This window comes from Amborella trichopoda, chromosome 3, assembly GCF_054954075.1.
Source record: "Amborella trichopoda isolate Santa Cruz 75 chromosome 3, AtrichopodaSantaCruz75HAP2 v2.0, whole genome shotgun sequence".
NCBI lineage: Eukaryota > Viridiplantae > Streptophyta > Magnoliopsida > Amborellales > Amborellaceae > Amborella > Amborella trichopoda.
Genome location: NC_142338.1, coordinates 46,242,500 through 46,386,678, shown reverse-complemented (window position 1 = coordinate 46,386,678; position 144,179 = coordinate 46,242,500). Strand labels below are relative to the sequence as shown.

The following is a 144,179-nucleotide window of genomic DNA, read 5'->3' as shown; positions in this document are numbered from 1 at the left end:
AAATTAGGGCATGAGTCATAAATTGTAGGCTGAGGGCCAGGGGAGAGGGCAGGAGCAGCCGAGCTTGCGCTTGGTTTTATAGTTTTTCATCTTTTTTTCCTTAATTTGTTTTCCTTTAATTTTACCCAGCCTGCCGTAACCTTTTATGACAGGCTGGGCTAGTCCTTAAAGCCGAGCTAGGCTTTGTGATAATAGAGCCAAGCCTATCCCGGGCCATTGCCAACCCTTTGTGTCCTTTCATTGTGAATTTTTTATTTTTATGATTTTTTATCTAAGTTTATAGAGATATACAATATCCGATATGAAGATGGTTAATATGTTAAAAAAATAAAAGAAAAATATAAAATGAGACCATTTATCTTTAGTTCAAGGTGAGACATGAATCTTGACAATTGAATGTGAAATTATATGGCTACAATTATTCTATTAACTAAGTTCAAACTTCAAATGAAATTTTCTCAAACTTTGTGATACATCCAAGTTATCAAACTTCACATCAGATGATTATAAGTAATTGTGACCACCTTGCATCAAAAATAAATAGTCTCGTTGTATACAATCCCAAAAATAAATTTAAAAAGAGTAAAAATGTTAGGCTTGTAAAGAAAATCTTTGGACCATTTGCTTTTATTTTTGTCTGAGGGACCACCACTTCCATCTATCTTAAAGATGCATGTTTCATACCTAGGGGGACTAGAATTGTTTCCCGAGACGCATGAAACATTTTTTATATAATTGAAAGGGGAAACGATGTGTACAATCTTGAATGCTGTAGCCACTACGGAAAGGAAAATAGTTAAAATAGGGCTGAGGATTTATGGAAGAACGTAAAGCCTCACCTCGAAATGTCCGAAATCCTTTAAATCGATCATCTCATCAGTGCGTTAGTAAAAAAAAATTCAACCCTAAAAATAGGGTATGTTGTAATATATTATCTAAGACTATCCCTTTTCAATCGTACACATATGTATAAGATCTATATCATTTTTTTGAGGTTTAAATTTTATTAATAAAGTCATTTAAATGATTTCCAAAGCTTGAAGTGTTATTTGGACAAGATTTCAAATTGAGACTTTACTTTTTCTTTTTCTTTTCTTTTTTTTTCATGAGCCCAAGGACTTATAGAAACTACATTTTATAGGAAAAAGGTTGAAATTAGGCCAATGCTTTATGGGAGAAAGTAAATCCATCTATTGTTCATTCTTAAGAAGTACCATGCATATGAGCTGTTGGAACCTGTTTCCGGTTTTGAGATGAATTGGCCAAGCTGGTGACCAAAGCATATTTAAAAAAGAAAAAATAAATTACAATAACTTCAAATATTTAAAATATAGAAACAAGGTTTAGGATTTCATGTGATCCTTCTTTCTTTCTTTTTTGACAAAAGGAATTTCACTTGATCCATTAGACAATGGTTTTATAATAAAAAATAAATATTATTTATAGGCATTGTATACTATGAGACTATTTATTTTTTCGTACAAAGAAGTCACAATCACTTTTACCTATTGGATGTGAAATCTAATAGATGAAAATGTGTTGGGATATTAATGTTAAAAAAAAAATGCATTGAAATATTTGAGATATTTTGGTTTGAACTTTATGTCTAAACAATTACACATCTTCAACCACCCAATTTCAAACATAACAGTTAATGATGATTATGACCTATTTACATTAAAAATAAATATTTTCATTGTATGTTTTTTCTTATTTGTATAACCTAATTCTTTAATCAAAAAGTGACTCGGACCAATGGTAACTAGTCCCAAACCGTCTAAGGTTGTTCTGAATCGCACCAAGATCATCCTGAATCAAACCGATTATTTAAACCATACTATGAAGTCCAAACTATAAAAAAGGAGAGGATAATGAGATCAATCTCCATGGAGATCTGAGCCATCAGCAGTTCCTCAATGTCCAATGTGGGCCCCACATAGTCTCTTCTCCCCATTCACGGGATCTAAAAGCACGAGTGGACCCCGCAACAAGCAATGTGCAATTATCTGCATCATCTGCCACTCCGCCATTGAATATGGGCATCTCTCACTTTATCTCCACCATCACAGCAGATTAACGGTAAATATTCGATCTAAATGATGCGGTCCCAACTCCCACCCGCTGTGCATCATCTCCTCCGTCATTCGAGATACGGCCGGCACATAAATCAACGTACCTGATCTCATACGACGCAGCATATGCAGAAGTAAAATGCCAAAACTTTTGCTAAGAAGCTGAGCCCACACGCTGCGGCCGTTGCGTATAAGGGCAGTTAGACGCGTGCATGGATAGGTTCATGGGAACTTCACACCCAAACCACCTAAACAAATATAACGGATTCTCTCCGTCTCTCTCTCTCTCCCTCTCTCTGGAAATTCATGCAGAGTCGGTGTAGGAAAAAAGGAAACGGCTCACCAGACATAGGGCAAGAGTCGGTTAGTCTTGAGGGTTAAAAAAGTATTCAAAAATAAAAAAAATTTAAATGTCATAAAATAGAAAATGTGTATTTAAAATATGTTTAAATAAAGCACATCTAAATGAAATTAAAAATTAATTACTTTTTTAAAAAAAAAAAAGACTTTAAAAAATCGATTTGTGCTTTGGAATATTTTTAAAAATTTTCAAAAAAATGGAAAAATGTAAAAATAAGTATTAATGGCCAAAACAATTTTCAATATTTACCAAAATAATGAAAAACATTAAAAAAAATGCATTACAAATAAAAATTTTATATAATTTGTTTGAATTTTTTAAAAAATACTCACCGGAACCTGCCAAAATTGGAACTTGCCAATGACGAACTCCGATCTAACCGAACGGTTGGAATTTGAATCGCTAAATTTTTCCTACACGGTGTAAAGTACATCAGTAGTCACATATTAAGATTGGCAATGAGCCGGGCTTCGGTTAGGCATAATAGAATAAAAAAAAAGGAAAAAAAAAAAAATGGAAAATACAAGGTCGGGCAGGGTAAGCCAGCCCCTATCGTGACACCTTGGCCTTGGCCTGCCCTCGGGTTGCGGTGGTCCGGCCCTCAGATCATAATTTATAGCCTAGCTTACTTTTCTTAGCACTATCATTACGAGATGAGCATTTCCCAATAAAAAAAATAGATTTTATGCTTTTAAACAATTAGATTTGCCCATCCGAAAATTGGACCATTTGCTTAATCTCAAGATGTTATGGTTTTTCATGGATATGTTAACCCTTTATTGTTCTTTTGATGTTGGCCACTAGGTTGAGTAGGTTACATCCTAAAATTGTGGTCCTAACAGTATTTATATGGTTTTTTTTTTTTTATGGGGACAGGTTTATATAAAGCCTAAGATCTGAACAATCAAATTGGAGTCTACCTCAAAAATTTAACTAGAAGATGTTGTTTTGATACCCAAATATCATCAAATTGATCATCTGAACATCAAGATGCATAGACATGAAAAACAAATGGATTTCAAGTTTTAAAAATAATGCATCTTGTAAGCAGTTTTTGATCGTCAATTTTTAAGATTTTCTAGTTTTCATATATCTGTTTGATGTACACTATTTTTGAAGCTTTAAATTTTACAATTAAAGATGAAAATGTATTTGGCTATCACAAAAATTTTTAGTATGAAAATCATATTTCTTGATACTATTTGAAGGTGGGTTGTAATTTAATTGTTTAGAGCCTCGGCTCTATACAAACCGCACCCTTGTTTTATTGTTGCTTTATTTTATTTTTACTTAAGGTTGAGCAGCTCCAAACTTGGGGCCTAAAAGACTTTTAGATAAAGATTCTCTGTATTATTTTATAGTATATTCACTAAGTTGAATATTTTATATCTAAAAAATTAGGATATTTCTAGGTCGGATTTCATTATTTTTATTATTCAAGGATCAAACATTGGATATTCTCCAACTACAGCATATAAAGACCGAAGATAGTTGGAATTGGCCTGGGAAACTCATCAGTGGTAGAGAGACCTAAAATGCCCCTCGGTTTTTTTTTTTTTTTTTTTGAACATTAATACATGACTATTATTAATTATAAAGAGATGTAGCTACTAGGGGATCAAAATACATAAAAGTGCATTACAAGATTTTGGTAATCATCAATGAGGATTGGAAAGCACCTTCTTTGGCTAGAGAATATGCTTCAGTGTTTACTTCACGGTAAAATTCCCTCTTCCTTTTATGTTCATTTATATCTCAATTTATCATTGGAAATAACTTGGACAAAAAAAAATATATGGAAAAAGAAGAAGCAATATTTAAATACAAAATCGCTATTCTCAAGTCCCATTTTTTCAAAAAAACAAATTTTTTAAATTTTGTGATACACTTCAAGCCATCAAATTTGACATTCAATAACTTGTATAAATTGTAACCACTTTTAACAAAAAAATAATAATAATAATAATAAATGGTCTCTAATGTACCGTCTTTAGTTTGATAAAGATTAAAAAATTAAAATTAAACTTTATTTGAAAAAGAATATTTATTTTTCCTTTTGGAAAGTAAACTCTATAAAAGCTCTCCAATCTCTCTTTCACAGGTGTCCTCTTCATACAAATAATCGGGACAAACAATTATATATTCTTTGAAATTTCAACTTTATCTAAGCAGGAAAGAGAAATAGATTTTAGATAAGAGGTCACATCTGCGTCCACGATAAGCGACTTGTGCTCTCTAACCTAACTTTTAAGCATTTTATATGAAAGCGGAGGGTACTGTCCATTTGTTCCATTGGGTAGGGTTATTTTCAGGGGGCTTGAGGTTTTGTATAAGGTGACCTTATACTATAATGGTAAGGTATAAAGTTGTATTTCGGGTATGGGAAACCCTTGAACATCATTTTCAATCTTAATTATAAAATCTAAAAATTTTAAAAATAATGTAGATTGAGCAGATCTATAAACATTTGAAAATCTTAAAAAACAAATGGGCCGGATAATTTGTTTCACAATGCACATTTTTCAGATCTTGATTTTTTTTTTTTATATCCATACATTTCTAGATCGAGATGTTCAATTGGAATGTTTTCCAACTTCAAAGCACTCTATTCTATTGGATTTTTAGATTTATCTTAGTTCTACACCGAATCACATGGAGGAGTACTCACTCATCTTAGATTTTTTAGATTTATCTTAGCAACTAATTGATATAAAAAAAACTCTTACATCGAATCACATGAAGGAGTTCTTCCATGTGAAAATAATTTCACAAAATTATTTTTACACGTACCAAATGTGCCCGAATAGAAATAAAATTCTTTAAGCAAAAAGCCAACTTCAAAGAAGATTACAATACATGTCCCATGCACCGAGTAAAAGAAAAAATTATGCCTTTGCTCCAAACAAAGCATAATAATCGATCTTTAGGAAAACCCTATACTTCTGCAAATAGAGGTACAAGATGCTCTTGCTGTCTTTGAGTTACTGACCACCCCCAACTTGAAAATTTAAACGCAATGGGTCATGACAGACACATTGAAGCATTGTGAAATATTCCCTTAATTGCATGCTCAAATTCTAATAAAACATTGCTTTTAGATTAAATGGGATTAATTCCTAGGAGATCATTTTACCTTTATTATAAGGAGGTCACAACCAACTATAGCCATCCAATTAACGTGGGTGTGTTACAAATTTCATGAAATTTTTCTTTAGATTCTCACAACCATCCGATTTGAAATCCGACAGACAATAGTGATTGTGACATTCTTATATAAAAAATAAATGGTTTCTATGTATACTTTTTCAAATTAATTTGACTTTAGTACTTACTCACCTTTGAGAGCAAACTTGATGGATAATTGCTGAAAAAATAGAACTTTGCACCTAACCACAGTCACAGTAAAAAAGATTGTAAGTTTATAATTAACCCTGATCGCCGGTCCAAAGGCTAAGAGATAAACAAAGAGAGCATGAAAGGTCCAAACAGAGTTGTCAAAATTGGAAGTACCACAAAAACTTTTAAGCCTAGCAGAAACTTACTACTTTAGAGAAGAGTATCTAGTCTAGGTAAGTAGGACGAATGGAGTTTATTAAAAAAAAAAAAAATGGTACATTTCTAATTAATATTTTTAAAAAATATTGGAACAAGATGATGTATTAGATAATAAAAAGTACTATACGAGTCAGCGGATTCACTAGCCCACAGACTCACAAACCTTCATTTTTTAGGTGAATGTCCACAGCTAAATATTCTTATTCAATAGATAAAAAAAAATTTTAAAATTTTATTTTAAAATTTTATTTTATGTTATTTATCCTTTTAAATTTTTGTTTTAGGAGCCCACACGCTGCGGCCGTTGGGTAATAGGGTCATGGGAACTTCACACATCAACCACCTTAACAAATACGACGGGCTCTCTCTCTCTCTCTTTTGATCTGGAAATTCATGCAGAGTCGGTGTAGGAAAAATCGGTAACGGTTCACCAAACATATGGCAAGAACCCGTTAGTCTTGGTATTTAAAATATGATTAAATAAAGCACATCCAAATGAAATTGAAATTTAATTTTTTTTAAAAAAAATCAATTTGTACCTAAATGTATTTTTAAAATGTCATAAAAAATGAGAGAATATGAATAAGTATTAATGGCCAAAACAATTTTCAATCTTTGCCTAATGAAAATATTAAAAATGCATTACAAATAAAATTTTATATAATTTGTTTGAATTTTTTTAAAATACTCGTCAGATTCACCAAAACTGGCCGAAACCAAAACCTGCCAACAATCAGCTCCGATCTAACCGAACGGTTAGAACTTGAATCACCCGATTCTTCCAACACTATGTAACGTACATCACTAGTCGTGTATTTAGGTTGGCAATGAGCCGGGCTTCGACTAGGCCTAATAGACTCGAATAAAATTTTTAAAAAAGAAAAGGAAAATACAAGGTCGGGCAGGGTCAACCAGCCCCTATCGTGACACCCTGGCCTTAGCCTGTCCTTGGGTTGTGGTGGTCCGGCCCTCAGATCATAGTTTGCATAATACCTTGGTTTTCAAGGGTTTAACTTACGAGATGAGTATTTCCCAATTAAAAAAAAAAAGATTTTATGGTTTTAAACAATTAGATTTGCCCATCCGAAAATTGGACCATTTGTTTAATCTCAAGATGTTATGGTTTTTCAGGGATATATTAACCCTTTAATTTTCTTTTGATGTTGGCTACTAGGTTGAGTAGGTTACATCTTAAAATTGTGGTCCTAACAATATTTCTATAGGTTTTTTATTTTTTCTATAGGTTTTTTATTTTTATTTTTATTTTTTATTTTAAAGGTTGAGTATCTCCAAACTTGGGCCCTAAAAGAGTTTTAGATAAATATTATATTTATTATTTTATAGTACATTCACTAAGGTGAATATTTTACATCTAAAAAATTACGATATTTCTAGGTAAGATTTCATTATTTTTATTATTCAAGGATCAAACATTGAATATTCTCCGACTAGAGCGTATAAAAGAAGGGGCGGTCGTGACGGAAGATAGTTGGAATTGGCTTGGGAAACTCTTCAATGGTAGAGAGACCTAAAATGCCTCAGTTGTTTTTTTTTTTTTTTTAACATTAACACATGACTATTATTAATTATAAGCGGATATAGTTACCAGGGGATCAAAATACATAAAAGTGTATTACAAGAAATTGGTAATCACTAATGAGGATTGAAAAACACTTCTCTTGGCTAGAAAATCTGCTTCAGTGTTTTACTTCACGGTAAAATTCCCTCTTCCTTTTATGTTCATTTATCTCTAAATAGCATAGACAAAAAAAAATAGAAAAAGGAAAAAAAAGAAGAAATATTTAAATACAAAATCGCTATTCTCAAGTTCCATTTTTTTTAAAAAAAAACAAAATTCTCGAGCTGTATGACGCACCCAAGTTATCCAATTTGACATGTCATAACTAGTATAAATTCTGACTACTTTGTATAAAAAATAATAATAAAATAAATGACCTCTAATGTACCGTCCTTAGGTTCATAAAGATAAAAAATATATTTAAACTTTATTTGGGAAAGAATATTTATTTTCATTTTGGAAAGTGGACTCTACAAAAGCTTCCCAACCTCTCTTTCACAGGTGTCCTGTTCATACAAATCTGGACAAAAAATATATATTCTTTGAAATTTCAACTTTACCTAAGTAGAGAAGAGCAATAGATCATAGATAAGAGGTCACATCTGCGTCCACGATAAGCGACTTGTGCTCTCTAACCTAACTTTTAAGCATTTTATATGAAAGCGGAGCATACTGTCCATTTTGTTACATTGGGTAGGAGTATTTTCAGGGGGCTTGAGGTTTGCATAAAGTGACCTTACACTATAATGGTAAGGCAGAAAGTTGTAGTTCGGATATGGGAAATCTAATGATGCCTTGAAAATCATTTCCAACCCTAATTATGGAATCTAAAAATTAAAAACATTGTGTAAATTGAGCAGATCTACAAACATTTGAAAATCTTAAAAAAAAAAATAGGTCAGATATCTTGTTTCATGATGCACATTTTTTTAACTTGAATTTTTTTTTTTATATTCATACATCTCAATATCGAAATGATCAATTGGAAGGTTTTCCAACTTCGAAGCACTCTATGCTATTGGATTTTTTAGATTTATCTTAGTTCTACATCACAAGGTTGAAACTTTTTATTTTTTAGAAATCCAGGTTTTTTTTTGTGATTTCATCTATTGGTACTAGCAATCATCTCAAAATAAAAATAAAGAAGTAATACCCAAGAAAGTATGTTCCAAGATTGAATGAGGAGTTGACAGCAAGATTCAAGTTTTGAAAAACTCAGAATTTAATCCTTTTTAAATATGGGTATGGTTTCTATAAGGTTGCAACTTTAAACAATCCAATTAAGGCGCGCCCACAAATTTTACCATAACATGTAATTTTGATGTAAAAAAATATTAAGATTATCTTAAACTCTATTTTAATCTCTAATTGTAAAATTTAAACTCCTAAAATGGTTAAAATCAAGTGGACCTATAAAAATATAAATTTTTTGAAAATGGACGGTCTAGATATTGTGTTGCAAGATGCACACACTATTTCTGAGACTAAAAATCTTTTTCTTTTTAATATTCATATATCTTGAAGTCGAGATGATCAATTAGAGGGTGGTTTTTTGACATTAAAACAACTTTGTCCGATGAATTTTTGATATGCATCTTTAATTATACATTTTAAGGTTGCAATCTTATATAAACTTTTTCATTTAAATATTATCCAGTAATTGTTCTCTAACACTCTGTCCATTTTCTACGTCTTACCCCTGTTAGATATTTTGAAAGCTAAAATTAGTGAGATTTTCTTCTAACCATCGGAGGCATTTTTTTTGGGGGGTAAAGTCGGATGCTTTTCTTTGCTCGGTTTGAAATGGATGTTGTTTAAATCTGGTAAAAATGGGAAACATTTAAGGTTTTTTGGCATAGGTATATTTGGTATGCGTAAAAATATTTTTGTAAAAGTATTTTTCATAAAAAATTTCTCCCATTTGATTAGGTATGGAAGTTTTTTCATACCAATTGGTCCAAGCTCATGTTTTCACATCAATATGCAACTAATTAATATGAAAAAAAACTCTCACACCAAATCACATGGGAGAGTTCTTTCATGTGAAAATAATTTCGTAAAACTATTTCCGCACTTACCAAATGTGCCTACATAGAAATAAAATTCTTTGAGCAAAAAGCTAAGTTCAAAGAAGATTACAATACATGTCCCATTCACCAAGCCTGTATTTTACTATAAAAGAAAAAATTATGCCTTTGCTCCAAACAAAGCATAATAGTCAAATCTTTAGGAAAACCCTATGCTTATGCCATGCGGGTACAATATGCTCTTGCTGTCTTTGAGTTACTAACAACCCCCAACTTGACATTTTAAATGCAATGGGGTCATGAGAGTTCCATTGAAGCATTGCGAAATATCCCCTTAATTGCATGCTCAAATTCCAATAAAACTTTGCCTCTAGATTAATTGGGATTAATTCCTAGAATATCATTTTATCGTTGTTATAAGGAGGTCAACTACCTCTAGCCATCCAATTAAAGTAGGTGTGTTACAAACGTCTAGAAATTTTTCTTTGTACTTTAAATCTAGTCAATAATATTCTCACAACTATCCAATTTGAAATTTGACAGACAAGAGTGATTGTGACTTTCTTATACTAAAAGTTAATGATCTCTATGTATACTTTTTCAAATTAAGACTGACTCACCTTTGAGAGCAAACTTGAGGAAGAAATTGCTAAAAATATAACTTTGCACCTAACCATAGTCAAAGTCAAAAGATTGTAAGTTTATACTTAACCTTGATCGCCTGTCCAAAGGCTAAGAGATAAACAAAGAGAGCATGACAGGTCCAAACAGAGTCGTCCAATACACAAAAATGAAAGCACCCCAAAAACTTTTGGACAAGCTTTCTATACTTCCCATGCAACATAGAAGTTCTATCCTCCCCCTTATCCAATCGTCCATTCTGAATGGAGGGCTAAAATTGCGCCAATCACAATGTCATGTCTCTACACTATTTTATTTTAAATTTTTTTTATGAACTATTTTGACACCAAATTCTGGACGTCCATTCTTCTATTAAACTGGCACTAGTGAAAAATATAAAAAATAAAATAAAATATTTTCAATAAAATAAAATGACCAAAATATCCTGAAAATTTCAAGGGGTATTTTGGTCATTATATTTTATAAAAAAATTATATTTTAACATTTTTTATAAGTGTGTCCCAATGAGAAGATGCCACGTGCCAAATTTCATATTCATACAATTTGTATAAAAAAAACTAAAATTAAAATATTTTGAGATGTCGGATCTAAGATCAAATGGTGAATGGCTCTCTTGATCAAAATTGAACGGCTGGATGGTAGGGGGAGGATAGAACTTCTATTCTATAGGGGAAGTATAGAAACCTTTCCTAAAACTTTTAAGCCTTGAAGAAATTTCCTACTTAGAGGAGAGTATCTAGTCTAGGTAAGTAGGACGAATAAAGTTTATTAAAAAAAAGAAAAAAATGGTACATTTGAAATTAATATTTTAAAAAAATATTGGAACAAGATGATGTATTAGATAATAAATACTATTCTAGGAATCAGCTGACTCACTAGCCCACTGACTCAAAAAGTTCATCTTTAAGATGAATGTCCACAACTATATATTCCTATTTAATGGGTAGGTAAAAAAAAATTAAAAATTTACGTTAAAATTTTATTTTATGTTGTTTATCCTTTTATATTTGTGATCATCATAGTGTAGATCATGGATCTCTACAAATTTGGATTCAAGATCGATATCAAAAATAGGTGTTAGAGGGAGCCTGCATGAGAATACTATTAGTCGGGGGACTCATAAAAATTGGGTCCATTAAATAAAGTGCCACTTGATATCAAAAGAAACTTTCTAAAAGTATTTTTGGAAACTTATTGTTCTCATTCTATAAGAACTCTAAATGTTTTTGAAGGAAATATATGCATAATAAAAGTTGAGAAAAATATACAATGAGACTATTTATCTTTAATACAAGGTGGTGATAATTAATCTTGACCACTGGATGTGAAATTAGATGGCTGCATTTATTATATTTATCAAGCTCAAACTTCAAAAGAAAATTTTTCAAACTTTATGGCACATGTAAGCTATCAAATTTTACATCGGATAGTTGTTAATAATTGTGACCTCTTTGTATCAAAGGTAATCGGTCTCATTATATACGATCCTTAAAAGTTACACAATTGATCATTATGATACTTGAAACAACATTAGTGACATCATACTAAGTTAGGAACATGGCCCAAAAGTAGTTTTTTCATAAAACCAACTTTATTTATTAGGTCTGCAACCTATTTGGATGACAAATGACACTTAATTATATTAGGAAATATTATTTTATTTGAAATTAATATACTATGCATATTATTGTTTTGTTAGATGTCTGGTATATACCTTGTATTAAATATGATGTTATCCAATTATTAAACTTTTGGGGGATTTTCAATTATCCATAGCTAATTTTTGGTTAGAACATTTGATGTTTATCCCAGTAGGAGGTACAGTGCCAAACACTAAATGATTCATTATAAGGATTATTTTTATTGAAAAAGTGAATTATTAATGATAATGAATACATTCAAACAAGCACTAATAAGAATAACATGTGCTATTCTCGTATTAACATAACAATGGCCATCATTTTGAATATAAAGTACTTGTTTGACATCAATGGTTGAGATTATATGTTCCCACAAGAGCAAATTGTACTTTTGCTCCTCGTACGGGTTGCTTTAAATATGCCCAAATGTTGGACATATGATCTACTCGACCTAACAGCCAACTTAAGAAGAAATAAAAAAACCAATCCGCACTCTAAAATTGCCTGAAAAATCCATGTCCTACTAATGAAGGGAGACTGTCAACTTTTTAGACAACAAAATATAGGCGTTTAAGAACTTTTTTTTTTTGGCGAAAATACTTGTATGGCGTTTTTTAAGTTGATCACAAAATTTTCAATAAAATCCTTTTGAGTATGTCTTTTACTTAAAGGGCTTCATGCGAGAATAAATCCTAGACACTCTTACATAAATCAAACATAGTTTTAAATGATAATAATGGTTTATTGTTACTACGAAAAGATCACGATCACCATTACCTATCATATATGAAACTGTATGAGAGGATGTACATTGTAGACCGTACTTGAAGATTGAAAATTTTTTCTTTAATTTTGTCTGAAGAAATGACACACCCCAATTAAATGGATAGTACTCTCCCACTGGAGTAGGAAATCTTTTTGGCATGAAAATCTTTTTGGCATTTCAAAATTGTAAGTATTTATAGATCTATTTGATCTACCCTATTTTTGAAATAGTACATTTTGTAAATGGAAAATGTTTTTATAAGGTTGTAACATTAAACTGTAAAATTAAGGTACACTTCAAAAATCTAATAAAAAAGCTGTTTGAAGAAGAAAAATCCTCTAATTGATCATCTTGACATCGAGATGTACGGATAGGAAAAAAAAAAAAGATTTCGAGACTAAACAATAGTGTATCTTACAACGCATTATCTGGACCATCTATTTTTAAGATTATTGTGTGTTTATAAATTAAATATAAAAATAGATTTTCTTGTCATCTTAATAATTTTTTAAGCCAAAATTAAAATATAATATAATTTGGAGGTGCACCTTGCTTTAATTGTTTAAGGATGCAACCTTATGCAAACAGGGTATAAATCGATTCGTGCCCCATCATAAGCATTTTTGGTGGCATAACTGAAAGTGCGCCGTACTCACCTGTTTAAAGCTGAAGCCTTATCCAAACTAATATTTATCCCCCGGGAGACATTGGAGAGGCAACTTCGAAATTTTCCTATAGCATGGGGGTTAATGTGTAAGCGCTTCCCTTTCTAGGGGAACAAGTCTTTTCACACTGAACTGTCCAACCATGTTATCTTATTTCCAGTAGGATCCTTCCTAGAAGCTTCCGGAGCTGTGACCCAAATCAGCCATTCCTTTCAACCTGGTTTTCATTCCACGTCGCCAAAATTTTATTTAAAAAATTAGCCCTCTCTTCTCACGCCATTCCAAAGCGCGTGCAAACCAAAATGGATAATATTCTCGCGAAAAAAGTGATTTAAATTGTTTTTAAATTTGTTTTTAAAAAAATTATAAATAACCCCCTATATTTTCGATGTAAGTTACCCCAACCAAACTTCTTTTTTACTTTTATCTTAAACGTTACTTTTTTAGTAACTACCCTCAAGTAAAAAAATGTATATTTTTTTTACAAAAATATCATTTTTTGTACATAAAAGTTTAATTATGACCGGACATTCAGTGGATTTATATGGGCCACCGATCTGCTCTTTGACAATGCCGGACTGCTATTTAACATTGCCAGACTGCCCTTTGACATTGCCGGGACCTCGTTAAACTATAAAAAGTGCCAGACCGCTCTTTAACATTGCCAGACTGCCCTTTGACATTGCAGAACCGCATTTTGGGCTTGTTGCCGAATCACATGGGCATGTTGGTGATTCGCTCTTTGACATTGTCAAACCCATTTAAACTCAAAAAAATGTTGTACTACTCTTTAACATTGTCATACAGCACTTTGACATTGTCGGACCACACTTTGGGCCTGTTGCCGGACCGCTCTTTGGCAGTGCCGGACCGCCTTAAGAATACGTCGGACCGCCTTTTCGTGGGAAATAAGAGAGAGATAAGTGGGTAAAAAGTAAGGGAGGGTAGTTTGGACCTTTTTTCCTTTTTTTTTGGTCGGGTGTTTGCTAATAAAGTATATTTTGGGGTAAAAGGTGAGAACAAAAAAGTTTGGTTGGAAGTAACTTGCATAGAAAGTCTAGTATTGGGAATTATTTGTAATTTTTTCATTGTTTTTTACTCTTTTTTATGGGAAAGAATATAAATTGACCATTTACAGTTGGTACAAGGTGGTCACAATTAATCTTGACTATTGGATATGAAATTGGCTGGATGCATTTATTTCATTACCAAGCTCAAACTCTCTGAAACTTTGAGACACATCTAGGCTATCAGATTGCACATCGAATGGTTATAACTAATTGTGACGTCCCTATACCAAAGATAAACGATCCTATTGTATACAATTCCCTTTTTGATATCTTATCTTATTTTGAAAAATTTACCCATTTAAGAGTGTGGTTTCTATGTGGTTGCAACCTTAAACAATCCAATTAAGATGCACCTCCAAATTTTATCATAAAATGTAATTTTGGTGTAAAAAACTCTTGATTATCTAAAATTTATTGTCATGTCTAATTATAAAAGAGCAATGATCTTACGAGACCCTCCCACACCCATGTGTATAGGACCTCAAAGGATCACCATTAAATTTGGCACAGGTCTCTAGAAAACTTATCACATGGGTATGGGACTTGACTTTTCTAGATATTTGTGTCAAATTTAATAGTGATCATTTGGGGTCCTATACATATGGGTGTGGGAGGGTCTCATAAAATCATTACTCATTATAAAATTAAGATTATCTACAAATTTATTTTCATATCTAATTATAAAATTTTAAACTCCATAAATTTTAAAAATCAAGTAGATTTATAAAAATATGATAATCTTGAAAATGGGTGGTCTAGATAATGTGTTGCAAGATGCACTATTTATGGGACTCAAAATATTTTTTTTTCCTATTCATACATCTCGATGTCAAGATGATCAATTAGAAGGCTTTTCAATATTAAAAACAATCTTTGCTGATGAATTTTTGATATGCATATTTAATTCTACATTTTAAGATTGCAAACTCTTTTAAAGAGTTGTGTAGTGTTTTAATTATGTTTTCTCCTCTATGCATTCAATTGAGCTCAAAATTGAGGAATTCGTACTTACCATCATCTCACATTAGTAAAAGACACCCGAATATTTAACTCGGTTATATTTTTAATATGTTTTACATATAAAATTAGGGCGATGGATATCCAAAATTTGAGCTTATTCAATTGTGTAGAGAAATTAATTAAATCAAAATACAATTAAAATTTAAAATTTACATTTATTTTTATAATAATTTAGTTTTAAAGTTTAAATTATATTTTTCCATATTCACAATAGTCGTGGTTGAGATTATCCACCTGTGGCATTTGAGCTTCAAAATCCATGTATAGTATGAAATTTTGAAGGAGACATCATTTAAGGAAAGCTCACTAGCATCTTTTCCAATTTTAACGCTGCAAAAAGTCTATGAAAGAAAACGCAATTTTAGTATAAAAAAATCATTAAAATGTAACTCCCTAATCTATTGAAAAAGTGGATAGGGTTCTGTCTTCCCCACTGAATTACCCAAAAATAATAATAAACCGTCAAATTGATCATCTCAACCTCATCAATGATGGACTCAAAAAAAAATAGATTCAAAGCCCTAAAAATAATGCATACATCATCTAAACCACTCATTTTCAAGTATTCATACATATACCAAATCTACACCTTTTTTTGGATCCTCAAATTTCATAATCATAATAAAAAAATCATGATCATAGTCAAAAATAGGTTTTTGAGCCTCTAGAATTACTTTGCTTTTCAATAGAAAACCTAAATGTAGTGCTAAGCTCCTTATATTTAATTTAAATTATGCAACATTTTATGGCACATCACCCAATTGCAGGAACCTAGGAATCATCCACAAAAGTGTTCAAATAATCATATGGAATTGTTTTAAGTTTTACTTTATGATTTGGGCTTTACATGTTAGTGTACTAAAAATTGAAATACTATGTCCCCATATTCAAACTCAAGATCATAAGTTTTTTTACATATATTTTGAAATCAAAATGTAAAAGTTAAGTGTTAAATTGTTCATCTCTGAATAGGTAATTTAACAAATTTCCCTAAGTAAAGTATGCAAGTTACTAATAATATAATCCATCTAGTCAAATATTGAAATGTCCTATCTTGCAAACGTATATTTCCTAACCAAAAATAAAAATTGAGCGTGTATGAAGGTGATAAAATAGAGATACAAGGATTGATGTTGAGAGATTTGAGTCAGATTTTAAGTTGACATTCAAAAAATAAAAAGAAAAAAGAGACATTCAACTCGTATTCTTTTGTATGATTTTGCTTCGACTTTTGTGAAATGTGCCTCAAAAACAACATTTCTTTTTTTTTCCAACATGTCAAGATAGGAAAAAACGGCCGACCTTTGATAAAATAAACAATTAAGATATTGAATTTCAACTTTTTTTTTTTTTCTTTTACAGGGTTGGATATATAATTCGAGATGGTTTTATCCCCTTGGGAGATATGATGTACTAAATTTTGGGTCCAACTAATTGTATTTTTGCCAAAAGACTGGCATGCAAATTTGGGGTCAATGCATTATTTTATTTTTTAAAAGAAGGCATGGAAATACATTTTCTTAATGCCTAGCATGTAAATGGCCAAGGGATCCATTACGCATCATGAAAATGGCGTCGAAAATACCTTCATTGATGTCAAAAAAACGGCGTTGATTTATTCTTTCAAAATTTATAGGAAATAACTGCATCCAATTTCATAAGGAAAATTGTTTCATTCGGACCGCATTTCCAGATGTATAAAGCATCCATCCTAAAGATGGATGCAAATAGGTGGTCTAACTGAAAACAAGTGTAACTAATGGTCCAAATGTTTTTTTAATATAATTATTATTTATAGTTTTTTTAAAAAAACCATGTTCATGATCTCCATGTTAAAGATTATATGTTCTCTTAAAATTAGGATCAAATTATATTTATAAAATATATTTATTGCCAAGCTTGCATATTTACAATAGGCGGGCTGGCCGCATAGAAACTATGTCCATTTCATAATATGTGGTTTTTTTGGGTGAGTCGGGAGAGGACCCCTAGCCTTGGTAGGAATTGAGCCTAGGATGAAGTGTTACAATCATCAAGCGGCTAATCAATTAAACCCCGGCTCTTTTCCATGTTGGGAATTCTATCAAAATACCGATTTATTCAATATTTTATCCATGTTTTCATTTAATTTGGAAATACTTATAAAAAAAAAAACACATGATCATGATGAGGAATAGTTGCAAAGGATAAATACTAAAGGAAAAAGTTTATATGGAGCCGAGGCACAAAATAATTTAATTAGAGCCCACCGCAAAAAATTCATTAGGAGTGGTTGTTTTGATGCCCAAATATCGTCAAATTGATCATCTCGACATCAAGATGCATGGACATGAGAAAATAATGGATTTCAAGTTTTGAAAATAGTGCATCTTGTAACGCATTTTTGGGCCGTTCAAGATTTTCAAGTTTTCATAGATCTTCTCGATATGCACTATTTTTTAAGCTTTAAATTTTATACTTAGAGATGAAAATATATTTAAAGCTATCACAAAGTTTTCCATTAGTGTAATCATATTTCTCGACACTATTTTACTGTGCGCTATACTTTGTTTGTTTAGAGCCGCACCCAATACTAATAGTTTGTCTGTGGTGGATAGTTTGATAATTTTCCCAATAATGACTGTCCAAAAATTGGATTCTACGAGTTTAATCCCATGGCATGACTCTTTTCAATAACTTCTTGAGCAGATAATCATTCGTTGTTTAGTTTGATTGGTATGTTGAGCGAGTCACATCATTGAAATCTATAGTGATATGTTTCAAAACCGATATCACTGAGGTGGACCATTCATCCCACATACCCGTGTTAGATTGATTATTGAAAATTAGTCTTTATCGATCCGAATCGGTGATCTCTAAAAAAATATTCAAGAATAAATAAAATAAATAAAAATTAAACTAAGGGTTTATTAGGGACCTAATAAATCATGTCATAAGCTTGAACAAATAAAAATATATATAAAAAGGGAGTTTGGGGAACAGTGTCGGGACCCACGCCATCTTAAAACCAGTTCAACAAATCGACGATCCGAATTAGGAATCCCCAGGTTTTAAAATGCCAGTCCCAAAAGCACTCCCAACAAAGATTTTGCTCGGGGGAGAAAATGTTCATTTTGTTCCAAGAGGAGCAAATAATTTTTTAGTAAAATGAAATACAATTTAATATTTTTCACAAATTGCACTTGACTTATTAAAAGGTGACATGGATGCAATCAAAACCAAGAAAGAATCACCCCGCATAGTAGCATGAACCATGCATGTTAAACGTATTGAATATGGTTTTAGTCGACCCGGACCTAGTTATCCTAGTAGGGTTCAGTAGGTCAGATCAGATCCCCCTGGCCTGGTTCTGTTGATGCATTGTATGCTACCGCTATTTTGCTTTGTAAAGTCACCGAGCCTCGCAGCCCGGTTAAGAAGAAGACGACTAAATGACTCTATTTTCACGAAAGGGTAGGAGCCCAATTCTCCAATGACATAGCCTTTATTTACCCCCTCCAAAAAAAAAAGACGACTAAAATAGGTGATTCAACATTCTGAAAAAAAACTAAAAAATAGAATCAGAGATTATGGGTAAAAAATAATGACTTCGATGCCATTAGTCTTAATTTCATTAATCCCTTTCAGGGCTACTGGTGGGTAAGGGTGGTAACGGGCCTGGTGGATAAAACACATGGAATATTTTAAGAAATAATATTTGCAGAATAAAAGGGGAAATAATTGAAATATCGAAAAATTGATAAAACACTTGAAATATTTGGAAAATACATATTTTATTTTAGCCGATCCCAAATAGTTACGGAAAGGCTATGATGATGATGATGATGATGATATTTTTATTTTTGAAGTGATGTTTCTTTAAATGTAATAATTATTGTTTTCAAATTTATGAAAATAATGGTCATTATTTTATGTAAAAAATTTATATAGAGCCGAGCTCTAAACAATCAAATTAGAACCCACCTTAAAAATTTCACTAAAAGAGGTTGTTCTGGTGCTCAAATATCTTCAAATTGATCATCTCAACATCAAGATGCATGGGCATGACAAAAAATTAGATTTCAAACGTTGGAAATAGTGCATCTTGTAATACAATTTTAAACCGTCAATATTTAAAATTTTCAAGTTTTCATGGATCTACTCGATATACACTATTTTTGAAGCTTTAAATTTTATAATTGAAGATGAAAATATATTTTAATGCTATCACAAAGATTTCTAATATTAAAATCATATTTCTCCACACTATTTGAAAGTGGGCTTTACTTTAATTGTTTAGAACCTCGTCTCTATACAAACTACACTTAAAATAAATGTCATTTTTCAAATATTATCTCACTAACAAAACTACGGGTCTCTATCACCATTATTATTTTGGAAGCCACATTCTTCAAAAATTTTGTCATTTTTCACTGCACATACTGACTTTATATCATGATAGTCATTATAAGTCCATTTTCTTTGACATTGGTATTAGTGAAAAGGTGTGGTCATAGAAGAAATCAATTCAAAATTTATCTTAGAGTTATGATGTCATTATTTTAGCCCTTCAAAATTTATCTTAGAGTTATGATGTCATTATTTTAGCCCTGCCTTGCTCATTTTAAGCGAGAAAGAAAGTGTGACTCGATGCTAGAAACCAGTCAGATCTGGAAAGTGGTGGACTCAATCCATCTCGAGTAGAATTTCTAACTTTGATGCAGACTACACACTGAACCTTAATGATCCACTGGCAAATCTAGTCAAGTATTCGTCTAGAACCTAGGCGATCCAAAAAGTGGCATAGTAGAACTGATTCCTGTTTTGATTCTCCCTTTGGGTGCTTGAGGTTTTCAGTTTGGGTAACTTTAATGCCCTAGATTTAGGGGATTTTTTTTGAAAACTTTTAGGTATTTTCTATTCTATAGGGGCATTTTAGATTTTTAAGAAGGTAATTTAGGGTAATTTGGGTAACTTTAATGCCCTTGGGTTTATGGGATTTTTTGAAAACTTTTAGTTGTTTTCTAAGGGAATTTTAGATTTTTAAGAAGGTAATTTATGTATGGGAAAAGTTTATATAGAGTCGAGGCTCTAAACAATCAATTTTGATACTACATCAAATATTTCTTTAGAAGATGTTGTTTTGATGCCCAAATATCCTCAAATTGATCATCTCGATATCAAGATGCATGGACATGAGAAAAAAATGGATTTCAAGTTTTTGAAATAGTGTATTTTGTAACGCATTTTTGGACCATCAATTTTCAAGATTTTCAAGTTTTCATAGATCTGTCGATCTACACTATGTTTTAAGCTTTAAACTTTATAAATAAATATGAAAATATATTTTAAGGCTATCACAAAGCTTCCAGTATTGAAACCACATTTTCTGACATTATTTGAAAGTAAGCTCTAATTTGATTCTTTAGAGCCTAGACTCTATACAAACTGCACCATTTAGGTATAGGTAAAGTTTCTTGGTCTAGGGTAGAGAATAGGAGGGTTTCTCTATGCTACGTGAAATTTTCAAATGAGGCTTAAATGGTTTTATATAGAGATGAGAAAACATGGATGGAAAATCTGGTGGGTAGAAAATTAAAAATAAAATTAAACATGAGTGGATTATCAAAATGACAAGACGTGCGACAAAAAGGATGGAATGCCAAAAATTAGGTAACTTGATAAGTCATGAATTTATGAGTTTTAGCTCAAAATAGAGAAAAAAACTCTATAGATGACATACAATTTCTAAAGTGGATCGTGCAACATTTATTGCAAAGATGAAATAAAGTCATTCATCAGCATTTAGGACCCTACTTAACAAATATTTATTTATTTTTGTCCAAATTCCCAATAGGAAAAAGTTTAGGGCGAGGCGCTAATCAGTCAAATTAAAGCGCATCTCAAAAATTCACTAAACGAAGTTAGTTTGATGCTAAAAAATCTTCAAATTGATCATCTCGATCTCAATCTATATCGACATGAGAAAAAATGGATTTCAAATCTTGGACATAGTGCCTCTTGTAATGCATTTTCGGACCGTCAATTTTCAAGTTTTTCAAGTGTTCATAGATCACCTCGATCTACACTATTTTTGAAGCTTTAAATTTTATAATTAGAGGCGAAATTTTTTTTTCATGCCATCACAATGATTTCCAATATTGAACAATGCCTTTCAACACTATTTGAAGGTGCATTTTACTTTTATTGTTTAGAGCTTCGGCCTTATACAAACCACACCCTTCTCATTAAGCACAACAACATGGTGCACTTCCTCCACTTTTATGGCACAAACCTTGTAACGATTTATAACAACAAGCGAGGCGGAAGTACAGACGCTATTGGAAGGGTTGAAATTGCTATCTACTTTTGAAGGGGGTATGGTTATCAAAGGAGACTCGACAAATGTCATTGCTTGGAGTAAGAGGGAGACCCATATTATTTAGAGATTAAAGACTATTTTTCATCAGATTTGGGATATTCTATCAACCTCTTCGGTAACTGTACAACATTGCTATAGGGGAGGCTAATGAAGAGGCCGACATCCTTGCCAAAGGAGGAGTTCATGCTCCCTCTTTGGTGGTCACTTCTTTCTTGTGCTTTTTGATAGAACATTTTGTATTTTACATTCTAATTAACGGAAAGTCTTACGTTACTGTTCAGAAAAATAAAAATAAAAATAAAAATAATAAAAAATAAAATAAAAGACAACAAAAGTATTACACACAACAATTTGTTAGCAAATAACAACAACAATTCGAAGTATAGATTTGTTGTAAGCAAAAAACAAAAAAAAAACTCAATATATGATTGCAATCAATAAAACCAAAAATAAAAATTTATGAAATAGCAGCATGTCCAAATTGTTATTAGGTACACCATAGAAAGGACAAAGACCCCTTGAAAGTTTAAATTTAATCAAAGCTAATTACATAGAAATAAAGTAATAGAAGGCCTATAGCAAAACAAATTACTCCCACTGAATCCTCTTCGAAATTATGCTTTTGGAGAAAGGAAAATGATTTTTATTAGGTAAGTCTACTGTACCTCCTTTTTCTTCTTCTTTTCTCTTTTTTTATTTTTTTCGAGCATGACTTTTTGTGAGATTTTTTTTTTTTTTATTAATAAATTGTGAATATTTGGGGAAAACAACTTTTTTTTTTTTTGGAAGCTACAATATTTAGGAATATATTGGTTATCTTTTTAATGAAGTTTTTAGTTAAATCAATATTCTTGATTTAATCCATCTTTTAGTAAGCTTATCTAAAAATACAAAATTCAAAGATTTCAAACTAATGATGATAGAAAAAGTTTAGAAAAAACAAAAAAAAAAAAGGAATTTTGAACCACATGAAAATATAGAGAAGTTTTCCAAAAAAATGTTTTGGAACAAAGCTAAAGAACCATTTATATCAATTCCATAAAAGGCAGAAGCTATTATTGGGTTTCATAAAACTAGAGATTCTTTTTAAACTTGTGTTTAAGTCAATAGATATTTAATATATGAAAGTCTCAGTTTAGGACGATATTTCTAACACTTAGTATGTAGTGTTAACCTAGAACAACACCAGTTAGAAGGGGTGATGCGGTTCAAATGGAAAGCTCTAAAAAGACAAGAAGAAAGCCCAAAAGGATATAGATAAGGGAAATGCTTCTATACTTCCCCTACTACATAGAAGATCTATGCTTCCCCTACCATTTAACCGTCCAATTTTGATCAAGAGAGTTACTCAACATTTGATCTTAGATCTGACGTCTCAAAGTATTTTATTTTTAATTTTTTTATACAAATTGTATGAATATGAAATTTGGTACGTGTCATCTTCTCATTGGGGCGCACCTATAAAAAATATTAAAAACAATGTTTTGATAAAATATAATGATCAAAATACCCCTTGAATTTTTTAGGGGTATTTTGATCATTTTATTTTATTGGAAATAGTTTTTTATATTTTTTGCTACTGTGAGTTTAATAAAGGATTGGATATAAAAAAACTTGTGTCCAAATATTTTATAGAAAAAATTTTAAAATAAAATAGTGTAGAGACATGACACTGTGATTGGGGCAATCTTAGCCCTCCATTCATAATGGACGGTTGGATAAGGGGAAGTATATAAGTTTTATGTTGTAGGGAAGCATAAAAAGCGTGCCCTATAGATAATAGCAATGAAAAGAGATATAGTGATTTATAATGAAACTGAGGGTATAGCCCTTGATATAGCCGAATGGTAGAACGTGGTTCATTTTTTTTTTTTTTTGAGAGACATCCATCAAACTTTATTAATCACAAAAGAGAGATTACATCATTGGCAATACAAAGAGAAGCAAGCGACACACCACCTTCGCTAGCATATCAGCGATACCATTAGTTTCACGATAAATATGGGAAAAGGAGACAGAAATAGAAGAAGAAATATCCAAAATCTTCAGCCAAGGAGACCGAAGTTCCCATGGGACCAATTGCTCTTTTCGACACCAGCGAATAACATTAAAATAATCCCCTTCAACCAAGAAAATAGCTCCCAAATACCTATCTCTAAAGATCTCCAAACCTTTAAGCACCGCAAGTAATTCTGTCGAATTAGCCGTAGCTACACCAATAGGGCCCGCAAAAGATAATAAAACATCACCATCAGAATCTTGGAAGGCTCCTCCAATCCCAATAGGGCTTGGGTTTCCAATTGAACTCTCATCAAAATTCAATTTAATGTATCCTATTGGCAGCTTAACCCAAATTCGTTTACGCTTACATTGCGGAATCAAGATAAAACAAATTAGTAAGATTCATCATTACATCCATTTTTTAAATACCCCAACCTTCCTTAGAAACCGATATACTTGACCAAATAGACAACTCGACCAAATGAATTACTTTATCCAAATTCAACACAGTCCCTTCAAAGGTCCTTCTATTCCTTTCCTTCCATACTTCCCACATGATCGATCCTATAACAATTTTCCAAATCGCCCTACCAACTATAGGCAAAAATAAGGGTGTGAAGTGATGGACAATGCCCAACACATCTTGAGGCAATGGAAGTGACACACCAACCATATTCTGTAACCAACTCCACAACATAGAGACAAAGGGGCAATGAAGCAGCAAATGGTTAACCGACTCTCCATCTTGCTTACATAAAAGGTAACTATTTGGCAGAATTTTACTTCTCTTAAGAAGGTTATCAATTGTTAAAATCTTATTCTGCGATGCCAGCCATACAAAAATCTGTACCTTGTGCGGAATTGGCCACCTCCAAATTTAAACAAGTGACCACCTCCATCTGTCATGGAAAAACAGGTTATAATACGACTTAACAGAAAATATGCCATCATTTTCGACTTCCCAAACAAAAATATCCTATGCATCTTGTGCTATATATACTTTCTCTAAAAGCTCCATCATTGCACACTATTGTGATTGTATCCCATCACTAATCCCCATGTAAATGAGAGGAATACTCTTAGTAGTCTGATCTCCTCTTCGCTCAACTGCATTACAGACCAAAATATTTTGATTTGAAGCCAACCGAAACACATCAGGGAAAGCCACCTTTAGTGGATAATCTCCTAACCATTTGTGATGCCACAATAAAATCTGTCTACCACTACCAAGATTCCATCTAAAGTAACCTGAGATCATCGGCCTGTAATTATAAATCGCTCTCCACATATATGAACTCTCTCTACCTCGACCACCACCAATCGCTCTCCACATATATGAACTCTCTCTACCTCGACCACCACCAATCCATACATTATAACTTTCCAACCCATATTTGGCAATCAACACTTGGCACCACAAATGACTTCTGAAATGATAACTTCTCCACCACCACTTACAGAGTAAGGCAGCATTGAAATATCTCAATCGTCGGATCCCTAAACCCCCTTCTCGCTTAGGTGTGTACACTCTATCCCATCTAAGCAAGTGGTATTTATTGTTTTCTCCGTGCGTACCCCACAAAAAGTCCCTCATCAATCTCTCGATCTTTTTAGCAACCAATGTTGACATATGAATCACCTACATCTGATACGCAGGAAGATTGGCTAAACATGATCGTAAGAGAGTAACCCAGCGATAAGTACTTATATTTCCAAAGGTCAAGTTTCACTTGCACGCTCTCAATAATTTTATCCCAAACAGTAATAGGAAATTTTGAGTCTGAGATAGGTAAACCCAAATAAGTGATAAGGAAAGTTTTTACTTTGCAGCCCAAAACTAAGGCCAAACTTTGCAATGCCGGGCCTCTGCACTTAATCCTCACCAAAGAAGATTTATGCAAATTCACCTTAATTCCCATGACAACCTCACAAATTTCCAAATATCTTACAATATTTCGAAGCTGTGTCTCATCCGCATCACAAAAAATGATTGCATCATCAACATATTGCGAATGAGATACAACAATATTAGAGTTTACAATTTGGAAACCCCTAAAGTTACCTCTCCGTTCAACCCTGGACAACATAAGGCTAAAATATTCTGCATGGATAGTGAATAAGAACAGGGAAGCCCTCTAGAGGCATTAAAGAAACCAATTGGGTTACTTTTGAATATGACCGAAAAATGAGTAGTAGAAAGGGACCCAAAGATCCAACTTTGCCATATTATCCCAAAACCCATCATCTTCAAAATTTCCAATAACACCCCCCACTCCACCCTATCATATGCCTTTTCTAAATCCAGTTTAAGAAGCAAGCCTGCCCTCTTACTCATAACTCCATAATGGATGCACTCTTGAGCTACCAAGATACTATAAGTAATCTGGCGATCCTTGATAAAGGCTGACTATGAGGTCGAAATAATCAAAGGCAAAACCCATTCAAGGCGTTCAACAAGTAATTTGGCAATAATTTTAAAGATGCATGTAAGCAAACTTATGGGTCTAATGTCAGATAACCAATTTATTATTGAATTAATGCCAAAAAAGTAGAATTTATACCTTTAAAATTTTTACCTCCGATAAAAAACTCTTTCACCAACACCAATAAGTCATCCTTCACCAAATTCCAGAATCGATGGAAGAATACTAAAGGAAAACCGTTTGGTCCAAGGGCTTTGTCGCCAAGTAATGCAAAAATTGAAATTTGTAGCTCTTCAATAGTAATATCCTTTTTCAAGCAACTTGTTGACTCAAATCCAATTTCTTGAAGGGAACACTATCAAAATTCAGTGTGAGAACCACTTCCTTTGTGAAAGCAGCCTTGAAATGAGTAATAACACCTTATTCCATTGCCTCCTTATCATCCAAATCAAGTCCAGGTATTGAGAGACCCAAAATATCATTTTGTCTTCTTCTTGCACTAGCAATTGCATGGAAGAATTTCGTGTTACGGTCCCCTTCATTAAGCCATTTGTTCCTAGATCTCTGCTTCCAATATATTTTCTCAACTCTTAGTGCCTCCTCCACCTCCTTTAGCTTCTCATGACGCTCACAAAGCAGCTGGTCTGTCAAGATACCATTTTCCTGAATATTGTGGTCCAGAGTCTCTATTTCTGCCACAATCCCTTCAACTTTTGTTTTGAAATTCACTTGGTTATCCTTCCTCCAATCAAATAATTTATGCTTGATATTCACTAACTTTTTACGTATTTGGAAGTCCATTGATCTAATCACCACTGTGTTAGACCACGTCCTTCTAATAAGTTCCAGCACCTCTAGATTTTCCAACCAACATAACTCAAACCGAAAAGGCTTAGGACCACCCCTACTACTTCCCGTCAGAAAGAGTAAAGGGAGATAGTCAGAGGAAAGTCGCACCAAAGATTTGATAGAAACTAAAGGGAAATCCTCTACCCATTTTGCAACAACTAAAAATCTCTCAAACTTGGACATAGCAAGGGCCCTAACACTATTATTAGACCAAGTGAAACGTGATCCAATAACAGGAGGATCCAAAAAAGCATTATCTTCTATAAATCTATTAAAAAGCATCATCAAAAAATTAATTGGGTGACCTGCCAAGCATTCATCAGGCCATCTTATAAGATTAAAATCCCCCCCAATTACAATAGGAAATGAGAAAGACTGAATCACCGAAGATATATCCTCTAAGAAAGCAGGTTTTAAGGAATTAACAGAAGATCCATACGTATTTATAAACCCCCAAGAAAAACCCTGAGTAGGACCTACAAAACTCAAAAGTATAAAATTATCCTTGACAACCATCACAAAGTTAGAGAGTATCAAAGGATCCCAAAGAATACAGACTCTACCAGAATTACCCATAACATCAATACCACAAAGAGACACATACCCTAAGCCCCAAATTTTCCTAGCCAATGACAGAGAAGGGCTAGGCAATTTGGTCTCTTGTAACGCTACAATAAGATGTTTGTACTTGGACACTAAAAACAAAACATATTTCCTTCGCTTGGGATCACCTAGGCCCCAAACGTTCCCCGATAAAATATTCATTAAAACAACTGAGAAGAGGAAGAATAACCTGGTCCTGACGGTCCGATCCCATCGCGATCTTCATACATCTCCATGGCCTCCCAATCTCCATCATCAGATGAGGAAGAGGAAGACAAGCCAAATATCCACCAATTCTGGTTCACGATATTTAATGGTAGCAACATTCAAAGTCCTTTAGGAACACCACTGGCCTCCAATCTAGCCGATAACCGAGAGCCTTGACGGAATAACTTCTTACCCTTAGCCTTCATAGAATCCTTCCAAGTCGTGGTTCCATCCATCTTACAGATAAGGTTCGCAACAACATCCATCCGAGACTAGGTCTCTTGACCATCATAATCCTTCGTTTTCATCCCCTTGGACTTTCTGAGCTTGTGAATCTCAGACATCACCGTCGAAAGTGGCATCGATTCCATACCCATGTCAAACAACAATTTTTGAAATGCCGGTAGTCATTAGAATGATCAATGGTTAGAAGGGGCATAACCACCGAAGGGTTAGGTGTAGCATCCACCACTGGTACTGGTTCATGAGTCAAGACCAGATACAAACTTGTTCCAAGAACAACATGGGGAGTGTTGGGTGCAGCATCCACAACATGTACCAATTCGTAAGCCATTACCAAAGGCTAACTCGAGCCAACTGCCTCCATGAGTGGTTCATGAACCAACAATAAAGCTTGGTTCGTAAGAACGATATCCACCTGTTGTCCCTCTAAAGAATCCATGGCTGGAAAATAATCCTCCAAAAGCATCTTCGGCTCATATGAATCAACCACCACAATTGCAAGGGGGTCAATGAGCAAAGGATCAAACCGGCTACGACTAGCTTTCTTGGCCCGATAAGGTAATGGATACATCTTGCGAAGGAGAATAGTGAACACCAAGGCGAAGCACCACACTTGGCCTAGCCCTTTCCAATGCACCAGAAAGAAGTGGATAGTAGCAGCCAGAGAAGAGAGGAACGACTTACAAGCATGAGTCTTTTTAGGGAGAGAAAGAAACTCTCTATCCAATGTAACTCAAGAGTAAGCCGCCACATATACGGTCAAACTGGGCTCAAAGGCGCACTGATCACAATCCCGACCGTACGCACTCGTACCACGTGCCTCCGAACTCGTACTGCGTGCATTTCCCCCACTCGCCACCAAAGCCATCCTATTTCCTTCAAAAACACTTGATAGACCCTCAAGAGGCAGGAGACGACCACACTGTGCCAAAAGGCTATCATCTAAGATCCATTCTTTAGGCACTTCTTCCGTCATGCACTTTCCACTCTTTAAAACTCCAATATGTAAATCCAGGTTGGGACTTTCCAAGGTTGGGGGGCTATCCAAAATATCATACTTCACTTTCCGGGGGCTACGAATAAGGTGAGAAAGTCCCTGTGTAAACTTTGGAAACCTACCCACAGGTTTCCAAATTTTTGAAATTCTGGGAGTTACGAAACTTTGAAAATTGAACCTCATACAATCATGTCGAAAACCAATATGGTGGTTGACCCTTTTCAAATTTCTACTAGCCGGCACTGGAGGATAAGAACTTTTCAGCCGACGAGAAGCCTTGTCATGGACATCCTCCAGCTGCACCATCTGTGGACCTGCATTCTTAGCCACAGACTCACACAATACTTCAATGATGAAGGAATCTTCACAAATATTGAGGCAAAGTTGGTCAGGTAAAGCCATGCTCATGGCCTTGGATATTTTAACCTGAACCTCAAAACAAACTGGATTTAAAAAGGAATCCCAGTCAAGGTCTAGATAGCAACCAAGAGAACTCACAATCTTTTTAATAATCTCTAAGCTCCACGCAAACAAAGAAATACCTCAAAGACGTACCCACATAATCTCCTTTTGAACAAAGGAACTATGATCCCTAGACTTCTAGAAATCCAATGATAGGAGGCTACCACGGATACGATATAAACGATGTGTGAGCACTCTCTGTGCTTCATCCTTAGCTCTCTGTTTGAATACCACTTTATTCATGCCAATGACCTTCATATCAAGAGAATATGAAAGATTCCATCCCCTCTTAGCCCAATCAGATAAACTAAAAAAACCAAAAATAAGAGGAGAAAAGGAACCTGTCACAAACAACTTCGACTCGATGTTGCGCTGCTCCTACTTAGATTTCTCCAACCTAACCAAAGGTAGAGGGGACCTACCACTGATCTGCAAAACGTTTGATCCTACCACCATTTCATTCTTCTCCTACCACCATCTCATTCTTCTCTCTAAAAGGGTGTGAGGATTATTCCATGTTTGTCACTATAATGACAACGTGATGATGTCTGCCCAATCTCATGCATCTTCTATTCTTTCTCTCTCATCAAATCAACATGGTTCATTTAGTGTATCTCAAATTGATCACATAAGGCTCACATAATGATAGTGATACTTCTAACGCTTAGTAACCATGTTCTTGTAGCACATGTCAAGCAAATTCCTATCATGATCATGTGTATGGTGCCTTAGCGGCCGGATCAAATCACGAATTGAGCTGAAAATGTAATCTTTCCTCATATGAATGCCAGTGTGTTCTCGTTAGTGCCAGGTGAGGGACGGCTGGGGCAATTCATAGATTATGTTACACAATTTGAAAGTGGAGTATATATGCTATGCTTTAGGAGCATGTTCCATATCCTGCCCCTCGATCATAACCCACTCGGGAGATATATATATATATATATATCTCAAATTTTTAGAACCACATAAATTTAATTTTTTCAAAATAATGAATTTTAATTTTGAGTTTCTAATACTTAAATCTCATGCTTAAAAAATCGGAAGGTCTTTGCTTAACTATACATAAAGTAAGATATGAAATATCTTTGGGGAATGTTCTGATATCACCGTATCATTGTTATCATCATCAAAGCCTTTTTCCAACTAATTAGGGTGGTCCGCCATTCTACTCTATTAAGGTAAACAAATTTTATAGGTTTATGATTCATGATATGTTTTGGCAAAGTTTTATGTTGGCTACTTCCAAACATAACCAAGCCCCTTTACTCACCATGTTATTATAATATAATAAAATTGTACTTCTAGAAAACCATGTTTGGGGCCATTGTATGACCTCAAATTTGTAGACACACTCTCTTCATCCCAACAAAAAATCCAAAAAAATAAATTTCAATTCGCACCCTATATTATGGTCAAAATAGGTCTCCTCCAACCATGAATCTAGACCATCTATTTGGTTAATTTTAAGATCTATGCCTTTATGGATTCATAATCAATTTTTTATTTTTTAACATTGTTTAAAAAACTATCTAAAAGTTATGGAAAGGAAACCCATCCATCCAAGGCATAGATCTAAGCATATACTAAAATAAACAACCTGTATTAATTAGGCTAAAAAATATTTTTTAGATATATATATTTTTTTGTGATTTTATATTAGAATGAAAAGAGTGTGTTTAAAAATTTGGGTCAAATAAATGAGCATAACATGACTTTTAAAGATTATTTTATTATATTACTAGAAAACCATTTCATAAAATCACTCCCCAATATCTTTTATTAAGAATAGTCCATGGATTGAAGAATGCTATATCCCTAAATTTTAGGATTCGAAAATTTAATTCTAGATTGGATTTTATATGTAAAAGTTAATGGAAAATTGTTCCATCTAAAAACAATAAAAATTAACAGGTCGAAATGGTTTCTTACTAAAATTGTTATTTTTAAATTATTTATTTATTATGTTCATGATGTGCATGCTAGAGATTATATATATTTAAACATTAAGTCTTAAAAACTATCTCAGATTTATAAAGACGCCCCCATTTCTAGGGTTGGCCGCAAAGAAACTGGGTACCTCATACATGATGCTCATGACTTATCACTATACACATGGTCAGCATGGTGTGGAGTCGCAGACAAGGTGCTCATCGTCCATTTAGATCAATAGACGGCAACGATGAAACTCCCTTCTGCTCTCCGTCAGCAAAGCATCGGCTGGCCTCATCTCCTCCCCATAAACCGACTTTGGACAGTCGGTTGTCCTTCTCCACATCGTACACGGCGTATGTATGGTCTAGGTTTTGTCTAGGGTTTTTGGTTTTCGCTCCCTCTTTTGAAACTCGAAAGCCTCGCAAACAGGCGGGCTTCTTCTTCAACGATCACATCCATGGGGAAGAACAAAAAGCATGGCGCCGACAACCAGGAAGTTCGTCCTCGTCGAAACTCAAACCCTAATTTATTTTCAGTTTCTAACGCGACCGCCAATTTCTTCTTCTCAAACCCTAACCCTAATTTATTGGCACCTGCAACTCTGAACAATCCACATTTTCTCCCCAACTTCGTACCTCCGACTAGTCCTGACTTTTTAAGACCAGGAATTTTTTACAATCCATCTGTGATTCCCTCCAATCATGGAGCTCCAAACCCTAACCCCAACTCTAGCTTCTTCCAGCCTGCAAACATTGTACCTGCTCTTTCTCAAATTTCACCTCATTCTCGGATTGGAAGCCATGGTCTCAGCGAAGGAGTTGTTCAAGGGTTGGAGATAGTGGCTCAAAAGGTTCACAGAGACTTGCTGGCTTCTGGTACGGGTGTTTTGGCATGGAAAGTCATCAAGCCTGTGCTTTTTTCATGTGGAGTTGAATCATTGAGTGATTTGGGGCATAATTTGCAGCGAATTCCTACTTTGCAGAAGCTCATTTTCATGGAAGGAAAGGTGTGTGAACTTACTGATGTTTTATTAGTTTTACTGAATTTAGGTTTTGATCTCTACTACGCTGAGGAAATTCTCATTAGAGGAATGTATTTTTAAGAAGAATAAACGCAATAGAAAACGAGAAGCAACTAGGAACAGTGAAATGGGAATGACATGTATGTTTTTTGATGTGATCATCAGTGTTTCAAAAAGCGTTAGGCCCAACTCCTAGGCAAGCGCCCGGAACCTTGGCGGCCCAGTTGAATCCAAATAAATATCATGCAGTGCAGTTATGTCAATATCAGTTATATGTGTTGCAATACATAATTTAAATTATATTACATATTAGCATTGCACGCACAATTCATAAACATAACCATAATCCATAAGTCGGTTCAGACTCCATATCCAATTAAACTTCAAATTTACAACCAATTGAATTATCAAACCAAGTTATCAAATAGTATCACACCAGTACTGGAGTACACCACCATGAGGAAGAAAACAAAATTGAATTATGAAACTATGAAAGTAATACTTGAAGACTCAAAAGAATCTTTAATAGTTCAATACACAATGCTTCAATCAAAGTTCAAACTTCAAAGTTTAATAATTATTCAACAATCAACATTCATCATCAGAAAATCTTGGGTCAGCTGTATTGGCATCATATTCATCGGAGTCGACGGAGTCGTCACCCTCCTCAACATATTGGTCATCCCTGTCCTCCTCCGTCTGTTCTGAATCACCCCCTTCTTCCTCCTCTTCCTCCATCCTTGTTCTCTGTGCAGAAGATCTAGTAGCCCTAGGAGGGTCAGCTGATGTCGTTGAAGCATCCATGACCATGTTCCATGTCAATCCTTCATGCCCCTCGACCTCATCATCATCAACTAACCACTCCATAGCATGGTCCATATTTTTTGATCTGATGGGGTCTCTCTTAGCAAACCTGTCTTTCAAGAATCGACGGTACTTGACATAGACTAAGTCATTGAGTCTCTTTGATTCAAGCCCGTTTCTTTTCTGTGTATGAATCTAACAAAATCAAATGAAACTAATGAAAATCTAATATCTATGGTGCATGTATTAGTTATAAAATTATACAAATTACCCTTATGGCCTTACCCCTTCAAAAGTACTCCAATTGCACTCACAACCGGATGAAGAAGTGGTTAGGTTTATAATTCGAATGGCTAACTTTTGTAAATTTGGAGAACTAAACCCATGTTGGCTCCACCAATGGGCTGTAAAGATATAGAATAAAATCATAAATAAATAATACAATTACTTGATTACTTGAACTTGATGAACTTAGGAGTATTATTAATACCTGAATCAATTTTGGCCCTTTGCCTCATTACCATTGGACCTCCAAAAGACTTTAGTGAGCACTTGTAATATATCAGCTCATCCGTGCATATAATATCCTGCATATCAGGATCAGGGAGTAGCACCTCTACACACTCATTAAATCCATTCATAATTGTGTCATTTGTTTGTATATCCATGTTAATATAAAATAAAGTTGGGTTCAAATAATAACCAGCTGCATGCAATGACCGATGTAGCTGCCTATCCCACTTCTCATCAATAATCTCCCAAATAAGCTTGTAGCGGGTTTCTTCATCATTGAAATTTTGGGCTATCTCTCTTTTGCATTTCTCCATAGCATCATATATGTAGCCCATAGAAGATTTGTCACTATCAACCATGCGAAAGTCTTTGACAAGAGGAAAAAATACCTTACGAGCGCCCTTCACCCCTTTCAAAAAAGCCTTAGAAAGTATAATATCTCTCACCTTCTTCCCAACCTGATCATTAGACTACTTGCATGCTCTCCACTCATTTGAGATAAACATTCGCCTCAACTGTACTCTCCTCGAATGTATGCTATCTAAGCATAAGTACCAGGTCACAAACCTCGTGACCCTATGCCTCACAATCTCTTTTTTCTTTGTAAAGATACACATCATGCTGAGGGTGAGATGGTGGCTATAAATGAAATTTACAACTAACTTGGCCTTCTTCACTGCACCTGATATATCGGTTAAACCGCCAAGAGTCTCAAGCATGAGGTCTATACAATGTGCTGCACATGGTGTCCAAAAGATTCTAGGATAAGCTATGCGCAACAAATTAGATGCAGCAACATTTGGAGCAGCATTGTCTGTGACAACCTGTACAACCAGATGCTCTCCAACCTCCTTGATTCCCTTCTCTATCACTTGAAATATGTAATGGGCATCATGGATATGATCAGAGGCATCAATAGACCTCAAAAAGACAGTCCTTGCAGGACAATTTGCAAGCAAATTCATCTGACTTCTTCTCTTCCTATCACTCCAAGCATTAGTCATAATAAAAACCCCATACTGAGCCCATGCATCCTTCTTAAGTTCTACAGCTTCCTTCATGGCACTCATTGCCTTCTACCTTTTTTAAAAAAGGCTATGAAAGCTCATATGGGGTTGGGGATTTCATTTCAGGGCCAAATTGGACAACTGCCTCTATCACAACATAGAAGCTGCTTAAGCGAGCGGTATTGAAAGGAATGCCCGCCTCATAAAACCATGTAGCAAGATAATACGTAGCTCTTTCTCTCTTCTTTCTTGATTATATTTTCAATGGTGGTTTTCTTTTTTGTTTTCTCTCCTGCAACCTCAAAGTTAGGCCGAGGTAAAAAACTATACATAGGGCCTCTAATCCGAGGCTTTAGTCTCAGAATCAGAAGCAATTACAACTTCCTTCCCCTTTCCCTTAATAATGGATTGCTTAACCTCTTGACATCCCTTCATTTCCTCATCACTATCATCACATCAAAATTGACCCGAACCCCAGACATAATCTCTGCTATAGAGGCAAATCTCCCATCTTTTTTCATTTTCACCATGTTCAAAAAATTCTTTATTTCATCTTTAACAACATTACGAGTCTTTTTACGTGGGGCAACATCCCCCTTGGTACCGACAAGATGTTTCTTGAACCGGTTTATGCCCCCTTTTGTATCATTTTCACAAAACTTGCATCTAATGCAATTTTTATCATTAGGATCTGGGTTATAGCCATATTTCCAACCAGGATTTTCATTCCTATTAGATCCTGAAGAAGACATCTAAAAAATAATGCAAATTACTAAAGCAATAAAAAAAAAATCACTTACTTTGAGTTTGATTGCTCAATCTTCAAACTTCCACCTCAAAGATGCTTCTAAATACTCAAAATCTTCTAAAAAGCCCCTAATAACTTTGCAAAACATCAAAAAGTAAATCTAATATCAATGGGTGATGTTTTGATCGATGTTTGTTGACTTTGAGAAACCTTTCGATCCTAAAAAATTCACCAAAAATTAGATTTTTGGGGGCTTTCTCTCTCTAAAATTGTCTCCAACAAGTTTTAGGGTTCAAATGAATCTAAAACCCTAATTTTTGGCCCTTTAAAACAAAAAAAAAGACCAAAATTGCCCCTATCGAAATCAATTTCGGCCCCTGGGCGGGGCGCAGGCCCTGGGCGCTCCGTACCGCCTAGGCAGCCGCCCAAGGATCGACCGCCCATATTGGCCGCCTAGGCGTGGGCGATGCGCCCAGGCCTTTCGGACCACCTAGGCGGCCGCCTAGGCGCTGGGCCGTCCGCATTTTGAATCATTGGTGATCACAACAACTTCTGTAAAGCAATGTAACTGAGTTCTAATGTAAGTTTACTTCCACGCCATTTTAGGACATTGAACCAATGTAATCTTTGTGTAATCTCGAAACTTGGACAAATGGCTCAGTGAATTCCAGAACCAGAAAAAAAAATATTGGTGGATTGTTCATTTGTATATATCTATTTCTTTAGGATTCTAAATTACAAAATAGAAAAATTGAGCAGGTATACTATGCTCTCTTAGGAGCATGGTTTACTTCTACTCCCTTCGTCAAAAGACCTACTTGGGAGGATTTTTTCAATATGAAATTTTGGGAACCACTTCAAAATTAGTAGACGATTATTACCTTTTTTTTTTTTTTTTTGAAATTTAAGTTCTCTTAACACTTATATCTCACCATCTAAAAATTGGATGGTCTCGATTCAGTATCGAGACATTACTTTTTTCAATTGCATAGATGGTACAATTATGAATGTTTCTATTGGGGTTAATGTATGCGAATTTTGGGGTCTTAAAATTGATTCTAAGTGGGGTTTTACTCGAGGGAGTTAATGGACATTCTGCTCCCGTGGGAGTAAAATATCTTTTGGCAAAAAAATTTAAGGTCTCCATTATGCCTAATCTCTCTCGAATTGACGATCACTAGCTTCTCCTTCGCCTTGTCAAAATATCTTTAATTTTGTTAGGATGCATAGAGAATTAGAGATCTGCAACTTGATTACCTGTTCTGAATATATTGCTTACTTTTTTTTATTCTTTGCTAAAGCCTTTATAACATGGAAATGCGTCCTTTCGAAGTGCTTATGATAGGATATTTTTTTTCCAGTTTGAGTGATGAATTGAATATAGTGTTACTGACCTTGGATAGTTTATTAATAAGAAATTTTTGTTATAGAAACAGTTGAGAGACCCTGAGGGAACCTAATTTTCTCCGCATTGTATGTTTTCTAAGTTACACGAGATTTAGATAGTATTTATTTGCTGGTCATATTTGGAGTTCCTTGTTGCAACTTGGAGGGTCTTTAATTGTTTGTGGTGTGTAAAATTGATCTGTCTTCTTCACCATGTTACAAGCTAATAAAAGAGAAACCAATTGTGGGATCCATGGTATTTTTGAATAGGTTATGCCTTTTCATGTTACATCATAAAATGCTTTTGGTAACTGGACAAAAGTTCTGCAATTTTGTTTGTTCTTGATGGGTAACTGAATCTTGTTGTCTAAATTTAGCAGTTTTTGAAAACTTGTGCAAGTCGACTCGGACTTGGGTGAGTTACTCAGGGCTCGGAAGGCTGCTGAGCCCAGAACAGGAAACTAGTATGTACCTTATATGGTGCTCGGATGACTACTATAACTAATCGTTCGGTATTGTACAAACATGGGACGACTCGCTGGAGTATATTTAGTACTAGGGCGAGTATACTTGGTCAAGTTGCTACAGTTCTCGCCCCTAGTACTTTTTTGCCTGATTATTACTTAGAAGCATTAAATTTGAGAGAAAACCATCAGAACTAATAGATTTGAGAGATTGAAAAATTCTATTTGGCTTTTTCATTGATTTTGAAAAATATGTGATTTCTTTGCAATGGATGGTTGATCTTCAAGGAAACTTGATTCATAAACCTAATACTGTGTCATCATCCAACTATAGGTTTGATTTTCACAAAAAAAAACACAAAACAAAATTAAGGATTTGACAAATTTCATATTTGGGTTTTTTACTCTCCCAATTTTTCAAGAGCTTGGGTCTCCCAGATCCTAACTCGAAACTCAAATTCATTTTGGGGATTCGATTAGGCTGGTGTGAGGAAACTTTGACAAGGTTTTGAGGCTCAATTATCACCGAGTGCGAAGATCGGGGGATCGGCTTCAAAATTGTGGATATATATATATATATATAGAATTTTCTTATTTATCAAGCTAGTAACGTCATTTTTTTTCCTATTCCATGCTTTATATAATTTTTTTGATTTTGTATTTTTATGGTTTTTTATACGACTTTCTTAGTTTTTGGGTTTTTCTTTTCATTATTTTCCACTTATTTTCCCATTTTTTAGCCCCTTTTTTCCATCTTGAGTAGAACTTGGGCGAGTCATCACTTGCCCAATTTACTTGGGTAAGACTAAAATTTAGCATGGGGTTCGTACTGAACTAGTGTAAAATTAATATTTGTAAAAATAGGACCAACATTGTTGCGGTTCATAGGGGTTGGTAATTGGGTCGGGTGAACCCGACCGAGTTTGGGTTTGGACCCACATGTTGGACTGATTGGTCGGGTCTGGTTTCATTCAACATTGACCCGACATTGTTTGCATCCATCTTAGATCTTGTCGGGTCCGGTATAGTTGACCACAACCTGGTATAGTTGACCCCGAGGCTGTATATATTGACATAAATACATATTAGTAATATTAATTATATCATCATTATCCGAGCTTTATCCCAATTATTTGGGGTTGGTTACACGAAGCTTGTTCCGCCAGTCTGCCCTATCAAGGGCCATACCCTCAGTTAGATCATAAGTCACCATACTTCTTAACATACTTCCATCCATGTTCTTTTGGGCCTTCCCCTTGCCTTTCTAAGGCTTTCCACTAGAACCAATAATCTTAAATATATAATATGAAGAAAATACTATATTTTTTTATATTTTTATTTATAGACCCGAACTGACTCGACCCTGTGGGTCGGATCTGTCCAACTTATAAATGGTTAGGTCAGGTTCGGGGTTGACTTAGATCCCCCTGACCTGACTCATTCCACCCCTGGCTGTTCAATCTCTTCATATTGTTCTTTAGGGAATAGTTGATGCTGGACCAAGGGGCCTGGGCTCCTATGCAAATTTGGTGGGCGTAAAAATAAAGGGTTGTGTATGATTTGTAATTTTTTATTATCCTAGTATTTAGGACTTCTGTAGGGCTTTCTGTTCTTGCAAAGGTAGGACATCAGGGTTTTGGAAGTTTTGAGGTCTGAGTAGGAGTGGATGATGGGATCTAAAAGAAATATGATTTGGGTTAGTTCTAAGGGGACATTTTTGATATAATTAGGGCTATAAGTAGGGTATGATTTGTGGGATTCAAGCTAGGAATGCTTTGCAGAAAATTAACAACCTTGCAAAGGAGGTTTAGGGTTTAGACTTTGATTTAAGGGCTTCGGAAGGTAGATACATGGTCAAGATAACTATTGAGCTATTTACCAAGAGTAGGGCTGAGAATACATCCGATCTGGATCCGAAACCCAGAATTCAGATCCTATTCGGATCTGGGTATAGATCCGAGATTTGGATCCAAAATTCAGATTCGAATTAAAATCCAGATCGGATCTAGGTGTTGGTGGATCCGATCCGGATCTGACACGGTTTTTGAAACTGATATAATTTATATATGTATCTATAAGTTATAATTTATATATAATAGAATATGATATATAAAATTGATTGACGCCACTTTCTCTCTCCATATATCTTCTGTCAAACCCTGATCCCACTTTCTCTCTCTTCTTAACCGACGTCACTGTCTCCATCTACCCAACACTTGTCTCCCTCTTCTCTCTCTACCTAACCCTCATCTCCCTCTTCTTTCTCTACCCATGGCTCTCACGGCTCCCACCTCCTCCTCCTTGTTACCCAAAGGAGACCCAGAGCTCGAGCCCTCTCTTTGCTCGCCCTAGCAAACCCTCTGGTCCATGGACCCACGAAGAAACCCTAGCTCTCATAGACGTTTACCAAGAGAGATGGTTCTCTCTCAAGAGAGGACAACTTAAAGCTTTGCATTGGGAAGAAGTTGCAGAGCTCGTCTGCCTTTGTTGTGGCTATTCTGCGCCTTCAAAGACACTACATAATGTTGACACAAGGTCGAGAAGCTTCGCAAGCGTTATCAAACAGAGCGGCAAAAAAACCCTTATTATTCTTCATGGCCTTATTTATGAAAGATGGAGTTCAATATCGGTGGGTGATTCACAAAAACCCAAATAAGGATTAACCTCCAACTAAACTAAGCGCCTTTAACTCCCTCTCTTGCAGAATACTTGAGCTTAATTCAATCAAGCCCATGCCGAGCACTAGATGGATCCGCCTCTTAACAGACTATGATTGTAGGCTCGAGGCATTACTCACTCTCTCTCCTTATAAAAATTGTATAGATTTGCACTGAGAAGAAAACCATTTTATCTGTTGACGACATAGTCGCTTTCATCGGCGACAAGTGCAATGGAGTCATCGGACAAGAAAGCAAAACTGGACTCCCTTTTCTATTTTTGATGCAGATCAAAATTTGGATGTTACTAATTTTTAATTTTATTTTTAGAGATTGGGTAGGGTTTTTATTTTTATTTTTTTGAGAAAAGGTTAACATTGTATTACTGGATATGAAGTGTACAAGTGAGAAGAGGCCAAGTTCATCCCCTAAGGGGTGGATTGGAAAATACAGTCAGCGTATCATATACAAAAAGGGCTTATAAAACCGCCCAATGTAAATGTTTTACATGAAGCTTTCAAAAAATACAAAAGATGAGGAGGCCTAGAAAAGCCAGGTGATGTGCTATGGAGACGAGTTGAGCCAAAGGTCTTGTGCAAAAAAGGAGACGACCCCAGCTTGATATTGTAATTGCATATTTGCTCCCTCTTTCGCCAAGCGATTCGCGAAGTCATTTAATATCCTCCATGTATGCTGCCGAGAGACATCCATATCTCTACAAAGGTGATCAATTTCATCAAATGTAGTGGTTTAGATACCATGGCCGAGGGGAAGCCCTACTAGCCCATGAGAGAACATTTTTTGAATCTTCTTCTATGATGAGGTGTAATCCCCAAGAGCGATTAAACTTTTTCAGGACTTGAAGGAGGGCCAAGGCTTCAGCAATTTGTGCTTCCATGAAGCCAAGGTGCTCTGAGAAAGTAAGAAAAACATTGCCTTGGTGGTCTCTAAACCCCCTCCAGCCCCTGCCGGCCCAGGGTTCCTTAAGGAACACCCATCAAAATTTAGCTTGATGGTTCCTTCTGGGGGGTGGTTGCCAAAAGCTGGATTTTTGTGGTTGTCATGGGCAGTGCAGGAGAATATTTTTTCATTGGGGAGGAACTGGGTCCTTTGTATACCCGAGTAGGCCTTGTGGTTCGAGGCCCAGAAGGTTACCATGGAGATTGCCTTGTACAGGAGAGTTGAAGCTTGTAATTTTGAACCTTGGAAGATTCGGTTGTTTCTTTCCACCCATATGGTCCACAGGGTTGCCGCTAAGGTAGCCTTCCAAAGGGCTCTGCCAGCCTTTGGCCATGGAGTATGAAGTTCATAGTAGATGAGCGCTTTTACCATAGGTGGAGTGACCCATTCGATGCCAAAGAGTTGCAAAATTTTCCCCCTAAGTTCAGAGGAGAAGTCGCATTGTAAGAAAAGGTGGGGGTTTGACTCCTCATTATTTTGCATAAAGCACATCTGTTGGGGATAGGAATCCCTCTCTTTTGGAGGTGGTCAGTAGTGAGGGCTTTGTGGGAGTAGGCTAGCCAGTTGAATGTTTGGACCTTCGGTGGAGCAAAAGTAGACCACACTTTCGAAACTACCGAGGTGGGGTTGGCCGGAAAGGTGGGAGGCTGTGAAAGGATTTTATAAAAGGAGGCCACCAAGATTTCCTACATATTTCCTCTCTCGGATGAAGTCTAATTTTAGGAAGTACATTTTACTTGGGAAAATTAAGTCTGTATTTTTTTTTAAGGCCAAATCTTCTTCTTTTGAGAGAGTTGGTAATCATTTCTATTATAGGAAATATTCATTTTTGTTAATCTTAGAAATATGATTTATTTACTTTTAGGTAAAATCATTTACATATATCTTTTAGGAGCTATTATAAAAATGTGGGTACTATAGAATAGGTTGATGGTTTTATTAGGGTATCGCTTGGGGTAATGGTATTTATCTTTTGTTTAGAAAGGAAAGGGATAAATATGGATTAGTTTGGGTTAGGTTAAAACTAAGGAAAATAATGGGTCATGTAGGTGGAAAGGATGAAGTAGGGAGTTGTAATTATCTTTTAGGAAGTTGGATTTGAGAATATGGAAAGAATCTAGAGATAGATTTATTTTGATTAGTTATCATTTTTGGTTTTTAGTAGGGAGATATATTAGGGATTATCTTTTAAGAGTTACGTGATATGAAGTTTTAAATGTATAAAAGGAGGCACGCGCCATGTAATGGGAATTGAATTTTATGAAATAAAGAAAGTGTTTTCTTGTAGAAAGAGAGGCCCTTTGTGGGTGTTATTTATTCTCTTGTATTTATGGGCTCGTGCCGGAATACTTGTATCCGCGCATTTTGTTTTTCTTCTTGTGACCCCTTCTGGATTTTTACTTTTATCTCTAAAACACGGTTATTTTTATCGATGTTGTTTGCCGGTAAATTTTATACTGCGTCAATTTGCAAATTCCTTTGCATCATCGTGCGACATACCCGTGGCGTATGGTACATGATTTAGGCTACATGATGCTGCACCGTCCATTATCGATGGTGGAAAATGGATATGGAATTAAATTTGGATCCAGATCCAGATATTCAAGATCCAATCGGATCCGGATCCGATGTATACTATCCGGATCTGGATTTGGATATGGGTGGATCTGGACCCGATTTGGAAAATTCTTACCCCTAACCTAGAGGTTTGGACTTTGGAGAGGTATGGCTAGAGTTTATGGTAGGGTTTGAATGGGTGGAGGGTTTTAGTGAGAGATTAGAGAGAAGGGATGAAGATGGGGGAAAGGAAGACAGGAGCAAAACTTTCGCTTTTAGGAGACTGTCCAACGTAGGCCAACCGTTTGTGGTTTTAGGTCTTTCAATTCAAAGAAGGGGCCCTTGTTTCTTGATGGCCTCAGACAAATCCAAGTTCTAGGGTTTGTGGTGTCACACCACACAGGTGAGTCAAGGAATTACGCTTTAGAGATGAAGGGATGACTCCTGAAAGATGGTTTCACATCGATCTTTAAAACTAAATTTATTTCTTAGTCTTGATTTATTTGGTCCTACATGAGCATTTATAGAGGTTGGAATCTCCCTGTATTTGACTTAGCTCGGAATCAAGCTATTGATAACTTTCCTAAATTTCAGAAACTTCAAAATTGTTCCAAAATTAAGCAACTAGATTCCTTATATTTTTGGGAACTATGCCTTTACAAAATGAAATATGTAAGGGCCCTCTTTCGAACACTTTAACATAACAAGAACTACTTACATTTTGAAATATGTAGAGAAATACCTTATTAAAGCTAAAGCCTTAATTAAACCAATTTTCTTCACTAGTTTTCTCCGCGGGATTTCATCCATGATTTGTAGCATGAAATGTCCAAATTAGGAAAAATGCAGAGATACTAGTTGATGATCTCTGAAATATCTTCAATTTACTATTTGAATGACTTGAAATGGTCATCTAGGTGAAAAATTATGCCTTCAGGAAGCCATCGGCATCAGTGGTGGCTGCAGCATAACCAAAAAAAAGTTTTGAACCTCGGCTACCGCACAGTTAAAAACGTAATCATCGCAGAACCTAGCCCAATTTATTTCTTGTCTTGACATGGTAATGCAATAGGTTGTTGTGTTTCTTTAGATCAGAGACTATGCTTGCATATTTTCTGGTTTTAGCTTGGTTGTGCGCCACTGGCTACATTAATGGTTACAGTAACAGATCTGATCCTTTTATTGGTTAGTGCATTATGAATTTAATTCTCATGCCTTGTCTAATATTCCAGAACTACTCAAATCAAATTAGTTACTATGAGCTATTTTAGTTGATTAATGAGCATATGTTCTGCTGATTGCAGGTGAATGCCTTTATACATTGTTTTGTTGGTGTAAGGAGAATCACCACCTTATATGAATTGAATTCAGAGGTATGCAAGAGTGAAGGACTTGACAACTTTGAAGACCTTACGTTGGGACCTCTACTGCAGAACCCTTTGGTGCGAGATTATTTTTCAGTTGCTTCTGATGTAATGGAATTTCCCAAGATAACATCTCAGGATATAATTAGTCATCTATCTGATTTCATGAATATTTGTAAGGATGATGACATCCAGGTCAAGGGTTTTCTGGCATTCCTTGCAAGGAAGTTAGCATTTAAAGATCCAGCAAAGCTATGCATACGCATTGAGAGTTTGGGGTGTGTATATTATTGTCCCTGATCTTATGTGCATGGGACAGTTTGAAATCATTGTCTTGTTATATCCTGAGATAATCTTAATGTAGATAATCAACATGTAAAAATGGCCCCTTGTTTCTGTTTGGGTTGATGCATGCTTTTGAATTTTGGGATAGATTTAGAGAAGACTAATGCTGAAGTTGTATAATATAGATGTGACTTGTTTTTAAATAGATTTATGAGCATCGGGTGCATGTTCTGCAAGAGTAAGCCACATGATATGAATATAAAATGAGAACTTGCTTGTGAAATAGCTAATTGTAGATTTGAGATTTTCCTGTTTCAATTTCTGGAATATAGATGCCATTAGGTAGCTGGTATTTGTCACGATTGTTTATTTGTTGCTAATTGTTTTTTTCATCCTGCATTTGGTGCTTATTCCAGAAACCTATCTTCACGAGTGTAATGCTATGTTTGGATGATTTTAAGCTCTCTACATGTTGTAAATTTCAGAAGGATGGGTTTTGGAGCATTTGAACTACTTACTGAGATGGTTTGTGAAACTCGTGATTTTTCTTTAATAATGGTACATTTTATGTATTCTCTTGTTGATTCTGATGTCACTGCTAGTATCTACATATCTATCCTTTGCCCTCGTCTTCTAAGAGATTGGTATTCTGAATTGATTCAGAAGGATGGGTTTAGGAGCTGTGAACTACTTACTGAGATGGTTTGTGAAACTCGTGATTTTTCTTTGATAATGCTACATTTTATGCATTCTCTTATTGATTCTGTTGTCACTGCTAGTATCTACATATCTATCATTTGAGCTCATCTTCTAAGAAATTGGTGTTCTGGATTGATTTTAGTCAATTTGTGTGTGGTCTTTACCTTCATTTTTTTCCCCATTTTACATTTAGCTAATTGATTCAATCCTTTGAAGGATGCATCTCAAGTATATTCGGGAAGCCAAGAGTCTTGAGCAGGCTCCACTTCAGATTCTTGTGGAGACTGCGCGTCTGACCAATGTCCAAACAAAGGAGCAACCTTACAACATTCGTGCTAAACAAGGAAAAGAGGATGTGCCACATAATACTGCAATACAGTCACAGATGCACTCACTGGACAAACGGTTCAATGTTATGTCAAAGCGTATGAAGTCATTTTTTTCTGGGTGCAAAGATTCTAAGCCTAATCACATCCGTTTTATTTCATCAAGTTCAGATGGAGAGGATGTTCATGATGAAGAAGATGATACAGGTGATGACAATTCAAAAAGAGCAAATGGCAACTCAATCCAAAAGAAAAGGGAAGAGAAGTCATGTGGGGTCCCTTTGAGTACGTGCCCCTACCCTTCAGCTGCAGAGGAGATGATAAGGCTTGGGATGGAAACGAGTACACATGTAACTGGATCTTCTGCTAACGGTTTAAGTGGCAACATAAGTAAGAAATCTTCTAAGAGGAAGCGAAAAGTGGACAAAGAAGCTTCAATGTTGGATTCTTCTCAGAAATGTTTGAAGACTGAGAACAATGAGAAGGGTTTTGGTGATCCAAAACATGCCCAATATGAAGCACTACATGTAGATTCCAAAGAAACAGAGAGAGATCAACACACTGTGGATACTGTTTCCCATTTCTATAGATCATCAAGAGGCAAATTTCAGGTGGAAATATGTAGTTTTGAGCTTCCAAGAAAATCTCTTGAAGCGTTCGTTTCTTTTTGGAAGGAGACTTGTCAGGAGCACTCTGTAACTGAGGTCTGTTACATTCTTTTTGAGATATTTGTGTCTGACATGCACCAGAGTTCTATTTCTTCCTCATTTTATTCTTTTTTCTTTCATTTTTGAAACTTTGTTCTGCAAAAATTGTAGTATTTATGGGTCAGACCCATTTTCCCCTTCTTTTATGTGTCATAATTCCACTAGAGCTTTCAGATTTCATCAAATTCGGAAAGGTTAAGAATGGCTTCTTCGCAAAAGAAAGCAATGATGAAAATGCTGAATAAAGAATCATGGCAGGCTATCTGTTTTTTTTTGAGCTAATATTGATTTTATTCCTTGATGGGAATCACATGTCGAAATAATAGGTCCCTGTACTACCCCTATACAGTCTAATCAAATATGAGACTATTTAGCAAAATCTCTTATTTTTAGGAGTTTATTAATGTTATTTACAAGTTTCTGGTTGGGCACCTGTAGCTTATTGGGCATTTGTTAAAATTAATGCTCTTGGGTAAGTGCTACAGAGGTGACTAGATACACGTGTACATTCACTAATTGAGCATTTATTGGAAGCATAATCAATGGGTGGGTTAGCATGGGCAACATTTGTCAAATGTTTAAGTCTTGGAAGGTCTTGCTCTATTTGATTATATTGAAAGGTGACTCTTCAGAAATGTTGTGTGCCGTCATGCATTTTTAGTTTTGAGGCGTATAGGATGGAGACAAGTCAGATGTTTTTCTGTTGATATAGATTACTGGATCCAGCCATTACTGTGATCTGTTACGATCTTCTTTTTGTTTATCATTATTAGGTTTTAATTTTCACCTTCTAAGTCTCCTCCACTACCCCTCTATTTATCTTATCTCTAGTTTTGCATGCTTGTGTGCTTTCCTTCTCATAATTACTTAATCTGTGGTCTGTTTGTGTGACACCATGTGTTCTTTTCTGTCTCTTCTGTCAGTGAATGGTTAAATTTTAAAGAATGTTTTTTCTGTGTCCAGGATCTTGTTTAGTTCTCTTATTTTCTGTACTTTTTAAATGACATAATGCTTCATATTTCACTAGTTATATTGGATTCTGATTGTAAAATGAGATGTAGGTGGTATCATAATAACTTTTGTACCCCTTCTTTTGCTGTACTGCCTTGATTTGCTAATAATTAGCATGCATGGCTTTTCATTTTATATGTTTATAATAAGGGTTTTTACTGTCAAATGTTTTTTTTGCTTGTATTGATTAACTCCTTTTATTTGTACCAGGCTCATTCTGTCCTTTTGTATCTTGCAATTATGAAATTAACATGGCGATCGCTGTTTGAATATCTAGGTTTTCGAAAGGATGATGCTTTCCTATAAAGATTTGGTGAACTCTAAAAAGCTGATGAAGTTGTTATTGCAGATCTTTTCATCCAACCCTTTTCTTGGTTTACTCAACATCGCTGTAAGTTGCATGATTATCTTCCCTGCGTGCAATGATTCGTAGTTTTTCTAACTCCATTTTTTTGTGAATGGTTTTGTTTCTTGCTGAGTTTTTATAAGAAAGCATGGTGGTAGCGGCCTCGTACTTTTATCTTGGACCATACTTGCTGGGAGCTTTTGATTCTCAATAGCATGCCCGTTTGCTTAAACGTGCTCTAGAAATTATCGTTGTTCTGTTTCCTTGTTTGGTTGGGGATACACTGCTTTCGTTTCTCCTACATTTTCCCCCTGCATTTACCCATTGTTGAATTATAATTCTTTTTATTTTCATACTCTTCTCGTGATTTCCCAAGTGCTTTTAGATGGTATGTTTGCGATGTTCTTCTCATATTTTTCTCCACTTCTTTCTCATTGTTTTCCTCATGCAGCTTTTTCATCACGTTTTCCATTTTCTTCAACCAAGGACTTATTTGAATTTTGTATTCAGAACCCCTTTCTCAAATTGTTCCCAGCATTTGTTCTTTGGGCAAGTGGCAACTATGGTTTTGGTTGTGGGATCTGTGATTCTGTGGTTCAATTCATTGCAGCCTCATATGTTTGAATCAAGTTTCAAATACCAGTACAGATACCCATATGGGGTAGGGGTCTGAACTGATATATATTGACATTGCCAGATATATTGGATACATAATGTGGAAAATATAATAATAATACATAATGTGCATTATTAGTAAATAATGGATGTAAATAAGGGGGCACAAGTTTGTGTGATATTTTACTCATTTTTAATTTTTTTAGATAACGGATTTATGGTGGATATATCTGGCATTATTTTTAAAAAGAACCGGTATAATGGCATTTGTTACGGATATTAAATCTTTTTCTTTTCAAAAATTGAATCGCGACTTATCTGTGCCATGATATATAGGTTGATATGTTTCTAAAAATATTCTTATATTGGACTGTACTGCCAGATTTGTCCTTCTGTTCTTATCCTTAACATCTCACAAGGGGCTTGGCCCTGGCTAATATATCGAATTTGATGATGGATGGTTGAACCATGATTTCTATTATTTAAGATGTCCTTTTGTTCTAGGGAGCTTCTTTGTGTGGATAGTCTTCCTGCTTAACATTATAATTGCATGTTGTTGAAATGTGGGATTAGGATATTAGATATGGGGCATATTGGGACTTTGCACCTTCTTATCACTAGCTTACATGTACAATATATCTCTGTCTTCTACGCTTGTGTTCCAGGTGATTTCCATTAAATCTGGAATGTGGGATAGCCTTTATGGGGCCTTTCAAGACATGGATGATCAGTTTATGAAACCAAACTCTGCTCAGGTTGCAGAAGTAATACATGTGGGGCCCTCAAAAAAGGTTCCAATCTTGGGCAAGAACTGCTCTTCTAATTTGGGTAATGGTAAGCCATCGTTATTATGAAAATTATTTTGTAAGCATAAGTATAATTTATTTCTTTTTTAATTAAGTTTTAGTTATTTTCTTTTGCTAGAGCTTGGGCCATTAATGATATTGATTTCTTTTTGGAGAATTCGATATCGCTTTCTTCATTTGATTTTCCGGTGCGTACTTCGAGGAAGGCAATTTCGCCTTTCCATCCCCTTTTCCCTTACAGTCTCTTGCCTCCATTTTTTGTTTTTGTTTTGGAGAAGATTTGACTGTATTGTATTATTATATTACAAAGTTACAAAAACCCACACGGCCTTTGCTGGCGGTTCACAAAGGAGTGCTTAGGAAAGCATGGGCAGAAAAATAAAATTAGAGAAAAGAGAGTAGAGAGAAAGAAGGAAAGGTAGTTTATGGCAAACCACAGCGCAGGAAAGAAAACCGAAAATCTCCACTCTGTACAAAAGTAGGCTGCGGGCCACTCTCGAGGGGAGCTTGGTTACCAAAAGAATAGACAAGGATAGTCCTAAGAACATAGACTACAAGAGATAAACCTAGAAGAGTGGGGGCGAGGAATGGAGGTAGAGGAAGGAAGACAAAGATGAAGAGAGAGAGAAGAGGAAAGGTAGAGAGAGCAGTTGGACACCCTGGGTTGGTCGACAGTACTTCATGGGGTGGAGGGAAGGCCATTGACGTCCGGCCTATCATTGAGCCACCCCAAGCACCTACCTTAGCCAACTGATCAGTGCGATGGTTGGCCGCTCTCAGGATTTTGCGAAAAGTCCCCCGGAGGTTCCTGCAAATCATAAAAATATGGTTGAAAACATAAGCAAGTCTCCATGGAGGTTGGCCCCGCCTAGCAGCCTAAGTAATGAAATTCCTAGCGTCCCCTTCCACTACTAGAGGTCCCACCCCAACAACAAAAGGAGTGGCTTGCTTGAGACCCTCAAGAATGGCAGTGGATTTGGCTGTAATGGAATCTATTTATTCCTACGAACCCAGAGAAGCAGAAGATTTCCCCCTCAGGGTTGGCCAAACTGTCTTCGTACGCTGAGGGGCTTGGGTTATCAAGAGAGCACCCATCTACAGTTAGCATGAAGCTACCTTGGGGCAGAGGGTTTCAAAGGGGGCTTGGTCTGAGAGGTCTGGGGGCCAATTGTACTATGTTGTGCTGATTTCTTCTAAGGTCCTCTGCACTTAGACTTTTGAGGTGTGGGATGCACTTTGCCTGTGAGATGGTGTCGGCAATAAACTCAAAGATGGCTTGGGGCAGTTGTCGCAAGGTCCTAGCATTCCTCTCCTTCCATGGCTCACCCAAGCAAGACGAGTATCAAGGCAGACCACAGAAGGTGATCGAGTGTCGTGAAAGGAGGGGACATCTACAATTTCCTTATAAACTATGGGGTGATCCAATGGAGTCCGAATGATTAAGAAGAAGGGAGGACTATAGACCCCTATCAATTTCACAGTAGAGGAAAATGTGGTTGATATTTTCTTCCTCTTGGAGGCACATGCAGCAGTGGCTTAGGAGGTGTAAGCCTCTCCTTTGAGTTGGTTATCGCTTAACACCCCTCCGTGGGCTCGGGGTTCATGAGAGGCTTGGATCTTGTGCGGCACCAGAAGAGTAAAGCTTGAGAAGAGGCTTACTGGAGAATGTTGGAGAATGAACTCACCGTGAAGACGCGGAATGGGGTAGAGGACAACACTAGCTGATACCTACCTTCAAGAGACCCAAAGATGGGTAGCAGAAAGAGAAGCAATTGCTAAAGTGTTTTGCTTTCAGGTCCGTCAGAAGCTGTCTAAACGCAGGGCATCAGAGCAATTCTTCAGCCGTTAATTCTACTAAGTCCTCTATGCAGGCAGTCGCAATGGCCGGGAGCTGAGGCCATTTGCTCCCTAAGTCGACATCTCCCATCCGTCGGTGTTTTCAAAACTTGATTCTGTCACCATTGTGAACTAGGAATCCTATTGAACCTCTTAAACCTTGGCTACACTTAGCCATAACGGTCCAAGCTCTGGAAGATCTATGAGGGGGTATTTTGGGATCCAACCATCTTCTTTTTTATCATATTTCTGTGCTTTGACTTCTCTCCATAGTTGGGATTTGTTGGTAGCAAACCTCTACCACCACTTGCCTAATATGGCCTAGTTGTTTTATGTCAGCCTTCTAATTCCTAATTCCCCACATGCCTTGGTGCTGCGCCATGGGGGCATGCCATATATCAAATCGATCGGGTCGACGAGACGAACATGCTCTCAAATTTGGGCTCATTCCGACCCAGGACGAAAAAGATACGAGTGTCCAAAGTTGGGCCCGAAATCAAAAACCTAAGTGTCCAAAGATACGAGGGTGCACCGGAATAGTGCGTGACCTACCCGTTTTGGGTAATTTGGCCATAACTTGGTCCAAAAACGTCCGATCAAGCTGAAACTTGGTCCCTAGGGGTTTTCGAACGTTCCGGATCCAATGGCGGTGGTCCCATGATCGTTTGATGCTCCGGTGATAGGGTCATAGTTTGTAAGGTCCATTTTCAACGTGCTAGAGGCCGAATTTCGGAAACGTTTTTTGCATATGCACTGCTTTAAACTCGACCGATCGCGATGAAACTTAGCAGGTGTTCTTAGGAGACCCTTAGCCACGTTTTTTAGCATTCTGAGGCCATTCAGAGACAGTCGAAAATTTTACTTTGGATCATGGCTTATTCACCTAGGCTTCCGTAGTCCATAGGTATTTTGGTACCTGTGGACCTAGGTCACAAATTGCTCTCTCCTTATTCGTATCGGGGATATAAGTGTCAAAAAATACCCTCCAACAATGAGGTGTTTGGATTGGATAGCCTCGTGTGCCAGAATTTGTCTGTCTGCCATGAAAGCCGATTGAGACTTGGAGATAACCTTGCCTATTGAAGACTTTAAGTCTGGTGGCTAGCACTTTTTGTGGATCTTGTAGGATGAATTCAGAAGGCTAATTGGTTAGATATCTCCCATCGTTGCCCCATCTCCTAGTTTAGGGATGAGAGCGAGGAAGGTGGAATTCAAGTCTTTGTGAAGTCATCCTATATAGTAAATTTCATGAAAGAAGGTCAAAAGATCCGAGGCTAAGAAGTCCCAGGAATGGTTTAAAATGATTATAGGGAATCTATCTGGTCTCGGGGCCTTGTCTTGGGTAAATTATGATATGGCCTATTTTATTTTGCTCTCTAGGAAGGTATACTCTAAGGAGGCAGCTAAAAAAGCTATGATAGAGTATTGAAGGAGATGTCGGCCATCTTAGGTTTTGGGCCTTGAGGATATGAGAAAATATTTTGAAAGGAACAAATGATGATCCTGTTGACATGTTGAGGATTGTTAAGGATCCTCATGCCAATTGAGATTTGGGTTTTGGCATTGTTCCTTCTTCTGGAGGCTGCAGATTTGTAAAAAAAGGATGTAGTTTTCTATCTTCGTGTTTAAGCTAGTTGGCTTTAGACCTCTAGTACCAATAGATCTCTTCCTGTTTCAGAGCTATTGATAGATGGGTTTGGGCCTTGAATCTTTGAGACACTTAGATTCAGACAAAGGCTTGGATCCCTTCTGTGAAAGTTGGACAGGGTGAAGGAGCACGTTATATGTAGTTTAAAATTTTCTTTTTCTCTACCTGCTAGGACACTTATAGAGTCCAAATAATACAAAATAAACTCAAAATAAATAAGGAAGAAACACAAAATGGATTCTCACTTGCTGCCACTTAATACAACTCTTTTATTTCAAGAATAAAGATTACATAACATTGACTTGGGAACAAGAAACTCAAATTGCATAAACAAAGATTAAAGTTCCAAAAGATTACCTCAATTGGACTTGATACCCCACTAGGGTCTCCGCCTCCGATAGCACACGAGATCAAGGTCTTTCTCATATCTTACTACTGTGGGAATCCTTCGCTAAAAACCTTCAATGGAGAGAGCAATGTGGAACAAATACTAGGGCTCAAAGTATGTGTATGGGGCGTGCCCCTCCAAGCTCTATGAATGGAGTGTGGCCCACTTTTTTTTCTTTCTTTCTTTCTCAATATTTTTTCTAAGTCTTATAGAGAGGCTAGAGAGTTGAAAGAGATGAGAGAGTGAGAGTGGCATGGGGCTTTTAGAGGGGGGAGAGAGAGATGTAAGTTTTAGGTGTAGAGAATGGGACCCCCAGATGAGACATTATGTAGACTCATGATTAGGGTTAGGGTTAGGGTTTTTGGGATAGCCAGCCTTGTGGAGATTAGATTTAGACTATTGATCTTGGGAGACGTGTGAGGTGAGAGATCTTAGCCTTCAATCCATAAATCAGCTATCATGATCTAATGGAAGGTGTTAGAACTTTATCATTCAGCTTCTTTTCTCTAGTCCCATCAAATATTTGGTGTAGAGAAAATTCAATATTCTTCCTTTTTATTTTCTTCAATATCTTACACATACCTCTTTGAAAAGACAATTAGTATTTTATTTCACATTTCAATTCAATCAAGTGGAATGGCATCTTGCATGCCTCAACACAATAGGAAAGAGATGCACTATGTGGGGCATGCCACCCACGGGACCTCTAGTGGGCCCTACGCACCTCCCCACATGTCATAATTTGGTGGGGCCCATGAAGAATAATGAGCCCCCATGTGTCTTAGTTATTTTAAAATTGATAGCATGATTTTAAGAAAGCGTTTAATATTTTATTTTCTCTTTGAATAATTAAAATTTTGAAAATACAATTTATCCTATTTATAAATCTGTTTTGAGAAAATAAAATATCCAGCGACTTCTAAAAATTTATTTTATCAATCTAATAATCATTTATTGTCAAATTAGTTATTTCTAAATTAATCTGATGGGATTCCGATCTAATTATGTCAAGGAAAATGCGAAAATACTGAAGCACTCCATCTTCTACTAGAGACCATGAACCACACCTTTTTTCAAATTGACCCAGTTGTTCCCATGACTCACAGTCCATTACAGGAGTTCATGATTGGGCTACCAAAGTTAGCCAATAGGTGAGGGGACACAATCCTCTTATATGGATTACATGTTCCCCCTTAGGGACAAGCCTAGGTCACACAGACTTGTGCACACCATCGCAATTTGGTGCATGGGGTTTATCTCTTGCACATGTACACACAACACCCTCAATGGTGCTTTGCTTCCCGATACGGCTATCATGTGTATATGTCGTGTGTTGGTATGATGAGGATTTGGCCCTTATCCCTTCAAACCTACTAATCACACACGAGGGTCACACAGTCCCTTGGCAAAGGACCCTGGGCCCTGCTAGCCTTCTCGGTTGTGCTCTATGCCCAGGTATTTTTAGGATTTTAAAACTTAACTGGCTTAGCTTGCTATGCCTAGTTTGAATCTCGACATCAATATTGCCAACTTCGGTCCCTCTAGGGCCATACTCCCACTGGGGTTCATTGTTCTATGATAGTAAAAATTGGTTACATGCTCTCATAAGGCCTTTAAATGGCCATAAAATCCCAACATTTGGGGTATCCAATTCAAAAATTTTTGAAATTGAGAGAAAGAATAGAAGGTTTGGGGTTTCAGGGCGAGACTTTCTCTAGAGTTTTAAGAGAGGATTTATAGAGTTGCAACTTTTTTTGCGAGACATAAATTTTCCCAATTAACGACTTTGAAACAAGACCACCATTGGCGAAAGTTTTGTGCAAAATCTAGTTCCTCCATCCATTGGAGCTCGAAGTAAAAGGTTTGTTGGGTCTTAGAAGCAGGTTAGTATCTTGGATGATAGGCTTGTGATCTGATGTGTAGATTGCCATGCATTTGATAATGGGAAGGAATCAAGTTCAGTTATGAGTGGTTATGCCGTGTGATTAGACCAAGTTTAAGAACTACCCACTTGAGGAATATTGAGAAGAGCGTTACTTTAAATGGAATCATAGAGCTCTCACGCATGGAGTATAATTCCATCTTCTATTTCTCTCGTGGGTTCACCTTATCACATAAAATCTCCTCCTACAACCCAAGGGATCGAGTGGTTGGGGGATTCTGGTTGAAGTTCCAGCCCAGACGTCTCGTCTCGGGATCATGGAGTGTGGGCCATAAACAAAGAGGCCTTCCACATGAGGCCATTGGAGGTTGTAGTGAAAACTAGGTTGACTGAGAAAAGGCCTACCAAAGGGGAGGATGGTTGATGAAGAGTAGGGTCCCAACAACCCTGATGTATTGGGATGCTCCCAATGCCTCTTTGGCCTCCCATTGACAAGGTCTCCTGCCGCAAATTTCCCTAACATTCGATGGCAACTGCTTTGGACTGGATCAAAGCCCTCATTGCATATTTCATAAGGTGGCTACCTAAACCTCTAATGTTCCAAACTAAGATCTTTATTTTGAGCAGTTGGGGGATATTCCTCATGTTTCTTCTTCGTGAAGGGTTTGGAGGAAGGTATTGTTGGGTGGTGAGTCTGGAGGAAGGTATTGTTGGGTGGTGAGTCTGGAGGAAGAGATGGAGGAAGAGGCCGGGTTGTAATATCACTGACGAGGTTGATTGATTCCCTTGTTCCCTTGCGTCCTCTAGGATTATTCTTCACCTGGGCCAGTGTTGCCTGCTTCCTGTGTACCATGATGAGGTCAGAGATTACACCATCATCGACTAATCCCATGTCTTGAGGCATTGTGTCCATGATATGTTCACCTCTGCCGATCCTAGCTATTTCCTTGGGTAAAGCAGGAATAGGAAGTTTGAATGTCTGAGTGGACCTCTTCCTCATCCAGAATTCTCGTGGAGCTTCAGCCTGCATCATAGGTTAAACTTGGCTATGACTGTGGCAAGCTAGGCTGGGTAGACATTAAAAACTGTGCTGCTGTGGCTCAGACTGCTGGGTCTGGACAGGATGGATGCAAGGAATGTGTTGATGTGTTTGAGAAGGGGAATGTGGGAGAGTTGTGCAAAAATATTGTATTATTATTATTATTTTTTGGGGGAGGGAGGGCGAGGAGTAGTAGAGGGGTTAGAATACCTCCAGAAGATTGGTATGCCTTGAGTGCCAATCTCATCTCTAGGGGGAGAGGGATGGGGTAGTTCCAAAGAGAATAGTATGGGAGCACTAGGGAGAAAGAGGTTCTGAAAAGGCGAAAATTGGTTCAAGCGGTTTAGAGGAAGGAGATGGCGTGGAAGCTAGGAACTTGAGAAGTGGATATATTGACATTAAAGAGGACTGAGCTGTGGAAGAGCTAGAGGAGGAGGGTGAACAATACGTGGCAGTTGAGAGAAACAGTAGCTAGAGGGGAGAACTAGGCATTGCTTCTGTCTACGAGGCTCTGTGGAAGAAGAGGTTAGCGCTGGAGAAGAGACATGGAGAGCTTTCTCTGGGTGGGAGGAAGCAGTGTTTGTAGATGATGAGAGGTTAAGAGAAGATGCTCTTGCATCGGCTTGAACTGGAACCAAAGAGCTTGATTGTTCCAAGTCATGTGATAGTGGAGATGGCTCGGTGATTAATTGATGTAGCTTGAGAAGCAAAGGGCTATCTTTTGCTGGGGAAGGATGACTGGAGCATGTTGCCTCATCTGAAGGAAAGGTAGGGCCCTTCCTTTGGTGGCGAGGCATGCATACCAAAACTAGAGGAGGATTCTGGAGCTCAACGCCCTCTAACAGGGCGATGATTGCTCTAAATGAAATGGCTGCCAAGTTGGGGAGAAGGATGGGGGAAGAGGATTGTGGTGTTGAGACATGGGGTCGCTTGGGGCCAAGTGGGTCCTCCGTGGGAAAAGGAGGGTGGATGTCATGGCTAAGGGATTGAGCTCTAGAATCCTCCTCTAGTTACTTTTTATTTCCTTTGGAAGTACAATCTAAGGGCGTGAAACTTAAGATTTTAAATTGGATTAATCATCGTGTTCTGATTTAGAGATATGAAAATTTCTTTGTATGTTTTTGTGTATGTGTTAAATTGGATTAATCATTGTGTTGTGATTTAGAAAACAAATGTTGGAGTCCTTGAAAGGAACTTGAAAACATAAAGATTATCCCCGATTGAATGAGGTAAGATATGAAAATTTCTTTATACGTTTTTGTGTATGTGTGGGAAGCTGAGATTTTAAATTGGATCAATCATCTTATTTTGATTTAGAAAACAAACGTTGAAGAAAAGAACTAGAAAGCATAAAGATTTTTCTATACTGAACGTGGTAGAATATGAAAATTTCTTTTTGTGTGTGCGCACGCGTGTGTTTGTGCATTCAATTACAATTTTGTTGACTTTCAACCCCTTCGCCTTGTGATTCCCTGAGATGCTAGTTTGAACCCTAATTTATTAATAAGAGAGATTGCAACTAAGTCTCAAAAAGAAAGGCAATAATTGGGATACTTCAACTTTGAGAATCCCATTCTTCTAAATCATTCTCTGGTTACTTATCTATAATTGGAGGAATGGAATAATCAACTTGTCCACTGCTTGTTAGTCATATAAATGAAAAAAAGAAAAGAAAAACTTACTCGCTACCTCTTCTGCTGTTCATTTGAGGGATGCAGAGACCTAACATTGGTGTTGATGCAAGACAAGATGCATTTTATTTTCAAAATTGTTCTTATTAAATATTAAGGATGTACTTTTGAAATTTTCTAGGGTTATTTCTTAGGGGTTATGAGTTCTTTTAGGGATTCTAGGATTGCTTATATTTTTTAGGATTTTAGAAAATGTTTAGAATACTTATGGAGTTACTTGTTTTATTAGGGGTAATGTGTCATTATGAATTTTATTTTACGTTTGGATGTGCATGGGGGAGATTGGCATTGGCTGGTTGATTAGGTTGTTCAACAAGGTGTTGAGAATGAAGAAAATGTCAGATGAATGGAAGAAAAGTACTGTGGTAACTATTTATAAGAACAAAGGAGGCATACAAAATTGTGTGAACTATTGAAGAATCAAACTTATAGCCACACCATGAAGTTGTGGGAGAGAGTGATTGAGAAACGAATAAAGCAAGATACGAGTGTATCAGAAAACCAATTCGGTTTTATGCCAGGGAGGCCAACAATTGAGGCTATTTTCCTACTTAGGCAACTGATTGAGAAGTTGAGGGCAGAGGTAAAATAACACCACATGGTCTTTATTGATCTAGAGAATACTTATGATAGAGTAGCTCGATATTTGATTTGGTGGGTGTTGGAAAAGAAAGGAGTCTCCAAATACTACATCGACTTGGTGAGATAGCGCTAACTAGTATGTACGAGGGAGCCGCTAACTAGTGTGCAAACAACTAGTGGAGAGAATAGTGAGTTTTCAGTGACAATAGGTTTATATCAGGGGAGCTTAGACATCTTTGTATTAACTATGAACGACTTAACTAGGCACCTATGAGATGAGGTACTGTGATGCATGTTGTTTGCGGACGACATAGTTTTGATACATGAGACCCGAAACAACGCCAACACAAAGTTTGAACTTTTGAGGAATGCTCTAGAATTTAAAGGTTTTAAAATTAGCTAGACTAAGGCAGAGTATATGAAATACAAGTTTGGTAATAATAGGAGTAGAGATGAGGAAATAGTTAAAATTGATGGCCAAAAAATACGAAAAAGAGCACACTTTCGATATCTTGGGTCGATAATCCAGAAAAATAGAGAGATTGAGGAAGATGTTGCTCACAGAATTAGAGCAGGGTGGGTGAAGTGTAGATGTGCAGGAGTTTTATGTGATTTCTACATTCATTTAAACGGAAGGGCAAGTTCTATAGAAGAACTGTGAGACCAGCTTTGCTTTATGGGGTGGAATGTTGGGCTGTCAATAAACAACATACCCACAGAATGTTTGTAGCTAAGATGAGGATGTTGAGATGGATGAGTGGCAAGACAAGAATGGACAGAATTCGTAATGAATACATTCGAGAGAATTTAAGTGTGGCACCAATAGGCGATAAGATGAGAGAAAGTAGACTTAGGGGGGCTTGCCATGGGAGGCGTAGACCTAGTACAACACCTGTTAGGAGGTACACGTTAGTTCAAGTGGAAGGCTCAAAAAGGGCAAGTGGTGGACCCAAAAGTACATTGTTGAAAGTAGTGACAAAAGAGATGGGGACTTGTGGCCTCACTGAGGGTATTGCCCTTAATAAAGCAGAATGGCGGACTAGGTTTTGTGTAGCTAATCCCAATTAGGTGGGAAAAGGTTCTGATAATGATGATGATGAATTTAAGTAAACTTATGGGGGATTTTTATAATGGTTTAACTTATGTGGGGCTAGTTTTAATCTTTTCTTATTATGATTTAACAAAAGGGCCTGGGGTGTTAGGGTTACTAACACTTTTTGGGGCATGAACGATAAAAACAGACTTTGAATAATGCCAACAATGCAGCCGGAGTTTTATGTGATCTCTGCATTCATTTAAGCGGAGGGCAAGTTTTATAGAAGAACCGTGAGACCAGCTTTGCTTTATGGGGTGGAATGTTGGGTTGTCAAGAAACAATATACCCATAGAATGATTGTAGATAAGATGAGGATGTTGAGATGGATGAGTGGCAAGACAAGAATGGATGGAATTCGTAATGAATACATTCGAGAGAATTTAGGTGTGGCACCACTAGGCGATAAGATGAGAGAAAGTAGACTTAGGTGGGCTTGCCATGGGAGGCGCAGACCCAGTACGACACATGTTAGGAGGTGCACGTTAGTTCAAGTGGAAGGCTAAAAAAGGGCAAGCGGTGGACCCAAAAGTATATGGTTGGAAGTAGTGACAAAAGAGATGGGGACTTGTGGCCTCACTGAGGGTATGGCCCTTAATAAAGCAGAATGGTAGACTAGGTTTTGTGTAGCTAATCCCAATTAGGTGGGAAAAGGCTCTGATAATGATGATGATGAATTTAAATGGACTTATGGGGGGATTTTTATAATAGTTTAACTTATGTGGGGCTATTTTTAATCTTTTCTTATTATGATTTAACAAAAGGGCTTGGGGTGTTAGGGTTTTTAACACTCTTTGGGGCTTGAACGATAAAAACAGACTTTGAATAGTGCCAACAAGTCCTATCTAAGGTTTTGGGGTATTGTTTTGTGCATAGAAAGCCAAACCAACTCAATTCCGACCTGTTTTGAAGGTTATTGAATTGTTTGTGGTCTATTTTCCCAATTTTCTTGCACCAAATTGGTAGTAGAGCAAGGCTTTCTTTAATAAGAAAGCTAGGAAACTACAACAAGTTTAGGGTTTGCTTATTTTAGGCCAAGTTTTTCCAAATTAGCCTAGAACTTACTGGTTTCAGCTAAACTTTGTTGGTTCTTTGTCTAGGGTTTTTAATTTCAGTGAACCTATAACAACAAAAAGAGTTCGAGGCAGGGGCATTCATATGGATCCACCTCGTCATAAGTGGGATCAGGTGATAAAGGATCTGAGACGACAAGTTCAAGAACTTACGAGGCGGCTTGCAAGAATTGATTGTGGGTGAGATGAAGTTTTGTCTGTCCAAGATGATGTTGAGTGCGACCTTTTCACTATCGTGCTCTGCATGGTGAATCAAGGAAGACGAATATGATCAGAGATATGTGCGGCACTCAAAATCCATACATCTAAAAGTACATATTCCTGATTTCTTTTTATCAAAAAAAAGAAGATATTCCTGATTTTGAAGGAAAGTCGCAACTCGGCAACTCTATGAACTGGTTAAACACTGTAGAGAGGGTCTTTGATTACAAGGATGTGCTAGAGAATGAAAAGGTGAAAATTATTGCCAGTAAGTTGAATAATAGTGCATCCGAATGGTGGGAACAATTGCAAGCAAGGCGAGAAAAAAAGTGGAAAACTAAGTGTGTGTTGTGGGAGAAGATGAAGGAAAAATATCTCCCTGAAAAGTATTTACAGTCTTTGTATCAAAAGATTTGCGCGAGGAGATAGATCTGTGGATGAATACACAGTTGAGTTTCACATTTTGAGTGCCCATAGTGATGTGATTGAGCTGAAGGAGCAGTCCATTGCCAGGTATGTGAATGGTCAATGCCAATCGATTCAAGATGTGGTTGTTTTGCAATAGTATTAGACCTTTGATGAGGTCTATAACCTTGCAAAGAGGGTTGAAATTCAGCAGAAACGTACCTCGAGCAGGTTGGGTGCGGGTGCGGGTGATGGGGGGAATATGGCAGTAGCCCGTGGTGGTGATTTTGAAGGAAAAGGCTGTCTGATGGGTGCTGGTTTGACATCTCGCACTGCTGGAATGACCAACCAGCAAGATGCCCTGGTCCCATCTATGATGAGCCAGTTGTTGAAGAGGGGACCCGGAAGTGACCTATAGTGATCATTGGGAGGCATTAGTGCTTCGGCACAACGTGATGACATCCTGAGTAGTAAACGAGGCAGTTTGGTTAAACCCGAAGAATTTCTCATCAGTTGGCTTCCAAAATCAGCAAGGCATTGGTTGGGACTCTCCACTGGTCTTTGATGAGTGTTTAGGTGAAGAAGGTTGTGATCCAATTTTTGATCAAGAAGCAAGTGAAAACAAGGAAGGGGACAATGGTCAAGATGAAGAGGTTTTGGAAGAGGAAGTTGTTGATTTGATTAGTGAACTATGGGTTGGATAGATCATCTTGAAGATGCTCCCTTGGTCTGTTCCAAGGCTGAACTAAGGCAATTTGAGCAAGGTTTATTGGCTGTATTGATGTAATTTCAGCTGGTTCATGTGACTGAACCAGATGTACATATCACAATTATTCCATCGACATGTAATGAGCCTTTCCTCGAGGGGTTCTCTAAAGTGTTTGTGGGTATATCAACTGATTGCAAAGAGTTTCAATGCACAACCATTGTGTTTTGATTAGTCCAGCAACTCACAAGTCCTTTTTAGTATTTGGGTTGAAGGAGGTTGCAAGACTAACGCAAAATTCATTTTAGCTTATTTCAAAACTTGAGGACGGGTTTTCTCCAACCAGGGCAGAATGATGCAAGACAAGATGTGTCTTATATTTGAATTTTCCTTATTAATTTTTAAGGATGTATTTTTGAATATTTCTAGGGTTATTTCTTAGGGGTTTTAAGTTCTTTGAGGGATTCTAGGATTTTTTATATTTTTTAGGATTTTAGAAGATGTTTAGAGAAGTGGTGAGAATACTTATGGAGTTACTTGTTTATCATACAAATTTTATGTTTTAATTTAAGTGAAGGGACTTATGGGGGACTTTTATAATACTTTAACTTATGTGGGGATAGTTTTCGTCTTTTTTTATTATTATGTAATAAAATTCTGACACTTTTTGGGGTGTGAACTGTAAAAACAATCTGTAAATAGTGCCAACAAGCCTTATCTAGGGTTTTGGGTTCTTTAGTTTTTGCAAGGAAAGCCAAATCCACTCAAATCTGGTCTGTTTTGAAGGTTATTGAACCGTTTTTGGTCTATTTTCTCAATTTTCTTGTATTAGTTGTCTTATGTCTTTATATGGAGTTGCTTAGCAAGGTTTTTATGTTTGGATTTGCTTCTCATTTGTTTGCATTGGGCAAATTGATTTGGAATGCTAGCCATCCGGCAGTGAGGTGTGCTGATGTAGTCTTGGCTTGGATTCTTTGCATTTAGCAAATGAGAAGCTGATTGTAGGGTTGCTATAGGTTGGTTTTGGTGCGGTGTGGATGCTTAAAAATGAGGTCAGGCACATGGACTTTCTTCTGTTCCTTTTTCTTCTTGTTTCAGGCTTTGTTTCTATTTGCAGTGTTGTTTTAACTCCGGGTTTTCTTTATAAACTGTTGGACTTGAACTGTCACAGAAACGTTAATAGGTGGACTGGATTCCTTTCTTTGTTCTTTTTATTATTTCTTGGTTTTCTAATGTGATGCTGCGACCTGTTTATTTTATGTGTTTGTGTGCATTATTCTAAAAACATGTTTGAGAGCTGACATATACCAATGTGACCAATACATATAAAGAAATTCATAGCTTGTTGGTGGTGCTGCACCTTCCCTTGTGCCACTATTTCAATTTTTCTGCTTATGAATGATGGCTAACTTGGGGAAGCACATGTGGAACACAAACTTCACGTTACATTTCATTATATGAACTTACTTTTCATTTATATGAACATTTGATTACTTAGTATCTAGTCTGGTGTTTGGAGCATGGCCTGGCAAAATAATTCATCATGATGGGTGTTGCATGGCACTAATAAATGCAATGGAAGAAAATGAAGCCTCATGTCTTTTCATTTGCATGTAGAATAAGGGCTAGGAGTAGTGTTTTACTAACCCTAGCTATTGTATAAGTAGCTGGCAAACAGGGGGATCTTGTCTGTCATGGAATTTGTCATATAGTGAGGAAAACGCATTGGGAACTGTTCCTTATATGAGGAAATGCCTTGGCAACTGTTCCCTAATGCAACCTTACTTAACAAATCTTGTTGCAAATCATCTCTTCCTGACATTTGTGTTGATGGTGATTATGTAAGAATTATTGACTATAAGCTACTAGGTCATATTTGTTAGTTATCGGAAAAATTGTACTATCTATGTTGCCTCTGCTTTTTGAACTATAACCTGTCTTTCTATGTCTTGTGCAAAACGTTTTGTATGGCATTGTTTTTTGGGTACTGCACTTTTATAATCTTTTAATTCTCTCACTCGATATTTTGACATTGTGATGTTCTTAAGGTTTTATCTTGAAACTTTCTCTGCTATGCATTTCTTTTCACCCAACACATGCTAATACTTTCTTATTTTTATGTATCCCTTTTTTACATCATTCTGCAGGGCTCGATGTTAATGATATCATCGAAAAAGTTTCTGAATTTTACAAGAGTGGTTGTGCTATGGTTGGAGAAAAAAAGCTGTCCCTGGAAAGGCCATTCGAATCATTGAAGAAGTTTCTAGATTGTGAGAAATGGTTGGCTGAGCAGTTTTCAGTTGAGAGTTTTGGTTGTTTGGGGTATGGGAGCTTTTTTGAGTTCTTATATAAACATCACTCCTTGCTTCCTTTTGAACTCTCTCGAGATTTGGCAGCGGAAACAGTTGGTAAGTTCCCCATTACAGTTTTTATGTTCCATAGTCAGGTTCGAGAGCTACTGTTACAAGCTCAATTCGAGTTGGGGAATGCCAGTACAGTGACCAAGGATCAAATTGTTACCCTACTCCAGAGACAGTTTCCTTTGGTCAGCTTTGAAGTAGCTGGGACAGACCTGGAAGATGATTTTATATGGAAACATAACACTTGTTCTTCATCCAGGCGTGTTTTATACTCTGTCACATTGCTTAGGCCTAGGTATAATGGGGATCCTTTGCTGCTTAATGGGGGCCCGTTGCCTGAAAGTGCTGGGAGTCTAACTGAATCGGGCCAAACCACAGGTTCTTTGGGTGTAGTGACTGGAAATGATGCCATCAAGTGCTTACTAAAGGCACCGATACTATCAGATCTTCAGGCATGGTCTCATTGGGACCTTGTATTCGCACCTACACTTGGTCCCTTATTGGATTGGTTGTTAAGTGGAGTCAGTGAGGAGCTATTTTCCATTGTGTCAAAGGATGGAAAATTAATTCGGATTGATCATCTTGCAACGGTTGATGGTTTCTTGGAAGCTGTACTTCAAGGATCTGCTCGGAGAACAGCAGCACAGTTATTATCAGTATTTGCTTTATATGGAGGGATAAATCGATCTCCTGTTTCCCTTTTAAAATGCTATGCACGTCAAGGAATCCAAGTCATGGTGAAAAATTATATTGATTCCTTGAAGGTCACAAATAATGGGAAGCTTTCATCCACAATAGGTGAAGCTTTCATTGGACAGAAAATATTAAATATTGATTCTGCAAATTCTCTTTCGCCTGATTCTCCTGGTTCTAGCTTGGAAGGATCTGTTATTGCAGCTAAGTTTATTCTGGAATGTCTTATTTATTTACCTCCAGAGTTTTGCAGCTCTGCTGCAGATATTCTTCTCTCTGGGTTGAGGTTCACAGCTACGAATGCCCCTGCAACCATTTTGCATGAGTGCATTGAAAATTATCAAATTGATCAACGTGTGATGCTTCATGATATTGGTTTTTCACTAGGCATATTGGAATGGATTGATGACTACCACATATTTTCTTCCTGTTTCGATACTTGGAAAGAAAATAATACCGAGTCTCCCACTGCGACAGGGGTGAACACAAGTAGTTCTATAGTTGTCTTTCCTGCTGATGGCAAGGTTAGTTTGAACCCTGAGGCTCATATTGCTCATTTAAAGGGACAATGTGATGCTTCTACCAATCATGATTGCATACGCAATGTTTCTACTCATACTTGGGTTGAAAATTTGAAAGATAATTCTCTTGCTTCCATGCATAAAGACAAGGATGTCCATGATGCAGCCCAGTTTATTGAGGCCATTAGACGAGAAGAATTTGGATTGGATGCAACTCTTGATCAGGCTAATAGTAGCTTACTAGAAAAGCAGCATGCCCGACTTGGACGAGCATTGCAGTGTCTCTCGCGAGAGTTATATTCCCAAGATTCACATTTTCTGCTTGAGCTGGTGAGCATCCAATCTGTGGACTATGCTTGGAATCTTAAGGTTATTTACTCGTAGCACATAGAAGATTACTAGCTGATGTAGTAAATTATGCACAAATGATGTCATTAGTGTGGATTTTATGCAATATGATACTAATTGCCCTAATCATTATTAATTGCTCCTTGCAATCGATGGTGTCTGTGAGAAGACCTTGTCTGTATATATATCAGGGAGAATAAATAGGGTTATGACTTTTAAATTTATCCGCACTATGATTTTTCCTTCCAAATTTCATTTAAAAGAAAATCTTATCGATCTCTCCTTAGAAGTTTCTTATGTTTTATACAAATTTTATTGTAAGAAAAATTATATATTGCAGAGATCAAATAGGAGGAAATTAAGAAAGAAAACTTACTAAATAACTAAAAAATTAGACAGCTTGTATATGCTAATTATACCAAAATAATAATTATAGAAATAGGACTTTCTGTAACACTATTGAGCTCATCAAAAAAAGGGAAAGAAAAAAAAAAACATTAGAACAACTTTAGATGGGAAACTGTTAACACATTAAAAAAAAGCCGTTAGATGAAAAATTAAGCACCCACAAAAATAATGTTGAATGAATTAAAAATGGAAATAATAGAAAGCTAAAATTAATTAAATATTAAATATTATTTTTCTTCTAAAATATCAGCCAGAGCATTATGTAATGCACTTGCCTATTGCTTTTTTGAGTACAAACTCCGAGAACTAAGTTCCTTTCATAAAATTTATGGGCTGTTTGTTGTTGTGGATATATTTCTATTTGTTCAGTCTTTTGAACTTTTATGGATGGACAACATTCACCTGATTATAGGTCTTTCATGTCTTGTTATTTTGATGGATGACATTCACCTGATTATGATCTTTCATATCTTGTTATTTTTGAGGTCGGTTTACTGGTTTCCTTTTCCCCAAAGCTCATACTCTGCATTAATATTTCAGGTTCAGAATGCGGATGACAACATGTATCCGGAAAATGTGGATCCCACTTTGGTCTTCATTTTTCAGCCTACTAATATTGTTGTTTTAAATAACGAGCGGGGCTTTTCTGCTCAAAATATTAAAGCACTTTGTGATATTGGAAGTTCGACAAAGAAAGGCTTTGGTGCTGGATATATTGGGCAAAAAGGCATTGGATTCAAATCAGTATTTCGGGTACGCTATAGAATCCTTCTGGGTTTATATCTCTAATATGACTCATCAAAATGATACTGATGTGATTGTTATGTGCCATGATATTTGCATGTTATGGTTCAATTTGTTGTTTTGTTACGGTAATTGTCTTGTATTTTGCTTAGGTGCAAATAATTTCTTTGATGTTGAGCACCAAAACGTGAGTTTGGATTCACAGCCCCACACCAAAAAGAATAAGTTCTACAGTAGCGTTTAGCTTAGATAGAATCTCTACACACATTAAGGGGCTTATGTGGTTTTTATGTGGCAGATGGGAGCGGAGACACTGCTTCTAACATTGGCATCAAGCCATCAACTAAGAAATTTGTAGCGTTTCACATTTTCCTCCTGTTTTTTCTCGGACTAGTATTTGAAACCCTCTTTACATTGGAAGGGAAGTCAAATGTCTGCATGTTGAATAGTTTATTTAGCATTTAGTCCTCATATCGTTTCCTGGCCATAACTTCGCCATGGCTGGTCCCAAGCCTGGATAAAGGAGGGGGGTTGTGTTAGGTAGGAAACCAGTGTAAACCTTTTCCCATAGTTGTTGGAGGTGGGAGTAGGATTGGTTCGGGATTCGCCGAACCACACTCTAGTGGAAGCTCCTTGGGGTTAGGATCGTCGTCCATACTATGAACAAGGCAAGGAGCGAGATCCTTAGGTTTATGGGAGCGAGATCTAATGTCAATGGGTTCAATGTTTTGACTAGCAGGAATCTAAGCTCCATTATTCAATACAATGAGGATGTAAGTAGAGCTAGTACGAGTTCCCTTGGTTAAGGAATCGAGGTTTAAGTATGTCATATAACGGGGTTCCTCCTGTTCTAATATTGAGATTATTAAAGTATAGGAATCAAGGTCCTCAGCTGATTGGCCCGAGGTCCGCAAGTGCCATTACCAGGGATCCCTTATCAAGTGCCTCCCGCCCTTAACAATGGATTTATTTATTTTTGTGTGAATAACAACGGATTAATTATGTAACTCTATAAGTCAGTTTTCTTATGACCATTACATCTTCAGCCCATGACACAAATTTGGCGTGCACCATTCCTCTGAGTCCCCGGCAACCAAGAATCCTACCACTCAAGAGTCATCTTCTTTGAATGTAGTATCCTCTGCTTCCATTGTTTCTCACAGGTTGGCTCTCCGAAGAGGCCAGAGGACAAGATGAACTACTCTGTCTCTCGCTCTCTCTCTGACTGATGGAAAAGAAGCTTTTTAAAGCTTGAAATGAAAGCATATATTCCCGTCTTGCAACGGTAATCAGATTTAAGACTCTAAAACAATAAGACATCATAAATATAAGATTTTAAAGGAAATATATATTCTCACAATTAAGAGGGATGGCTTACACAACAAGACTTAAGAAAACAATGGGTCACTCTAGACTATACCTGTTCAACTTAAGAATCTAAAATAATGGAACTTCGTGCTATGCAAAAAAGGGACTGGAGTTTTTTTTTTTTTTTGAAACTGAAAAAAAGGGATTGGAGTTTAACATCATGGAATGGAACTTATGATTTCTAAATAATGGGAACTTTGGATAATTGCAATCTCTAACCTGGTATTATCCGTTAATGAAAGTAGAACCCACAAACATGGAAACCAAGATTTTAATGTACCAAAACCTTAGACCAAATGGTTGATGGGAGCAGGGATCTATTTCGAAATGGAACTGGATTCTACTGATGGATGGAATGTGGTCCCCCTTTTTTGGGAGGGAGATCCTAAAATTTCAAAAAGGGGTCCTTACAAGATCCGTTGCAGGAACCTTGGGATCGTCACCCTACCCACTAGGTTCCTTTAACTATGCCTTTGCCACATCTTTTCATGAATCTTGAATACATGACCTCAAATAGATCAAATAAGACTCATATAATGGTGATGATCGTTTCGTAGTCATCGTTTTACCTCAGGCGATATCTGGGATCTACTTTTGGAGAGGGAGACAGATCATTGCATTAGAAAAGATGAGTCCCCTCGTAATCATTTAGGATCAATATTTCAAATCAATGTTTCAGAAGGTACCATGTAGTGTCTAGGCCAGCTACATAGGTGCTTGGGGTTTGAGATGCCCCATAGACATTTGTATGCATATATGTGTGCTCCACGCATCAATATGCATGTCCAAAACCTTAGACCATGGTTGATGGGAGCGGGGATCTATTTCGAAATGGAACTGGATTTCACTGATGGATGGAATGTGGTCCCTTTTTTTTGGGAGGGAGATCCTAAAATTTCCTAAAGGGGTCCTTACAAGATCCCTTGCCGGAACCTTGGGATTGAGGTTCTGAAGTGGGATCGTCACCCTACCCACAAGGTTCCCTTAACTGTGCCTTTGCCGCATCTTTTCATGAATCCTGAATACATGACCTCAAATAGATCGGATAAGGCTCATATAATGATGATGATCGTTTTTTAGTCATCATTTTACCTCAGGCGATTTTTGGGATCTACTTTTGGAGAGGGAGACAGATCATTGCGTTAGAAAAGATGAGTCCCCTCGTAATCATTTAGGATCAATGTTTCAAATCAATGTTTCAGAAGGTACCATGTAGTGTCTAGGCCAGCTACATAGGTGCTTGGGGTTTGAGATGCCCCACACACATTTGTATGCATATATGTGTGCTCCAAGCACCAATATGCATGTACATGTATGTATGTAGCATGTGTATATATACACATACATAGATACACATATACATATGTATATGTATCCTAAAGGTATATATGAATTTATACACACCTGAAGCAATCATATATACGTGTTTGTGTGTGTGTACACACACACAATCAATTGGATTGAACTTTGAACTTCATTCGCATTTTACAATTTGCAAATTTGTAAATGTATGATGTAATACAACAACCATAAAGAGTAAAAGATTAGCAGTAGTGTTTCTAAAATCCATATTTTGGCTCTTAGCTTCATCTCCATGATCGTAATCTCAAAATACTTAAATATAGAAGGAATTAAGCACAAGTCCACATTCACATACCACAATATAGAGAAAAATGAAATATGATACAATGGGAACAATTTAGTCATTATCTTCTTTGTCATTGACTTCGAACCCAACACCTCAATTTGGTCCAGGATATCATCATCTAAATCATGCTCAATATAATGGCCCTCTACATTATCTTCCGACTGAGCCTCCTCCTCTATTTCCCTCCTTTGCTATGAACCAAGCATAATAGTCAATCTAACGGTCCCCTCCAAGGTCAGAAGCTGGCCTTGTAACCTCGATCATATCCCATGCAAACACCCATAAGGGAAGACCTCTTCTATTCCGGGATCAACAATCCACCCACTTGCATCATCTGTCATTTACTGCAATGGGATCCCTCTTGTCATGATTACTAGAATGCTCATCTAGACTTTGATTATACAATATGAAAGCAAACTCATTTGGTTTTGTTTGCTCAAGAGTTTTCCTTTTATTTGGGCATGTTTATTTATCAGAAAAGCCTTTAACGTTGAATTATTTCTTGAGGAAAATGTTTAGCAATAAATTTCTCTGAACATGTTTTCCCATGTTTGGTGCCTATATTAGTACGATGATGAAGAAAATAAAAGAAAGCTTTGATTTCTTTTGGATTGTATTTTCTTTTCTTTTTTTGTTTTGTAGGGTTATTTTGGAGATTTTTCTCTATAATGGATTTTTCTTGAATTTACATGAAATTCAAGGCGGTTGTTTTAAATTTTGGTTGCGAAAAAAATAATAATTAGGAGGGAAATGTTTGAATTTGAATTTGAATTCTTGTTTGGGAAGTGCTATCAGTGTTTCAAAAAGCGGATTGGCCAGCACTTGGGCGGCCGCCGAGGCGGTTCTGGGGGCCTGGGGGCATCGCCCAGGCCTAGGCGCTAAAAAAAGTGGATATCCCTGGGCCCTCGGGAACCTGCCGAGGCCCCCGCCTGAACGCACCTAGGCGACCGCCCTGAGCGGCTGCCTACGGCCTGCACTCTGCCCAGGGGCAGAAATGCCCCTCGTTGAGGCTATTTTGGGTCACTTTTTTAATACTAAAGGTACAAAATTGTGGGTTTTAGGTTCATTTGAAACCTAAAACCCATTATAGCCTATTTTAGAGAGAGAAAAACTCGAAAAAAAAATTTTCTATTGGGCCTCCCAGGTTTTGGGCACCCGCCTAGGCGCTAGGCGGCCTGGACTCCCCTGACTGCCTAGGTGCTGCCTAATGCTTTTTGAAATACTAAGTGCTATTGCGCATGGCTTGGGAAAGTGTATTTTGCATGACTTGGGAATGGGTAGAGTCCATTTAATATGAGAGGTTTGACTTAAGAGCCAAGCCATATCTATTAAAAGGGGGAGACCTTACCCTACTAGAAACCAATGTCTTTTCTGTAAATCTTAGAAAATCAAGAACTTAGTTCCCATTCGGAATGTCTTTGGACCCTCATACAAGCCATTGAAACCAGTGTTTCAAAAAGTGGACCGCCCAGCTCTTAGGCTGTCTAGAAGGCTTGGGTGCATTACCCAGACCTAGGCAGTGGTCCCTGGTCGGCTGCTCAGGGGCAGAAATAGCTTTTTTTTTTATTCTATTGAGTTTTTTTTGAAAAATAAAAGCTTTTAAGGGTGGGTTTTAGGTTCATTTGAAACCTAAACCCACAAGAACCCATTTTAGAGAGAGAGAAACCTAAAAAAAATTAGGTTTTGTGATTGTCATTGGATCGAAGTGTTTCTCAAAATTTCAAAAAATGGATCTAAACATCACCTAGGTAGATTAGATTTAGTTTTGGAGTTTTTTTAATCCTATTAGAGGGAGTTTTTGAATATTTTTGTACCAAAAAACATCTCAGAGGTGGAAGTTTGGAGTTTGAGCAATTAAAGTAAGTACAAAACTTTATTTTTTAGATTGCTTGTTTTATTTTGAGATGTCTTCTTCAGAATCCAGTCGAAGTGGAGATCCGAGTTGGAAATATGGATATAACCTGAATCCAAGTGACAAAAACTGCATTAGATGCAATTATTGTGAAAAAGATACAAAATGGGGCATAAACCGGTTTAAGAAACATCTTGCTCGTATTAAGGGTGATGTTGCCCTTTGTAAAAATGTTCCTAAAGCTATCAGAGAGGAGATTAAGCAATAAATGAGTTCTGTAAAACAAAAACAGGAACAAAATCCTTGTCTTTTGAATATATCTATTTCTGGTTCTGCTAGAAGAAGTGATCCGGGTTGGAAGTCTGTCATAACCAGAAACGAAATGATAAAAATTGCATAAGGGGTAATTTTTGTGAAAAAGATACCAATGGGGGTATTAATTGATTCAAGAAACACTTTACCGGTAGTAAACGGAATGTTGCTTCTTGTAAAAAGGTTCCTGAAGCGATTCAGGATGAGATTAGACAATTTCTGAATTATAAGAACCAGAAAATGATAAAAATGAGCCTTGTTCTATGGAAATATCTTCTCCAGGTTCTTCTAGAAGTGGTGATCCAGAATGGAAGTATGGTTATAGCTTGAATCCGAATGACAAAAATCATATTAAATATAATTATTGTGGAAAGGATACTAATGAGGTTATATATCGGTTCAAAAAACACATTGCCGGTATTAAGGGGGATGTTGCCCCATGTAAAAAATGTTCTTGAGGTTACTAGGGAGGAGATTATACAAAATTTGAGTTCAGGGAAGCACAAAAAGATAGAAATGGTTAGAGCTGCTAAGACTCTTAGGGCCTCATCTGCATATAGTAAGAGGGAGTTAGAAGAAGAGGAGGAAGATGCAGTTTCAGAAGAAACAGAGGAAGACGAGTGTTATATTGAAGAGGGAGATGACTTTGATGATGATGGCCTAAAATCTGATGCATATGATGAAGCTTACCCTACTCGTTTTGATGATGATGATGAAGACTGAAGAATGAAGAGTTGAAGACGCTTGAGTGCTTGACTCTTGGTGTTGACTGTTGAGTGTTGAATATTGTGTCTTAGACTGTTTATTTTTTGAATTTTTGTATATTAATATGGATTTTGGTCTTATGGATTATCAAAATTCTCTTCTCGATTTTTCCTCAATTCTTCATTCATGGAAATATTAAATATGGATTATGGATAGAATATTCAAATTATAATATTTGTGGTTAGAATATCAAAAATCTCCAGATTTGTATCAAAATTCTCTCTTTTTTTTAGTTTCAACTGGGCCGCCCAGGCTCTGGGCACCCGCCTAGGGGTTGGGCGGCCTGGACCCCCACGACCGCCTGAGTGCCGCCTAGCACTTTTTGAAACGCTGATTGAAAACTAGGCTTTCTTAGCTTCAACCCATTGTCTATGAATCGCGGTTAAGTTCCCATGTTTTCTGCTTGATTTTGAGCTATTTTTCTCTTTTTTTTTACTATTATGAATTGAGTGTTATCATAGTAGGAATCATTTTTTTTTGGATCTTGCCAATAGACGAGGATGTAGAGGCCGTGGAAGCCAAGGAGGAGGAGGTAGCGCTGTGCCAAGGGCAGAATATGAGGACTTATTGAGGAGCTTCAGTGAAATGGAGCAATTGTTGGGTCATCTTGTTCACTTTGATTGAGAGTTGGCACTTACGAAAGTGAGAATCAAGTGAAGAAAGTAAAAATCCCTTTCACAACCGAAGGAGAACCCTTCATTGGAGGATAGGTTGGTTCGTGCCCTAGCCAGGTCGGATCAAGGTGTGATGAGTGGATGTCCTTGAATTCTTGGGAAAAGTTCAGCCTGATGAGTTCTTGGACTGGATAAACAGTGTGTAGGCCTTCTTCGAGTGGAAAGATTTCGCGGAACAAAGGAAGATCAAATTTGTGGCTACCCGACTCAAGGGACAATGCCCAAATATGGTGGTTGCAGGTGCAACCAGTCGAGTGCGAAAGGAAAAGAAAGGCTAGCGACTAGGAGGAAAATGAAGTCATTCCCTAGGGAGAAATGCATACCCCTGGTTATGCGTAAGAATTGTAGGGTGTCCAGGAGTATATGGATGAATTGATCCCCTTTATGTGCCAGAATGAAGTCAATGAAAGTGATGACTAACTCGTTGCAAGGTATGTCAGTGGACTGAAACCTCAGATTCAAAATTAACTAATTCTGCCCCAGATTTTCAGTGTTTACTGAACATTGTTTCAATCATTTTCACCTAGCCAATAGCTATGTTTCCAACGCAAATCCCCACTCCTACTGTCCTACAAGAGCCTGAAGAAGGCATTTTAAAAGGACGAAAGATCTCAAATACAAAGATCTTTGATCCTCGATATTTTGGATGAATATCAATGTCTAAATCACCATAAATATCCTTCGATAACCTCTCTTGATAGTTCACTAGGAATCCTATTTGAAAAAATTGGGATTCAGAAAATTTCTTGTAGTTCTTGGATTTTGTTTATGTCGATCTTTTTTTAAAGAATCTTCTGATTTTGTTGTTTCTCTCTCAAATATAGGATTAAAAAGGTTTTGGTGGGGTTAGAATACCCCACAATCTGTTTTCCCACTTAAAACTGAAAAAAAGACTGTTTTGCCTACGACTTGAGGGCATCTTTGCGTTGGTTCATGGTTAACTGAGGCAGGCACCTATCTTGAGGAGCGAGGCGCTCGCCTATGTCCTGGCTGCCTCGTACTAGGCAAGGTGCCTACCTGCCCTTCCTTGAGGCACCACCTACGCAGCGAGGTGGCTGCTTTCTTCTCGAATGTTTAGGACCTCATTGATTTAGTCCCTTATCTATAATGAGGCTTGGAGTATGCAGTGGATGGATGGAATAAACCAATTTTTTAGAGGGAGATGTCTAATTTGATTTATGACACGCTTAATGATTGATTGTGAACTAAAACCTGTCTTGCCTTGTGAAAGACGTGGACTTGTTATTATACATGGCCTTTTTTATTTAAGTTGGTTAGAAAAGAAAACATAGGATATTTATTTTCAGAGTGCCTATGGTGACTCATATCATAAGCCATGGAATGTTTCAGTTATATCCATTATAACACTTGTAGAATATTGAAGGGTTTGGCTTGATATCTTTGGTCAATGATGCTAAATAGGTAAATTGAAGGTACAATTACCAAAGCCAGCGTGAGAGATAAAAAAGTTTTCTTAGTAAGGCATAGACAGCAACTGAATTTAGGCGGGATTGCTAAATCCTTTTCCACCTCAATAGAAAATTTCAAGAAGTTACAAAATTTGTAGTAGTGTTAGTTATAAAATTTCTGTCAATTAAGTTAAAGCATTATTTTTAACTACAATTAATAATAAAATTATTTTACATAATATACTGGTGATAACTCATGCTTTACGTTATTTTCATAAAAACATAATTGTGTTTATGAGTTTTAGTATTGTTGATAATTGCAAGTATCATTATAGTTATTACAAAGTAATTTATGAGTTTTAGTATTATTGATAACTGTATAAGCAATATATGATTGTTACAAATGTTGATAATTATAAGCTATATGGTATGTGATCGCTGCATACCAATGAAGCTGAAGGGCAAGTTCTATAGGATAGCTGTGGGACGAGCTTTGCTCTATTAGGCTGAATGTTGGGCGGACAAAAAACAATATACCCATGGAATGAGTGTAGCGGAGATGAGGTTGTTGAGATGGATGAGTGGCAAGACAAGAAAGGATAGAATTCAAAATGAATCCATTCGGGAGAATTTAAGTGTGGCACCAAGAGTAGACTTAGGTGGGCTGGCCATGTGTGGCGTCGACCAAGTACAACACCTGTTAGGAGGTCTGAGTAGTTGAAGTGGAAGAACTTAAAAGGGCAAGGGGTAGGGCCCAAAGCATATGGTTGGAAGTAGTTCGAAAAAATATCGGGACTTATGACCTCACTGAGGGTATGGTCTTTAATAGAGCAGACTGGGAGACCAGGATTCGTGTAGCCGACCCCAATTAATTGGGAAAAGGCTATGATGATGATGATTTTAGACATAGCTTATGCAGTACACGTAAAATTTAGTGATATTTATGAATATTCTCTTCATATTAACAAACTTGTAGGCTCCGTTGTGCCGAGAAATTTTAGTAATAGCGCCATTTGTTTCATGCACCCATTCAAGAGTGATGGACATTCTTGCTTGGCTCGTCTTAGAAATGCCTCCGAAGCATTTCTATGATTCCCAATAAAACAAACATTTCATCTATTCCCATAAATGGGGACTTCTTTGTTGTGACTTAACCACATAGGATTTAAAATTCTTCAGGATTACCCATAAAGGTAAGTAGGGCTATATCTTTGATATGACAACATTTCCAAAATGGCCATAGGTTTTGTAGTTATGCTCCTAAAATGTCCTGGTCATAGGAGCCTCAGGAGGTAATCTGTAATTGACAGTTTACTAATTATCTGTCAGTTTGTGCCTTATGCAATGCAATAGTTAAGGGTTAGTTTTGAAGCAGGGTTATGGAATGCTATGCAAGAGGAAAAAAGCATTTCGAACCCAAGGTGTGGCCAGGGATAGTGTGATGTGAGTGGCACCTTCCTTTTTTCGAGTTAGCTTATCAAGACTTTCATGGGGAAAAAACAAACTGTGGTACGGTTGTAACATACATAAAAAAAGTGAAAGTACTTTATTATTTAAGGGTGTGAGTGTGCACCACAGTTTTTATGAATTATATGATATTTACAGTCTTCTGAATTGATTATTGCATTATTCATAGTATATTTTAAAATGTCTTTTTGTGTGCAGATAAGAAGGATGCTTGTTTTAATCTTATCGTATTTTGCGTGCACATATACTATTGATCTTGTTTCCTTGCTTTCTTCCATTTTTCATTTGTCTTCGTTTTTTGGTGAACTACCTGGAGGGTCACTCATGTTTACAAATCTGTACTTTTGCTAGGTTACAAATGCCCCAGAGATTCATTCGAATGGATTTCATGTTAAGTTTGATATCAGTAAAGGTCAGATTGGTTTTGTTCTGCCAACTAATATTCCTCCTTGTGACATGAAAATTTTCAACAAGCATGTAACTAATGGGGATGATCAACTAGATACTGCCAGCTGGAACACGTGCATTGTGCTTCCTTTCAAATCAAAACCTGAAGAAGGAATTCCTTTGGACTCATTGATGTCCATGTTTTCAGATCTCCATCCATCTTTGTTGCTATTTCTTCATCGCCTTCGGTGTATTATATTCAGGAATTTGCTTAACGATTCTATCACTATCTTGCGAAGAGAGAGTGTTGGTAATGGGATCATTCGGGTTTCACATGGCAACCAGCGAACAGATTGGCTGGTGGTTAGTCAAGAACTGAAGCCACACATTGCTCGTACTGGCGTACAATCTACAGAAATTGCCTTGGCCTTCACGCTGCAAGAATCTCCTGATGAAGGTTATACCCCACATCTAGAATTGCAACCTGTTTTTGCTTATCTTCCGTTGAGGACTTACGGGCTGAAGTTTATTCTTCAAGGTGACTTTATTCTTCCTTCTTCTAGAGAGGAAGTCGATGGAGATAGTGCATGGAATCAATGGTTGTTGTCAGAGTTCCCAACTTTATTTGTCAATGCTGAAAGATGCTTCTGTGCACTTCCGTGTTTCCAAGGGAGTTCGGAAAAAGCCGTTACTGCTTACTTTAGTTTTGTTCCAATGCCAGGTGAAGTGCATGGGTTTTTTTCGCAACTTCCTCAAATGATTATTTCTAAGTTACGTGCATCAAATTGCTTGCTTTTGGATAGGAAGAATGCTGAATGGGTTCCTCCCTGTAAGGTCTTGAAAGGTTGGGATGAGCAAGTGCGCTGCCTTATACCTGAAAGCCTGCTTTTCAGTCATCTCGGCCTTGGTTATTTGCATCAGGAACTTTTCTTATCAGATCCTTTAGCAAATGCTTTAGGGGTTCAGAGCTATGGGCCAAAAATTTTATTTGAACTCATGGTGTCATTATGTCGCTCCCATGAATGTATCAAGTCAATGGGATTGGACTGGTTGATCTCATGGCTTGTTGCTTTCCATGCTTCCTTGTCCATCCCTTGTACCATAGGTCAAAGTTCTTTTAATGGAAAAGCAGAATCTCAATATATATGTGCTCTTGGAAAAATTCCGTTCATTCCTCTTTCAGATGGATCATATAGCTCACTGGAGGAAGGATCAATATGGATGCCTTGCAGGGCCTTCAGTGATGGGCTTCATGATGAACCTCTCTATGAAGAGTTTCCTTATTTATATGCTGAGCTTCGTACAGTGAATCCACGCCTTATTTCTAGTCGGACACTAGATAGTAGAAGTATGGAAGAAAACCAAACAAATGTCGTTATTTCGATGCTTCGAAGGATTGGAGTCCAACGATTGTCAGCACATGAAGTTGTCAGATCACATATCTTGAAGGCCATACCTTATTATGGCATCATGTCCAAGGACAAGTGCTTGATGGCAGAATATCTGGCCTTCACAATGCTCCATCTTCAGTCTAACTGTGAGAGTTGTCACATTGAGAAGGCCGAAATGATTTCAGAACTTCAGAATAAAGCCATTGTTCTCACAAGTAATGGTTATAAATGCCCTGGCAAGGAATCGATACACTTCACTGAAGAGTTTGGTAGTCATGTTGATATAAAGAAAATAATTGAAGATACTGGTGTCTTGTGGAATGAAATTGACAACATCTATCTGAATTATCCTGCCATGGATACTTCATCTTCTAATCTTGTGAAGTGGAGGAATTTCTTTGTGGAACTGGGTGTAACTGACTTTGTGCAGATAATTCAAGTTGATAGGGAAATTGTAAGTGATTTTGGTTCCAGTGGGAATAATAGTATTTTTGATGGAAACCATAGTTCATCACGTTGCATTGTGAAGGATTGGGAGGCGCCCGAATTGGTCAACTTATTAACTGCTTTGTCGTCGTGTCAAAAGCATGACAAGTGTGAATACCTATTGAAAGTTCTTGACGACCTTTGGGATGACTACTTCAGCACGAAAGTGGCAAGATATGGCCCTTTCCACCCCATTGATAATGGAAAACCCTGTCAGCTGTCATTTATCAAATGTATGCATCAGTTTAAGTGGGTAGTATCTACTATGGACAAAGAACTTCACTATCCTAAAGATCTTTTCTATGATTGTGAGATAGTCCGATCTATATTGGGGCCATTTGCTCCATATGTAGTTCCCCAGGTTGGCTTCGGACTTTCTGATGTTATAATTTTTCCATGTGTGTTCGAGTTCGGGGGATATTTGTTAGAAGTTACATTTTTCTGCCCTACTTTTGTTTTGGTTTTTCCCTTTTGAATCTTCGACTGGAAGTTAAGGGGAGTAGATTTTTGTTGTAATTATCTAGTTCATTAGGGAACTTTTTTATTTTGATGTGGTCCCAATCCTTCATTCCAGTAAGCAATTTGAATGGCAGTCCTTACTGTAGCATCCCCAATCTGATCCAACATTGTTATATTGGACCATACAGGTGAAAAGTAAAAAGTTTTTGGATGTCATTGGATTTAAGACCCGTGTTACGCTTGATGCTGCTCTTGCAGTTCTTCAGTCATGGAGATCATCCAAAACTCCCTTCAGGGCCAGGTATGGTTTAGTTTATCATTTATTCCTTTATATGCACATGCCCATACACTCATTTGTCCTGTGCATGGTTGTCGTTTACCCTCTCAAATGACAGACAGACACACATTCATGTCAAACATCCATGCATTTTTGCAATCATCTGCTAATTCTTTGTTGTGGTCTACTCAGTTCAATTATTGTGATTGAAAAAATTAAAAAATAATCTTCCCGCCTGTAGATACCATTGTTATCCATGTTGCAGCAATTCATCTATGTACCTATTTTGTCTGATTTGTCTCCTTGTTTAACACCTTGGGTTTCCTTGATCATATACTTATTTTGGTATTGGTTGTTTGTCTTGCTTTTGTATGGCCAATGGCAGCACAGTGATTTCTGTCTGTGTAAGTTCCTTACTCTGTCATCATTTGTTTGTTGTATCTGTTACCTATTTGAATGAGAATTTATATTTAACAAAACATAAGTTGCAATTTGGTATTAATAGGTCCATAATTTTGGGGTAAATATGTATTTTTAAATCACTCCAGCCCCTTGTGTGTGCTTTCTACTTTTTCTACAGCATCTGTCAGTTTGGAATGGACTGGAGAAGTATCTAGATGCTGATCTCTCCTTCACAAAGCTGCCTGTTTGGATGATAGTTACTTCTATCAATGAAATATTTCTTTCGCTAAATTTAGTATATTCATTAGATTATAAATATGTTATTTGTTTGGCGGTTACTGTTATATATGCAAGTCTATATGCGTATTATGTTATATGTTGTTTGGATGAGTTGATCTTGGCACCACATTGACACCACTTCTCTCTTTTCATTGGTAATACAATGTATTAAGTTGCTCCAATTCTCAGTAGAAAGAATCCCACATTAATGTAAAATATTAATTCAATATTCCTTCCACAGAGATAAAAACAGGCAGTTTGTGATCAAAATAGGTCAAGAACATCCTTGCAATCTCCAGGGTAAGCTGTGAAGCTTGGTTTGGAATTTGTGTCATTTCTCTATCTCCTAGGAGCATTTGTGTCGTTGAAACAGTGGTTTTTATCAACGTCTTGTAACGCCTGCAACAAAAGTAAGGCAAGTACCTATCAAAATTTAACCACAACCAATAAGTAGATGCTATAATTAAAGATAAATGAACACTGTTTTTCATCCTATTGTTGCAGTATGCAACAATCAATAAAGAAAATTACACCCAATTCAAATACACCCAATTCAAAAATAACAACTAAGTAGACAATATAATTAGATATAAGAAAAACTCTTTTCGTCGTATTATTAGAGTACATAAAGATATGTCTGCCCAACACATTGAACATGAAAAAACCATGCTAATGATCTTTAGCTTGATCATTAGATACACCAGAACTTCAAAAATTCAAATAAATCTGAAAAACTCAATTTCATGTACAGTTCCTTGCCTTATGGGCCCACTGAAATATTCATCAATTCATCATTTCAATGCGCTGAAATCTTAAAGCGCTTTTATATAAGGATGTGGTTTCTACAGGGCCTAGCCCTTTTGAGAAAAAGTAAACCCTTACCTCAAGACCTCGTCCAGCTAACACTTCAGATATAAGTATACCCTATGGTGGCTCTAAATCTATTTATGAAATTTGTTGCTCAAAAAAGGTTATAGATCTCACAGATACCTGAACACTTGAAAATGGGATATGGAGAATGTGTTACAATATATATTATTTTTAGGGATTGGAATATTTATTTTTCACATCCATAATAGTCAAGGTGGAGATGATTGATTTGAAGGTTTTCTGACTCCAGAACTTAAATTCTTGGTCAGATTTTAGACACCGCTTGACCTTTTTTAATAAGGCCTAGGCTTTTTTTTATCCTTTCCCATTATATGAAGACTCTGGGAGAACATCATTGGCATGAGTTTAGAGACAAAATTGCAATTTTTGTAACATTACCAAGCAATGCATAAATTTTTTGATGAAGGTTAACATTGTATTACTGAGAGAGAATAGTACAATAGATAGAGAGCCAAGTTCACCCCTTAGGGGGTGAACTGGAAAGTATCATGTACAGAATGGGCTTATAAGACCGTCCTAAGTAAAGTTTACATGAAGCTTACAAAAAATAAGGATGGGGGGGGGGGGGGGGGCTAAACAAAGCATGAGAGGAGCTATGGAGACGTGCTGAGCCGGAGGCCTTGTGCAAAAACGGAGACGACCCCAGCTTGGTCGTGAAGTTGCCTACTAGCTCCCTCTTTTGCCAGATGGTACGCGAAGTCGTTGGACGTCTTCCATGTATGCCGCCATCAGACGTCCATACCCCTGCAAAGATGTTCAATTTCCTCAAATGTAGTGATGAGATACCAAGCGGGGGAGACATTTTACTAGCCCATGAGATAACATTTTTTGAGTCTCCTTCTACAAAGAGATCTAGTCCCCAAGAACGGTTAAACTTTTCATGCCTAGAAGGAGAGCAAAGGCTTCAGCGATTTGGGCTTCCATGGGGCCAAGGTGCTCTGAGAACTAAAGGATAACGTTGCCTTGGTAGTCTCTAAAGACCCCCCCAGCCCCTGTCGGTCCTGGGTTCCAATTAAACTTGATGGTTCCTTCTTGGGGTGGCTGCCAAAAGCTGGATCTCTGAGGTTGTCTTGGGTAGTGGAAGAGGATATTATGCCATTGAGGAACGAACTGAGTCCTTGGAATCCCAGAGAACAATTTGTGGTTTGCTGCCCAGAAGGAAACCAAAGATAAGGCCTTGTGCAGGAGGGCTGAAGTTTGTACTTTCGAGCTTCAGAAAATTCGATTATTCCTTTCCAGCCAAATATTCCACATGGTAGCTGCTAAGGTGGTCTTCCAAAGGGCTCTGCCAGCCTTCAGCCAAGGTGTATGAAGCTCTTTAGAAATGAGAGACTTAACTGTAGGAGGCATGACCCATTCGATGCCGAATAATTGTAAAATCTGTCCCCAAAGATCAAAAGAGAAATCACAGTGAAGAAAAAGGTGGGGGTTAGACTCCTCTCATCTTTTTCGCAAAGGGTGCATCTGTTGGGAAGATGAATCCCTCGTTTCTGAAGATGATCTATAGTAAGGGCTCTATGAGAGCAGGCTAGCTGGTTGAACGTTTGGACCTTAGGTGGGGCAAGGGTAGTCCACACTTTCGATGAAATAGTAGTGGGGTTGGTCGGGAAGGTAGGGGGTTGAGCTAATAATTTATAGAAAGAGGCCACTAAAAACTCACCCGAGGGAGTTGGGGTCCAAAGTATAACATCTCTCCCTAGGTTGGAAAAAAAGTGAGAGTGAATGCCAGAATGAAGAAGTTGGAATTGGGTGATCTCCTCTTCGGTAAGGTTCCTCCTAAAAGAAGGGTTCCAGGTTCGCCTTGCACTTGTGAGGACCACTTCTTCCGCCACTGTAGCTTCTTGGTTGACCGCCAACGAAAAGAGAGCTAGGAAAGCGTCCCTCAGAGGTGAAGAGCCCAGCCAAAGATCTGACCAGAATTTCACCCGAGATCCCTCTCTTGGAAGAAACCTTAAATGTTTTTTGAAGAGAGAGAAGGTCGAGGAGAAAGATTGCCATGCCTCTGAAGCGTTATACCTATGGGAATTGTCTGGCACCCGGGCTCCTTCAGGTATCCTATACTTGTGTCTGAGAACTTGAGCCCACAAGGAGTCTAGCTGGGTAGCTAGACGCCACCACCACTTGCCTAACAGAGCAAGGTTATGTTTTTGGAGAATCCTAATACCTAGACCACCCTAGTTTTCGAAAGGCAGATATTGTCCCAAGCAACCAGATGAAATTTATTCTTCTGAGCTTGCCCCGACCAAAGGAAGTTTCGCATAAGCTGGTTCAAACAATTAGCCACTAAAGCAGGCATGTGGAAAAGCGACATCAGGTAGACAGGAGAGTTAGATATCGTAACTTTTATAAGGGTAGTCCTGCCTGCCATAGAGAGAAGATGGCCCTTCCATCCAACCAAGCGCCTATCCACCCTATCGATAACTTGGGACCATTGTCTAGTTTTGGGTTTGCCTAGCCCAAGCGGGAGGCCAAGATACGTAGTGGGTAGGTCCTCCACTTTGCATTCCCAGTTGCAGATGACCCTCTAATCTCGGCATTAAAAATAGCTCCCCCCATCATTCTTGATTTTTCGAAGTTAACTTTGAAGCCGGTTGCTCTTTGGAAGCATTTGAGGAACAGGTACAGGTTATTCACTTCCCTAGGGGAAGCATCTAGGAACACCAAAGTGTCATCTGTGTATTGCAGATGAGTAATTGTAGGACCTAGTCTACTGCTCTTGAAGCTGGAGAGAAACGCTGCCGAAAACACTCGGGATAAGGCTCAACTAAAGACTTCGGCAGCTATAGAAAACAGAAAAGGTGGTAGAGGGTCTCCTTGGCGAAGCCTCCTAGAAGAAGAGAAGACCCCTCTAAGGGCCCATTGATAAGGACAGAAAATTTTGGGTGCGAGTAGCAACCACGCATCCACTTCCTCCAACGGCTACGGAAGCCCATTTTGAGCATCGTCTCTTCCAACCAGGTACAGTGGCAGAAGAATTCAACAGGCTGATGGGGCCAAATCCTTAATTTCCTCTGCTCCTTCCACTTTGGGAACTAATGCAATGAAAGTAGTGTTAATTGCTTTGTGCAGGTTACCCCGAAGGAAAAACTCATCGAAATAGAGTTTAAGGTTGGTACGAAAAATGTCCCAAAACGCCTTAAAAGGTGCTATTGGGAAACCGTCTGGGCCGGGGGCTTTGTCCTTAGCAAGAGCATCAATTCCTAGCAGAATCTCTACTACTGAGAAAGGTCTTTCTAACCACTGTGCCCTATCGTCAGAGAGACTCAAAAAGTCCAGAGATGACATTCTGGGTCTAGGCCCATGGGGAGCTGTGTAAAGGGACTTAAAAAAGTCTACAATCTAAGACCATGATCAAATTTCTTGATGAATTACAATCTAAACATTCGTAGAGAAAAAAGAAAAAAAGAATCACTACCACCACTTTACTAATTTTGAGAGAGATTAGGTTAGATAGATATTTTGATAGGCAGAAAGGGAGGAGGCAATATTGAGGAAAAGCAATCAAGTAAACTAATTAATTGATTGTAAGGACAAGCATTATGGATAAATAACCATTACAAGGTCAAGGTAATTGATTTATCGATCGGTTGATCTTTTCTAAGGCTTGAACTTTCGCAACTGTCTTATCATCGAGAGTGAGAGAATCTCTAATGGGTGTTGAAAGCGCTATTGGACTCTTGGGTCTTGATGATGGCCGAAAAAATTTAAAAATGACATCCTTTCTTTCTGTCTACTTCTTTTTTATTTAACTCATTTCTCTCGACTCGTGAATATGATCACAACAATGATGCAAAAAAAGGGACGAAGTCATTGAAATTGTTCCATACCTGAAACACCAATGGAGAAAAGGGTAAGATCAATATCAGGCACTTCCTTAGCCAAAAAGGATCAAGGTTTGGGTAAAGAGGCATCTTTGAGGAGCTGAATCACCCACTACGAAGGTTTTAATGGCTTGTAATTGATATGATATGGTTGAAGATCATAAAGTTTGAAACTGTGAAACCTTAGGATTAAAGCACTGCTATAATAAGTGAACCAATTTTGGAGCCCCAATTTCTCCAACAAACTCTCTGAAAACAAGATTGAATCTGGAAAACCCTAAACTCTTGAACCGGAGTTTCTGCAACAAATGCCCTCAAAAAGAGGGGATTGAATACTCAATTTTCTTTTTCTGATATGGTTATGGTTATTGATGGGATTGTCCATGCTAGTTGTTTTCATCTAGTTGAATTTGGAGGTAGAGTGTGAAGCAATTCCCGACTCTATGACAATCCATAGCGTGGGATCGCTAGGCCACCACCATCTAGAAACATAGGCACATACGCCATTTGTGTTGCGATAGCTTTGTGTGTGTGCGTATTTCATTGTTTTTTTGGATGGGCGGGGGGGTGGTAGGGCCAATGTTCACAAAATGTGGAGGGTGAGCTCCTCATGACCGAGGTGCCGCAAAAAGAAAGGGTGGAACGGGAGTTGGTTTAATATATGATATAATAGACAAATATAATAGGTGGGGGTGTTTGTGTGTGTGTGTGTCTATATATATATATATATAGATAAATATATATGGACAATGATTTCATGCAACGGCTGTATAGTATTATAATGCAACAACTTTCAAAAACCATATTAGTGTCATTTGTTTTATCCCAATTTTTACATGTACACTCTTCTCATTCAATTGAACAATCACAAAAAAACAAAATTTGAAAATGCACCCTAGAAAGTGTTATTTTAGCCCAATCAACATAGGCCGTCCATTTCGTTAAGTGATTAGATCTAGGCCTTAGAAGGATTTTTTTCTTTTCAAATTTTTTGGATAGCTTTTTTTATCATGAGATGAACAATGTTGAAAAAGAAAAAAAATGTTTTTGAGTTTGTAAAGCTCTAAATCATGAAATTCATAAAATGGACGGTCTAGATTCAATGTTAGAGGGGACTCATATTTAACCATATCTATGATGCAAATTGAATTTTTTTTTTTTTTTAAATTGACTATTGGGATGATGAGAGGGTATGTACAATTTTTTAGGTGATAGAAATGCTACAAACATGGTTTTCTAGAAGTGTGGTTGCATTATATTATTATACAAGCGTTGCATAAAATCATTCCCCTTTATATATATCATCATCATAGCCTTTTCCCAATCAATTGAGGTCAACTACATGAATCCTGGTCCGTCATTCTGCTGTATTAAGGGCCATACTCTCAGTGAAGCTATAAGTCCCCATATCTTTTCTCACTACTTCCAACTATGTCCTTTTGGGCATCCCCTTGGCCCTGTTTTTAGCCTTCCACCTGAACTGACTCGCACCTCCTAACATTTGTTGTACTGGGTCTGCACCACATATGGTCAGCCCACCTAAGTTTACTATCTCATCTTATTGCTTATTGGTGCCACGCCTAAATTTTTCCGAATGAATTCATTTCGAGTTCTATCCCTTCTTGTCTTGCCACTCATCTATCTTAACGCCTTCCAATTTGAGGAGAGCCATGCCCTTATCGTATATTTGTACATGCTGTTGATGCCGAAATAAAAGGAGTAGCTATGTGGAGTGCAGGATAAGGGCCGTAACTCAGTGCTGGTCCTGCCTAAGCAGGGTCCCAAGAGGGGTGGGTTAGAAACGGCCCTAACCTCTGGCTTATGCACAAAGTGGCCGTTCTCAGGACTCAAACCTGTGCTCTTGCACTGGCTACCTGAGCTTTTACCATCACACCATGTGACGGCCCCTGAGTGGAAGATAATAAATTTAAAATTTTTCTTTTTCTTTTATTCAATATACCTGAATTCTACTTACATGGGCCACTGTACACTGTTGTAAATCAAATTTAAGACCTTAAACACAACCTAAGATCTTTACTTTTATTGCCAAAGCAAATAAAAACCATTCAGGAGCAATAAACAATCTTCCACTATAGTTTTGAGTACAATATATGTTCCTGAAAATTCACATAAAAATATGAAATAATACTGAAAGATAATTAAATCTACTTGGAAGACTTACTAGGGGAAAAAGTTTATAGAGACCCAAGGCTCTTACAATCAAATTACAGGCCACCTCAAAAATTTCCCTAGAAGAGGTTGTTTTGATTATCAGATATCCTCAAATTGATCATCTCGACATCAAGATGCATCTACATGAGAAAAATTGGATTTCAAGTTTTGAAAATAGTGCATCTTGTAACGCATTTTTTGGAACCAGTTTTCAAGATTTTTAAGTTAGATCTACTCGATCTACACTATTTTTGGGACTGTAAATGTTATAATTAAATATAAAATTATATTTTAAGGCTATCACAAAGATTTCTAGTTTTTTTTTTTTTAAGCTGAAAACAAAAATTTCCAGTATTGAAACCACCTTTCTCTACACTATTTGAAGGTGCGCTTTACTTTGATTGTTTTGAGCCTCGGCTCTATACAAACCGCATCCCTTACTAGGAGGTGCCTGGAGTTAAACACTTACAGGTCTTGATCCACCCCACACCCGATTCCCTAACCAATGACCACTTTTGTCCTTTTTAATCTTGGTGGAATTTTAGAGATGGGAAGCTTTCATAGGCAATATCCCTTACTGTAGGGTTTTAGAGAGCATGGAAACCTAACTAAGGTTTATAAGAACCCTTAGGAACAAATTAGGGTTAGGATCCTCCTATGGCTGGGCATACCCTTTTGTTCCCTCCAAACAGCAAAAACCCTAATTAGGGTTTCAATATGCCACCCTTGTCTTATCAAATTGGCATGACCTTTTTTGGGAGGGAGAGAGAAATACGAAAGTTTAATGAAAGAGAGAGAGAGACTTGGTGCATGGAGGGGTGAGAAATATGTGTTTTAAGCAAGAGGGGCTCAATGGTGTTTAAATAAAAAGAATTTCTTCTCCTATTTGGATCAGAGTTTCTTCCATTGGCATTGGCTATCCAATGAAACAACTTCACCAATGGAACTTCGAAAATCTATGGGGTGAGAGAACGAATTTGAGCCATCCCATAATAATCAATCCAAACTTTCCTAATATTTTTCCATAATCTATAAGAAGACAAAATAATTAGGGTGTTGGTCAAACCAAACTCCTAATTAAAACAATCTTTAATATTTAAAAGATTCCCCTAAAATAACTTTTGACAAAAAAATGTTACATAAATAAAAGAAAGAGGGTGTGCCACCCAAGAGAGATTAAGCGGTCCCCACAATGGCCCACGTCCCACTCATGGGTGGCACACATGTGGGGCTGGATCTTGGGCCTCACATGGGCCCTTATAAATTTCAGAAATTACAAAAATACCATTTTAAAGGATTTTACAGCAGAAATAAATTTTAAAAATTCTGAAAAATTTGTGAAAACCATAAAAACATTTGTGATGCAAAAATAAAGTATTTTAGAAGTGGACTGGTACCAATTAGTCAAAATTAGCGACAATAGCGGCATCCCACTTAACCCGAGAACCATGATCCACTACGATTTTCTTGTCCAACCCAACAAAGACGCATGACCCACAGTCTTGATGAAGGGGCTCATAATTGGCTTGTCAAAGTTAGACAATAAGCAGTAGAACCATGATTATGGAATGTTGATAGTCTCCCCTTTTAAAAGCAAGTCCAACACATGTCACTACAGTGCAAAGGGGGCTCTCTCTATACACGTGTGCACGTGTCCCTCTATAGGGTTGCTTCACAGTAATGCAGTTATCATGTATACATACCGTGCGGGAGGTTGTTGAGGCTTTGCCCTTTTCTCTCACAGGCCTACAACCGTACACAAGAGACTATATATTTCTCTTGGCCTACAAACATCATCCCTTGGTATCTTTCCAACCTCAACAAGGGATGACCCACTGTAAGCCCTTCTTGGTAGTGCCATGTGCCCTGATGTAAGGGTTTTGGACATAACCAGGGCTATAAACCGCCAACCCATGGTCAGTCAACACACAACCTCCCATTGAAGTGCATATTCCACTATAAAATATCATTTTTACTAGCTCTCTAGGCTTCTAAAGGCTACAAAACCCAATACCAAAGTACCCGAAGTAGAAAACAAGAGTGTAAAATTTGACTACGAATTGTGCTGAATTGTATTCGTAAGTTGCATAGTTACACAAAGTATGTAGGGGTGGCAATGGACCTAGACTCGACCTGGGTCCAGCTATGGGTCCAAGAATTGGACCCGGCGGGTCAGGTCCAGGTCCAAATATTGGACCCGAGCACTATTCGGGCCCGGATCTGGGTCCATGTGGACCTAACCCGGACCCTACTCTATTAGTGTTATTATATGAATAAGGAAAATGGTTTTGATAGGGCTGCAGACCAACCAAAATAAGTGAAGCCTCACCTCAAAACTCATCAAAAATTGAAATTCAAGCATTGGAAAGCCTTTGCATCGATCATCTTGGCTTGAACATTATGGTTGTGGAAAAAATTTAGGTTTTCAAGCGCGAAAAATAGTGTATGTTGTATCAAAATATCTAGACCTTCCATTGCACCCTAAAAATAAGTGCTTAGAGATTTGCCAGATCTTTACATTTTTTGAGTTTCAAATTTCATTGTCGATGTTGGAAATTGATTTTAGAGTCGTCGTGGAGATTTTCATTGCTAGAAGTGCTTTCCGGACTAGGATTTGAGATGAGGCTTTATTTTGTTTTCATAAAGCCTAGGCCTTGTAGAAACCTCATCCTCTAAATAATATTTAATAGATAACATTTTAATAATACTTTATTGAGAGTTAAATAAAGATAACTATAGTTATAATATTTAAATATGGAAGCATCTACGAAACGCCTATAGGTGAAGTTCTACAGTACTTCACCTGCACCTCATCACCATCCAAAGTTCATCACACCGTCATAGTCGTCTGGTAGTATTTGAATTTTTATAATTATTGTACTAATCATATTTATCTAAAATTTGCGGCGCGCGTACATATGACCATGTCGCACCAAAATGAAATATTAAAAAAAGAATAGTCATAAAATAAAATGATGAAATTACCCTTGAAACTTTATTGGGGTATTTTGCATAATTTTTATCATTCAAATTATTTGTTTTATATTTTATTCATGTGCATCTCACTAAGGCGCACACACCTACAAAACTTCAGATCATTATGATTTGTGAAAAAATATTAAAATTCAAACACTATCAGACATCTGTGACCGTGTGATAAACTTTGAACGGTGATAAAACCGCAGGTGAAGTACTGTAGAACTTCACTTATAGGCGTTTTGTAGTGTTTTCCTATATTTTAATATTTTAATAATATTTAATATATAATATTTAATTAATATTTAAATAAAGATAACTATAGTTATAATGTTGAAATATACATGTATGTATGTATTTAACGTAACATTTCAATATATTTAAATATATTTTTTTTTATTTTTGGGTCGGGTTTGTGTCCAGGTCCAATTGGGTCTAGGTCCAGGTCTGATAACTTTGGGTCTGGATTCAGCCTGACCCGGATCCAACCCAACCCGTTGCCACTCCTAAGAGTATGTTATTGTTCATTAAAATAAAGAAAAGATGGTTACATGTGGACAAGAGGATGCTTCTTATAAAATTGCTACAAATAATTCCGTGCAGTGCGTTCTTTTTTTTTTTTGGGCAACAGATAAAGATGTACAATGTAGGCCAAATCTGTCTGTAACTAGTGTTTCCAACTGCAGTGGGTGTGTCAGTTACTGTCATTATTTAGTTTGTATTTTTTGGCCTCCCAAATCATTCTCTCCTTCAATTTTTCATTTAAATGTTTTTCTTGATATCCTGTTGCATCCTCATCATCTTTCATTGGGGGTCTGTGAATTACTGCACTGGGGTGGTTTGCATTGTTTGCTCTCCAACTCATTTGTCTGCTTTAATAAATAGTTTGCTCATTATCCTGTTGCATTCTACTTCCTTTTTCAAATTTTGATTCTAATTGCAATTATTTGTGAATTGGAGTTTGATGTTACCCACTTCACATTATGTTTGCCTCTGAGTCTAGCAACCTTTTCCTTCTTTCGTCTAGCCATCATCAGTTTTTTATTTCTTAATAATTAAATGACTCAATATTGTCTTAATTTGCCATTTCTAGATTTATTAAAAAATTTCTGCTTTAATGAGGATGTACTTGTTTAGTTCTAGCCTTGTAAGTTCATCAGTCTGAAAAACAATGTTGCACCCTTTTATGTCAGCATAAAGCAGATGTCCCGATTTTACTCCTTCATTTGGGACGAGATGACTAGCACAAAGACGAAGATTGAGGCATTAAATTCTGGGGCCTGTATATTTGTACCATTTGCAAAAGTTGCTGATGTCGAGCAACTTGTACCAGGTGTGTTTTTGTCAACCAGTGAGGTGTATTGGAGTGACCAAACTGGTTGTGTTGATCGAACAAGAGAGATTCTACTTCACCACGCCAAGATAGATGATGATAAATGTAACTCAGTTTATACCTTGATTCATTTCTATGGTAGTAGTCTTCATGATTTTTTTGTGGACGGCTGTGGGGTACGTGAGGTTCCTCGTTTTGGTTGTTATCTTCAGCTATTGCTACAATTATCAAGAACTGCACCACCTTCTCAGTCCGCAAATGTTGTAAGTAGTCATCCTTTCACTGTTTTTTTGTCTCAGAAAATGCTTTAAAAAGTATATGTTTCTCTAGGGAAAAATAATGCCATTGGAGCAGAAACCCTGTGGCTAAAATATCATTGATTTTGCAAAATATGTAGATCCTTATTGAACAAGGAAGCTGATTTGCTCTCTTTACCATTTCTGAAGACCCACCTGCATATAAATCCTATTCAGTGCTTTTATTTGTGCCGGTTTGGGTTGGGGGGCATGATGCAGTTTCTGCTACCTAGCAGTCTGTGAAGGTTCATGGATGGGGCAGTGTTGTGTATGTTCTCTCTCTCTTCCACACACCAAAAAATAAATAAATAAAAAAGAAAGAAAAAAGCCACACAAAGAGTGGATAAAGGTATTGTTTCTTGTCGGCAGTTAAGGCTGCAAGTCGCTGGTGTTGACTTTATAAGACCCTCCTCCAAAGGTCGCACCGTTCGGTTAATGTGCATTCATGCACGCAAAAATGTGTACAAGAGGGGGAGGGGGTGCATTGGAGTAGTAGTTTTTTTTTTTTTGGGTGTTTGGGGATGGGGAGGTTGTTGATGTTAGGGCTGAAAGTTCTGTTATTTTAATGGTCTCACTGGTAGAAATGGTTTGTTTACTTGGTCTCCTTTTATATATATATATATATATATATATATATATATATATATATATATATATATATATATTTATATATTTATATATATATTTTTTTTTGGTGGGGAGGGGTTAGGTAGGTCAGCACAAGAAATGAATCTGTGAATGTGGTAACATTGTAAAGGAACTGCCACCACTGTAACCATCAATCTGGGTGCCCAGTTCCCAAACATGGTATTTTCTCAATAATGGTTGGTTCTGTCTACTTTCTCAAAAACATTGCCAAGAACATTTTAGTGATAGCAGATTTTATGTAACTATTGAAAGGTTGAGTTTCGTCCCTTTCTTTTATTGAATTGACAAGATGAGTGCAATATATTATCTGGTATGAATTATCTGTTCTTTTTCTTTGTACAGGTCTCCCAAGTATTTCTAAAGTTGGCTGACGATATTCAATCTGGATTAGTGGAGTCCCAGGAAATTTCACACTTCAAAGACTGCCTTTGTAAGACAGATTTTACCATATTGCCGACTATACTAGATAGATGGGTTTCTCTACACCAAGATTTTGGCGTCATTTGTTGGTGTGATGATGAAGAATTACGAAAGCAATTCAAGAGTGCTAGTAACCTTGACTTCGTGCATTTTGGTGGTCTTGATGAGGGAAAGGGAACATTTCAAGTGAAGCTTGCAGCTTTAATGGGAACCATTGGGGTCCCTGTTCTTTCAGAGGTAAAGTTACTAGCTTTTAGTTTGGTGTGAGGTTTATGTTGTTAGATTTCACTACTACTGGCTTTGAATTAAATGCTTTTTCAGATTTTTTTTGCAATGATCAATTTGGACCAAAACTGTGTGTAGCACACAGCTAGTTGATGAATACTGTAATGTTGTTTAGTTGTAGGACTGGAACAGAGTTTGTGGCATACTTTCCCAAAAGTCCAATACATGATCTAGCAGCTTTTGGTTCTTGCCTGCTGTAAACATGATGAATTGGTCTTTCAATTGTATGTTTATCAAATATACATTTACAGCTTCTTATACGTGCTTATTTGCAGGTAGTATCTCGTGAGGCAAAATTTTACGGTGTTTCAGAATGTGAAGAGAAAGCTTTACTGGTGAACTGGATTATTCCTTACGTCCAGAGGTATATTTATGAACTGCATCCTGAGACCTATCTGCATTTGAAGATTTCCATATTTGAGAGCTTGAATCAACTGCAAGTTATCGGAGTTGAAAAACTATTTTACAAGCGGATGGTGAAAAGCTGTTATATTGCCTCGAGGAATCGATATCAGTGCAGCTGCTTATTAGAGGTATGGGCTTGCTTCCAAATGATAGAAATGTGCATATTTTAGTAGCCGAACGAGATGTAAATGTCGAAATGTCTGTATCTTCACATGCTTCAAATGGTCCCTGTACCCCTATTGTTTTCAGTGATATCCACATGGTCCATGTATTTTGCTGATGCCCCCCCAGCTCAGCTTGTCCACAAGCTGCCTTTGAAAGGAAATCTTGCCTGATTATCCCAAGACATGATTTCTTTGTCTGTGCTCATCCCTTTGATTATGCTATTGTTTCTGCGGCATCAAATCTCAGGATAATTACACGCACACTTCTAATAGATCTACTACCTTTTCTCCCCCCATTTTCTGCTCTCTTTCTGTTTTTCTTTTTTCTTTTTTCTTTTTTAATTGGGCTCCCCTATGGTTCTAATGGCATAACATACCAACCATGCAACAACTCATGGAGCAAGATCAACTAGTGCTTCTAATCCCAAAATTCTAACTTTTCATTTGGTGTCATCTTGTGAAAATGCAGGCTTGCTGTAATGTGTAAACTGGATTGTAATCTATGTCACAATGACACTGATACAAAGAATTCGTGTCTCACTCGGATTCCAAGCATCTTTCTCACCTACTTATATACCAAAGTCCAGTATAACATGTCCATACATATGCCTGTATACATATTTATATATAATTAATTTGTGATTATTCTGTAATTTAATTAACTTAATAAATGAAAAGTTGTGTTCAAATCTGTGTGTCAACAGCGCAGACCTCTCCAGAGTTCTGGACACACGTGTCTAAATGATAAACACACGTCCAAATATTGGACATTTGTAAATATACTTGGACACAATTCCAATATTTGGACAAATGTTTCAATTTTTGGCACATCAAGAGACATGTTCGACATATAATTTGTGTAAAACAAATTGCAGATATGCCTAAGCCGCATCTAGCATTGTCTGTAGTGTCAGAAAATGCATATTGGACACTTCTTTTGTGTCAGACATTCCAAAATGTGCTCAACACATGTATCGTTTGTATTGGAGATGGTTTTACCCATACTGATTGTTGGAATGTTGTTATGTGAAAATGAAATATAATTTTTTGATGGTTTTGTAACTTTCATTGTTGCAACAATTATCAAATCATCATACTCTGAATTATGAGTTTGAAACCCAAGCCTACCCACAAGTGTTTGTGTGTGTTACGGTAGTCTGAGCACAAAATTGCTTGATAACAAGTACATTGCATTACTGTTCTGTTTTTTCAGTTTTTCCAACCAGAGTCTTTCTCATCCCTCCATGGTCATGAGACGTGACATGATGCATGACAAGTCTTTCTCATCCCTACATTGCATTACTGTTCTGGCTTTTCAGTTTTTCCAACCGGGGTCTTTCTCATCCCTGCATGGTCATTAGACGTGACATTATGCATGACAAGTCTTTCTCATCCCTCCATGGTCATTAGACGTGACATTATGCATGACAAGTCTTTCTCATCCCTACGTTGCATTACTGTTCAGGTTTTTCAGTTTTTCCAACCAGAGTCTTTCTCATCCCTCCATGGTCGTGAGACTTGTGACACGATGCATGACAAGTTGAATGGTCTAGAGATGTGTTACCAAAGAGTGGTTATGTTACACCACATACTCCTATGCCTACTCTCGAGTCTCAATGCTTCTGCGTAAGTAGTAATCTCCATATTTGATGTCCTTAGTTCTCATTAGCCCTCTATTTCTTGTGATTACAGGGAACCACCTTATACCTCACTCAAGATGCCAACAACCACTCTATTTTCCTGGAGCTATCTCGCGTTTTCTTTGGTGGGCGAACGGACCTTCACCTTGCAAACTTCCTTCACATGATAGCGACCATGTCTGAATGGGATTCAGCTGAAGAGCAGATAGAATCTTTCATTATCAAGAATCAGAAGGTCCCAAAGCTCCCAAGTGAAGAAGTTGTTTGGGTCACCCCACAACTATCACGCCCAAAGACATCTTCCCCATTATCTGGCTTGCCGCCCATCATGGATGAGTGCCCCTCAAACTCAAAACCAAAACCGGGCATCACTTCCTGTTGGCCCCCAGCTGATTGGAAAGCCGCTTCGAAAATCCACAAGAAGAGAAAACATGTTAGATGGGCTCATGTCAAGCCTCTTGGTGAGTCTCTGGATGATTCTATCGAACAAGATGAGAACGCTTTTGCTGAAGATCCAATGGTCGATGCCATCCCGATTGAGATCGATGACGATTTTATGGTGGAAGATGATTCTGCTGCCTCAACAGCTCTAGCCTTGGAGCATCCAAACTCTCCAAAAGATGAAATCCCATCAAATGAAACTTCGGAGGAAGAAACTCCATTAAAAGAAGCTCATAATGAGCCTAATGACAAAGAAAGCACTTCCTATGGGGAACACATCGATGGTTCAGCCTCCACTTTGGCTCCACGAGAGCAGCTTCGAGTGGGTACCCCCAACAAGCGTCAACAGCTGTTAACAGGCAGACTGGGTGAAGTCATAGCATACACGTACTTTATTAAGAAATATGGTTCAGGAGCAGTTAAATGGGTGAACCAGGGGAATGAGTCTGGTTTGCCTTATGATGTGGTTGTAACACTAGGAGAAACAGGCAATAAGGAGTACATAGAAGTGAAGTCCACCAGTTCTAGGAGGAAAGACTTCTTTGAGATATCCGTTAAAGAGTGGAATTTTGCAATGGAAAAGCGTGATTCTTATAGCATCGCCCATGTGGTTGTGGCTCCTAATAGACAAGATACAGTTACTGTTTTGAAGAACCCTTTGAAGTTGTGTCAACTAGGTAAGCTGAAGCTCGCTATTTTAATGCATCTGTAACAGAAGCAGCCATAATTTTCAACATAAATCATGTCAATTTTCCAGTGTCATCTGATGCTTGGTTTAGGTAAATTTGAATTCTCTTCAAATGTGCTTAATGGGAAAGATTATTATACCAAACAAATATGGTTATACATTAGTGGAGCATCTTTTTCGTCACTTCCTCATTGGAGACTGTCCTTCGGAATACTGAATAACATATTTTCCATTGAATTATGGTACATTCTCCCTTGTGGCACTCATCTCAAGTCCTTCCACATGACTGAAGGGGATGATGGAGCAAGTACCCAAGCAATCTCAAACACAAATTCCAGCTGCCTGTGTTATTTTTGCCCATTTCTTTTTCTTCTCTTAAAAGATAAAGAGGGAGAGGGAGAGCGAGATAGAGAAGAGAGGGATCTGAGTATCGGTAGATTGTTGATTGCCACATAAAGCCAATTATTAGTCTCGTGAAGACATGCAGGTTACTACCAGACGGACAATGGGCATGAGAGCGTGAGAAGGGGATACTTGTGAAACAACAATATTGAGCTACTTATTTTCCCGGCCGTGTTCGAGGCAGATGCATGGCAGGTTGGTTTTGTATTCTAAAAATATATTGTGGACTATGGACATTGCGAGAGTGTAAGGGGATGCTGGTGTTAAAACAACATGAGCTAATTATTTTTCCGGCTTTGTTCAAGGCAGATGCATTGCAGGTTGCTTTTGTATGCTAAAACTGAATTTTGGCCAAGATGTGAATTAAATTTTTTATTTAATCAATTCCTTCTTCTATTTATTGATTATATTGGTCACTATTGATTATTGGGTCCAAGGCAACATTTTAGGTTATTGATATGCTTTGGTGCTCGAGAAGACCACCATAGAGTCGCCACTGACCCTCTGACCTCGAGGTCTTTAATCCAGCATATGGTACCTCACAAAGATCGATCGAGTACTTATTGACGTATGTTGTTTACTCTCTCAACATAGAAACAGGAGGGTCTTTCCGCTGTCCAGGGTTGGAGTGCAAGATGACGAGAGTGCAACATGGATCAGCTACGACAGGACCTCTTGGATCAAATGAAACAGCCCCATAGCCCAGAGAGAGTAATTTTCTTACAATTAAATTTTTTTACCTGTATGGGCTATCAATTCCATACAAAATACCTATGTTATGCCTGAGTGCATTGGAAAGGTACAAGTATGCATCCGGTTTGCCGGCAACTGGCAATGATATGATGATGCCTGCAAGCACTGGGTTGTTTTTTCATCTTTATAACCAAATATTACAAATGCCACGCTTCCCTGGTGCATCTTATTTATCTATGGAAACCAGTTTTCAGATTGGATTAGGAGAAAGTGGCAGTTGCATTATACATTGGAATTTTGAGGAAGCATTCTACTCTTCCGTGTTCAATTGACATGAAATCTTTGATCATTAAAGTATAAGACTAGATGGCACCCCTACCATATTTTAGCGAGAGAGAGAGATTATCCCCACCCTGATTTAGGGTAGTGAGATTATCCCCATCCTGATTTAGAAGAGAGAGATTATCCCCACCCTGTTCTAAATCATTTATAATGGGGTGGTTTGTATGTAGCTGAAATGAATGAGAAAAATAAGTTGGAGTAAATGATTATTCCCACCATGCCCATTGTAAATCGTTTAGAATGGGGTGGTTTGTACGTAGTTGTTATGAATGAGAAAAATTAAGTCCGAGTAAATGATTATCCCCACCCTATTCTAAATGGTTTAGAATGGGGTGGTTTGTACGTAGTTGAAATTAATGAGAAAATAAGTAAACACTATCATACTCCATTGCGGCTGACATAAACATTACAACCTTAACGTTATGGTTATCTATAAATTTAGTACTATCTTGTAAAGTGTGTCACTTTTTTACGATGTCTTAAAATACATATTAAATCTACACTGTCTAATTAAAATAACATGACCGTCAAGGAACTGCAACTTTAAAATGCCTATAAAAATAAGGATTGAGGCTGTTGATGGTTAGAATGTGTGACAATTATAGCATCACGTGAATCCCATTACTTTACTGCACAAAAGATGTCCATTAAAATGACCGACTGGGTTGGTTTGTAGTCTTACCACAAGTCTTGCCCAAAATACTTGGTAATAGAGAGCAGACGCAGAACTGTTTTCAGGACATTTGAGCATTAAAAATTTCTTTAGGACACTCAAGGTCATTTAGGCCGTTTGTAAGGTGCAAAGTGCCAACCGAGTGTACAGGTACTCAGTTATGCACAATGCTCATGAGGTGATGTTCAACCATGTTATGGAATTTGCATGGAGAGGGAATTTGCATATTTGCTGAGGGACCTCATTGTTGGGCAGTGTTGAACATAGACAAATAGATAATTTACTGAAGTTCTTTCCTAAATCTTGTACTCCTAAATGCCCAATTTACCAATAATTTTTGTTTCGAATATAAAAAGAGAACAAAGTGATTCATTTCCAGGGAATTCATTGGTCTTGTAATGCTTTCACTTCGTACTCATGGGAAATTTGCAAAGGAGTGTCCTTAGAAACTGGCCTCTCATCAGTCCAGAGCTCCAAGTTACAGGTGCCAGTCCCCCAATGGATCAGACACTTTGCGACCTCCTTTATATTGAACCTGTTAACCAAACACAATCCTGCACACTTGTCCACCAGCATCCACTCACCTGGAAAAGAAAAAAAGAATTGAGACCATATACTTTTAGTTTAGCATTTTTCTGTAGAATGATTTTCTGATCAAACGAATGATTTTTGGGGGGCTAAGAGGGATCAATTTGTTTCAACATCAATCCATGGGGGTTAAAATAGTGGAAGATGAAGTATTGTCAAAAAAATAGAGGCTGTTATTTCACATTTTATTTTTACCTGAAAATAGGTGTACTGGGCATCTTGCCTGAGTACGGGCGAGAAACAGCCCGATACCCCACCAGTCCTCCCTAGCCGAATCAGGTGATTCTGAGTCGGCTTGGCAGTTTTCAAAACCCTGGTGAATTCAAACGATATAGATGACTTTTCTAGGATGAGGGTAACATGAAATTATAGCGGTGTATCTTCCATTCTTTGGCTTCAAGTAAATCCGCCCTCTCAGGCATTTTTCCAACAAACCCAAATATTCCCCAAACTTTTAACATGGAAGTGTGCCTGCATATATTAAGTTTCAAACTTACCATTAGGCAGGCTGCTCCCCTCTAGCATCTGTTCTCCAGATTCTGGCTTAATTTCACACGTTACTCCATCAATGGAAGTGAAGGCAACACAAACCTCTGTTGGATGCAAGATTGTAAACATTGGGTGCACCCTCAAGCAAACCAGCCTTCAATAAAAACCAATTATGAACTGTTAGTATCCATATGTTTAATGATACAAGAATTCAACTCAAAGAAGTAACCTTTCATGCATCATAACAGAGATTCTTGAACAGTATCTCAAACAGGCTTTATTTTATTTCTTTCTCATTTGAATATGATTGAAGAAAATGAGAAAATCCAGAAATTTCTCTCTTTGTTTTTTCTTCCTAGCATATTTCAAACTCACCAAGAAGAAAAAGTCACCCAATTTCTTATTTGTATGTGTGATGCCAATCCTTGAGGATCAATACTTATTTGTGATAATGAGTGAGATGCCATACCTTGAGAATCCACCTGAACCAGCACCAATACTACGTGCAACAATGGCAGACTCAATCGTGAAAACTTTGGGATTTTCTCTTGGAATCCGAAAACAACGTTGTAGAACTAATCCACCTCCAATATCACCTTCTAAAGCAAGAGACGACTCCTCCCCAGACTGCTCTAGCTTCCTCCTGCATCCTCATCAGAATACAACATGTTACCGAGATTAAATAATTTTTTCTTTTGGGAAATATACCATGATTCAATGGAAATAATTTTTGTTTATAAAGTGAAAATGCAGTTATGATAAATTTCATGCTAGCAACCTAAATGGTTTCATGTTATTGAAGAATAAAGAAATAGCATTTAAGATCAATGACCAGAAATTGTAACAATTCTATGATCATGTTTTATGCAAAAATCTGGTGATTCAGATCCAAAATCACTTGTAGTTATTGAGCCTAAATAGAATGAAATAAAGCTTCGGTGATTCAAATTCAATTTTCATGGACAGAGACTCTCCCTACAACAGTGTCCACTAATTCATGCAAGAAGCAATGCAAGGTTCTTCACTAATAAGAATCCTTGGTTACCATGGTTATCTAGATTAGGCAATATCCATTGCAGTGGCTGTTCTAGAGCACCACCACCCTATGAGCTATATCCCAGGGGTGAAATATGCAAGCAAAAGTGACCATTCTGATATGGAGAACTCACTCTGTAACTGTGTATTCTTCAGAGCAACCAGCAGAATGGAATTCAACTCCACTGTACTCCTCATAGCCTTCGATCTCGATCCTGCTGTGAAGCCATTGAGTGCCTAAAACCAAGGAAATTAAGTCAGCTTCAATATATGGACTAGAAACACAAGGATCGGTAACTAACTGCTAACTGCCATTTGAAGTTCTCCTGAAGTAGTAAGTCCCAAGCTAAAGGAAAGCAACTTTGTCTTCAGCCATATGACATGATAAATTTGATGCATTAGAAAGAACTTCATGCATTTTAATTGCACCAACCAACACGCCTCTGCAGCTAGTGAATGTGTATGAAGATAATGACTCTAAACAAAATCATATAAACCCCTGCCACAGAAGCAACTGAAAAACGGGAGTTTGCAGGTCCCAATTACTAAATAAACTGGGCTTTCTCAATTATACTTGAATCGTGAAAACCTACTCTGAGCTTATACATGGATAAGAAATCTTACCAGTTGGAGCATGTGACATAGATATCATCCGGCCCCCTATCCAAGGTACTATCTTTAGTTCCCATTCCCCACTATTCAATTCAACAGGAGTCCTTGAAAGTTCTACTCCCTTGTGATCAGAGTACTTCTCTACATCAGGAATACATTGGGAATTTTCTGCAATTGAATTTAGATCATGTTTAAGTAACAATACTTCAGTGTCCGTAGGTTAAGATGAAAACTCAAGCAAACACAAAAAGATTAAGTTCCCTGTTGCAGATTAAAGGAACTCCCCAATATCAACATTGTGGTTTAGCTTACTACTATACAAACTATCATTAACCAGAAGTATTGCAGACCCATGACAAAACACCCTTCAATTTTCATTATCTGGACATCATATTTTGTTACTAATACAAACATACCAGCCAAGGAACGTTCTCAAGAAAGAAATATACTTATGAAGTAAAGATTGTTTGGAGACCGAGGAGTATCAACAATGGGCAGATGACCATGTAAGTGAGTTTAAGAAACAATTTCGTGTAGTCAAGCATTATTATTTTTGTATTGAAGTGTTGATAGAATTATTGCTACAAAAAGTGACATAGATAACCTAAAAAGAGTGGAAAGGATATACAGAATATTAAAGACAATTTGAATCACAGTTAGATATAGAAACATACCCATAAGGCTTTTATATTGATTTGCACTTGCAGATACTAATTTGGAAACTTCATCAGAAGAAGGCATGACAATCCGTACTTCCTCCCCATCCAGACCCCAAGCATCAATCTTTTGTGCAGAAATATTTCAATAAATGTTAAGCATAATAAAAGATGTCCCCCAATGAATTCCATAGATCGAAACAAATACATAGCAACCAAAAACTTTACATGCATATTGTACCTTAGCACCTTCACCAAGCAATAATTGCACATGAAGGCTGCGTCTTGGCCGTGGAGATGATCCTTCTGTTTTGGAAACTTTAATGGAAACAATTCCAGAAGAAAGTTGAGCTTCATAATAGGTCAAGATATATTCCCCACGTCGAAATCCATATCCATCACCGTCATCCTCAAATAGAATACCTCTTGCTTTTCCTGTAAAAAAGTTGAGTCCGCAATCAGGTTTATAGTTATATGTACATAATGGGACCAAATTTTACATTTCAAAAACTCTCTATTTAGCGGAAAATTTTCCAGGAAAATTAAATAAAAAATACAAAGTCAAGGAAAATAAAAAAAGTGTCACGGGACTCACCCAAGTCAACTCGGCCTTGGGCAAGGCCAAGTGAACTTGGGTGAGTAACTTGGACTCGCCCATAGCCTGAGTTGTATGTGGGGTCCATAAAAAAATTCACCCAAAAATGTAAAAACTATGGGATTGTTCTATAAATTTTTAATATATAATTTGGATTTTTTGGTAAATATTGGTGAGTTTTTTTTTGGCATAATTTTCTTTTTTTAAATTGTTAAAAATGTTTGCAATTATGGATCACAATTTTTTAGATCCATTTTTCTATACTTTATGAATCTTATTTGAAGTTTTTAAGGTTAATCATGTCCATCCCAAGCCTGGTTAAAGGAGGAGGGTTATGTTACATAGGGCAGCCAGCGTAACTCGACCAAGTAACTCACGTTGGCCAAGGGCCAAGTCCCTTGGCCGAGAGACAAGTTCCAAATCATTGTGTATAATTGTTTCATTCGGCAAAAAAGGAGGGAAGAAGACTTATGAAGTCTGAAGCTAACTGAAAATGGGAACAACTTTCATAATAAACTAATGTTTTCAGACATAATAATATTGTGTGGTTTTCATCATTGAAGTCCTGCCTCCTTCCATTTCCCAGACAAAATCTCCCTAAGATACATCTCTCTTTCTCATTGGAAAAAAATATGTACAATTTAAAAAAAAAAAAAAGAGTTTCGGATCAACAGGCCATCAGTAAAAGGAAGTTAAATCTAATGGAAACAAAAATTCTCTACCAGATTTAAGTCATTGTTGAACTTCACTTACAAATTAAAGGACCTAGAGAAATATTTCTTCACTCCTATGGTGAACCTTAGAATAAAGTACTAAAATACTTCAATACTGATACCACTTCACCAATAAGTGAATATTAGACAAGTTCAAAAACCATCTTCCATTGATGAAATCAGTGTTACAAGACTAAGCTGAGTCCCCTCAGACTTGGCCAAGACGCCGAGGCCGAGTTGGGGCAAGTTCCACGGCAACTCACCCCACCTTTATGCAGGAAGAAAAATATATATATAAAAATAGGAAAATTACAAAATTTGGGAAAACACCACTATTGTAATTAGTTAAATTTGGGAAAACACCACTATTGTAATTAGTTTTTCGATGATTTTAGTTGTTTTAAGATGATTTGGGAACTTTCATATTTTTTCCCTTTTTTATAAATTTTAAAAAATATTTAGGATCTAATTTGACATTTACAATGATCCATCTTGGATTAGATTTTTTTCATCTTTTTAGTCTTCTAATGCATTCTATTGACTCTTTTACTTTTTAATTTTTAACTATTTGCATTTTTATTTTTATTTTATTTTTTTCTTTGTTTCACTTTATTGGGTTGTACATAACTTTGCAAAGTCCACTCAGACTTGGCCAAGTTACCCGCCTCAGTCAAGGGCCTAGTACCTTGTCCAAGGCTATTTCCAAAACATTGGATGAAATTATTCAACTGCCATGTATACATCAAAAAGAACAAACAGACTTACCATGTTCATCTAAGGCAACCATGAGTATGACGTTATCCGTCGGCTTTGCTTCACCAACATGCTGAAGAACTGGACCCACAGGAACAATTGATCCTCCTTGCAAATATAGTGTAGGTAGATCCTGTTTCATTTCACATAAAAAGAGTTGCCAATAAGAGAATGATACAAAGGCAGCTAAAGGATGAAAACTTTAAAGAATGAATCAAACATAGATGGTTACGAATATTTACAGGATGTTGGTCATCAAAATCAAAACGCAACCAAATACCCGCAGGCAAAATATCCCCTGAAGCATTCGATCTCTTTTCAGGAGCAGTGCTGGAAACAATACTAACACAAATGTAAGCAGAACGACACAAAATATATTAATGTTTATATATATTCTTTTATCTTTGTTCTAAAAACGCATCAAGCGATGCGAATCTTAACTATGCAACTGTGAATGAAATTTGCAGTGAAAATGTGACACTTAATTAGCTTATCTTTGTGAAACTGTGAAGTCCGACAACAAAATTTGCCTAAAAAAGACCCTAAGTGTTATATTAAATCCATCTCATAAGTTAAATTGGAACTAAATAATCACCAAAGCTTAAGCATTGGTTCGAAAAAGGTTAGATTAAAGCGCAGATAAAGATCAAAGTTGCAGTACACTCAACAAAGATTCTGGGAGTTTGTGTAAAGTACCTTGCATACACCAAAAGGGAGCCCAATAGGAATGCATTCTCAACTTTCCTCAACTTTGCATCTTTTGGATCTGTACAGGTAAATGAAACCTTCTAATACCAGGTGATAAATAAATTGTTTTCACCAAGGACTCACAGAGGTCATATACAATATAGAGAGACAGAATCAATGAGCATACCAGCAAAAAATACAGGAGTTGCCACGAGGGTTCCTTTCATATGAGCAAAGTAAAAAAGAGTATATATATGTGGGATAAACCGATAACGCCTAGTTAATGCAAGACGGCATACTTCTTCACACTGAGAAAAAACAACAGAGTCAGTAGGGAATCGCGTTTTAAGGTCAAATAGACATCCTTTCCCAATTTCTTGCCTAAATGAAGAAAAAATTATTTTTTCCTTTGCAAATGACTAAAAACTACTGAACAAAATCAGAAAACTATGTACTGTCGAACAGATTTTAGAAATTAAATGACAGAGCTGTAGTTCCTCAATATTCAGGCAGTATAAATGGATTGAGCTCTCATCAAAAGGGACTTCCTCATTAAAAGTTAAAAAGTTTCTAAATAGAAATATATCTTGAAATCTATTATCTCTCAAATCAATTTAAATGTGTTTGTGAATTATATGGATCTCTTAAATCCGGTATCTCTAGTGTGATATTTGACAAAATCTACTTTCAATGTAACTCATTACATAAAATTTTGATTCACAATGCCCACTTCTATCAAAGTACCACCTCCCAATTCCCAAGAGAAACTTTAAGCAACATAAGATTCTGAAAAATCCTAACAATGCGAGAAAAATCAAATTTAGCAATATATCATAAGTTGTACAGCAAAAACACTTGTGACACATTCTAAGGCTAGCTATAAAAGAGATGAAATTTGTGGCATCAGGTCATCATAGGTTAAAGAATTAATCACTTCCATAAGAGTTCAGTGCAATTTAGATTAAACACCAAAGCTAACAGCAGCACCCTCTCCCCCAATAAAAAATAAAAAAAAATAAAAGCTATAGGCACTTGCAATACACATGCGTTATGTTTAATGCAACCAGAACTTAGAGAAGGAGCTCACCAGGAAGTATTTCTATTTAGCATCTAAAAAAGAAAGACACAAAAACACAAATAACACAAGAAGGTACCTCCTTTCCAAAGGACCATGGTTCATGGTCTAGAGTTCCAGTTTCTGAGTGCCCACGGCAAAATGGAAACATAGCACCAAAACCCATCCATCTTCCAAAAAGCCTAGGTGTTGCATTTCCAGCGAATCCACCAATATCTGGCCCAGATAGTGGTTGACCACTAAGGCCCTGAGTATGCAAGAAATCAACAATTAGAGAATGTGGCCACAAGACATTGTAATACTAATTACAGGCCATCAAGTGGAAGAAATGAAAAGCAAATTATATATCATACATGAACAAAGTTTATAACAATAAAAACCAAACTTATCCTATGAAACAACAGAAGCAAATTGTATATTCTTTTAAAACTCTAGATATGAAAATAGACAATTGATACCCTTCCTTATTTCTGACTCCTTCATTCAAAGAACTGAATCATTAACCAAAGGAAATAGATTTGGTAACACCATTTTGGGCCCGCACTACATGGAGCCAAGGGGGCGGGATATTTACTAGTGAAAGAACCATGGAGATGCTCATATGTAGATGCTCCCAAGTCGATAAGTTATCTCCAGTCCATGTTGCAGCATATCTTTGACTACCTATAAATCCTGCTCTTGTCAGAACAAATGGACGCCTTTTCTCAGAAGCTAAATGCATTCCTTCGTAAGTCGATCTTGCCATCAGCAAACCATAGACCTAGTGTGTCAATCATTCCATTACCAAAAGATAAGAAAGATATAACCATAAACTGAATGAGTAATGGTATTTGTGACTAAATCGTTGCATCAAAGTGATAAGAACCATATCAAAACAAAACCAAGTAAATTATCTACAAGAAAAAGAACAAAGCTGATATTGTTGAAACAAAATAAATAATAGAAATAGCATTTCACAAACTGAAAAATAGCAGCACTAGGTTAAATGCATTACATTGTGATAATATGAGTGATTCTGCAATCCACCAAGTTCATCATCCCCTCTATGTATGTTGCTTTCAGGCATTGTTTTGGTTAGAGTCTGCACAACAAAGTATCTTTAGTTTTGGCTGGAAAGAAATCTAGGAGAATATATAACAATCATAAAGACAATGACCATGAGAACTAACCATAAATACAGCAGGCTCATTCATATCGTTCCATATTCCATCTACACCATTAGCACAAAAATCTTTAACTAGCTTGGCCCACCACAAACGAGTTTTCCCTTGAGTATAATCGGGAAAGACACAAGGCCCAGGCCACACCTCTCCTGAAATACGCAACTAAAAGTTCAGTGGGATGCAATAGCCAATCTCCGTAAACAAATAACAAATAAGTGTCAGCAACAAATTTACCAACATATGGCTTCCCATCTGCTTGCAGAATCCATACATCCCCTTCAGATCCACTGTCATATACAAAGTAACCTTCCTCATGTTTAATACCTGGATCCAGCATCCAGATTGCTTTGAACCCATTATCATGGAGATCATTTACCAAAGATTTTGGATCAGGGAACCGCTCCTAAAAACAACATGAAGAAGAAATCAGCAATTATTACTACTATATAGCAATAACGATTTCGTTCAACACAAATTAGCTTAGAGGATATATACACTAACACATTATAAATAAATGCAACAAAGTTTCTCCCTCCCCAAATTGCAGAATGTGTAATAACACAGCTCACATAATTTTGAGTTTTACAAGAATTTACTATCTGTATTTTTATACCCTGCAAACCATCATAAGACAATAGAATGAAACAATCTCCACAGATTTTTCCTTTTTGGGTTTGGGGGTGGGGTGGGGTGGGGGAGTGAGCAAGGATTTGAAACTTGACATACTGGTGCCCACGACTAGACCAACAGGCTAAGGCCCTTGAAGTTTCTAATTTAGATACATCAACAGTTTTTCAAATGTTGTGGCACCCCCCACCCTGACCACACACACATGGGTGTGCGCACATACACACGCACTCCCACCCACCCACATACGCACACACACACACACACACACACATATACACACACACACATCCCCACCCACACATACACACACACACATCCTAATAAGTGAGACTAAATGATTGTACATCCTACCTCTTGTTTCAAACAGAAACAACAGCATATCCCTTTCACCAAACCCTCTTCCTATGTTATCCCACTTGATATGAATCCCATCCCTCACACAAATCAACTAAGTTGAATGAGAATAGAAAAGGGCACATTGGCCGCATGGTTTTGACTATCATGTAAAGCCTTATAGAGAGTGTGATGCACATGTTAAGAAAGTATACGGCATGGGACACCATTTCAATTTCATATTTCTAGAAGGCACATATAGTATAATTTTCCACATAGATCACGGGGTACAAACTAATTAAAAAAAAATTAGGCATCTAAAATTAACTTAGGAGCCTTCTAAAATAAATATCGCACCAACCATTTCCCTCATCCCCGATGTCTAATTCCCCTTCCATAAAAATCAACTCGTTGAGTCTAACTTATCTTCAAAAATTCAATTTGAATGTTACAGTTTAGCGTACTTGATCAAAAGTGAAACAACGAAACCCGTTCATATAGTCAATGTCCATCCAAATGACATCACAAGGTATTTTCCTCTCTCTAAATGTCTGTGTCACCTGCATGCATTGACAAGAACAAGAAGAAACAGTGTGAAGACTTGGATCATACGAGATCTCTCACATTTTTGTCATCAGATATAAAATATTATATACTCATTATAATAAACACCAGAAACAATACTCCAAATAAAAAGTGGAAAGAGGGAAAAAAAAGTGCATTCATAGCTACCTCACGAACTCTGGCATCTGAATCATAGCTCCAACGGCATTGATGATAACCAAGAGACCATTTTGGTGGCATGAAAACAGTCCCTAAGCCCAAGTTATGAAAAGAAAAGGACATTAGAATGAGTAACAAATTTCTATATAAGCACATCTCATCACAGCAAGCACAGACAAACAGTACGAGTAAGGAAGATAAGATGCAAGCCTTTGGCCTCGTATTTGCAACAAAGAGAAAAAAGCAAGAAGGTATAGAAAAAACAATATTCAAGGTATTTATCAATATAAGCACATCTCATCACAGCAAGTGCAGACAAACAGTACGAGTAAACAAGATAAAGTGCAAGCCTTCGGTCTTGTATGTGCAACAAAGGGAAAAAAGCAAGAAGGTATTTATCAAGAACAAACGAAGAAAACCTTCAATTACTGAGGAACAACAAATGAAGCAATCATTACCTAGACAATAATCATATGAAAGATTCAAAAATTTAAAACCCCTCTATAATGAATATGATTCCCTTACGTGATATACTGTAATGCACAGAAACAACAATAAAGTAACACATGAAAATTAGTCGGCTCATAAATCAAGTTACACCAGCTAATGCAGATTGCTTCTCCATGAACATAGATAACCCAATTATCCACAGTGAAACCCAAAAAAAAAAAAAAAAACTTTATTCGGCTACATATTTTATGGATCTTAATAACAAAAGACAACTCACCAGTTGCAACAGATAAAGAGGTCAAAACTTCAGTTGGAGATGCAAATGGACCAAATGTAATGATCGGGTACACAGCAGGAGCTACAAATTTTATAATCGACTCTTGTTGCAGGTCTATCTGATTAAGATATCCACCAATAATTCAAATATAGAGAAGATGTTGCGAAAGCATCAAATGTTAAACAGCACTAGGACTTCTCATCTAATTTTGGCAACCAACAATAAAACAAGACCTCACAACGCCTAGTTGTGTCAGCAAGAACTCCAAAGGCCTCCCCATTTGGAAGTAGGGCAAAGACCCAAGGATGAGATTGGTATAAAGATGTTGTTCCCAAGCCATAACCCCAAGCATCCGTGTTCCATGTAAATATCTGTAATGAAACAAAGGCGCACCTTAGATGAAACCCAACCATTAGTGTCATGTGTAATAGAGCAAATTCCGAAAGAGCTTACTCTCTTTCCCGTGCGCTCAAGATTTCCACTAACTTCACCAGTTCCATAGAAGGAAGTTCCAGAAGGAAACTACATCAAGGGAAACACCATATGCAGTAACCAAATAATGAGAAATGACAGCACATTAAATTACAGAAAAAGGAATGTTGGAGTCCAATGGATTATGAACAACCACATTCCACTGGGTCATGGTCATCTGATAAAATGATGGATGGTGATGGAGATTGAGCCTCAACAGAACAAAAATATGACCCCAATGGGAGGAAATAACTATTACTCCACTGCTGTCCATCATTTTATTAGACAGTCATGACCCCAATGGACTATCATTTTCCATAGTACATCGCACTGTTGCATAATTCTCCTTTGATTATCCATCCAAGGGTCTCAACTCTCACAAATTCGAAAGATCACAAGGTTAAGTGAAAAAACAATTAGCAATCAAGCATTATGAAGGACCTAAACAAGTAATACAACGATATAAATTACAGATAGAGAGAATATCCACAAACCTCAATGACCGTGATCTGCTGGCCGTTCTTGCATTCAGAAGAAGGAATGTATTGTGGCATGTTTGCCTTTGGAATTGCATTGTCTCTAATTTTACCATCTGCAAAAGAGAGACTTGGATTTGCTGATTTCCTTGCATCTTCAGAACAATCAAATCGGAAAACACCCTCTTCTAATATTGGTATAAAAACCATCTTCCCGAAAGAAACATTAGCAACGGGATTCACCCCTTTCTCTCCAGCCATAATAGCTCTTATACTAACACCCTCGACTACTTCGAAGTTTCTTCTATCCCTATGTCTACCACTTCGAATTCCACCACTGCATTTTGGACAAAAGGATGGATAATCATGCTTATGAAGAAAGAAAAAGCAAACTACATATTAATAAAAGTAAATTATGTTAGGAAAGTTTATTCATCCTCTTAGTTACTTTCAATAGTCAAATATCAGATGGTTATTATTTTTCTCAGCGGAATTACACCTTAAATAGAGGTTAACACCATACTGATCCAAAAAAAAAAAATTTATTAGGTCCCATATAACTGAAAATGTGAAAAGTTCAAATCGGTCAAGAGGCATAGGATCCACTTCAAAAATGATTGTTCTATCAGTTATGATTAGCATTGTAGCATCTTATCTGGTCCAACCTTATTTTTTCAACAGAAGGATCTATTTTGCATTCTTTTTTTTCCCCAATTCTTCTACCATGAATCATTTCTTGAGCCTCTAAAATCTAAATATATAAGAATCATAATTACACAGTTACTTTGTTTAGTTCTTTATTTCAAAATTTAGAGCAAAAGACATCAACTATCTGACAGGTTTTAAATTTTATACTCCCCCTTGTACTGAACGAGTCAAATAAAGCAACAGAAAATCCAAAACTTAATGGATGGTGTTGAAACTTCACCATAAATATCTCGAAATTTGAATAGCTGACAAGAAAATCACTTCAAAAAAGTGAATTAGACAAAAGAATACAAGTTCAAGCTAATCGAACGGCAAACAATCATTTGATCCAAATGAAAATCATATTGCAGTAATTGCTTGTGCTTTTCCAGATGAAATACTTGCAAGAAAGTTTTTTAAAAAAAAAAGATATAGTACACCCTATTACAATTAATAATCTATCAACTAAAACCATAATAAATAAATAAGTAAACCAATTTTCTGACTAATTACAATCAAAAGTACAACTCAAAACCAAAGAGAACGTCATAAAAGCACAAATTACTTATCCAAATTAGTAACTAATTTCACTTCTCCACATGAACTTCAACTTAGAAACACAAAAGAAAAAAAAAATATCATAAAAAGGGAGATGAAAAAGAAAATCACGAATAGTGACCTGAAAGGTGGAGGAGTCGCAAAATGATCCAAGTAAAGGAGCTTCTGCAACTTTAATGGCGACCCTAAAACCCGAATTGTAGGGAACAAATGCTCTGAATGAATCGAGACGCCATTAAATAATAACATTTCTATTATTTAAATAACTTAATAATAAATTAATTGAAAAATCATTTTCAGTTGACACAAATTACAATGTTCTCTGTGCAGACCGTAAATGCGCACAGCACTTAACACTCTCAGAGTGGAGTGCTCAAGATCGATGATCGACGGTTCTAAAGAGCCAACGTGGCGTTAATGGATTGGGCTAGAAAAAAGAACGACGCCCTTCTCACTTTCCCGCGAATATAAAATGCGTAAAAACATCGGGATGAGATCCTTTAAAAATCGTTAAAGGCACGTTTGGTTTTGTGCGAAAACAGAAAATATTTTTTACGTGAAAAACTTTTCCACTTTTATACCAATCGGTCTTAATACACCTTTCCATACCAATTGGCAATTAATTGGTGTAAAAATATTCCCGTATTTAATCGAGAGAATTTTTTTTTCTAAAAATGTATCTAGAAAATCTTTTCGCGCAAACCAAACGTGCCACAAAAGGTTAAATTATTTTCTGGGAAATATTCCTATACTTGTACTGCATAGGAGCTTTATATTTTCCTCTCCATCGTACCGTTTAATTTTAGATCAAGATTGTTTGTTTGATCTAGATCCAACACCTCAAGTATTTTTTTTTAAGTTTTCATTATAAAAATTATAAATATGAAATTTGGTACTAGCTATCATCTCAATGGGTGAAACTAAAAAACATATAAAAACAATATTTTCAATAAAATAAAATGACTAAAATATCTATAAAACTTTTAGACGTATTTTGGTCTTTTTTTCTTTATCAAGAATATTTGTTTTATATTTTTTTTAGGTGCAAGCTTAAGAGAGGAGTGGATGCCCAAATTTTTGGTGTCGAGAAATATTGTAGAAAAAAATTAAAAGTAAAAAGCATAGAGGCACAACATTGTAATTGGATCCTTCTCAGCCGTTCATTCAGGTCTGACTGCTAGATAAAGGGAATTATATAACTAATATACATTTGAGAAAGTATAGAAAACTTGTTCTTATTTTTTTTTAATTTAAAGGGATCAAATTATCTCTATGAGCATTTGATGATGGTGTATTTTTTGTTTTTCATTTCACTTATATACCTCCTTAAAAACAAAAAGGGTGCGGTTTGTATAGAGCCTAGGCTCTAAACAATCCAATTAGAGCCTACCTTCAAATAGTATCGAGGAATGTCGTTTCAATACTGGAAATCGTTTTGATGACCTTAAAATATATTGTCATGTTTATTTATAAAGTTTAAACTGTCGGTCAAGAATCAAAGTTGAAAATAATCTATTTTAAAAGGAAAAGTGTATTTTTATGCACTATTTTACTTTTGATACAAAGAATGTCACAATTGCTATTGTCCATCAAATTTCAAATCAAGTGGTTGTAATAGTGTTATTGATTATACTCAAAGTTCAAAAAAAACTTTCTCGAACTTCATGAGACACCCCAGATATCCAATTTGATATATATAGGTTCTAAGTAATTGTGACCTCCTTGTACCAAAGATAAATGGTCTCATTATACACAATCCCATTTTTAAATTTTGAAATTTTATTTTTGGATTCATGATCGTAGTGGTTAGGGTTATTGCCCTGTTAAATTTGAAATCCAAAATCCATTTCTGAAAAGGATTTTAGAAGGAGAAAGGACTTGAAAAAGGTTTGGTTTGCTAGGCGACGCTCCTTGAAAACTCTCTTACATGTGGATTTTCAACCAATAATTTTACAAATTGATAATCTTCACCGCCATAATCATGAATATGAAAAAGAAATAATAAACTTTAAACCTTAAATTAAACTATGCTAAAATTTATATTTTTTGACCTTACTCTTCATTTCAATTCTTCAAGCATCAGTAGATCGGCACTATACTTTGAGCTATAAAATCATGAATACAAAGCAGAAATACATCTTGAGTGTCTTAAGATGTATTTTAACTTCTAAATTTATCTCTAAGATTTTTGGAAAGGGATAGCAATTCAATAATACCTCATTTGAACTTTTCATTTACAAAGGATAGGGTTTAGGTGTATCTAAGGATGCACCTATTCATGATGAGTCTGCTGTCACAAACTTTATGTTGGAGATGGGTTTTGGATGAAAAATTTACAGGTTCTAATAGCACATATACATGTGTTCCATAATGTAAACCATTCACATCTTAGTTTTACGTAATAGAATTGGATTCTATGGAATTAGATTCTGTAGAATTGGATCGTATTCTATAAATATACCTAACTCACTTTGAATCTTATTCGTATTCGTAAACTCCTCCCTTTTTTTTTATTAATACACCGATAAAAATGAACAGATCCATCAGCTTGAATCTTCACTCATCAAAATTCAATGGATCCTATTGCAATTAATTAGAATTTTTAATCACTCGTTGATTGAATAGAAGGAAACCAAATGAAATGAGAACCATTAATGGTTACATATACATAGAAGTAGAAGTGAGTTCTTTTGTTTTTTTTCTCTTTTGTAGCATGTTGTAAACAGGTAATAATGGTTATTCAAATTATGACATGAATGGGACAAATAGGGATCTTAGGAAAATACTTTTTAGGTTTTTTCCTTTTTATTTGCTTTTGGAATTTCGTAATATTATACAAATCTCTTTCTACCATTCTATATCGCATGTACTGTAGATTGCCTTCAAACACAGTGCTCATGAATATGATAATAATAATAATAATATGTTCAGCCTTATTTTTTAAAATAGATTTTCAACAATATTCCTAGATTGACAGTAGATCTACAATATGAGAGGTGTTTCGGGTCTGAATACCCCCAAAAACAATGTATAAAATTATACATAAAATAGTAGTTAAATTAGGACACCTTATTATTGGGTTTTTGTGGCCATTAAACGTCTTATAAGAGCATGTAATCAATATTTGACATAGTGGAACAAATAACTCCAGTGGGAATATGGTCTTGAGGGATCAAGAGAATATGGTCATGAGGGACCAAGATAATAAGGTCTAGAGGGACCAAGAGATTGTGATCCGAGGGACCAAATTTAATATAAACCGTCCATTTTCAAAAAAATTAAGTGCTTTTAGATCTGCTAGATTTGCACCATTTTCGGAGCTTTCAATCTCATTATAGGGGGGTGAAAATAAACTTTTAACCTTTGCACCGAAAATACATATTTTAATGAGATATTAAGGTGCACCTTATAGTACCTGTTTAAGGTTGACCCCTTACGCAAACCGTACCCTCTTTAAAATAATCAAGGAAATCATTCCTTTTTCAAATATATATAGTGGTAAAATTATGTTTATTTAACAAAAACATATTCTTCTCGAGCTGAGCGGAAGTATGAGAGATGTGATCGGTCCCGATTGCTTTTATGTGGGAGATTTTGTCCACAATTAATGAGTTTTTATTCTTAGGACCTATTTAGGTGACAAGCAAATCTATCTCGAGAAGTTGTTTATGTGAGATAACCGCAAGTTATTCCGGATAAAATAAAAAAAACGTTTTTAGAAGATCACCAAACAATAAATATATGGGAAATTTATCAAAATATACATAAGAGATCAACTATTAATATTTTCACCTATTTCTTTTGATTTAATTTCAAAATACCAATCAAAATGCACATGACCTATAGTTGGAATAGTTAAAGAGGGAAAAGTTATTAAATTATTAAAAATTATCAATTATATAAGAATACTAATTATTAATAATAACTTATACATTCAAACAAACCCTTAGATTATCTCTCTTACAATCATTTACAAACTTTCCAATGGACAATATCATTCCATCGTTATCTTGAGCTTATGATGTTGCCATATAGTTTGAAAACAAATAACAACAATATAAAGCATATAGATTAAAAATAAATAACAGTAAACGGATTGTCTATAAAGAAATCGTTTACTTTTTGTACAAGGAGGTCATAATTATTTGTGCCTTTTAAATTTCAAAATGGGTAGTTGTAATAGTGTCATTAAATAGACACAAAATTCCAAAAAAAAAATCTCGGCCTTTGTGACTCACCCAAACTATCCAATTTGACATCTAATAAGTGAGAATTATTGTGACCTCCTTATTATAAAGATAAATGATTTCTTCGTAGATAATTATTAAATAAATCTCGATTATGTTTGCATATGTGTGTAATCGGATGCCATATAGTTATTCACTTTTAGTACAAAATAGTTCAGAGTCACCCTTGACCATCAAATGTAAAATCATACAATGTAAATGTGGCACATAATTCAATATTTTACTTCACTTTGTTTTAACACTATTTATTTGCTTGTCTTCTTACTAAACTTTCTTCCATGTTGTCCTAATAATTGATATAATTACTTATGGGTAAGTTTTACAAGTGTGTTTTATATAAGGTTACCTCCTTATACAATAGAAATAAGTCGTACTTCTTAATATTGTCTTATATAAGGTTGTCTCCTTATACAATAGAAGTAAGGTGTGCTTCTTAATATTGCCTGGAGACAGAAATTTTATGATGGCTTAAAAATTTATATTAAACTTCAGCTATAAAATTAAAAAATCCAAACATGATATAGATCGAGTAGATCTATAATCATTTGGAAATCTTAAAAATAAATGGTCTTGATAACTTGTTAGAAAATGCACTATTTTTTTAATTTGAAATTTTTTTTTCCTTTTTATTTCTATATATCTCAATATTAAGATGATTGATTAAATATTTTTCAACTAAAAAGCAACTTTTTTTACTATATTTTTAAGGTGCACCTTATTTCTATAGTTCAAGGTTGCCACCTTATATAGGCTTTTTCCTTGAACAAGATCCCAACCATATTAAAGTTATCTTTCAAGAGACTTGGAAGCAAATGTGACCTAATAAACTTCTGCACTCCTCCATCGAAGGATATTTAGAGAGAGAAATTACTTTACACATGGCTAAAGAGAAATTTTAGCATCAAAGGGGTTAAGGTCGTGGTAGTAGCACCCCACACCCTAATTATCATGTTGTGGTTTCCGTTCTCGCCTCTAACATCACCCCAATTAATACTTTTAAAAAGTTAACCGTTAATCTGCTTGACTATTGAATTCCCAAAAAAACAAAAGAGAAATTTTAAGCAGAAAAACTAATTTGTATCAAGGCATACTGTACACGAACTATACCAATCATATTTGAACAATTCTTCTATATGAAATTCATGTGAATATTAGAAAATATTATTAAATATTATTTTAAAAATTGGACGATCTCTATTCAATCTTCTTTTTTTTTTCTTTTTTTTTTTGGGAGGTTGATTGCTTTGTGTCCTCGAAACTGGAGTCATGAAAATATTCCTCTTGGAGTCTTACTCAAAAGACATTTACTACTAGGAGCCATTAGATAATATGCTCATGTAGGAGCGGAAAATTGTCTAGGAAAAAACTAGATAAAGAGAAAATAAATGGAAAATTTTTATATAAGGTTGCATCCCAATTTGTAGTAGTAAGGCTACATTAATCTATATTATCTATTTTATTTAGATGGCATAGATTTAATATTATATAAAGAAACTGTTTATGTAAAGCTGGTAATTTATAAAGATTCAATTGATCATCTCGACCTCAATATATATGGATATAAAGAAAAAAAAAAAAGAATTTGTACTCTTAAGAATAATGCATATTGTAACAAGTTATCTAGACTGTCTATTTTTTAGATTTTCAAGTGTTTGTATATATATGTGATCTGCACAAATTTTAGAATTTTAAATTTCACGATTAGGATTGAACATGTATTTTCAAGCCATCATAAGATTTTCAACACCAAAACTATCTCCTCCGATAAAATTTAGAGATGTGTCTTACTTTTATAGTAAAAGGTGGGCACCTTGTATAAACCTCTTCCTATACTAAAGAACAAGTCATTTATTTAATATTAATGTCTTAAAAAATGTATGGGGTGAGGGTTATATAAGGTGCAGTTTTTATACTATAGAAGTAAGACGACCACTAAATTTTGCCTAGAGATGGTACGAAAATCTTTTTTTCATCTTCAATTGTAAAATTCAAACTCTGAAAAAATAGTATATATCGAGCAAATAGACGGTCCAAAAAAAATTTCTTCACAATAAGGAATTCAAAGATTAAAACACTCCCCTTGATGATTATTGAGGTGCACCTTATTTCAATTGAGTAAGGTTGATACCTCATGTAAATTATTTCCACCATTAGAGGGCAGATCATACCTGCAAGAGAGAACGGAGGACCGTCATCTGAGAGAGATTATGGAAAGGGAGGAGGAGTCAGTGATACTGAAAATGGCACCACCAAGGCTTGAAGACGCAGGGCTCGAGGACTGCGCCCTCTCTCTTGAATCCATCAAGCTCGCCTTCGCGAAAGCAGCTGATTCACTCAAATCACAGGCCATTGATCCTTCTGATGATGGACAAGATGTTCCTGATTCTCTTCAGGATGTCCCTCTTGACGAAGAAGAAGGAAACCCTAACCCTAAGTCATGTGGCAATAGGATCCCCATTGTCCCTGAACAAGATTCAGGTCATGATTCACTATTGATAGGAAGTAATACTGTTGAGGTCGAAGATGGTGATGATTTGTTAGAGCCTGGTCTACCTGGTTCTGAGGAGGGAAGGGCTTGTGTTGAGGGGCTTCAAGGGCTGGACATCAAAGAGAGAGAGAGAGAGAGGAAGATCAAGAAGAAGAAGAAGAAAAGGTTCCTGCGTTGGTAGCGGCTTGTATCAAGTGTAGTCCGACGGAGTAAACCCTTCTCCTTTTCTCATGAAACCTTCATGTTTCTTTTGATTTCATGTACACATATACTTGGGAATGTACCAAACCCTTAGCTCTTTGCATATGTTTTCTTGAATGTTTCAATTTGCATATGTTTCTGGTTCTCACAGATGAGGGTGAGAGCCTGCAGAGGAGAGAGGAAGTGAGGTCCATTCAGCTATCGATTTCCCAGCTTATAAGCAGCAAGAGATTGATAAGCTCATAATTGTTACTGTTTCTCAAAAAAAGAGATTGATAAGATCTCATGTATTAATATGGAAACAATAGTTCCGATATGTCGAAGAAGAAGAAAATCAGTCTCATGTATTAAGGGTGTGGTTTGCATAAGGTTGCAACTTTAAATAATCAAATTTATGGTGCAACCCCAAACTTTAGCATGAGATGCAATTTTGGTGTTGAAAATTCTTAAGATTGCGCGAGAATCTATTTTTATCGCTAATTATAATATTTTAAACTCTAAAAATGTTTCAAAATCGATGAGATCTATAAACGCATGAAAATATTGAAAATAGATGGTCCAGAGATGTACTATATTTAAGACTTGAAATCTCTTTTTTCTCCATATCTATACATCCCGATATCAATATGATCAATTGGATAGTTTTCCAACATCAAAGTAACTTTTTTTGAAGGATTTTAGAAGTGCACCTTAATTCTCTACAATTTCAGGTGTCTAACTTTATGTAAACTTTTTCTGTTTATTAATGATGATTTGTTATAACTCATTCGAGATGAGTTTGCGCAGTTGAAGAAGGTCTATATTCTTCTTCATAATCTTCCATCCGGCAATGTTTCCACGGATAAATGTATGGATATTGTAGCATACAACCTGCCAACTTGAACCTGCCTAATTAACAAATGCATATCCAACATCATCGAGACTAGTAGCCTGTGACATACGAATACATATACCTGGAGCATATTTCAATTATCAAGGTATTGAGTTATTGTTTACCCATCGGGGGGCTGAGTTGCCTGTGTAAATTGTCTCACTTAACCAACTGCATACATGATTCTGGGTTTGGTGATCAAATGACAGGTAAGTATCTGTTTTTCAATGAGTCTCTGATGGAGCCCAATATCCTCTTTAAGGTTTTCATATTTTGAAAACACCTCAAAAAACTATCATAAAAGATTGTTTGGATATTGGAAAATCTTCTAATTGATCATCTCGACATAAAGATGTAGGAATATGAAAAGAGAAAAAAAAAAAAAAATTTCGAATCGATAAAATAGTGTATCTTGAAACACATTATCTGGACTATTCATTTTCAAAATTCTCATGTGTTTATTATAAATCTACTTTATTTAAACTATTTTTAAAGTTTAAAACATTATAGTTAGATATAAAAATAGATTCTCAAACCATCTTAAGAATTTTTTATATCAAAACTATATTTATGATAAAATTTAGAGGCACGCCTTAATTGGATTGTTTAAAGGTTGCAACCCTACGCAATGAGTCGATTTACCATAATGTGGACCGATTGGGCCAGGTCAGAACAGACTGACCAAGAACTCAATGGACATGGATGCGTCGGACTGAGCTGGCGTTGGATGGATGCTCTTCAGCTAAGACACATGGCACCATACCATTAATGGGCTCAAAGGAGAAAATACACCATAATGCTCGTGATCTTTGGATAATTTTGATGATGAGACTCATCACCGTCCATGAGATACAAGTTCGAATAGGGTTAAGCGCTCATGCTTAACCAAAATTACCCACATTTATCATTCAGACTTGTATATGTAAATATTTTGTTAAATAAGATTTCACGAGCCAGGTATCGTAGAGATCGTAGAAAACTCAAAAGGCCCAAATGAAGTTAGACGGTGTAGAAATTTTCTATAAGAAAAGTCACATTTTAAATATTAAAAATTTATTTTATTTTCATATTTATGATCATCTTAACCTAGATCATGAATCCTTAAAATTTTGGATAAAAGAGTCAACTTCTAAGATAGGTTTAAGTGGGGCTGCATATACACGGTATGAGTCGGCATCATCATCAAGGGGCCGTAAGCATTACACAAATAGGGCTGGCAGTGGACCGGGCGATAAAACTAGGGCCTGGGCAATAAAATGCAGCCCGAGTGCCGGGCCCAGCCAGCCCTGATGGGGCCAAGGCCGGCAGTCAGAGGGCTAGGGCCAGGCTGCCCGGGCCCGTTGCCGGCCCTATCCGCAAATGGTTTAAGGACACAACAATGTCACTTGATAGTCTCAGTCTCTCGCTCTCTCTCAACACACACAACATTACCTTTCTTATCTTTTCCACAGTTATAGGGCCCCGATACACCCTTTTTCCTCTCTCTCAGTCGGGAGAAACACCGACTACCAAGATTTCCCATCTTTTCCATTCTTCAGCCATCAAATATCCATACATTCAAAGTACAATAAATCATTCACTGAACAGATATTTCTCTCTTCTCTTGTACTCCCAAACAAATTCACTCCTAAACCACCAACCCTCTTTGGATACGCCTCCAAAGCACTTCACTTGCAGTCAATTTTTGCTAACATAGGAGAAGCACCCAAATTCCAACCATCGCTGCTAGACCCCAGCCAACCACTAGCAAGATTGTATCATTGCTCTTTCCAAATCCGACCGGTTACTCTTAGCTTTAGCTCTTGCCTATCTCCACCGGAGAAGAAGAGTGCCATGTTTCTTTGGATTACGAGGCCATCGTGGCTATCTCGAACCTTTCGATGGCTATCTCTTATGCTTCTTGGGATGCCTTGCCATATGAGCTTCCGGCCATTGCCACCCACTTCTAGGCTATAACTGAAGTTTTTGGCTTCGTTGTCATCACCCATAAAGCGGAGGAAGGCCATGTATACGGGGGCCATCCCCAGCTGAAAGGCCTCGAAGTGCAGGCAGAATTGTTGCCCAAAACAATTGAAGACCTGTGAGTTACCGTGGAATGGAAATGTCAGAGAGTGAGAGAGAGAGGAGAGAGAACTTCAGTGAAAAGTGAGAACTTTTAAAGAAAGAGTGAGTGTGCAATATGAGAATGAGAGCTTGGGAACGAGGGTTCCTGGCAAAAGCTTCTATAGTGTGCGTGTCTTTGTATGAAGTTTTGGAGCGAGAACTAGGAGAAAATTTAAGGACTTAGAATCGCTTACTGAAAACACACCCCCGCGCGTACACACACGTACACACATACACACTAAGAAGGGGAGAGAGAAAGAGAGAGAGGTTAGAAGAGAACTGGTAAGAAGGGTTCAAGAGATAGAGGAGGGTTCAGGAGCAAGAAATTATTGTCCATGCGGGAGAAAATCAAAAAAAAAAAAAGACAATGACTTACAAGAGGAGCGACGGAGGAATTCTAATTGAGCGTCAGCATAAACAGGTAGCGCGAAGGTAAAACAAAGAACAAACAAAAGAAAAATATGAAAAACCTTCAGTAGTGAAAAGGGACTTCTCAGATCCAAAGCAAAACTCCATCCAAGTAATAATCTGAGATATAAGCATTAGGCTGCCAGCTGCTCTGACAAGTTTCCAACAGTGCTCTCTCTCTCTCTCTCTCTCTCTCTCTCTCTCAGTGTGTGTGTGTGTGCATGTGTGGCTGCATGTGTGTGTGTGCGGACATGGGATGAGCAGTATTCAGCAGATATTGCATAAAGACCATACATGCAAACGTACATACATGTCAAGCATCAAACCACTTACAGTAAGCATCCATGTTGCATTCTCGACCTCCTGTGGGTTGGACTTAACATATCGATGGTTGAAAGTAGATCCATCATGCATATCCACCTTATGGTCATTCTTGAGGTGAGTAACAAGGGTGGGGATATCACCAGTTACTGGGCACTCTGAGCCTGCATATGGGCAATTGTAAGGCCTGAACCTGCATTGTTGTTCATGTTTAAGCTTGCTATAATAAGGGAATATGTCTTGGCACCCATGGCTCTGATATCTGCAGGGGAGCTCAAGGGACTCTGCAACTTTCTCGAGAGCTAAGCACCTTATGTTGCCCAGTTCGTATCGACAGGTGGGACAACGGTTGTGGACCCTGAGCTTGCAGTTAGAGCACAGGGTATGGCCATTTGGGCACTGCAAATGTTGGAGATTGGGGGAAATTTTGTGTTAAAGAGGCTAGAGGAAATGGAAAAGTGGGTCACGAATTCATTAAACGAATGGAATGCTAGTCCGGCGTGGGGGGAGCGAGAGAGATTGTCAAGTAATTGATTTCTTTTGTATTAAAGTTCCAGAGAAAATAAACAGAAATAAAGAAATATGCAACAAACTTATTAAAGGTAAAGGAAATTGCCTGATTTTGAAGAAAGATTAGTCTAGCAGAACATAAATTAGAAAAAAAAAAGGCATCAGATTTTTCTTTTTTCTTTTTTCCCCCCCATATTCTAATTTTGCTGGTTTTCTTGAGAAATGACACTATTTTTTAACCCTCTTTCCATTTTTTTTTTCCTGAAGTAAACCAGATTATGTTCAAGCATAAAGAAACCATGACAAAAAAAGTACCAGCATACAAGAATAATGTCAACCACATCAATATGAGAAAGCTCTACAAAAAGAACTCAGCGATGGGAGTACGGCCTGTTGAGTTGGTGATTGGACTGCAAATAACACAGCCCCCCTGAACAGGTTCAAATCACAACTTATCCATAAAGGAAAGGAATGACTAAAAGGAGGAGGAGGAGAAGGAGAAGAATAAGATGAAAAAAAAGAAGAGGAAGAAGAAGGAGAAGGAGACATAACAAGAATAACCTTGGGAAAACTTTCGCATCACAAGAAGAAAGAAAAAGAGATCAGAAGAAGAAGATATAACAAGAATAACCTTGGGAAAACTTTGGCATCACAAGAAGAAAGTAAAAGAGATCATGTATCTCCAATGAGAGGAAACTAGGCTTGATATTTTCTTCTCAAAAAAAATGAGAGGAAAGTAGGCGAACCTTCAGCGAATAGCGAAAGTATAATGCCTTAATAGGAAAAATCACTAGTACATCCCAGCATAGAGCATAAGACATTTACAGATCGTCCAATGCCACTTTCTTTTTTTTGGAAAGTCGATATGGAGTGGATTAGCCTAAGATTGGAATGTTGGAGGCAAGATCAAAGAAGTATAATGACGGGCACGTGACAAGTATATAGGTTGTCATTCCTTAAATATTGGGCAAAATAATTCCAGGTTTTTTTGAAACTTCTGTCAAAATCAAAAGTTCCTTCAATATCGGGTGAAATAAGTCCAGGTTCTTGAAACTTTGTCAAAATCAAAAGTTAAAATTCTGGCCAAATTAAATTTTGGGGTTTATTCCTATTTATAATCGCCTTTACTTTCTCCAACAATTTTGGCTAGAACTTGGACCCAAATCACAAATTTCAAACCTAAATACAATCAAAGCCAATTTTCAAAAACATGTGAATCAGTTTCTGAAGGACCCCAAGGAACTCAGAATTGTACCTGATGAATTGGAGGGTACATAGAGTTTGTGCAGACAGGGCACTCGAGAAGCTCGTGCACACCATTAGTTGAAGATAAACCTGCTTTACCAGTGGGCACAGGGGAAGCTTTTGGGTACTGAACACCTTCAGCCTCGCTGCTTGTGGTGGATATATCATAATCCAAAGAGTGAGATTCTGGTACTTCCTTACAAATGCTGCCCCCAGGAGCCATGGTTGTTTATTTTTTAACCACAATTGTCACTAGCTCCTCAACCAATTACTGCACAAACATTTCTCCTTCAGCCTACTTCAGTTTATTGCTTGGCAATATCTCCAACCTACCCAGCAAAAGCAAAGGACCACTTAAATCATAATTATGGAATATTAGCCAAATATATCTAAAGCCAAAAAGGAAAACTACGCCACAAAAGGAACATATAAAAACTTTTATAAATTCTACTTTTAAATAATATACAAAGATTAAATCAGTGAGGAAGCAAATGGAAAAAGAAGGAATAAAATAAAGGATTTCCAACATATGTCACAAATAGTTTTTTCATATTCCTAAGGAGCCAATAAGAGATATTAAATCTGAAATCAGAACAATCATTCTTCATGACACGATCTACCAAATAAAAGACACAACAGTCCTAGTACAAAAATTGAATGCTGTTTGATTATTACAAAAATAATGTGTGGTTTTTGCTATTTCTAAGAAAAAACAGGTGATCATGAGCAAAAGTGATTGCAATGGAAGATACTGAAAGTACAGTGCCGTTGGTGGGTGCTAGTTAGACATGATGTTACTTCTAATGATAGGAGTTTCTGAAAATGAATGAGGATGGGTTTGAAGGTTACTAGGATATTGATATCTATTATGGATCCTAAAGGGAATGTGACCCTTCAAGCATATGGTATATCATACTAAGAAATTAAAACATAGTTATCATGATGAGAATGCTGTAGTAATTCATAGAACCGAAGGAGAAAAAGAAGGTGCAAAAGGCGATAAGTACTTCTTGGACATTAAATAGATAATATGGCTAATAAGATAGAAGAATTCAACAAAATTGACATAAAAAAAAAATTACATCAAACACAGACACCCAACTATTAGTGCACTCGAATCTATATTTCCCCCCCCCAAAAGCTATTCGTGATTTGATCAATTACAAGACTAAGCTTAGAACTTGAACGAATGGAAAATTTGAAAGAAATCAGTAAGGTATTCTCGATGAACAAGACAAGAATTCATCATATTTAAAAATTCCATTATTCTAACTAACACCGAGGAAAATTTCACACAAATCCCTGTGGAACAATTCGAAGCTTCTATGCATACACATGAAACAATTCATGCAATTAGATTGTGGATATTACTAGTACGGTTAAAAAATGTACCAAATAGTTTCCATCTGGTTCATGCATAAATATTAGATGCACTATTGAAGACTCGCCATTGTTTTAAAATATCCCAAAAATCCAAATTAACAATAAGCATAATAAACAAAAGAAATTCCAAAAAAAAGAAATGCAAAAATAAATACGACATCTAATGAATCTCACTCTCCCTCATGCGGTCAAGATCAGAACAAATGCCATTGAAATATCCATGAATACATCAAAACCCTAAACCCTAGGTGACAAACGCCATCCAGATAACCCATCGTGAAAATTCAAATCAACAACAAAAAATCCAAGGAAAAAAAAAAGAACCCTTTCTCACTGGATCGAGATCCAATCATCATAATTGTCCACTAAACTAATCCAAACCCGAATTTCAGAAACCTCAAACCAACAAATCAAGCGCTGAAAAAAAACCCTTCAAAGCAGCACAAAAGTGGAAATGCACCAACGAAAGAAACCATCATCAAGAAGCCAAATAAAAACCTTAAATTCAATACTGATTTCTCTTCGAAATGATGATGAAGACGATCAAAAAACCCTAAATTTCGCCTCTGAGAAAACCCCAAATTTCAGATTCATAAAAGCCCTAGGTTTTCTCGCTGGTGGGAGAGACCGGAGAAGGGTTTTAAATTGTTTTCCTCCAATTCTAAGTCAATGCCGATTCACTGTGATATTAAACGAAAGAGAAATAGGATAATGTCTCGATATTGTCCATAAAGAAAGTGCGAATTTCAAGCGTGTCCTTCCAATTTTTACGCAAACCGTAAACGGTAAAATTTTCAAATTTATAACGTTTCCCACCCACTCCTTTCCTTTTTCTAAAGACTCTTAACGGCTTTTTACCTTTTTAACAGTTGCTTTATTTTTATTCATTTGGGTAGTCTCTCTCTTCCATTTTAGGCGTGGACACTCTCCTTCAGACATTTTATCTTGGAATTTTTGCTGAGGAAATATAGAATAAAGGAAGATGTTATGATAACATTGCACTCCTATAAAAATAAAAAAAATAAAAAATAAAAAAATAAAGCCTCACCTCAAAATTAATAAAAAAATTATAGTTACGATATCAGAAAACTTTCAAATCAATCACCTTGGCCTTGACTGTGTGGTTGTAAAAAAAAATTGGATATCAGGCATTAAAAGTAGTGTATATTGTAGTATATTGTCCGAACCGTCTAATTCGCCTTAGAAATAAGTTCTTAAGGATCCTAAAATTTGTATCAGTTTTTTAGTTTCAAATTTCATAATCCATGTTGAAAATTGATTTTAAAGTCATCATGGATATTTATGATGCCTATAGTGCTTTTCAAATGAAGATTCAAGGTGAGGCTTTACTTTGATTTCAACTTTTTATAAAGCCTCGGCCTGTTTGAAAATGCATCCCTAGATAAAATATCAGTTAGGACCTTGTACACTATACTCTCATGGAAGTATATTGTTCATTTGCTCCTTTAGGCAACGAGGTACTTTGGGGGGTTTTTTATTAAAAATATGCCATCCTTCTTATACCATATAAATAAGGCGCATCTCTAATTTACGCCTAGAGATCTAGGTTTAGTAAAATTTAACAAATGGTACAGATCTAAAAGCTATAAATATTTGAAAATCTTGAAAATAAACAATCCAGATAACTTGTCCAAACATGAATTATTTTTAAGACTTGAAATTCTTTTGTTTATCACATCTATCAATCTCGAGGTTGAGATGATCGAGTGTAACATTTTTCTACATTGGAACGAACACTCACTTCTAGAATATTTTTGAGGTATATCATACTTCAATAGTGCATCTTACTTCAATAGTGTAAGGTTGACACCTTACATAAGTTTTTATCCTCAAAATATTGAGATGCATAATGATTATTTCCTAAAAAAATAGATTTTGAGTTTCAAATATCTAAGCATCCAAAATTAGATTTTTAAGTTAATTCCTTGGTTAAAGGGGTTGCAGCTCAAAACATTTGTTTGAAGTCCTAAAAATACTTCTACGTTGGAAATATTTTTCCTTCCAAACAAAAAAACACGAATTATTTGGCCAATTTTAAATGGGATTTTATAGGATTCCACCATTTTTTAAATTTCGTCTCTTTTTTTTTGACTTTTTCTTTTTTTTTTCTATCGGTACATAATGATAAGAAATGTGATTGCGTTATTTTATTGTGAAGGAGAGCACAGCACTATAGCGCTTGAATTATTTTCTTGTGCCTCTCACACCCCATGTCTCCCTCTTTATTTTGTTTGGAATTTAAAGGGAAATTTACCAAACTATATATGTGATTTGGACTAATTTTATCATTTTACTCTTGCGTTTTAACCTAATTTCCAATTACATCATTATTTTGATCAAAATTCAAGTAGCCCATCAAAACATCATCTTCACTGTCTTTTCTCAACTTATTTGAAGTCGGCTGTACGAATCTTGATCCACAATTTCACTTTATTAAGAGTTTGATAGAGCCAAATGATACATTAAAATAGGTATTAAAATTTATAAAAATACATCTAAAATAAAAAGTTAAATAGTTCAACTATTAAATATATTTCAATAAATTTTTTATTTTTTGTATTTAAAGAACATTTGAAACATGCAAGCATGAAGGCTCTTTCTCTCCCTATTTCTCTCTCTTTTAGAACCTTACTTTCAACACACGTGGATAGGAAAGCACACGTGTATCTCCCGGCATGCGTTAGTTGTCATAATTAGGATAAGATATGAAAGCTCCAGGCTTGCTTTATGCCAATATCCCCCATGGCCCATGGAACACACCACAATTATTATGTCGCCAACCCCATTAATAAAGCAATCTTCTTGATTTCATATTAGTGTTGGTTGGTTACTTTATTGGGAGCGTGTACACTATGCTCATGTGGGAGTATAGTGTATATCTATTCCTCGGGAAGAGAACCCATTTGGGAGAATTTATTGAATCAAATTCTTGAAAACCAAGTAGTAATCACTAGGTTATTATTTTCAAATAAAAATTTGAATTTTGAGTTTTTCCATACTTCGATTTCTTATGAATTTTGGACGGCCTTTGTTCAATTTCGAGGCATTAGGTTTTTCAAGCTCATAAACAGCTCACTATGGTAATTTTTCTATGGGATTGTATATAATGAGACTATTTATTTTTTATACAAAGACATCACAATTATTTACAACTATCCGATGTGAAATCTGATAGCTTGGGTGTGTCATAAAGTTCGAAAAAAATTGTTTTGGAGTTTGAACTTGGTCAATGGAATAAATGTAGCCATCTAATTTGACATCCAATGGTCAAGATTAATTGTGACCACCTTGTACCAATGATAAACGGTCTCATTGTATATTTTCCCTTTTTCTATTGAGATTAGCTTATGGGTTGAAGAGATTACCTCCTCAAAATTTGAGATTTCACATGAGGGAGTGAATGGACAGTATGCTCATTCGAGAGCATAATATCACTTGGCTTTTATTTTATTTTTTTTATTTTTAGTGTTAAGAGTTGGTATTTGATTTTGGTGCGGGTTGTATACTTTAAGCTAATGTTGTGCAAACGATTACTTTACTATTAGTAGCAAAAGCATTCATATTTAGATAATTAAGTATTTTGTTGGTTTACTTTGGATCCTCCACCCGTTGTGGAAAGTAGCCAGCTTCCCTCCAATTTACACTTCATTAAAGTCCCCCAAAATTTTCAAATTGAAACTCATATGTTATATATGTCATAGCGTAACTGATTCGAATTAGATGAAAAAAGACTTTGACGATAAAGTTGTTATAAGTTATAGTAGAAGTAGAACACTTGCCAGTTCAAAAAGTATTTATTTCAAAAGCATGTTGTTGTAGCAATCTTCTCATTTAAATCACTCCGTCTTGCTTTTTTAAATCATTTATCCCTGGGTGAAGTTTCCAAGGGAGGTCAAGGTTTCATGAAGTTTGTCCCAAATAAACCAAGTTTGCTTACCTTTTCTTCATAAGAGCTTATTCATAGGAAGATATTTACCAAAGAAAAAAAAAGGGAAATTATCACAAATATACCTTAATTTAAGCTTAATTAGAAAAAAAAATTCAAACTTTTGTTTATCTCGTGTGCACCCTTTTTCCTCATTTTCTGTTTTTTTTTTTTACAAAATGACCTTCACGGTAGTCGTATTATCGTAATAGTTAGTGCATGTTATATGGTACTTGAAGTACCGTAATACTTAAGGAATTTTATACGTTACTTTTAGTAACGTAATACTGAGGCCATGTTATACGGCACTTAAAATGCCGAAACTCTTTTTTCATTATGTCTATCTCTTTCTTCTCTAATTCTTTTTATATTTATCTATTATATCTCTCTCTCATTTTTTAAAATATTTATCTCTTCTTTATCTCTCAAATTCTTTTTTATCTCTTCTTTATCTCTCAAATTCTTTTTTATCTCTTCTTTATCTCTCAAATTCTTTTTTATCTCTTCTTTCTCTCTCTACAATCTCATCATTGTTTCATTAAATAGAGTAATCAAACATTGACTTCGGCTATGCAAAACAGAGGACATGATCTTTCTAAAGAAATGATGATGAGATTGTAGAGAGAGAGAAAGAAGAGATAAAAAAGAATTAAAGAGTGAAAAAAGAGATAAATATTAAAAAGAATTAGAGAGAAATAAGAGATAAACATAAAAAGAATTAGAGATGAAAGAGATAAATATGATAAAAGGATTTATGGCATTTTAAGTGCCGTATAAGATGGGTTAGTTTTTATGGTACTTAAAATCTCATATAGTGGGTTTTAGTTTTTACGGTACTTAAAGTACCGTAATTGACTTCATAGTCATGGCTACTGGAAGTTACTATGGTATTTTAAATACTGTATAAAATGATATGTATTACAGTAGTAAGAGTGCCGTGAAGGTCATTTTGGTCCAAAAAAAGCCGAAAATGAGGAAAAAGGATGTACTCGAGGTAAACGAAAGTTTGGGGTTTTTTCCAATTAAGATATATTTACAATAATTTCCCAAAAAAAAAAAGTTTTATTATTAAACATGCATATTCCAAAAGCAATGATGACTAAGGCAATACTAATCGAGTGTGGTTGTAACCTAACTTGTAGAATAAAGGTTGCAGCGTTCCATACCATCTTTTTTAGTTAAACAATATAGATTTGAAACGTCTTTTAAGATAATGTCAAAAAGTAGTATGTCTTTTGAGATAATATGAATGTACACTGTTCAAATAAAATAGACGTTGTAGATTACTAAAACCTTATTTCTAAAAATAAGGTTAAAATCTTATATAATCTTTTTCCTTGAGAACTTAAATGGTAGATTTCTAATGCTAGAAAAAAACTTATTCGAAGTTCAACGTGACCTTGAAAAAAAGGTACACGAGTGAAAAAACGCACAATATAATATGCCATCTCCACTGTCCATATTTCTGCGGATGGTTGAGATGACCCTTTATTCCGTTCAAGTGATAATGACACACATGAGTGGAAAAATAGCTCATCACCCTTTTTATTAATTTGGTATGTTATATGTATCATATTGCACTTTCCCTTTTTAAAATAGTTCAATGTGCTCAATTGTTTGTGTGAGGGGACTTCGAGAGAGAATCATGGACCTTGTTTGGCATATGAATCAACTTGGAAGAGAAAATTTTACGAATCTGGTGATAACCACACTTTTTTTTGGGTAGTTCAGTGGTACGAATTGAACATGAGATGTAGTATTGCTTGACGTCAACTGCTAATCACTCAAGTTTAAGCCCAATTCTTAAATTTAAAAGTCTGATACATGCCAACACTATTAATGAGTATCATACTTTCATTGGCCTATTTACAATTCAATCCCCCATTGTTGTTGGTTTTGATAACGAATCCGTCCCTTTTGGGTGGTTGTTGTCTCTTATGTGACATTCGCCAGTCATTTTCCTAGATTTAGACAAATTTCCCCACTATATTATTGCAGTTCTCAAATTGGCCTTCCATTTCATATCATGATAGTTAATATGCCTTTTTTGATCCATAGCCCATTTCATGTCATGAAGATTCAATCATACATTTTCCCATTTAGCAAACCATTTTACACTATGGGATCTAATTGACCCGTTGATTCGATTAAATATTTAACCAACATTGAATAGTTGTACACCAAATAGTTGGAAGAAAGCTCTGATGATAATGATGATTCGATTAAATATTTATACAATGCCCATTTCCAATAGTAGATCCCTTGAGCTGCATTCCTATGATGTTCCAACAGTCATTTATCGCATAGGAGATATTGCATTTCATAGGGTATTTATTCATTGTGTAGTACTAAATTGAATAAAAATATTTATAAAATGATGGGGAGAGAAAGATATAAAAGGAAATTTGTTGTAAAGCTTCTCAATAACTAGAGAGATGGGCAATAGCTCTAAGATTTTTTTCTGTATTTTCTAATGGGTGAGTGAGCCCCTTTTATAAGCATTGTAGCTTATTCCCTTACCACATATGGCAGGTTTTGCATCCAATGATCCAAATTTCTCTCTACCCATATCAATAGTTAAGCCTTCCTATTTTATCATTCTTTATCTATCTCTCTTACCTAAAAAAAAAACATTTCGTTTGATGTTACCGTTAGAATGTCATTGATGGGTGGTTAAGAAAAAAAAGGAAAGAGAATGAAATATACCATATGAGATAGTCCGAGGATTTGAATGCAATGTAACAAGTATATAATATAATTAAATTGAATTTTAATACATTTAAAAACTAGAAGGTAAGAGAGGGACCATGAATACTGTGGTGTCATGAGGCCTTGGTGGCCGTTACTCCAACACTCTCACTTGACCAAATGCATCAGCATTGCTAAGCCATAAGGTTTTGTTCATTTAAGGTTTTACCCAATGTGACATACTTCGCTACAAGGTTTTATCCACCGACATGATTTAATCCCTTGTAGCATTCAAAATGTGCCTCTTGGAAAAAAAACTATATTTAATTAAGGCACATCATGGTCACATGCTTGGAGAACATTTCAGCAATCAATCCCTTTGTTAAAGGGTCTGCTATCATATCATTTGAAGGCAAATAACTTACTGCAATTTCTTTCTTTACCACTTTGTCTAAGATATAGTGATAATCAACTTCTATGTGTCAGCCTTAGAGTTCATTGCTCCATTTTTAATTAACAAAATTGAAGCCTGGTTATCACAAAACATTTGAACTGGTTCGTTGGCTATTTCCAGCTTCAAATCCCAAATGAAGAAGCTTATATAGAAGACAAAAGTAGAAGCCATACTACAAGTAATGTATTTCGCTTCCATTGTGCACTAGGCAACACACAAGAATAAGAAACCTCCTCTACGAGGACAAGATTTACATAAGTCGATTTTCTATTATCAAAATCTCCTGCGAAGTCTGCATCAGATAACCTTTGAATTTGCAGATTATCACCCTGATAGCATAATTTATAATGTTTGATTCCATGGATACATCTGAGTATCATTTTAATTACTTACCATTGAGTCATACTTGGGTTACTTTGAAATCTACTGATATATCCTATTGCAAAACTAAGGTCGGGTCTTGTATAAAGCATATTGTACATACTAGACGCAATGGCTTGTTTACATGGAATATGTTTCATTTCAGCCTTATCTACATCATTAATTGGCAATTCTTTCTTTAATAGCATCATGCCTTTGCATATTGGAGTTTTCATTGGTTTGCAGTTTTCCCACTTAAATCTCTTAATGACATTCTCTAAATATTTTTCTTGAGATAAGTAGAGAAGCATAGAATTTCTATCCTTTGTAAGTTTTCTTCCCAAAACCTGTGACGCTTCTCCTATATCTTTCATTTCAAAATATGAATTAAACTAATATTTAATTTTATTTATCATTTCCATATCATTTCCAACTAATAGAATATCATTCACATATAGAGATAAATTTATAAATTTACTCTTCTTGTTCTAAACATGCACATAATGATCCATTATATTAGCTACATAGCCTAGATGATTGTTTTAGACCATATAATGATTTCTTCAATTTATATTTTTTTTCTTCTTGACCTGTAACTACATATCCCTCTGCCTAATTCATATAAATATCTTCTTTTAATTCTCCATTTAAGAAGGTTGTTTTAAACATCTAATTGAAATAATTTCAAGTCAAATTATGTTACTAATGTTAATATTATTATTATTAATGAAAATTTTGCTACAAGAGAATATATCTCCACATAATCTATTCCTTCTTTTTGAGTAAATCATTTGGCTACTAATCTAGCCTTCTATTTATCAATGGTTCCATCAATTTCTTCTTAAGAATCCATTTATATCCTACAACTTTCCTATATATAGGAAGGTCTACAAGTTATCATACTTGATTTCTTTCAATAGAGTTAATTTCATCATCCATAGCATTGACCCCTTTAGATGATTCAGGTGAATTGATGGCTTCACTATAAGTACATGGTTCATCTATCTCATCCTCATTTAAGAGTATATAATATTCATCTAAATGGAAAGGAGGAGCTCTAGACCTCTTATTTCTATCTAGATTAGGGGACTCAGTAAGGGCAAAATCACTAGTTAGTGGTATAAAATCCATAGGTTTGTCTTGATCTTTATTGTGTTCTTCTATAAATAAGTCAACTTTTTTATTTTTATTGTTTTTGTTATCTAAATTTCTAGAAAATAAACATCCCTACTCTCAATTAAGCATCTATTGTCATGATCATAGAACATGTATCCCTTAAAATTATCAAAATATCTTATAAATGAACATCTAATTATTTTACTGTGGAGTTTGTCTCTTTGGTAATGTGGGATGAGCACATGTGCAACTGATCCCCAAATTTTTAATATACTTAAATTTGGTTTTCTTCTTTTCCAAAGTTCATAAGGGGTCAATTCTATAGACTTGGTTGGCACTCTATTTAAAATAAACATAGTTGTACTAATGGCTTTTCCCTAAAAAATTTGAGCTAGGTTGGCATGGCCCATCATAGATCTAACCATTTCCATTAAGGTCCTATTACGTATTTCTGCTACTCCATTTTGTTGTGGGGTGTTTCGCAAGGTAGTTTGATGTATTATACCATGATCTTTACAAAATTGACTCAATAATCTTGAGTTATATTCTCTTCCCTATCAGTCATTAGAATTTTTATATGTCTTCTTAATTGCTTTTCCACTTCTATCTTATATTTTTTAAATGTTTCTAAAGCATCAGATTTTCTACTAATTAGGTATACATATCCATACCTAGAGTAAACATCTATGAAAGTTATAAAATACTTCATACCTCTATGTGTCTTAATATTTAAAGGTCTACATATCTTAGTTGATTATATTAAGCAATTCTTGTGATTTTTGTCCTTTAGGGAATTGCTTCCTTGAAAATTAGGCATGGTTCACAAGTTTGGAACTCAATTTCTTTAAGATTAGGTATAAATCATCTTTTACTAATTTTTTTCATTTTATTTTTATTAATATGTCTTAATCTTAAGTGTCATACATATGCATCATTTTCAGCCACATTTATTGCCACTTTGATATTAGAAGAGGTAGCATCATTCATTCCATTAACAACATTTAGACGATACAAATTTTTAACTTTTTCCTCCCAAACATAAACTCAATTATGTTTCCCAATAGACATCTTTACGAACCTGAATCATACCTCATAGCCCTTTTCATCCAATGTAGGGACATAAATAAGGTTGCGCCTCATATTAGCCGCATACAAAGTGTTAGTGATGACAAAATTTATACTACCAAGCAACTCCAGCTTGTATGTGCCAACACCTAGCACATCACAGAAAGTGTCATTTCCCATGTATATCCGTTGGTCGATGGTTTTGATTTCCTTTAAATCAACAAAACTATCATTAGTTTTTAGAACATGTCTGGTCGATGCAGAGTCCACCCACCATCCTTTCATATCATGATCAAGCACCATAAATTCAAAGACCACACAAACTAAGTTGAATTTATTGTTATTCTTGCAGTTCCTCCTTTGTTTATTGTTCTTGTCTTAGACATTACTGAAAATATTTTTATTTGGATATTTAGGTTTAATATGCCCTATCTCTCCGCAGTTGTAACATTTTAGTGGGTTGTTGTAGGCATTTCTTCTTTGTGGTTTGAAAACTTTACCCTTCTCGTTAAATCGATTATTGTTATTTCGATTATTGTACGGTCTAGGGTGGTCACTTTTAGAGGAATTTTGGGCAAACTACAATTCGGCCTTTCTTTTTGTATTTCTTCTTTCTTCCTCTATACTCAGGTGCATGGGTAATTTCAACATGATAATTCCTTGGGATGAGTGTTTAAGAGCAATGACTATAGGTTCCCATGATTGTGAGAGACTATTCAATACAGTTGACACTAGCATACGATCAGGAATGAGGTTTCCCGTCGCAACAAAGTCTTTAGCAAGAACTATTATTTTATTAACATGCTCTACTACGGATTCATTTCCCTCATCCTACATGACTTGCATTTCTCAAACAAAAGTTGAATATGGGTTTCAGATGTAGATCCATATTTTTCAATCAAAGCTTCCATCATTAATTTGGATGTTTTATAATCTTCAAAAACTCTTATCAAATCATCCACCATACGTAAGCAATATAGTTTTTATTAATTTGTCATCCCCCTCGCATTTCACTAGTTCTCTTCTACTATAGGCAAAGGGCTTTAAACCCAATTCAGGTTTAGTAGAAGTCAAAATGTAGTCAATCTTATATTGAATCAATATGTAGTTCATTTTTCTTTTCCACATATTGAAATTGGCCCATTAAGTTTTTTGGTTTTAGATAGTTCACTCATCATCAATCTAACAGCCATGTTATCAAAAAAATATACCAGTGAAGAAAATTATTTATAAAATGCTAGGGAGAGAACGATATAAAATGAATTTTAACAAGTTCAAGGTTTAGATCAAATGACCACTTTGTTGATGAATGATTTACCAATTTCTCAGATGATGATAGCAGCACACTTTGGTCGATGGCGAGTCACAAATCTCTTGAGGGAGTAGCAGGTACTTGCCTCAAAATAATCACCGATGATTACCAACTCATTGGGCCTTAGGTGTTTCCTGCCTTTTAACAAACAATTGGCGTAGCAGCCCAAAAAGATCCATGAAAGAATAGAAAAACAAAAATTATTTCCTTTGATTTTCAGCCCCAAAAAATAAATGTTCCCTCTTGCAAATGTAATGGTTTCCAACAAGGAAAAAAAATTGAGCGAGACAAAAAGCTTGGACTACAACTTCCTAAAATCTGCAGTGGGTTGGGTTAGAATAACGCGTGCTCCAGCCAAAACTCATGGGATTTTAGATGAGCCGTGGAAGAATGAAGATCATATTATGATGAGGAAGTTAGAGTAATAGTGATTCCTCTGCACTTTAATGTAAGACAGGGAGGCAACATGAGATTTCATGACCCAACAAGTGCAGGCAGAGAAGGAAAAATAAATAAATGGATAAAATAAGAGCACATATAGGGACAAAAGAAGATGTTCAAGTATGTAAAAGACAAAAAATATGTAAAGGCAAAATAAAAGGGTTGTATGAGGGCAAGATAGAGAGAGAAACACTAAACCAGTACGGGACAAAAGTTATGACAAAAAAATATTGCCTTGCTTATGTAAGCTATAGGCATTACAGCTTATATGACTCCCTTTCAAACTCAAAAAGAAAACTGTGAAGAGAAATGATTGAGTACCAATAGTTTGATAGGAGCCCCAAAGAAAAGATCCCGCTCTGATACCAATGAAAACAAAATATTTATAAAATGATGGAGAGAAAAAGATATAAAAGGAATTTTGCTGTAAAGCTTCTGGATAGCCATAGAGATGGGCAATGGCTAAAATTTTTTTAAGTATTTTCTAATGGGTGAGTGAGCCACTTTTATAAGTATTGAAGCTTATCCCTTTGTCACTTATTGCATGTTTTGCATCCAATGATCGAGATTTCTCTCTGCCCATATCAATAGCTAAGCATTCCTATTTTATCATTCTTTCTCTCTCTTACCTCAAAGAAAAACGTTTGGTTTAATATGACCATTAAAATATCATTGATAGGTGGTTGAGAAAAAAAAAGAAAGAGAATGAAATATACCATAAAAGATAGTTAAAGGATTTGAATGCAATGAGACTATTATAGCAAATATATAATATAACTAAATTTAATTTAATGCATTTAAGAAACAGAAAGTAAGAGAGCGACCATGAACACTATGGTGGTCATGAGGCCTTAATGGCCACATTCCAAAATAAATGAGCATCAAAGATTCGCACTTATAGATCCCAAAGATATGATTGGTTCTATTTTTATTTGTCGAATTTTTGTTTTTTATCACATAAAGGATTTTTAGTCATAAACAACCCATATATCATAGGATCTCAAGATTACCGAAATTTCCTTAGAAACCTAAAAAAGTGGGCTAAAAAATTAATCCCTATAAGATAGGGAATCGAATAAGCGTTATAATCATCTAAATTTCATCAATAAACATTACAAGTTACAATCAGTTTTTGCCCTTAGACATCACCTACTGGTGTACATAGATAGTAATGTATTCATAGCAAGATTTTAAAAAACAAATAAGTTACCCGGATCGCCCCTCCAAATTTCTGATTCAGCCCGACAGATTGATGATCATGTTTACCAAACGATAAATTTATTAAAAAAAGTGGGGCTGGTATAGGTGGGGTCAAGGGTCGGTGTCGGGGGGGGGGGGGCGCTTTAATCGGTTCTTTGAATAGAACGAACCGGTTCCAATTTTGTCAAAGAACCAATCACAATTGACTGAAACTAACCAATTTGTGGGGTGAATCAACCTGTTCCTGATATTTTATAGAATCCAATTTAGCAAGACTTATTCCCAATCCAGATTGGCCATGTCTAATTCAGATGACCGATTTTTTAAACACTGATTCATATACATTTAGAACCCATTTCTTTTAGGTTCTAGTAAGCTTTGTTCTTGCAAAGATTTGAAGGTCCCCTAATCTAATTTATTCTCCCTTGCTCCAAATGGAGTGGGAAGCAAATTTCTGTATAAAACAAAAGGAATTTTCCAATACAATCCAAGTTGATCTGTTTGAACTTTTGTTCCCCCAAGACCACATAAACAATTTTTCCAAAATGATCCACTAATTATAAACTAGTCCACACAGGTCGTGGTAACAACCACGATACAGGGGTTTGTCACTGTCCAATCTATTGATTGGATAGTAATGAAAAAAAGTACGACTAATAATATGGTGGTACCAGTTTCCTCATTGCCATCCAACGCATTGATGAATGGTAATGACTAGAAGGACAGTCACAAAGTCACTATGACAGTGTATTATTTTACCAGTTCAAGTTGGCTATACGAATCTTGTTCCTTCATTCATACTATATAAGTAAGATGCACTTCAAAAATCTAGTAGAAAATAGTGCTTTGAAGTTGACAAACCCTCTAATTCATCATATCGATCTTGGGATGTATTGAGTACAAAAAAAAAAAAATTTCAAACCAACTTATAACAAGTTATCTAGCTTGTCTATTTTTTAGGTTTTCAAGTGTTTATATATATGTTCGATTTGTACCATTCTTAGATTTTTAAATTAGTAATTAGGGTTGAACATGAATTTTCAAGCCAACAAAACACCACAACCACATTTTCCAACAAATTTTAGAGGTGGCCTTACTTGTATAGTATAAACTAGGCACCTTATACAAACCTCACCCATGCTAAAAATATTTTTTGCTATAAAAGGTGACTTACTACTAACTTGCAAAGTACCAGTTAGCATACATGCCATCCTCTATATTAAGATGTGCTATTTAGCATTAAGTGTGCATTTGACACGTGGAGTTTGTAGGAGTCGAGGGGATTTCTTTAAATTATGGAAGACTTTGCTCTTCCATTATTTTTTATGAAAGGGAAGTCTTCCAAAAATGAACCCATTTTAACATTAAGAAAAGCTCTGTGGAAGGCCGTTTTTCCAGTTTACAGCTTTCACACAATAGTATCAAACATGGAAGTGGGACATTTAACTCCCACTTTCAAAAAGTTCTACTTATCAATCGGGTCCTAGAGTTTAGGGTTAACAGTCCCATAAAACTCATTTGTATCAAGTGTATGGGTGTACAAGAATTAGACTCGAGGTGCCATCAGAGACAAATTTCCAGCACTTTGAAATAATGAGAAACACATTCTACTTGAAGTCGTAGGGTCCACATCATATGAAAGGGATGTGGCAAACCAGCCTTCCTATAAAGCAACTGAAATATTTGATAGAAGTGGATTTACGGACAAGATGGGAAGAGGTAGATTCTGAAGAGTGCATTGAAAGTTCTTGCGATAACGCGTAACACATATTTTGCAAGGGCAACTGAGGAGACTTAACATGTCCCAAGCTCAAGTAAAGTAAATGGAGGTGAGTTGTATTGGTGTATGTCGTCAATATAAAATTTTGCGAATTTTTTTTTATGAAACTCAAGTCTTTTTTATGGATTTGGACTTGAACCGAGAACCAAAGGATAGACCCAATCCAGGTTCGGGAATGGTTCCCAAAATTGGACTCGACAGGTCAAGTCCGTGTTCAAATCTTGGACATGAACACTATTCAAGTCTAGTTCTAATAATATTTTTTAGGCCCTATTAAATGAAGTATATTTAAATATAGTTAAATACATAGATATTTTAATTTTTGGGGTATAGATATTTTAATTTTTGGGCTGGGTTCGACTCCAGATCTGAGTCCCACACTATATATTCGGGGCCAGGTCCAATTCTCATATCGGGTCCGAGTCTGACCCGTTGCCACCCCTAACCAAGGAGGCACTACAATAGGATATTTGTGTCACATATCTGTGATGGATTTTGGAAAATGAAGATTCTAGAATCTCTCAGATAGATTTTGGAAGGTAAACAAACTAGAATAGGTGCGTGCAAAACCTGCCCATCCTAAAATACGTATTACTTTGATTTTCAAATACGTATTACGTTGATGAGATGCGAAGATTTAAAATAGGGAAAGTAACATACAAATCCAACCGTCTTTTTGTATTTCGATTGTTGACAGAACTTCGAAGAACCGAAAATTTCAGATGTTAAAGAACCAAAAAATTTAAATTTTCAGTTTTTGAGAAAATGTTCTCTCTCGTGTGAATTCGGTTGTTGACACCAATGTCGAAAAACCGAAAATTTCGGTTGTTAATTATTGAGAAAATGTTTTTTCTCGTGGCGTATTTTTTCTACTTCTCTGAAGTCATATCAAATAAAATAAAAGGAGAACAACTAGTTAGAGTCCTTAAATTTAAGAAAAATATTAGGGATTATGAGATTAGAAGATTTATCTTAGGGATTATGAGATTAGAAGATTAGGAGAAATCTTGTAGAATATTCTCTCTCTACTTCTTTGAAGTCATGGTTATGCGATAATTAGGGAGAACCGCAAGTTTGAGCCCCTAAATTTAAGAGAAATTACCCAAAAAAACACTAGTGAAGGGGAGAGAGAGTTAAATTACCCATGTAATGTAGAGAGAAGATAAGCGTACCCACACAAGAGATAAATTTACCCATTTTAAATACTTTGAATTCAGTACCCAAAAATGGTAAAATCATTTTCTTCTTTTTTAATTTATGAAAAGAATTCAGTACCTAAAAATGGTAAAATCATCTTTTTTTTAAATTTTTATTTTAATATGAAAAAATAGACACGATGGTAATAACCAAAACTAACTTCGAAATTACATTATTGCTAGCATCATAATCACAACACCTTATAGCATTCACTCGAGCTTAACAAATTTATAACTTAAAAAGAGTTCTCTTGATACGAAAAATATTAGGAAAGAAAATATACATGAGATCAGAAAAGGAAATCGTCAAAAGATATAAAAAGAAAAAGATAAAAATCATCCGAAATAAAAAATAAATAAATAAACTTACCCAAAGTAACATGTAGAGAATGGGTGAATGGGTGCTGATGCATCATGAATGGGTGCAAGTACCATGTAGAGAATGGGTGAATGGGTGCAGATGCATGGGTGCAGTTGGCATACGATGCATCCGTAGCGGTAGAGGTAAGGTGTACCTTCAAATTTTATGATGGTATATAATTTTGATGTAAAATGTTTTTAGGATTATCTCAAAATCTATTTTTACATCTAATTATAAAATTTTAAATTTAAAAAATGGTTAAAATCAAGTAGATCTATAAACATATGAAAATGGACGGTGTAGATAATATATTGTAAAATGCACTATTTTTTAGACTTAAAATTATATATCTCGATGTCGAGATGATCAATCTAAGGGTTTTTCAACATTAAAACTACTTTTTCTGATAGATGTTTGAGGTGATCCATAGTTCTACATTATAAAGTTGCATCCTTATAAAAACTTTTTTCGAGAATTGACACTAAAACTAAAAGGAAAACTTCAAATTTTGTTATCCTAAATCTTTTGTTAGTCTTAAAATTTAAATTTTTGATTTCTTTCTCATTTTTCACGAAATCCTCTCAAATCTATAATATATTGCTCTCTATAATAGCCGACAAAAATTATTTCAAGATAAAAAAGGGGAATATATATAGAGGGAGATTCAACCCACCATTAAAGGTTTTAAAGATAATATGTATGTGAGGATCCAGATCTTGGTGTTCAAAAGCGTACATTTTCTTATGTTGTTGAGAGAAGAAAATTGAAATCCAATTGTTGATTAGAGAGATCGGGATTCCCATTTTGTTCTCACAACAACAGAGTAAAAAGTAAGCCATCGGTCGTTATGCACAGGGAAGAAGAGTACGCCATCGATCCAGAGAAGAGTAAGCCATTGCTGGTAGAGAGAGAAGAGGAAGCCAACGCAAATTGTAGAGAGAGAAGACGGCCTCTGAGTGGAAGTCAGAGTAAATGAGGAAAAAGAGAGAACGGCTTGGCTTACTTGTACGGGCAATTCCAGAAGCTAGGGTTTGCGTATCTCTGATTTTATAGAAAGAGAGGGGTGTTACCAACGCATTTATCTTTTTATAAGAAAATTGTTTCATGCGGGCTGGGCAGCATTCTTACAATATACGGCCCTAAGGTATAAGATATTCATGTTTACAAATAAGTGGTCTATCTAGAAACAATTGAAACTAACGATTCAAATGTTTTCTTTATAAAAATTTTATTTTTATTTTTTATATTCATGATCTCTATGTTAGAGATTTCTTTTAAAATTGGGTCCGAAAAATTTATTTCAAAAATAAATTTTTATGAGTCAACTCACTTCTACATGGACTCCTAAAAACCGTGCTTTTTTTATATGACGCCATTTCTATCTTTTCATGAAAATTTGGCCCCCCAATTGACAAAAAAAAAAATGCCTCACCTTTGAGAAGTTTCCGGATAAGATAAGAGGAGAGAAGCGAGGGGTGCCTAGCCGTTATTTTTTGCTTTTCACAGTGACTTCCCATCTCTCTTTTCGCTAGAAATGTGGAGCTTTATTTTTCTCCCTTCATTTTTTTTTTCTCATTCCATCAGTGTTTGAAAAATCGGTGATCTAGATTGAGAATTGGTCGGATCAATCTATATCCCCATAAGATATAAGGAACTAGCCAATTCCCCTCATGAATCGGTTGGATCCAATAGTTATGTCAGCGAACCGGTCAGAACCAACCCTATTGTATTGTTTTTTTTTTTTTTTAATGACTTGAAGTGGATGGTACTACTCAGTTTTCTGTTGGAGAACCAGCCCCACATAATTTATTTTTTTTTTAAATCTGATTTGTTAAATACTAGATTGATGACGTCAAGCCTGATAAAAAATTCAAAGGGGTGATCTGGGTCATCAATCCATTTTTTTGATGCCTTGTTTTTCACGTTATCAACCTATTAAGACAAGATGAACCCGCTTGTATGCTTTCTATAATGAAATGTATGCACTAAAAGAATGCCATGCGGCCTTAGCAGTAGTATTGTCTAGTCCCATGATGAAGCCTTTGACTCCATTCTCACCAAAGGATAGGGCCCCAAAAATCCCCACTGACTTACTATTTTAGGGAGGGAGCTGGGGTCGTAATGGTAGCACCCCACGTCCTAGTTACCACATTGTAGAAGAGGTGCATGCAAAACTTGCCTATCACAAAATACGTATTACTTTGATTTTCAAATATATATTACTTTGATGAGATGTGAAGGTTTAAAATTAGGCAAACTTTCTATGCTTCCCCTCCAGCATAGAAGTTATATCCTCCCCCTTATCCACCCTTATCCAACCGTTCATTCTGAATAGAGGGCTAAGATTGCCCCAATCACAATGTCACATCTCTATACTAATTTATTTTAAATTTTTTTCTATAAACTATTTTGACACCAAAATATGGACATCCATTCCTTTATTAAACTCGCACTAGCGAAAAATATAAAAAAAAAAGATTATTTTCAATAAAATAAAGTGACTAAAATACCACTGAAAGTTTCAAAAGGTATTTTGGTCATTATATTTTATCAAAAAATTATTTTTAATATTTTTTTATAGGTGTGCCCCAATTAGAAGATGTCATGTACCAAATTTCATATTCATATAATTTGTATAAAAAAAAAAACTAAAAAAAAATACTTTAAGATGTTGGATCTAAGATCAAACGGTTAGTGCCTCTCTTCATCAAAATTGGACAGCTGGATGGTAGGGAGAAAATAGAACTAAGGGAAGTGTAGAACCTTAAAATTTAATGGTCCAAAAAAAAAAAAAAAAAAATCAGAATAGTCAACTGAGCAAAACCCTACAAATTACTTTGATGACATGTGGAGATTTATTATTACTTTGATGAGATGCGAATATTTAAAATAAGTGAATTCTGGGGTAGCGTGTGAATTTGAATTACGCCTACACATTTTTAATAGTTGAAAAAACTTAGAGCTTACATCATTGCATTGCGAGTATCACATTCACATGTTGTATCGTAATTACAACACTTTATAGCAGTCACTCGAGCCTAAAAAATTTACAACTTAAAAGAGTTCTCTTGATAGGAATAATATTAGGAAAGAAAAGGTACATGAGATTAGAAAAGGAAATCGTCAAAAGATATAAAAATAAGAAGATATCAAAAAATAAAAGAAATAAACTCAAAGTAACATGTGCGATATGTATAGAGAATCGTCACTGAAACTGAAGGGGAAACTTCAAAATTTGTTACCCTAAATCTTTTGTTCAGTCTTAAAATTTAAAGCTTTGATTTCTTTCTCATTTTTCACTAAATCCTCTCAAATCTACAATATATTGCTCATTTCTTCTCTACAATAGCCCAAAAAAAATTATCGTAAGATCAAAACATTTTTTTGGCAAGATTGAAAGATAAAAGAATAACACTTCTAGATCTCAATACCCAAACCATTTCTTTGATTTCTGCCGTTCGCTCAATCAAAATTCATAAAATTTATATCCAAAAATTCATATTGGAACCCCAAAAAAGATGGAACAAAATTTCTCCTTTCAAAAATCTTTGTACCTTGTACAAAGAGATGTAGAGAAAAAATTGACGGGCTTCAATTTTCTGAAAAATACTAAAATGTTTTTGCTAGAGTCTTAGGTTTTGTTGCGAAGATTGTTATCCATACCCAATTCACTC

The 144,179-nt window shown here is 36.2% G+C and overlaps 6 protein-coding genes and 1 long non-coding RNA gene across 17 annotated transcripts; 3 read left to right on the top strand and 4 right to left on the bottom strand.

Moving 5' to 3' along the window:
• Nucleotides 1-23,675: 23,675 nt before the first annotated feature.
• Nucleotides 23,676-24,315, bottom strand: LOC105421402 (uncharacterized). The gene is made up of 2 exons (XM_011628704.1): nt 24,195-24,315; nt 23,676-24,091 (listed from the first exon to the last, which is right to left on the bottom strand). Exons 1-2 carry the CDS (start codon nt 24,313-24,315, stop codon nt 23,676-23,678), a joined length of 537 nt encoding a protein of 178 aa, XP_011627006.1.
• A 2,287-nt stretch (nt 24,316-26,602) lies between these two features.
• On the bottom strand, nt 26,603-28,415 carry LOC148782906 (uncharacterized). The gene is made up of 3 exons (XM_088860404.1): nt 28,215-28,415; nt 27,825-27,930; nt 26,603-27,699 (listed from the first exon to the last, which is right to left on the bottom strand). Exons 1-3 carry the CDS (start codon nt 28,413-28,415, stop codon nt 26,603-26,605), a joined length of 1,404 nt encoding a protein of 467 aa, XP_088716530.1.
• A 3,156-nt stretch (nt 28,416-31,571) lies between these two features.
• NOV (Histidine kinase-, DNA gyrase B-, and HSP90-like ATPase family protein) lies at nt 31,572-96,514 on the top strand. Of its 7 annotated transcripts, XM_020673356.2 has the most exons (14): nt 31,572-32,484; nt 43,900-44,037; nt 44,140-44,237; nt 45,160-45,973; nt 47,265-47,378; nt 48,614-48,782; nt 63,446-65,202; nt 66,169-66,381; nt 76,219-78,492; nt 78,779-78,891; nt 90,602-91,004; nt 92,028-92,342; nt 92,666-92,923; nt 94,652-96,514. In XM_020673356.2, exons 1-14 carry the CDS (start codon nt 31,936-31,938, stop codon nt 95,750-95,752), a joined length of 8,316 nt encoding a protein of 2,771 aa, XP_020529015.1. In that variant the 5' UTR covers nt 31,572-31,935; the 3' UTR covers nt 95,753-96,514. The 7 variants fall into 7 exon arrangements, with proteins under 7 accessions (XP_020529015.1, XP_020529014.1, XP_020529013.1 ...); XM_020673355.2 differs by having other exon boundaries at nt 43,900-44,237; nt 48,614-48,776; XM_020673354.2 differs by having other exon boundaries at nt 43,900-44,237.
• A 1,534-nt stretch (nt 96,515-98,048) lies between these two features.
• HGL1 (heteroglycan glucosidase 1) lies at nt 98,049-117,533 on the bottom strand. Of its 5 annotated transcripts, none has more exons than XM_011628653.3 (23): nt 117,225-117,533; nt 109,583-109,901; nt 109,071-109,139; nt 108,851-108,988; nt 108,618-108,735; nt 107,900-107,982; nt 107,632-107,727; nt 106,439-106,607; nt 106,211-106,353; nt 106,036-106,122; nt 105,616-105,801; nt 105,121-105,288; nt 104,154-104,274; nt 103,976-104,045; nt 103,522-103,609; nt 103,292-103,412; nt 101,460-101,653; nt 101,237-101,345; nt 100,575-100,730; nt 100,085-100,187; nt 99,385-99,558; nt 98,924-99,069; nt 98,049-98,422 (listed from the first exon to the last, which is right to left on the bottom strand). In XM_011628653.3, exons 2-23 carry the CDS (start codon nt 109,823-109,825, stop codon nt 98,223-98,225), a joined length of 2,982 nt encoding a protein of 993 aa, XP_011626955.1. In that variant the 5' UTR covers nt 109,826-109,901; nt 117,225-117,533; the 3' UTR covers nt 98,049-98,222. The 5 variants fall into 5 exon arrangements, 4 of the variants coding, with proteins under 4 accessions (XP_011626955.1, XP_088717059.1, XP_006854145.4 ...); XM_088860933.1 differs by lacking the exon at nt 117,225-117,533 and adding an exon at nt 110,931-111,132 and having other exon boundaries at nt 105,500-105,801; XM_006854083.4 differs by lacking the exon at nt 117,225-117,533 and adding an exon at nt 110,931-111,132.
• LOC18443904 (uncharacterized) lies at nt 117,188-118,092 on the top strand. The gene is given in 2 exon segments (XM_088860935.1): nt 117,188-117,663; nt 117,666-118,092. Coding segments are annotated over 2 exon segments (492 nt in total). The 5' UTR covers nt 117,188-117,263; the 3' UTR covers nt 117,758-118,092.
• Nucleotides 118,093-120,119: 2,027 nt separating this feature from the next.
• LOC18443905 (E3 ubiquitin-protein ligase SINAT2) lies at nt 120,120-125,246 on the bottom strand. The gene is made up of 4 exons (XM_006854085.4): nt 125,085-125,246; nt 123,214-123,532; nt 121,461-121,847; nt 120,120-120,694 (listed from the first exon to the last, which is right to left on the bottom strand). Exons 2-4 carry the CDS (start codon nt 123,424-123,426, stop codon nt 120,374-120,376), a joined length of 921 nt encoding a protein of 306 aa, XP_006854147.1. The 5' UTR covers nt 123,427-123,532; nt 125,085-125,246; the 3' UTR covers nt 120,120-120,373.
• A 15,248-nt stretch (nt 125,247-140,494) lies between these two features.
• LOC148782905 (uncharacterized) lies at nt 140,495-142,981 on the top strand. The gene is made up of 2 exons (XR_016052200.1): nt 140,495-140,648; nt 141,361-142,981. It is a non-coding gene; the product is annotated as an uncharacterized LOC148782905 (long non-coding RNA).
• The last annotated feature ends 1,198 nt before the right edge of the window (nt 142,982-144,179 follow it).

What these genes read in the sequence shown, in the direction of transcription:
- LOC105421402 (XM_011628704.1), bottom strand. Translation starts at nt 24,315, where the DNA reads ATGTGGGAAGTATGGAAGGAAAGGAATAGAAGGACCTTTGAAGGGACT. An exon ending in TATATCGGTTTCTAAGGAAG is followed by an intron (nt 24,092 to 24,194) that starts GTTGGGGTATTT and finishes AGCTGCCAATAG; the next exon opens with GATACATTAAATTGAATTTT.
- LOC148782906 (XM_088860404.1), bottom strand. Translation starts at nt 28,415, where the DNA reads ATGGCTTACGAATTGGTACATGTTGTGGATGCTGCACCCAACACTCCC. An exon ending in AAAATTGTTGTTTGACATGG is followed by an intron (nt 27,931 to 28,214) that starts GTATGGAATCGA and finishes ATCGTGAACCAG; the next exon opens with AATTGGTGGATATTTGGCTT. An exon ending in GATCGGACCGTCAGGACCAG is followed by an intron (nt 27,700 to 27,824) that starts GTTATTCTTCCT and finishes ATCTTATTGTAG; the next exon opens with CGTTACAAGAGACCAAATTG.
- LOC18443905 (XM_006854085.4), bottom strand. Translation starts at nt 123,426, where the DNA reads ATGGCTCCTGGGGGCAGCATTTGTAAGGAAGTACCAGAATCTCACTCT. An exon ending in TGTACCCTCCAATTCATCAG is followed by an intron (nt 121,848 to 123,213) that starts GTACAATTCTGA and finishes CAACATTTGCAG; the next exon opens with TGCCCAAATGGCCATACCCT. An exon ending in ATGCAACATGGATGCTTACT is followed by an intron (nt 120,695 to 121,460) that starts GTAAGTGGTTTG and finishes GGTAACTCACAG; the next exon opens with GTCTTCAATTGTTTTGGGCA.
- NOV (XM_020673354.2), top strand. Translation starts at nt 31,936, where the DNA reads ATGGGGAAGAACAAAAAGCATGGCGCCGACAACCAGGAAGTTCGTCCT. An exon ending in CACATTTTCTGCTTGAGCTG is followed by an intron (nt 65,203 to 66,168) that starts GTGAGCATCCAA and finishes TTAATATTTCAG; the next exon opens with GTTCAGAATGCGGATGACAA. An exon ending in AAAACTCCCTTCAGGGCCAG is followed by an intron (nt 78,892 to 90,601) that starts GTATGGTTTAGT and finishes CTTTTATGTCAG; the next exon opens with CATAAAGCAGATGTCCCGAT.
- HGL1 (XM_006854083.4), bottom strand. Translation starts at nt 111,058, where the DNA reads ATGTTATTATTTAATGGCGTCTCGATTCATTCAGAGCATTTGTTCCCT. An exon ending in TTGAGCGCACGGGAAAGAGA is followed by an intron (nt 108,989 to 109,070) that starts GTAAGCTCTTTC and finishes GTTTCATTACAG; the next exon opens with ATATTTACATGGAACACGGA. An exon ending in CTCTTTATCTGTTGCAACTG is followed by an intron (nt 107,983 to 108,617) that starts GTGAGTTGTCTT and finishes ACTTGGGCTTAG; the next exon opens with GGACTGTTTTCATGCCACCA.